At 39.2% G+C, this 144,179-nt stretch overlaps 7 protein-coding genes across 7 annotated transcripts; 4 read left to right on the top strand and 3 right to left on the bottom strand.

The window, feature by feature from the left end:
* Positions 1-22,087: 22,087 nt before the first annotated feature.
* Positions 22,088-67,875, top strand: LOC579662 (dihydropyrimidinase). The gene is made up of 17 exons (XM_030993452.1): positions 22,088-23,113; positions 44,662-44,756; positions 45,497-45,681; positions 46,504-46,668; positions 47,051-47,112; positions 48,231-48,311; positions 49,976-50,044; positions 51,262-51,382; positions 52,773-52,929; positions 53,828-53,969; positions 54,671-54,754; positions 55,253-55,339; positions 55,856-55,948; positions 56,917-57,003; positions 57,602-57,782; positions 63,967-65,102; positions 65,193-67,875. The coding sequence occupies exons 1-16, from the start codon at positions 23,078-23,080 to the stop codon at positions 64,053-64,055; spliced, it is 1,734 nt and encodes a 577-aa protein (XP_030849312.1). The 5' UTR covers positions 22,088-23,077; the 3' UTR covers positions 64,056-65,102; positions 65,193-67,875.
* A 2,380-nt stretch (positions 67,876-70,255) lies between these two features.
* Positions 70,256-79,430, bottom strand: LOC115927480 (28S ribosomal protein S21, mitochondrial-like). The gene is made up of 3 exons (XM_030993451.1): positions 79,323-79,430; positions 72,061-72,162; positions 70,256-71,687 (listed from the first exon to the last, which is right to left on the bottom strand). The coding sequence occupies exons 2-3, from the start codon at positions 72,141-72,143 to the stop codon at positions 71,510-71,512; spliced, it is 261 nt and encodes an 86-aa protein (XP_030849311.1). The 5' UTR covers positions 72,144-72,162; positions 79,323-79,430; the 3' UTR covers positions 70,256-71,509.
* LOC115927479 (uncharacterized protein K02A2.6-like) lies at positions 72,506-77,224 on the bottom strand. Its single transcript, XM_030993450.1, has 2 exons — positions 73,470-77,224; positions 72,506-73,418 (listed from the first exon to the last, which is right to left on the bottom strand). Exon 1 carries the CDS (start codon positions 76,950-76,952, stop codon positions 73,758-73,760), a length of 3,195 nt encoding a protein of 1,064 aa, XP_030849310.1. The 5' UTR covers positions 76,953-77,224; the 3' UTR covers positions 72,506-73,418; positions 73,470-73,757.
* An 88-nt stretch (positions 79,431-79,518) lies between the features above and the next one.
* On the top strand, positions 79,519-83,994 carry LOC115927744. Its single transcript, XM_030993990.1, has 6 exons — positions 79,519-79,624; positions 80,632-81,433; positions 81,979-82,185; positions 82,371-82,564; positions 83,300-83,434; positions 83,990-83,994. Exons 2-6 carry the CDS (start codon positions 80,658-80,660, stop codon positions 83,992-83,994), a joined length of 1,317 nt encoding a protein of 438 aa, XP_030849850.1. The 5' UTR covers positions 79,519-79,624; positions 80,632-80,657.
* Positions 83,756-87,129, top strand: LOC115927478 (peroxisomal leader peptide-processing protease-like). Its single transcript, XM_030993448.1, has 5 exons — positions 83,756-84,141; positions 84,319-84,440; positions 85,320-85,411; positions 86,260-86,354; positions 86,968-87,129. Exons 1-5 carry the CDS (start codon positions 84,015-84,017, stop codon positions 87,072-87,074), a joined length of 543 nt encoding a protein of 180 aa, XP_030849308.1. The 5' UTR covers positions 83,756-84,014; the 3' UTR covers positions 87,075-87,129.
* Positions 87,130-88,234: 1,105 nt separating this feature from the next.
* Positions 88,235-136,290, bottom strand: LOC590663 (calcineurin-binding protein cabin-1). The gene is made up of 45 exons (XM_030993449.1): positions 136,184-136,290; positions 135,662-135,743; positions 134,934-135,000; positions 133,826-134,025; positions 132,759-132,875; positions 132,197-132,280; positions 130,176-130,289; positions 128,487-128,624; positions 127,874-128,054; positions 126,740-126,793; positions 126,127-126,202; positions 125,736-125,784; positions 124,277-124,377; positions 121,692-121,758; positions 120,471-120,519; positions 119,121-119,348; positions 118,222-118,526; positions 117,201-117,393; positions 116,323-116,435; positions 115,626-115,800; positions 114,482-114,707; positions 113,780-113,905; positions 113,314-113,444; positions 112,475-112,545; positions 111,891-112,065; positions 111,029-111,243; positions 109,950-110,074; positions 108,457-108,633; positions 106,438-106,575; positions 105,569-105,776; positions 104,970-105,211; positions 103,729-103,791; positions 102,917-103,031; positions 101,983-102,144; positions 101,245-101,448; positions 100,666-100,755; positions 99,627-99,793; positions 98,535-98,707; positions 97,620-97,865; positions 95,267-97,227; positions 94,325-94,485; positions 93,468-93,596; positions 91,596-91,830; positions 90,814-90,891; positions 88,235-90,390 (listed from the first exon to the last, which is right to left on the bottom strand). Exons 2-45 carry the CDS (start codon positions 135,701-135,703, stop codon positions 88,861-88,863), a joined length of 9,501 nt encoding a protein of 3,166 aa, XP_030849309.1. The 5' UTR covers positions 135,704-135,743; positions 136,184-136,290; the 3' UTR covers positions 88,235-88,860.
* Positions 136,291-138,119: 1,829 nt separating this feature from the next.
* LOC115927743 lies at positions 138,120-142,208 on the top strand. Its single transcript, XM_030993989.1, has one exon. The coding sequence runs from the start codon at positions 138,120-138,122 to the stop codon at positions 142,206-142,208; it is 4,089 nt and encodes a 1,362-aa protein (XP_030849849.1).
* Positions 142,209-144,179: the final 1,971 nt, after the last annotated feature.

Genomic DNA, 144,179 nt, shown 5'->3' with positions numbered 1-144,179 from the left:
AATGTACATTGTAGAAAAGGGGCTCATAAAATCTTCATGGTGGTTTCTGAGTGAATTGCACAACTAAATATTTCAGCAACCTTAGGAGAAAATTCAATTTCCAATAACAATAGGTATGATTGAAGGCAAAACTAATTCCTTAGGATATCCTTTGAAATTGATTTTTGATTTGCTGAGAACATAGCAGGAAAACAGGTACTTTTGATAACAAAAGGGTTGTACATGTGCTCTTGGCTATATTTTGTATTATCTGGGTTTATTCATTCTGAAATGCTATATTCATAAGCCAATATTTTTACATACAGAATCATTGGAGGCAAGAATCCACACTAATATTTTTAGAAGGGGCTCCAGGGGGGGGGGGGGTGTTTCATAAAGCTGTTCGTAAAGTTACGCATGACTTTACGAACGACTTGTATATGAAGTGCCAGATAGGATGCCCAAAGTTTTTCCTGATATTTCCAATAACCTCAATTAAATTATGGCAAAAAATATACTTTGCATTACAAACGTTGGTTATAATAAGGATGCTAATCTACATCTGCACAGTACAACTTTAGTTGAAGCAGTTAATAATGATTGAGCATCCCATTTGGCTTTTCATATACAAGTTGTTTGTAAAGTCATGCGTAACTTTACGAACAGCTTTATGAAACACCCCCCAGGTTTAACTTTATAAAGTATGGATACATGTGCCCTGGCTATGTAAAAGAATTGAAATGTTGTGGGTCCTAACGTAGACCCTGGCCCAAATACTTAACCATTGTGAGCATCTGTAAAATGACGCCCGACTGGAATGCTACCCAGGGAGTGGGGAATGTGCATACATTGTGTGCAAGCAAGCCTGAATCTCATGGGTAATGATATATCTGTAAAGCCCTTGGACATTGTTGATGGAACATAATTATATATTATTATTTGCCTAATAATAATCATAACTCTTACCCTATATTAAGGTCCTATGGCAACCCTAGCCCTAACCCTTTAATTATGATGAAATAAAGTAAGTCTGGTGCATCTTTCAGCGGAGCAAATGTGGGATCACCTCTGTATGGCTGTGCTGTGCTTAGGAATACAGACTGTAGAGATATGGCATGTTCGCTTCACGGTCACCAAGCACAGTCAGACTTATAGCGCTTCATTGAATATGTGATTGGCAGAGAGATAGAGGGATCTTAGTCATTGGTGCTAATCTTGTAAGAAACGACTCTCTCCAAGACTTTCTCCAACCCTTGCACAAAATAATACAGTTTAGTGACAACCTGCATAGAAAAGATAATAATAATAATAATAATAGGCATTTGTATAGCGCCATCTATCTAGATAATTCTATTCCGAGGCACATTTATTATTACCCCGGCTTTAGCCTAGCAGCCGTTTATACAGCGCTCCAGCATTTCAAGGAATTAATTCCTGCCAGGTACCCATTTACATCACCTGGGTTGAGTGTGGCAAATGTAGATCAATGTCTTGCCAAAGGACATTAGTGCCGCGGCGGGACTCGAACCGCGAACCTTGCGATCGACAGTCCGGCGACGTATCTACAGAGACCACATTTTTGTTTCCCTTCAAAATGGTTTATCATTGAAACATGTACTAAAGAAACCTGTACATAAAGACCACCTGCCTGTAAAGACCACTTTTCTTGTCTCCCTTGGGTGGTGGGCTTTAAAGACAGGTTTTACTGTACTAGGTATTGAGATTACATTTACATGTAATAGTTAATAACTATCTTAAGTTTTTACATTGTGAGGTTATAGGAGCTTTACCTCAAATTCATGGAGTTAAAGTTTTATAACATTTTTCTGAATCCTATATGTTATAATGCTGTGAATATTTATTTACATTTTCACTTTTGTGAAGTAAAACATATGATTAATCGTAATGACTGCTGTGCAGTATGATGACCATCCCACACTCTCTGAGAAAGACGGAAAAGTACTATCAAGTATTCTCTTAATAGAAGCCAATTTTTCAAGAAAAATTGATGTGATGACCTGAAAATCAATATTTAGCAACTTTGTGTGAGTAAGATCACCACGAATTTCAGACAGTCATGCGCGCATGCATCCGCGCAGTGATGGCGTGCCATTTTTTAAAGATTCATAGCGCGGCATAGGAAATTACTGATTTATTCCCCAAATTACAAATCACAAGGATAAATCCTTGTGATTTCTGATTTTCTGTTCTGGAGGTTGGCAGCTCTGTGTATGGAGTGCCAAGAGTCATTCTTATGAATCTCATCACATAAAAATACCATACTTCTGTAAATTTCAAGCAAAAATCAAGTCAACGTGAATTCAATTACTTTATTTTGTGACTGCATTCATTTAATTTATATCAATTTTAATGCAAACTTACAGTAATTTGTCAAGAATAAAGAGTAAGACACGTGGCATTTCACAAATTGGCAGACTAATTAAAATTTTGTTTGACTTGGTTCACATAAAATACAAACCCCTGTCTTCATGAGCCTCCATTATCCGAACACGCCTGATTGAATATGAGTTTGAAAAGGTGAGATGTGCCCTTAAGGCGTTAACGCACCAAGGTCCATAGCTGCGCATATGTAGCCTAGGGCTTAGTGACATAAGATCATAAGAATATATTTGCATATATCTTGAATTCCAGGCTGGTCTGTTCATTGTATCGCTGGATGCTGAGAGAGGTTTAAAGCGAAAAGTCAGGAATTTAAAAAAAGTGATATCGTGGCTACGGGTAGGGTCAGGCTTGCTTTGAGATCTAGTTGCTTTTGTGTCATGCTATGTCGCCTTTTTCCAATATAAGTGCACACTTCCATGCCATTACCTTGTGTCTTCCATACATTTGTTATGTTTAACATGTGTTAGAAATGTTGAGCTGCTAAACTTGCAATCTGAATAAGTAAATGGATTAATGTACATTACATACAGGTGTATTTGTACAGTATGTGTATATTTGGGTGTTCGTATATTTAGTAGTAAAAAAAAATGAAATGGATCAACCATTCATGCTGTAACTTAATTTACATTACCTGTAACTAAATGTGTCCTTCTACTTCTCAACTTGCAATTTGAATAGGTAAATGAGTTAATGTACTTACGTGTGTGTATATTTGTGTGTTGAAGTATATTAAGTTGGTTACAAAAATTGAAATGGATAGAGCATTCATTATATAACATTACAGTCACTAAATATGACCTACTTCTCAACTTGCAGCAGCAATGCATGAATTGCAATGAACCTGAATATTTCATCATCGTGGGGATGACTGACTCCATCTCGTTTTTCTAAAGAAAAATTGGGATAACCTTTTCAAGGCTTGGCGCCTCCCCGCCTGATGTAAATTACCATCCTCTTTAATCACCATGGTAGCGAAATGAGGAGTGTCGGCTTGGGAGAAGAGCCTCTTTCACATATGGTGATCTCTTTTATTCAAGACAGTAAGGGAGAGAGAGGGATTGAGAAAGAGATAGAGAGAGAGAGGGACAGAGAGTGAGGAAGAGATGGAGGGAGGGAGGTTGAGATGTTGAGAGAGAGAGAGGTTATGTGGTATACTTGTAGAGGTTCCTTTTCTTGACTCTCGATCCAAGGGTTTAGGGTTCGGATCCCAGCCTGGTACGTCCTTTGGTAAGACATTAATCCGCATTTGCCACCCTCCACCCAGGTGTAAATGGTCTGGTGATTGCTGGGGTAATAATAATTGCAGGGCCAGCAGCGAGAGTACTCTTGTCTTTTCCTCTGTGTGAATCTGCCAGAAATGTGGAGACTGAAGTGAGAGACTAACAATCACTTAGCACCATCTCAGAAGTAGTGGTGCTGGTGAGAGATGTTGGATACATTGGTGTATGCCATGCATGTAAGATGGATGACTGGACTCTCATGTTTAGTTCAGATGGCAGGTGTGTTTACCTTTAGAGTTTTAGAGAGGTGGAGAGGGAGAGCTTGGGAGGGAGGGAGAGGGAGAGAGACAGAGGGAGAGAGGGAGGGATGGACAGCGAGGGGGGGGGGGGGGGGGGAGAAAGGATGTATTGTAAGATGGAGAGAGGAAGAGAGAGAGAGAGAGAGAGATGGAGAGAGCGATGAAGAGAGAAAGAGAGAGCAATGAAGAGAGAAAGAGAGAGCAATGAAGAGAGAGAGATGGTGAGACAGACAGAGAGAGATAGAGAGAGAGAGAGAGAGAGAAAAGGGATTTTTTTTTTTTGGGGGGGGGGGGGAACAGGGCAAGATATAGATAGAGGGGGATTGCAAGGATGTAAAAAGGAGAGGAAGGGTAAGATAGATTGTGAGATAGAGAGTTAGAGAGAGAGAGTGAATGAGCAAGATTGGGGAGGGGTGGAAGAGGGAGAGAGAGAGAGAGGGGGGGGGGTTCCTTATTAGAACAATGTTGCATTAACAGAAAAATACCAGTGCTGCCAATTTGCCGAGGAAAAAGTGATAAATGTAGCCTGTTTGTCTATATAATCCCTATCTCGAATGACTAACGAAGAGAGCTGTCTATAATAATAATCAAGTCTTACGGATACCACGGCAATATACTGTCTGTGAATTATTTATGTGTGGTATTAGGCAGGCATTGCCTAGGCCCGTTAAACTGCAAAGTTTACAACGGCTGTAAACAGGAGATAATTGGCTGGACGGCTGGATCTGCAGCTTTCCTCAGGGTGTGTTCACATCTTCTGCAGATCGCATGCATAATTGAATCATTGTTCACACTTGCTCATTTTTTGTTTTTCAGTCTTTGCTTCAGAAAGGTAGAGAGGATATTATTAATGTTTCGAAATTGGCAATTTGATTGTGCTTTGGTTCAAATTCCATATTTATCCTCAACATACAATAGCATTTACATGTATGCAAACAGTGACAACAAAATACAAATTAAAAAAATAAACAAACACCAGTGTTGCTGATTTAGAATGATAAGCTGATTCAGATTGGAAAAGAATACAAATTGGGAAAGCCTTTTCTTTAAACCAAATTTATTTTATAAACTAGCATGCACATTAGTCCTGTTTGAAGCCTTGTTGAATAAATATTTATCAAAGATTATTTTTTTTTTTTTTTTTCCCCAATGCAATTATATTTTTGTTGTTGTAAACCAAACAATGATTCACCTTTGACCTTCTGGCGCTGACTTGATGATATCTAGGGTCACATGAGCCTAAAACTGCAGACGTTAATACATTTTATCATTTTACTAATGTCACACCCAAAAGAAGTCTTGTTACTGAGACTAATACCAGGGGGGGGGGGGGTTATGGGGCCCCTCATTAGTATAGATGAGTTATGTTCTGAAGCCTGAAATTAACCCACTATGTAGAATTTTCATAGTGTTAGAATTTTCATAGTGTAACGCTGCACACTTTAAGTGCATATTTGCTAGCTTCTTAGAACTACGATAGGGTCTTGATTTTGAGATTGATACCAGTGGATTATGGGGCCCCTCATTAGTGTAGATGAGTTATGTTCTGAAGCCTGAAATTAAGCCTCTGTGTAGAATTGTTATAGTGCAAAGCTGCACACGTTATAGAACTATGATAGGGTCTTGATTTTGAGACAACCACGATCATGAGGCACCTCATTAGTATAGATGAGTTATGTACTGAATGCTGAAATTAAAGGTAATACAAAGTTTTGGTATGGGGTCATGAATTTGGTTCAATTGAACATATTGGAAGCATATACGATCCTACAATATTCAGTGATCGTTGTCGCGGTCAAAATCGACTCTAAAGTCATGAAATTGTAAATAATAAACACTTTATGTTGAATAGCTCCCTCTCAAGGTCAAGATATTAATTAAGCTATAAAACAATGTTTATTGACTAAAATCAACCGATTAGCTATTCTCGTTCGGAAATTATATACCACAACTACATACTCTGAGTTTTTCATGGTGGCAGCTACCATTGTACGGCCGTAGGAGCTATTTGAAATTTATCAAAATTTACCGGGAGCACCGGTAAATCTTTATTTTCAATTTTTCTCGAAAGCAGAAGTGTTTTAGGGGCTAAAGTTTCTGGTGTTTTTAATACACCCACAGGGGCTTCCAAACATATCAAAATTGTAAAGTATCACTATCCACCCATTTTTCGAAATTTCCCAAAACTTTGTAATACCTTAAGCCTCCAAATCTTCACAGCACAAGATTGCAAACTTTCAATGCGTACAATTTTCTTATTCTAAAAAGGAGTCTTGTTACCGAGACTAATGCCAGGGGATCATGAGGCCCCTCAGTATAATACATGTAGATGAGTTATGTTCTGAATTCTGAAATTAAGCCTCCGAATCTTTACAGCGCAAAATTGCAAACTTTCAATGCATACAATTTTCTTATTCTATAAAGGAGTCTTGTTACCGAGACTTATGCCAGGGGATCATGAGGCCCCTCAGTATTATACATGTAGATAAGTTATGTTCGGAATTCTGAATTCTGAATTCTGAAATAAAGCCTCCAAATCTATACAGTAAAAGACTGCGAACTTTTGATGCATATGAATTTCTTACCAGTATTACTATTAAAGAGTTTTGTGACTGAGACTATTAAATGCAAGGGGATCAAAGAGGCCCCCCTCATTAGTCGTAGATGAGATATGTACTGAATTCTGAAATTAAGCCTCTGTCTAGAAAAGGATCACTTCACATCTTGCTTAGATTATCGCAATGTTTTGTGCTCTTTTTCACCACTGAATAAAATATGAAGTAATGCCTTGTGTGAATAATGCCTGAGGGATGAGGGGCCAGTTTGGTGTTCATGAACATTATCTTTCCATGCAATATGTTTTCTCAATGCTCTTCTTTTTTTAAAAGTGCATCTTGGCACACTATATCATAACTTAGTGCCCTATACAAGAATCAAATATAATAATTTCATTGTTTTTACCGGAGCATGTGTCTTAGAACCAAAAGCATTATTAGTTTCTGTCCAGTCATAAATTGCACAGAGCAAGGTCAAGACGGCTATGGACCATGCATTCATATTAAACCCAGCTGAGCCAACTATCTTTGATTGGAAACCACCAAACTTTAACCGTAATTAATTTCTCTTCGGCAGAGAGGCCGTGGGACAGATGGATGATTATTGCACAGTCAATTGTGTCTGTCCTTGTATACTGTAATAAAATGTCCCACTGCGTATTTTATGAAAGCGAATTTTTTGATATTGACAGAAGGTTGTCATTGAGTTTTATGTCTGATCAAAATCTGTCTTACTGGTAATCAAGAGGAAGCGTCATGGAAGATGTCAAACACTAGTACCATCAGTTTCAGATTATGAAAAGAGGGGATAATTTAAAAAAAAAGAGTTTTCATTTTCAGTTGCTTTTTTCACTCTTATGCTGGTCTAAAATGCATAATGTCTTTATTATTAAAGAGGAGACTTCATGAAAGATCTTGTTCACTGTACCATCAGTTTCAGATTATGAAAAGAGTGGAAATATCAGCTTTAATTAATTTCAAATGCGTTTTTCACTCTTATGCTGGTCTAAATGCATTTTATCAAGTTGTATGTTAAGAAATTGCAGTGTGGGATGTGTAACGGTACACAACTTTTAACTGCTGTACTTCTTTTATTTTACATCTGAAATGATGGCTGAGTGTTCTTCCTGTGTTTTCTTCTTCATGCCAAAGAGGTTCCTCATTACAAAATCACAAACAAGAAGCTAGTATATCATTGTACTCACAAGGCTTTTTGAAAAGACAAATTTTGTCCTCCAAATTAAAATATGTTCAACACATTCCATACTTTGTTATCATTTATGGGGAGCGGATAATTAATCTGAGGGGATGATTTTTCTCATTAAAAAATCACAAGTAAGAAGCTAGTAGATCAACTTGTTTTAACACAGCTTGGTTATTTCCCTCTCAGCGCAACTACCTATCTATTATAAAGCACACTTCATACTCGTTCATTAACATTGACATTTAGGAAGAGGTGGGGTTATTCATCCAGCTTGAAATATGCAATTGTAAACTACGTCTTTATTGAGTACATTTATTTCCGTCTTTTGCGTTCCTATGCTTTCTCTCGATGCTGGAAATACATTCAATTCTAAAGATCGTAGAAAGTTGATTTGCCTCCAGCAATTTCCTTGCTTCCCGTCCAGCATAATAAAGAATATTGATATTTGATGTACAGGAGTAGGGAGAATCTGTTGTCTCCATGGAAACAAGTACATACGACACAGGCCACATTTATGAGGATGTAGTTTAAATGACCGATTTCTATTTGGAGGTTAAATGTCAAATTCTTTTTACACAAGTGTTGGTTACAAACACCTGCACAATGCACATACATTTAGAAATTTGAATTAGATTGCCCATAATCTTGTGTTTCTCAAACACTCTAATGGTTTCATCATATTTTGGTAGAAATTAGCTAGGTCATTATTCTACCACACCTCTGGTTCTTTTTGGTAGAATATTTGAATATGATCGCAAATACTATAAAATCAACTCGAGAGCAATTTCAATATGTTATATATTCCATATTCACAATCATGGTTGTATGACGTGTACGTAATATGTCATTGTTCTATCGGCACATTTCAAAAGATGATGGTGTTGGGCCTACGGTACTTAACTTGATTTCCTTATCTTTCTATGCTCAGTAGTCAGCCCCTACACATTTTCGACCATAATCATTTGACACAATGTCGTTTATTTGTAATCTTGAACATTCAGTGTGAGTTTTGTTAGATTCTGTGAGAATTAATTTTCTATCATTACAGAAAACTCAAGCTTATCTTTAACATCCTTCTGGCTCCAACAAGAAGATGTCTTCTCCCAAAATGGGACACTCTGAACTCTGTCTCTTGTCCCTTAAAGGCATCGTTTAACAATGTTAAATCTGAGATGCATGGCCCTACATGTTATCAGTGTCTGTGATATGGTGTAATATTGAAGCCCTAAAAAAATTGTGCTTCAAAACGATCATGAAGTGCCTCAAAAAAGTAACAATCTTTGAGTGACCTGTTTTACCATACTCATTTTCCCCAATAGACTGTAGAGTTATAAAAACCGTTAGAAAAACGAAAAACACATTTTTGATTTCCAATCATAAATATCTTGATAATCAGACAGGCGATCAGTTAATAAAAGTCATAAGATTCCTGACTGACCTAAAGGTTTATAAATATGATTGCAGAATCTGAGACAATGTTACCGAGTCACAAAGTAGATGTCTTCTCCAAAAGTGGGACACTATGAACTCTGTCTCCTGCCCCTTAATAGCTGCCTTTCGACTCGCTTACTCTTGATACTCCCTGATTCACGCCTCCTTCTCATATGACGGAACACTCTACACCCGATAACGGACTTGCATTAAATGTCTACATAACACTAATCCAAAGGGATGCAGTGTACAGGCATATGATGGGGTTGCCATGACAATGCCTCATCAGTGACGGGGCGGAGGGATGAAGGGGGGTACTTGGGATGATTTTGGAGGCAGACGTCAGGTAGGGAAGGCGATGAGTCGCCATGAGTCATTTGTGTCATTTTTCGCTGGAAACCAGTGATGTGTTCAGGCGAGTCATAATATTTTAGCCTGTTTTCAAGGCAGAACCATATTTTGGTGGTAGATGCACATACATGTACACCTGTATGTGAGTCACAGTTTATCCTCGAATTGGTTATTTTTTGTAGAAACCAAATGATGTGCACACAAGATTCAGAATATTGTAGTCTGTCCTTTAGGTATGTTTAGTTATTTTTGTTGGTAGAAAGTGGTGATGTGTTCCAGCGAGTCAGAATATTATAGCCTTTATACAAGGCAATACTAATAGGTGATTAACAATGTATAGTGTACATTGTGATCGGTGCAGTTTAGCTTTAAGGCAGGACAACCAGTATAAACCGGTAATGTTTGCAAGCGAGTCAGAATATATATAGCATGACTACAACACAGAAGAAGCTTTTTCTTCTAGAAACCGATGATGAACTTGTGTGATTCGGAATATTGTAGTCTGTCTATACATGTAAGCCACATTTAGTTATTTTTGTTGGTAGAAAGCAGTAATGTCTTTAATGCTATGGTCACATTACCCAAAAGTAGACTGCTCGGCGGCCGAGCGGCGAGTTTTTAACCAATTCTGCCCGGCGGCTGCCCGGCCACCGAGCGGCGGCCGCCCAGGCACCGCTCGTTTTTAGGGCATCGCTCGGTCGCCGCTGAAGTTTTAGCGCGGAGTTAAAATTTGGGCGGCGCCTGCTCACTTTTCACTCGCCGCCCAAAATACGCTCGGTGCCTGGGCGGTCGCCGCCCGGGCACCGACCTAATCGCTGGGCGATGCCTAATTCCAGCAGCGACCGAGCAGGCTACTGATCGGTCAGTCGCTGCTCTGATTTGTGACCATAGCTTAAGGCAGATCAAGATATTTTCATTACCCACTGGTGGTGGAATTAATGTAGTTTTACTTCAAGGCAGGACAAGCTATTACCAATAGAAATGTGTAATGTTTGCGAGCAAGTGTAGGCTAGGCTAGTCAAATTATATTTTGTGGAAACCGGTGATGTGCACAGGTGGGTGGAATATTTTTCAAGGTAGAACAGGTTATTGCCAAAAAATCAGCAAAAATAAAAATAAAGATGTAATGATGTGATGGTATTTATCCACACTGTCAATAGAGAAAAAATTATGTTTGAGTTCATATGAGTGAATGTTGTAAATATCTAAATGAAGTGGTAGTACTAAAGCAATCTAGTCTTTGGTCTTTGTTTCTCAGACAGCAAGGCTTCATTTTTGGTCTTGATAGGGTGTCTATAGATTTCAGTAGTCTCCAGAATAGACATGAACCTAAGATGTAGCCTTGGGGAAATTACTAAATTTATGTCATGATCAGTTAAATTACATCTTGAAGCATACATGTACATGTATGTAGTATGATCTCTTTGACTCTGACATATATTCACTTGGTCATAAGTGAGTCTATATTTGTGAATAACCATTTATCATTTTGAGTTGCACCTGTATTTATAATCTATACTTTAGGTTTTCCAGTCATTCGTCATGAGGTGATATCATGTTCCTTTGTTGATCTTCAAACAGGATTTTAGTCTTAATAACATCATTTATACTGACCTTGCATTTTTCCATTTTTTTCTTTCGTCCTCTTTTCATTTGTCTTTCATGCATTACTAGCACTTGGATACAGAATATCATTATCACTGGGAACTTTGTGCCTATCATCATATCATTTGTGCTTCTCTAGCGCCCTCTAGTCTTTCGTTTAAGACAGGCGCTTCTTACACACTATCACTTTGATTTGTTCGCTTCCAGTTAATTTAAATCTTCTTCCGATAAGCAGCTTATACTGTATATTAATAACAATAGAAGGGGGACAAACTCTTGATGGAAAATAGACAATCAGACTCTGTGTTTATGAAAATTGACAATTCACCACGCACGTCACGTCCAAAGGCAAGCATGTTCGAGACCGTTTCAGGTGGAAGCAACTCCCTCAAGTTCACGGAGGATACGCCCGAGGAAAGGGAGCGTAGGCGCAGGGTGCAGCAGGAGATGGCCGATGCCGCGAACTCGCCGCGCCGCGTCCCGAAAGGCAAGCTGGGGATGACGACCGTCGAGATGTTCGAGGGCACGCACGACTCGGTGCAGTTCCCTTCAGAGCGTGGCGAAGGGCTTATCAAACCGACGCTAGAGCAGTTGGAGGACTCGCCGCACCGCGTCAAACGCCCCGGTGGCTCTATGTTCAAGAGCGTCGACGGAGGCGGGAACTCCCTGCAGTTCGATTCGGTCCGACGAGGCATCAGCGTCGACTCCTCCGCGAGCTCGTCCCCACGACGCACCCCCTGCGACTCCGTCTTCACCGTCGTAGATAACCCCGATTATAGCGCAGACGCGGAAACGGGTGATCCTTCCGCGCTGTTTAAGAAGTCGCCCTCTAAGTCGTCTGGACGTGGTATAGCCTGCGGTGGAGGACCAACGTCATGGACGGGAGGTCCCATTGTTCTAGGGGCTGACGATGAAACTGACGATGATGGGGTAAAATCCTTTTGATCGCTACTTGCCTTACGTCTTGTGAAGATCAATATTCTTCTAGTATCTGTGTCAAAGTGCAGCATGCTCTTTCTTAAATTGGTCTGCATTTTCAGTATCTTTATCATTTTGTCTATTCAATATCTTCAAATAGTGGCCATCATTTGTCTTCATCCTTCTTGCATTCAGTCATGTAAACATCGGTATTCGTCTACTCCATTCTGTGTAGTCTCTCTCTGTCGAAGTGCGGCATGCTTTTAAAAAAGAAAAAAGGAAAAAAAAATGGTCTACCTTTTCAGTGTCGTTATTATTGTCAAGGTTATATATTTACCATCTTCAGCTAGGGGACATATTTTGATATGTGAACGTCAATATTTCTTGTATTCTATTTTAGTCTCTTTGTCAAAGTGCGGCATGTTCTTTCAAAATACGGTCAGCATCTTCAGTGCAATTATAATTTCAAAGTTGTGCTTCTTGCAATAATTTCCTGTGCATCTACATCTATATTCTATGTTCTATGTTCTACATGTATGTTCTACTACCTCTTCTGAATTATCGCATAAGATTACTGCAAAGACTGCAAGCTCTTGTCATACATGTATATTGTCTCTATTCTTTCGTGTCTCTTTTGTTTGATGTTTATCTATTTCTGTCCTGATAATGATGGTCAAAGTTGGTGTTTTAGTGAATTTATTTTTTCTACAGGTCGAAGGTGAAATTCCCTTTCATCTGTTTCCTGAACTAGTTGCATGTTTATCTTTGTCAGTGTACTCCACCATAGTCTTGTATGTTTAGAGAATCTTGACTCTTTTAGAAAACTCTTTCTTAGCAGCTGAAACGGTGGTCCTTTCATTTTTTTCTTGAATAAAATCATGCCAAATGTGCCTATATTGCAAGTGTAATTGAGTGTTCAAGTTAAGTTTTGTATTAGTGTTCGATTGTATGTACATGTTTGTGTGTGTAAATTCTTATTTGTATTTCTTAAATAGAATGGTGTCCTTTTTGCCTACAGTCTATCCCTAAAGTACATTTCTCTTCTTCCCTTTTCTCTATCTCCTTTCTCTCATTTCCTTTCTGTTGCTCTCAATTTCTGTCTCTCTCCTTCTCTCTTTCTATTTGATTGTTACATCTAGGAAGCTCTTTCTCATTTTCTCATTTTCTCATTTTCTCCTGTCTTTTATCTCCTCTCTTCCTCTTCACTTTCTGTCCCCTCTCCTTTCTGTTTCCTTCTCTCTCTCTCTCTTTCCTCTCTTTCTCTTCTCTCTTTCTCTCCTCTTTCTTTCCTTTCCTTCTTTCCTTTCCTTTTCTCATTCTGTCCCATCTTCTTTCTCTTTCCTTCTGTCACTCTTTCCTCTCTTTCTCTCTTCCTCTTCTCTCTTTCTCCCCTCTTTCTTTCCTCCCCTCTTTCTTTCCTTTCCTTCTCTCACTATTTCCTCTTTTTCTCTCCTCTTTCTCTCCTCTTTCTCTCCTCTTTCTCTCCACTCTCTCTCTCCTCTCTCTCTCTCCTCTCTTTCTGTCTCCTTTCTCTCCTTTCTCTCCTCTCATTTATCTCCTTTCACTTTCCTTATCTCTTACCCTTTCTCTCCCATCTCTCTCTCTCTCTCTCTTTCTCTCTCCTCTTTTTCTCTCTGTCTGTCTTTCTCTCTCATCTCTCCCATCTCTCTCTCTCTCTTTCTCTTCTCTCTGTCTCATTTCCTCCCCCCTCTCTCTCTCTTTCACCCTGTCCTACTTTCTCTCCTCATCCTTGGGCTGTTCTCCATCACTCTAGTAAAAACCTTGTTCACATATGACTACAACAACGCAGTTAACCATCCAGAAAAAAATACCCTGCTGCTGCAAAATAAAAGGATAAAAATACCCAGGTACATGTAGCGAGTGCCCTTCACGTTAATATTAATTTGAAGAATACCATATTTTCTGTTTGGAGCCAGAAGAGCATTGACTCATTATTTTACAGTCTAATGCCCTTTTTTTTTACTCTCAACACCTGATATCATCGGTTTAAAGCCAGAACCACATTTATTCTGTATAAATTTGCATGTGACTCAATGCCGTTCTGGTCCCAAACATATGATATACATTTAAGGACCTTCTTGCACACAGCTACCTTTTTAAACCCCATTTGCTCAAAATACATTTTTCCTTTTTCTGTCACCACATTTTGAGGCAGTTTAACGGAGTCATATGTGAGCAAGCTTTCATAATGTTACTCCTATTCCCTCTCGGGACCCCATCCATTAGCTCTGATAAATTGTCATATGGCTGCATAATGCCCATGCATTAGTCTTTCGAAAGCCATTAAGGCTCGAAGTCAATGTAAACGTGTAGGATTTGAGCGAGGTTCCACATATATTCGTTTGACATGGTTAGTTGGCCCTAAAAAAGGCCCACTCATGCTCTATCTCGATGTTTCAATAGGTTTTACCTATCATCTTTAGGATGTCGAACTGTCCCTGTTGATAGAATATTTGTAACCGCAAATCTCGCTCAAATCTATCATGTTTGGAGCCCGAAAGGCGTTAACTCAAATATCTTAACGTAGCGTTAATGCTCTTCTTGCTCCCAACAGACAATTTCTCAAAAGTTTTTTGGTTAATTAAATGGAGATCAATTAAGGCCCCACGTAAGGCCAAATAAAAAACAAAAATGTTTAGCGTTCTGTTTTTTGGAAAAATAGGAAGGAGGAGGCCCTTTTTTTCTTTCTTTTTTTTTTCTTCCAAAATGGCCGCTCGGTACATTTTCCCTTGTCAGTCGGGTTATTTTTCAAGATGGCCGCCGACATTTTTTTTAAATTTTTTTTTTAAAATCAGAAATAGATCCATTGTAGCAGTGTTTTCATTTTTTTTTTTCTTAAAAAAAAAAAAAATAGGAGGCGGCCCCCAAAAAGGAAGCGGGCGGGTACGCTTAACATGTATATTTTTTTACATGACCTAAGAAAGAATTGATGCGATTGATCCAAAGCAATCAAGACTTCTTATTAATTGCAAGTTTGCAGTCTGCTATCTCTTACATGTATGTACATAATACGATTAAAATCAACTCTTTATAAGACGGGCCCGGCACTCCGCAATCAAAAAGGTCTTAAACATACATGTGGCAAAACCATCATATCTCAAGCACAGTCCTCTTTAAGTGCATGATGAACCCCCCTTTGGCTTTTCATAAATTTGAATAATAGATACTGATAGATTACAAATTTAGTTCTGTGATTAAAATACTCTTAGAATACAGCACATTGTCTTACAGTGCAATCAAGTCTTCATGTTTGAGTACAATCATGATTGGGTGAACGTGAATTAATTCCTAAATCTTCATCTCTGATATTTCACAGCGCTATTATCTTAACGTATTCATAAATTTGATTTAATGATAGAATTGAATTTGAGCCTTGCAATAAAAATGGTCTTAAAAAGTAGCAAACAGAATTTAAACAGTCACTTTTGAGTGCATTATCAAATTGATTAGCCTCTATGCTTTTCTCTTCAATAAATATTACTTCCCTGCTATGCTGATAATGGCTTCATAAATTTGAATAATAGATGAATTTAAATACATGTACATGCATATCTAGCTCTGCAATCAAGTCAACGCTCACGTTTGAGTGCTTGATGGAGTGAATTAGTGACTAATATATCCTCTCCAATAATTCACAGCGCCATATTATGCTAATTTCCCTTTTACAGCCTCGCCTCCCTATTCTCCCCCTCCCAACCGCATCAATAATATATGCTACGCTCAGACTGCTTCTAACAAAAGGGTTGATCATTAAGAAAAACCTCAACGCCAGCTAAACTCGCAGCTGTAATTCAATTAGGTCGATTACAGATTGTAGAGTTACTCACGATTATTAATTCGTGCATTAAGATGGAAACAATCAATGGTTTAATTGGTACTTGTGGGTTTTTATTTGTTTGAAAAAAATATGGATGAGGGATGAACTGTGTATGTCCTGTCATATTTTCTGTGTCATGTATTTTTGTCCCCTGGATTTCTTTGTATACCATCTTTGTCAAATGGAGTTGAATATCATTTGTCTTGCTTTGTATCTGTCTTGTCTCTGTCTTTGTCTCTCTCTCTCTCTCTGGAAATTTGTATGGAGTGATTTAATGTGGATGAATACTGAACTGTATTGAGAGCTAGTTCATATTTCTGTGTCATATGGTACTTTATATATTTGTTTGCTATATTTGTCAGATGGAGTTCAATATTATTTGTTTTGCTTTTTATCTGTCTCTGTCTCTGTTTTTGTCTCTGTCTTTGTCTCTCTTGTAATGTTTTTTTATGGAGTGATATAATGAGGATGAGTACTGAACTGTATTGAGATCCAGTTCATATTTCTGTGTCATTAAATATTTTTAATAGATATATTTGTTTTCTGTCGTTGTTGAATAGAGTTCAATATTATTTGTTTTGCTTTTTATCTGTCTCTGTCTCTGTTTTTGTCTCTGTCTCTGTTTTTGTCTCTGTCTTTGTCTCTCTTGAAATGTTTTTATGGAGTGATATAATGAGGATGAAAACTCAACTGTATTGAGATCCAGTTTATATTTCTGTGTCGTGTAATATTTTTCATGGATACCGGTATATTTGTTTTCTGTCGTTGTCAAATGGAGTTCAATATATTTTGTCTTGCCGTCTGTCTCTGTCTCAATCTGTCTGCCAATCTTCATTGTTTGTTTGGAGTTGGAAAGGCGTTATCTCATATACTTTGAACATAAAATTAACGCCCTTCTGGATACGAAAAGACAATATGCTCTTTGTTTCTCTCTATTCTTGTCCTTCCCTCAGTTGCATGCTTGATTTTTTTTCTGGACAACCCCCCCCCCCCCCCTCCTTCTGAGAATTCAAATTATTTTATCTACACAATATAAAGCACATTGATGCAAATATCCATTGCCTTTTTGTTTCTTTTGTGACACCTCTCCCCACATTATTGTTTGTTTTTGTTCTGCAAATGTCTTTGCCATAATGTACATGAAGAAGATGAGAATACATGTATGAAGTTGACATTTTCTTTCTTTCCTTGGCCTTTCTTTGTATTCATGTCTAAACCTCCCAGACGTGCACTTAAGCGGCTTTATCAGATATCGTACCTAATGGGAATGATCTTTTACAATATCAAGGCACTCTGTGTATGACCCTATTCACACAAACAGATGTCTTCTCGATGAATTTCTTCCTGAAGTAAACCTTCTGGAAGATAGCATGTGAAGACACATTTACATTCAAACTGCCAAGTTACTTGATGAATATTGTTGGTCTTCTCAATTAAGAGATGATTTTTTTTATCCAATATCACCACATGGGGCCTATCCTTAAATCTTCAAATTTGGATTATGAGATATGAAAATGCAATATATGTTTCTGTTATAAGACCACTCTTTAGTTTCCAATAATATCATTTTCCAAGTATCCCAAGGAAACTTCCAATAATCCTCTCTTGTCATATCTCTCAAAAATTAGTTTTGTCCATGGTGAAAATCTTGTTCTACACTTGATTTGTCAAAGAGTTGTCTCGAAACAGATTTTTCACGAAGAAAATCTTCCAGAAGATTAGCCTTCTTACAGATCTGTGGTGTGAAATCTGTGAATAAGCCAGACAGGGGAGATCATAAAATTCTTTTGTTATGCGCCCCTTCTCCCTTACCCCCTCTACAAGCAGGGTCCTATGTAATGCGATACCGGTATCTCAAGCCCTTTAATCTCCAGATCCTTTGTCCTGCTGAAATTGGGGAAATTTATGGAAGATTGGGCATAAATTATCATATCGTCCTTTCGGAACCAGAAGAGCGTTAGCCTCTGTGTTAAAGTTTAGAGTTATTGCCCTTCTGGCCCCAAACAGACATTATCACTGTGTGCCTGACTAAAGGATGCAGACAGATGCATGGAGATCAAATGTTAATTTCCAGAAAAGCACACATTCAAAATGGAGCACACTCTAGTGTCGCTAGATGAGTGGGGGTAGCTTGAAATTAAGTCTGGAATTGGGGAGAAGTTGAAATATTTAACTTGGTTATTACTTTATTTTCATGTAAATCTTCTGCATGTATAATGTCTTTGTTGAAATAAGACCATAAAATGTAACCATTTTATTTCCAAAATATCTCGGAATACAAGGAATGGAAAGAAATATAAGCAAAGGAAGACATTCAGTACCTGTCAAACCATATATTCTTACAACTTAAAAATCACATTTTGTTATTTTGAGACATTAATTACATTTTGCTACATTTATCTGTTTCATGATTTTAAATTAAATTTCAATTAAAAATAGGTAGCATACATTCAGATGTAGGCCTATTTTCTGTTATTTTTTTTATTTTTTAAATTTAAACAAGATTGACACCATTTCTCTTTCATAAATAATGTACTGTTTGCCCTATTTTATGGAGGGGGTTCAGAAAAACAATTGAACTATAGTTGGGGATACTTAACATGAATAATGACTTTTGAAAAATGTACCCTACATATCATTCTTACAGCTGGGATTAATATCTATGACACATACAGTATGTGAGTGCAGTTCTCAATTCTTGTCTGTATTCCTGTGCAGCATGCACACCCCAGTTGTTATGCTGGTTCCAGGGCCCCATTTCTCATTGCTTTCGCCTTGCTGTATCGTTTTGTGTTGAAAGCCAAATTTTGTGTCATTTATATTTTTGAAGTGTGCTATAATGTTATTCTGTGTACTTATTTTTATTGTGATGTGTGTAAATCATAATTGCATACTTCTTTTGTGGTTACAATTTTCTTTTCCCCACTTACTTTTAATAGCTTTCAGAAGAAAAAAAGGGATTGATATGTCTAGCATTCTATTGCAATGGAATATTTTTACAATGTTTTCAAAGTTCTTGCTTTCATCTCTTCTCTCCTCTGAAAATGTATTTTTTTGCAATTTTTCATGCCATTGTGTGAAGTATTTCCAAGCAAGTTTAAAGAAATGTACTCTCTAAAAAAAAATTGAGTGATCAGGGACGTCACTCCTCTGGAGAGTGAAAATGTAGTGAAAATAGAGTGAACATTCACTCTTTTCTTCTTAGAGAGCACTCTAAAATCAATCGATTTTCACAGAAAGTGAATATAGAGTGAAAATTCACTCTTTTTTTAAGACAGTATGATAAACCAAATTGTTTATATCTTAGCATTACAATAACAAGGACGAGATTCCAGTCGGCATACAAAGCTGGTGCTATGCCTGGCAAGCCTTGTACATGACGTATTGCTACCAGTATTTATGAAGAAGCTCTTCTCCTCCACAATCATAGTTAATTGGCCAACTTGGGGGGGGGGGGGCACATCAGCATAATAATGTGCCCCTAATCAAAAGGCAATGAATGGGGGGGGGGGGGGGACGAGAATAAAAGGAAAATGTGAAAGAGAGAGAGAGAGAGATAAAAAAGAAAATAACTTGAAAAGAAAACAAATAATATCTCCTTTGACCCACTCCTACTTTCTTTATGTTCCCTTTTCCTCTTTGTTACTCCTCTTTTTATTAAAATCATTGTCACATTTTGTCCTTTGTGGCGGATATACACCCACCCACTCGATTCCACGTATCTCCTCCAGGCCCCAGCACAGCACAGACCTCATACTCAACGACCAAACACACTTTAGTATCATGCCTATCATAACACTGCCCCATTTCATTTATTACCCTTTCAGTGCCAGAAGGACTCTAAGTTTAACTCATATACATATTACTATAGCACAGAGTTAACGCCCGTCTGGCTCCGAACAGACAAAGTAATGATCAATTTTCCATCCCGCCTAGTAATGCACCAAGAAAGGTTAATTACCAAATATAACCTCACCCGAGGTATATTATGCTAATTATTTTGGCTGCACCCTATATATTATAAGTATCCCTGTATTCCGGAGGTAGCGTATGTCATTAGGTGCTGTAATTATGAGAGTATTAGTGTTCTTGTCTGTTGTCGGTGCTGGAAAGGGATGGAGAGAGAAAGTGGGGTATAGAAGCAAGAGTCACATAAATTGATTGGATTATAGGAAACATGGGTGTCATAATTTGAGCCTGCTCTTGTCTGTGGATAAGAGAGGGAGAGGGAGAGAGAGAGAGAAGACAAAGGGGATGGGTAATTATGGGTGGGATACAGGCTAAATGAGAGAGAGAGAGAGAGAGAGAGAGAGAGAGAGATGGAGAGGGGGGGAGGGAGGGGGGGGGGGAATAAAGTAGTGAAGGGGGAGGGGGTGCTGGAATTGGATGAGGGGGGGGGGGGGGAGAAGAAGTGGGGGAGAAGCAAGAGTCACATAAATTGATTGCATTATAGGAAACATGGGTGTCATAATTTGAGCCTGCTCTTGTCTGTGGATAAGAGAGATGGAGAGAGAGAGAGAGAAGACAAAGGGGATGGGTAATTATGGCTGGGATACAGACCAAACGAGTGAGAGGTGGGGAAGGGAAGAGAGGGAGGGAGAAAGGAAGGAGGGGGAGGAGGGGGGTAGAAGTTTTAGAACAAAGCACCATGAAATATATCTAGAGAAAGAAGAAAAGAGATGGAGGGGGTGGGGGAGAGAGGGAGGGAGGAGGGAAGGAGGGGGGAATAGACTAAAGCACCATGATATATATCTAGAGAAAGAAGAAAAGAGATGGAGGGGGAGAGGGAGGGAGGAAGGAGGGGGGGGGGGTAGAACAAAGCACCATGACATATATCTAGAGAAAGAAGAAAAGAGATGGAGGGGGAGGGAGAGAGAGAGGGGGAGGAAGGAAGGAGGGGGGGGGGATAGAACAAAGTACCTTGAAATATATAGAGAGAGGGAAAGAGATGGAGGTGGGGGGGGGGGGGGTAGAACAAAGCACCATGAAATATATCTAGAGAAAGAAGGTAAGAGGGGGTAAATCCACTTTTGAGGAGGGACACATAAAGAGGGGAGAGCCGTGGCAGTAACAGAGATGTGGGTATGAGAGTGAAAATAGAAAAAAGTATAGTTAAGTGTGGTTAATATGGTTTGATTTATATTTTTTGGATAGAAGAATGGAAGAACATTAATCATACTATTTCCAAATGAGAAAGAGACAGATGAAAATGTATGGAAGCAATAATGGTATTAGGAGCTAAGTTTCTTTAGTTTCTTTTAAACCCAAAGATGCAAATTATTATGGCAGTGTATGTTTTCATCGTAAGATAGTATTTTGCTCATACAAATATGAAAAGGCAAAATGGTACAGATTTTTTTTGAGGGGTATCATGTATTCCAATGATTTTAACTATTAGGTTTCTAATCTTTCTATTCAATGCTTTTGTAAAATTTTAATTTTATAATATATGGAGATGGAAAACACAAACTGCATACAAATCCTAAAGAACAATATGTTTCTAGCATACATATATAAATCCCAAAACATATAATAGTAATTTCCATGAATACGACAAAAGTATGGAACTTTGGAAGGAATTTCTAGCCAGGAAAAATCTCTGGAATGTAAAAGCATTCATTAGCATTTAAAAATAGATTAGTGTAATAGAAAAGTAGAAATGGTTAGTTGTTTGATTTGTGCATGTACATGTAGAGTCTAGGTTGTATTATGAATTTCTTGATAATCTGAGAAGGGTGGAAGAAACACATCAATTTTCATTAGAAAAAATGTAATTTCATGTGAAATTGTATTGCTTATTTGTATGATGAATAATATCATAGCATTCAGAAGATGTTGTTACAGGCACTTGTTGATAATCTTTGTGGGATCTTTATGGGATGATTATCGGATTGTAGAGAGACAAGATTCTTGTAATAGTTGAGCGAATATAATTTTTGTTAACATGATACATAGCATTGCAAAAGTGAATATACATAAATGCATTATGCATGAACCTAATGCATTATTCATAAAGCTAGAATATTGATTAGAGTCAGAGAGGGAGTTCATCTCATTTACATATCAATGGATAATGCCAGTCCCTCGGACCTTTGCTCCTAACCCCCCTCATCACTGAGAGGGAAAAAATGGGTGTGTGGCAGAGAGCAGAGCGCGCCATCCAGCATAATGAGTATACTCTGCTCAGTGCAGTGGAAACATATATGCACACTTACTGAGGTATATATTCACAGTAGCGTGCTATAGTGCCCTCTGTGTGTGTACCTGTGTGTGTGTATGCAGTAGTGTCTATGCACGCTACCCCACCCCCACACACATGCTCTAATGCCGCCAATCTGCCTTGCATTGGTTAACACACAGTAGCATTGGTAGTATAGTCAGCGGTGGAGAGGTATATGACTTCTGTATATGTTTCCTATATTCCTGTGGTCGCGGGAGATATATATCCACGGTGGAAGTATATATATGGTTTGGTTGAGCTGGTGATGCTGGGGATTAATTGAGCTTTGGATAATCTATGAAGGATATTATCAAAGCTTTGAGCTTCAAATTGGAGGATTCCTCGACTTGTGTTACAAGTATTCAGCAGGTTGGCCTGAGGAGCATGTTCTTTTGAATAGACTTCAGAATCCACATGTGTTTGGCTTCATACTCTTGTGTTATTGAACACCTCCACGTCTTGCCGAAATCAACAGTCGCCCAAACAAGTGGTTGATCTCAAATCCAGCTCTCCTAGAGGATATTCTTCATCTATCCTGTAACGCCTTGTCGATACCTCGCAACATCTCGCCCTGAAAACTTGCTGTCAACTTCTCCTCTCAGTCGCATCGACGCCATGCGATTAGCCCACTTTTGTATCTACATGTAAATTTCGGCTGAGCGCTAATTCCTGTGCAATTATCCTACCTCAACCCCCACCACGGACCTGCAATAGCTGATTAATGTTTGGAATCGGCATCTGTCGTTTGACGAGTGAAGCCTCCTAGAGTCATAGAAAGCAGCCATCTTGGATGTTGATTTCATCAATTAACATACCCACCGTTGTCTCACCGTCTATTGCGTACTTCCCTCCCCCTCACTGATGTGCAATCTACAACTAAAGTTGTGAATTTCCTCTTTCTCAAACTACCACCTCATAACTTTGTGAATTGTCCTCGGCCGTGTACATCTGTACGTCGTTTGGAGATATACAAGGAATTTTCGCCATAAAGCATTTGAGATTCTTGTGGATTATTATTACTACCTAACTTGCCGGGAGCGGAAAGAACGGCAAAATGACGACCCCGTCCAAATTCAGAAATGTACCAAAGGTAATTATGGATGAGACATGAGAGTGTGACTGTGTGTCTGGTGTTGATGTGTGCTGATAGGCGATGGCGTAGCCTGTGTCCATCCATGGGGGGGGGGGGGGGGCAACATTGGGATAATAGCCCTCATGGGGTGATGATTTATGAGGAAACAAGGCTATAGAGTTTTAGGGAGGGTTTACGAACGAGTTGTATCTTCTTTTGAACATTGCCTCCCACTTGCACATTATTTCCTTTACTCTCCTCTTTCCCCAATTTTTTAAATATTTGATGGGATGGGGGAAGGTGGGGTGCCCCCTGTAGCTCGATGTAACCCATATATGTACCTATAATGATAGAGCTAAGGTCAAAGGTTACAAAGATCATCGCATCAAGGTTTCTGAAGCTGTCACAGACTGTCAATTTCAAGGGCATTGGGCTTTGCAGTTTACAACAGCATTTCTGATGCCCCTGTTGTTCTACACTTCTGTCAGGCAATGTGGTGTTGTTGATGTTGTTGCTTTGTCTTTCATGACTTTTTACACACTGCCCAAAAGTAAAGACAGTAGTAACAATAGCGCATACGCATTCGCATCAGATATCGCGTCTTGTGAGAACACCTTTTTTCAAGGGCGCTGGAACAGGAACCGAGTCTTGAACCTGTGAGTCATTGCTCAATGAAAAGACCATTGCCCCTACCACATAGTAATAATAATAACGGTGGCTTCTTATATAGCGCCCATGTCCGTCACCTCCTTACCCTGGCTTTAGCAAGGCTGCCATTAAGGCGCTCTAGCATTTCAGGGAGTTAATTCCTGCCAGGTGTGGCAAATGTAGATCAATGTCTTGCCAAAGGACATTAGTGCCGTGGCGGGACTCGAACCGCGGACCTTGTGATCGACATATCCACTCAACCACAAAACCTCTACATGGCGACATGTATCCTACATGTAGCTACATTGTCTATTCAAAGAGACCTGCAGGTAACACTCAAGGAAATAAATAGCAAAGGCGTCCTACAACTTGCATCATTCAAAATCTCAAGTGTCTTCTGCACAGGCGAATGCCCAGCATGAAACCATCTCAACTCATTAAAGGCCCCATTGACTGCCCATTGAGTTAGCCCCCTATTGTGAGGGAAGGATTACATGGAAGTCAGTGTATGGGACTGCTAATCTGATTAGCTCCCTGAATTCTGTTACAAGTCAGGCTTTTGATGCCGCAGCCTCTGTGGTCCAATTTCCTCGGATTACAAGTCATTTGTCTCTGTGTGGGAGGGTAGTAGTGATGTTTTCATTTTGGTTTTGATTTAACCTGTTGAGTGCTGGATTCTCTGAACCCTATAGGCTTAATACATGACACCATGCCCCAAGGATGTTCTTTGGGAACATATTTATTCAGGATGACAAGATCAGTTGCAGGACTGTTTTGCATCTTGCTCCTGTGTTTAAAGATGTTCACTTGTCGATCACTACATAACACTGAGCCAATGGGTATAACGCTCCTGTGTGTACGTCCGCGCGCTGCCCTCTATATACCATTCTTGAGCAACTTTAAGACATTTAGGAGTATACAATCTTAGGGGAAATTTGTAACAGAGAGTGTTTCTGATTGCAAACTTTGAGATGCGAAAAATTTAGGTAGTGCCAGTGGTCAGTGTTTCAGCTCTGGATAAAACCCTAAATAGTTCCAAAAATAGGAGGTCTGGTAAAAAGAAAAAGTTGGCTTGATTTTAAAAAGAATGTCAGCAAGGAAGTTTCACTCTTCAAAAAGCACATACCGGTACTGCAAATTTAAAAAAAATGCCCTGTAAACAAAAAATATTTTGGACTCATTTGCTGTGACAGAAATGCCCCGCTTGAAAATATTATCAGACTCTTTGGTAAACAGGAATAGGGAATGAATGAAGGGGAGATGAGATTAATAATGCAAAATTATTTAATCAAAACGAAAAGGAGAATAACAGGATGAGAGCGAAATCTGAAAATTAAGTATGGAAGAGAACCATAAGCAAAGGCTCTTTCTTGTCCTTTTAGTAAATTTGGTTGCCAGCCGGGCAACTGGGGCGATTGCTTAGCTTGCCAATGTAATGTTTGTTTGTCATTTTCAGTGTATTAGAGAAAATCCACATACATGTTGAATAATAATGGCGGTCACATTTATTTTTAGTTGCCACCAGGGCAACAAAGGCAGAACTTTTAGGTTGCCAAGTGGTATTTTCAGTGGTCAGTGGTCAGTGGCACCCAGGCAACTGCTGATTTCAAGCCTAAACCAAATCTACTCTGTAGTATGAAGCCATTAGAATATTTATGTGCCTTGTGAGAATGTTCATTGAAAGTGTGAATGTTCACTACCGTATTTAAATAACTACACATGTAATCTCCTAGCAAATAGGAGGTAATATCCATACAACAAAACTGCTGGTACATTTACTTGTTCCGTATTATTTGCAGGATATAGCTCATAGAATGATAAACATGCATCTTACATGGACCATGCAGGTGCCATTGCCCTCGGAGGGCAGCCAAAGCCGTTGTCTGATTGCTTAGACCAGAACAGACGAGCGATGCTGGGATTACATCATAAGAAATCAATAGTTAGGACCGAAAGGATCGAGCTCTCTAAACAAAACCATCTGAGTCACCTTAAAATCAATCTAAAATAATGTTAATCCTACATTAGTATTCAGCAAAGGAATTATCTAATGTAGCACATTTTCTCCTTCAAATTAGCAGATCTTTTGTCGACCTTTATTGGGGGTACTAAATGGGCAATATTATTCTTAGAAAAAGTCACATATCTGAGAAAAACGGAAAGGAACTGTCCAAATGTTGTTGGAAAACCAGTTATCCTGGAAACCAGAAATCTTAAATTTTAGACATGTTGCCAATTGAAGGATTTTGGAGCTTATTCTCAGAGTTAAAATCCCTCGGGCATCAGATGCAATATTTTGAAACAAATTGAAATAATATGTGCAAAACATTTCTTTCTGTTTTTTTAAAGGCTCTGAAATCTGAATCATTGCCATGAACAAACCAAAGCAACAAGGGCTTGTGTAAAAAAAAGGTCAGCTAACAAATATCATCAGTAGCGTGCTTTAGCCTTTAGCCATCATTTCTTCTAGATTCATTGTCTCGCGACTCTCGCCCATGAATTAGAATTTGTGATTAGATCAATGCCTGTTTCGTATGCACGTTGCATTCCATTTTTTTTTTACTTGAGAGAGGGAGAAATTTGGCCCAGTTTCCCAAGAGAAATATCATGTTTCATAGTGACCTAGCTAGTGGAATTGGCTGCACATAGCTCGCTTGGATCAAATCTTGAATATTCAATGACATTCGTTCAGCTCTAGTGGGGGTCGTACGAGGTCAAAAAGAAAGAGGTACATTGCAATTCAGATTGTCACTGTATAGACCTACTGTTTCTCTCTTGTGTATTATTCATTTGATTTAATTTGATTTGATGTGATTTGAACTGGTTTATTGATTAAAAAACATACACATATTTTCGAAATAGCAGCCAAGGTCTGACATGAATTGGATTCATTAAAGATTGAAAAAAGTTCCATTAAACTGAAATGCATTGAAAATTGGTTCAATGTAATGCAGTAATATTAAAAAAATGGAATAATATTGCACACAAAAACCTACATATATTATGTACAAAATCAACAAAGAATTGGAAAAACAGGAAAATGGAAAGAACAAATGAGATAAAGCTTGAAATAAAAGAAGAGGGAGGAATTTAGGTGAGGTAATAACAAAAAATGTAACACAGAACAATTCAAATAATACAGGATTCAGAAGGGCTAATGCAGGCTTAAAGTTCTTCTAGATCTCATCAGTCGAAATGCTTGTTCTAAACTTTCACTATGGTATGGACCAAAAACAATCATGAAATTTATTTAAAGGTAAAGACCAGTATTTGCAACGCCCCAATTTCAAAAAATGAAATGGAAGCTCTCATTACCAATCATGTGAAAGAATATGTTTTGACTAATACATGATGATAAAAAATTTGCCGGGAAACCGCCTACTAATTCATATATTTGGTAAATTTATTTCTCTCATGGTCTGGTGAGAGAGATAGGGTAGTCCCATATACATCTTTCTGTGTATAGTGCTTGTAACTTTACGAAGAATGGGCCAAATTTCTTATCATTTTGATGATTCCAGAACCTTGCAGATGCTAGATGCTAGATGATCAACCTTTTCTGATCGATTCCACAACGTTTCTTTCACAATGCAATCGCATGACCATTACTGGTCTTTACCTTTAAAACAAATCTGTTTTTCTTGTTTTATGTACTTATAACTCAAATAGTGCACAATTAAATGATAGTTTTATACCAGTTGAAAATGACAAACAATCCAGCCCTTGAAGGCTAAAAAAAGACCTCTGATAACATTTTTAAAAGAGCTTGATTAAAGCAATGAAGTGCATTAAAATCAATGTGGTGAAGTCTTGCTTGTAATGTAATTTATAGATACCCGGTAATAAGACATTTCGCAATGAGCTCCCGGAACCAAACTTATTACCGTATTTCACAATGGCCTAATTCCACTGGGGATTCCTAAGCATTTACATGCAAGGTATGTGCTTATAAAAGTCTCAAATCTGCACATATCTGGTGGCCTACCAATTTAGTTAATACAGCACTTTCATTTTGACAGCCAAGAAAAACAAAAGACGATCGAAAGCGGAAAACCTAGCACTTACAGGTCATCTCTCTTTCCCTTAACACTTCAAAACAAGGAAACTGTTCTCCATTTTTATGGCTTTCACATTTGTGTTTTTGAGGTTTGGGTGGGTGTCTAAAATCAATCACTTCCCATATGCGCTGATATAGCTGTCATCCCATTCAAAACCTTGACATTATTTTAAGTAGATGGGACTGTTCCGGACTGAGGGAGGATTAAGCCAGATGTTTTGAATGGGTCATCAAAATAATTCATCAGATTTTGATGATTATGGCAGCTTTTAAAGGTTATGTTATTGGTTTACAATCTGGTCTGTAAATGGCGTTAAGAGGCTTTGATAGCCCTCATATTAACTGTGTGAATTGTGAGTAAAAGCATTTAAATATCAGTGATTAGAATCGTGTAGGCCTAGGTAATGATCTAATGTGGGGGCAGGCATTGCGGGGGCACCAATGTCATTGGGGAGGGGGCACAGATCATACTCGGTATCATCATACTTTTGTAGCCAAAGTAAAGATGGAGCTATTATTATTTGCTGTACAATGTTGCCTACATGTAGTTAAATGTGTGGGCAAACAACATAAACATTGTATGTACTGTAAAGGTCTATACAATGTGCATAAAAATACGGAGCCATTCAAGTAAATGTAAAGCTACATGTATTAACCATCACCAATCATCATCATCATCATCGTCATCATCATCGTCATCATTATAATCCATCATCATGACAATTAGGGCTGTGCACAACAGTGTAATGAGGTACCCGAGTACACTCCCAGGCTCACAGGCGAATACTCGAATATTCGGACGCCATGTTTTTTTATAATTTTTTTTAATTTTTTTTAATTTTTTTTAATTTTTTTGATTTTTTTTGATTTTTTTTTTAATTTTTTGATTTTTTGATTTTTTGATTTTTTTTTCTTTTTTTGCCACTACCATACCACTCGGCAGTTTCTCATGTCCCTCGCTGAAAATGCATGCAACTTTACTTTGAGTTGCAGTTGAAGGCGCCGATTTAATAAGAATAATAACAGTAAACAATGCTGTTTTAAAAACCAAAGATGGCAGAATAATCCATTTTCCTCCAAGTCCAAACAGAAATCTGGACATTTGGTCCCAGTTTCTGAAAGGTGAGTTTGACAGTGCGTGAGTTGGGAAACATTTTTACCGACGGTACCGTGCCAGCGGACGCCGCTCTCCCTGGCACGGATAAGCGTGGGCCTGGACATTTTTTATTTTTTATTTTTTATTTTTTTATTTTTTTTTTCTTTAGCGGCCGAATATTCGAGTACAAGAAATCATACCCGAGTAGTTGTCAACCGTGCGGGTACTCGAGCATTCGACTACCCGTTGCAGCCTTAATGACAATCACGTTCATCTCATCATCATCATCATAATGCAAATATTAGGCTTACATATACGTATACCCTGTTTCTTGAATACCCAGTGTAGACCAATTTGTTTTCTCTTCTGGCCTATTCCAAAACTATACTTTGACCTCCAAACAACCTGAACTTGACCAAACTTGACCCTTTCCTGACCTCATGAAGCCACACCTCCCAAACCAAAATACCCAGGAGACTGCTTGACATCCATCAACCTTCTAACTACCCCAGCACTACAGCAGTGAAGTCTGAATGTCCAAATAAACCACATACAATCTGTGCAATGAATCACTACTAAGATCTATCCTGTTCGGACTATATAGAAAATATAAACAAAACTATATGTACATGTATGAAGAAACTTGTGAAGGATCATCATATACTACAGAGCACAGCCTTAGTACAGACTACAGAATAACATGGTATAAAGAAACGTCATATAGAACAAGTTCTGTTTTCATATTCACCATAAATTTTCCTGGTCTGAAGGGGGACTGGAATGCAACGTTGGGTGGTATTACATGTACAGTGTATATACGAACATGAAATTAAATCAGTATGCTCATAATTCTAATCAAGTTTCAGAGAGAGTGAGAGAGAGAGAAGAGAAATGAAATTGATTTCTTTTTCTTTCTACCAGTGGTAATGATATTGCTATACAAAAGTTTTTGCTTGTCTGAAGGAGGGTGGAATGCAACATCAGTTGGTACAGTAGTTAGGAATATGAAAATAAACCACATTCAGCCCGCTCAATAAATCACTGTATTGTAATCTGGCCCAGGGGGGTATATGGGTATGCCATCCCTTAGGGCATTCATGGGGAATTTTGTTAAAATATCTTCCCCCACCCACCCACCCTCATATTTTTGTTGGTGGTAGATATGGGTAGCGTAGGTAAAAGAGGGTTGGATAAGGCTCGGGTATTATAATAAAAGACCTCATTTTCTACGGTTTCTCATAGAATTGCTCACAGATTTACATTTACGTGTTTTAGAACGTAGCCTATTTGTAAAAATAATGTATGAAGTTTGACTGATGAGGGCCTGAAGGCAATGCCTTACAGTACATGTATGTACATGATGTACATACCATGACCCAGTGAGTTAACGCTCGTCTAGCATGTCCCTGCTCTATGTAACTAAGGCTGCGTTCATGCTTAAATTTTGAAGGCAGAATGAGCGATCTGAAACGCTCATCGTAAACGCTCATCGTGATCGCAGTTCCACGATGCACTGTTCATGCTTACTTCTCTGGCTCCCCCAGGCAATTCTCAGTGTGTGGCCTTAATTGGTCTTCCAGCTGGATTCGCAAACCTTCACTGTGCATGCTACGTAGACCCACTAGAGGTCAGTGAGTTGACCCCATTTAAACGCGTTTACAAATTGTAAACGCATCTTTTTGTGAGTTTACGATCGGCGATCGTGATCGCCGTTTTTCGGTGATTCTACAAAAGTGAGCTAAGACGCAACCGTGTTTTAAACTAAACGCGTAACAGATGCCTGATTCTGGCCGTCAAAATCAAGCATGAACGCGCCCTTAGAAGGAATAACCATTTGTCATGGGCTGGATTAATATCATCACAGGTATGCCAGAATCATTGCTATGTCAGGCATTCAGTGCATGGTATTGTTCGAAATGTAGCTACTGTATGCAGCCATTGTGAGATTCCTTTTAGAAGTCATGTACTACAGCATAATGCAAAGCTTCCCCCTTCGAGCTCATTAAAGTGCAATGACCCTAGCCTGGCCCACTCACCATTGATATATAACGACCCTAGCACGGCCCCCTCACCATAATATATAAATATGAGGGGTAGGGGCTCTGACATGTTCCACCCTGATTCCACTCCATCATGTATTTCATCTGCATCATCTCTCGAGACCACGAAAGAATAACCAGGCATGCATGGTAAAGTCATTTAATCGCTAAGGCCCTGAGCGTATATATGACCTTCATATGCAAGTATGTGATCTACATGTATACTGGCAAAGTTTAGTTGGGAGTTGTTTTTGATTTGTTACTCTGTTCATGACTATAGTTCTAAACTTTCAGTTTATCCGTACCATAGTAGTTCATGTTGCTGATTAAAACTTTTGCTTTTCTGCTGGAATCCAGTCCACATACATGTAGAAAGAGAGAGATAGAGAAAGAAAGAAAGGAAAAGAGAGAATGAAACAAAGTGAGAAAAGCAAAAAGAGAAAGAAAGAAAAGGAAAGAAAAGAATGGATGGAAGGAAGAAAGAAAGCATAAAAATGTGAAAGAAAGAACGAACAACAAGCAAAGAAAACGGAAATCGAAAGAACATAAAGCCCTCTTCAATATAATCCAGGTGTATGTACTTTCAGAGCACTACTCCTGCTGTCATGGCTGATTGTTGAAAATAGGACTCGTTTCTGCCTCTGATAATAGAGCCCTAACGCAATTAGATTCATATTATGACACAGACCTATGATATTCACCTTGGAACCTGTGAAAGCATGCGTGAAGGAAGTAGATGGACTCCCCATTTCTCACGTCGGGCCTTTGTATAGCTCCGGAGTACGATGTATACAAATCTATTCCAGTCCGCGATGCATGTGCAAAAAGTCCCCTGAAATGAAGACATGCCTGGTAAAACATTAATAATATGCATTGAATTTCTGACAGAGAGGCGGGATGGTGTGAAATGTACATATCGTGTAGGATGTATGTTTCTTTTTATGCTGACTCCAAATGTGACTTGGGAGTTGTGAATTGAATTAACTCCATACATGTACTAGAATCATTTGCATAATGTTTTAGTGATCAAAAGAGACTTGATGAATACGTTTACAATGCAAGCCTTTACTTATGAAAGTAAAAATGTACCCCCAAAAAGAAGCTTTATGTAGCTTTTTTCAAGATTATTCTTTGCAAATGAAAATTACTTAAGTAAATGTTCTTTTTTCCCCCTTCTTTTTTTGAGGGGGGTAATAACTTGTATTGTAAAATCCAGGAAAATGAAAATGAAAGAGTGAGGATTTTAATTGTGGAAATAGGTTTTGAAAGGGGAACAGGCTGTTTTTTGCTCTGAGAAGATCGCAAATTTAGAAAATCAGACCACCTAAAAAAAAAAAAAAGCCTCTGAGCTTGAAGACACCCTACCATCTCCCCCTCTAATCTCTTCCGGCTACCTTCACAACTTTCATGTTTTGACTGAACATGTCACCTTATTCTTGACACATGTTTTGACAAGGAAGGTAGCTTGTAACGCAAGTAACACCGCTTGACATTTTCGCTCGAAAGGGCAATTTTCTGAGCTTCATTCCAATCAAAACATGCATTGCAGATGTGGTTAGAAGTGATTTGCGCATTCAAAACATTCCCAGTGCATCGCTACTTTAGCCTCAATGCATACATGTACAATATATGTAGGCTCTACAAGTACACTGTACAGTTAACTAAATTAATCATGCTCTTACCAAGCTTTGTAACTGATTAAGTTTGTGAGAAACTGATTTGTTTGGATTTATATTTCTTGAGAATGTGATATATTATAAAATCTTACATCTAAATGTATTCAACAATGGCCCTTATTTAACCAGTCCACCTTTCATTCATGGGTTACCCCCCAAAACACATCAAATTTACAAGGGGTATGAATATTTTAGTCGTTAACTCTAGATCTATAATGATGTACATGCAGTGGTAGAGCTCTTTAACCCAGATAGTGTATGATGTCATGGAGGAAATATTGGCCAGATGTCGCACGAGGCATGGCCATCCCTGACGACTCATATGTTTATAGTACTGTCTCTTGCTGTCCTTCAATCTTCATCCCCTCTCTCTCTCTCTCTCTCTCTCTCATCCTCTTTCTCTCTCTCTCTCATCTTCTTTATGTTTCTCTCACCCTCTCTATGTTTCTCTCATCCTCTCTCTCTCTCATCCACTCTGTTTCTCTCTCCTCTGTCTTTCTCTCTCTATCTTTCTCTCACTTTCTTCTTTCCTTTTTCTTCCCCATCCCCCTCTCTCTCTTTCCTTTTTCTCCCAAACCTCTCTCTCTCTCTCTCTCTCTCTCTCTTTCCTCCCCATCTCTCTTCTCTCCTCCCCATCTCTCTTCTCTCCTCCCCATCTCTCTTCTCTCCTCTTTTCTCCCCATATCCCTCTCTCTCTTTCTACAAGTACGCTTTACAAACATGTATCTTTCTCTTTTAAGTTTTAGTCTCTCTCTAGCTCTCAAGTTGATGCATGTACATCTGAGTCTGATTTTCCTCTCTATGGACAAGGACAGAGTCCTTTTTTTCCCCTCTCTTTTTTCCCCTTCTTTTCTTCTCTCCTCTCTCTTTGCCTTACCCCCCCCCCCCCACAATGTCTTTCAAATTTGTGGTACATCCCCCCCCCCCCCCCCCCCCATCTTGATGTCTGTACATCTCTAAACGCATCTTGCTATCATTGAAACTCCACTCGCTCATCATACAAACATGGCGTCAAGTTGATGCATTGAGTAGGTCTGATTTTTCCCATCTGTGGACAAGGACAAGGCCCCTTTCTCTCCCTATCTTTGGTTTCACCCCTCCCCCAAATGTTTATCAAATTTATGGTACAACCCCCCCCCCCCCCCCTCTCTTCCAAACTTATATGTCTGTACATGTACATTACATGGAGGCATCTTGCTATATCATGGAAACTCCTCTCTCTCATAATACAAACATGGCCCCTAGCTGATGCATGTATGCAGTGTGTGTTTCTCTAGCATCATAAATTGTGATGACTAATACATGGCGAGCTGTCGAGGGAGCTCTCCGAGCGGTGTTTCCAGAATGTTTAATTTTCTTGCCGTGATCCGGAAGGGAAAGAAGCACTTATCCTCCTTAAGTTGGCAACTCCAAGATAATCATGCCTTGTTGTATTCTGTCAATGAAATTAACAGTTAATTCTTAATTTACCAAAATCTTATATGAGACATTTCAAAATAAAGTGAATATTGCTTTACTCTGCACTCGGAGCAGTTCATCTAGAATTTTTTTATTTCCAATAATGAGGTCCTTCCAGAGAAGGAGCACTGTACATGTACCCAATGTGAGTTGTAATTCCATTATAATTCTGTCTTTGTTGTACATACAAACACATTGACCTTATTTTACGGTTTGTGGGTACTTTGATCTGCCACGTTGCTCTTGTAATTACCCATAGAAGATCACTAGAAAATAGACAGTTTAGGGATGAGTAGCATTATTAGTCTATTTTTAGTCTGTACTATTGTTCTGCTTTATTATGATGCGTGTCCTGAATGCGAGAGTTGACTTTCCCTGATGTTATGGACAATCTGTGAAAAGTGACCCTCCAATATTCCACTATTTTTCTCTCAACTAAGCCACAAAGAACAATTTATTAAAGGTTTGTAACCAGGTCAAAGACATTAATGGTAATAGGGTCTGAATTTGCAGACTGTATCTTGTACCTGGGGAATGACCCAAATAGCCCATCCTTGGCAGGACATCAATGACCTTATAATGAGGTCAAGGTCCCTGTGTGGTTGGTGTGCCTGTGTGACCTGAGCTAAATACACAGGTGGTTTTATCAGTCAGTCGGCCTACAAATCTGCTATCTGTGCATCCATGGTCCTACCATGGACCTACTGTTGCCCTGCAGTAGACTGGTTCCTCGGAGAGGACCTAAAGCCGTCGGTCCTCTGGTTGCTTACTAACAAGCATTTATGCTTTCTTAGGCTTAGCAGTCGGGTAAAATAACTGCTACTACAACTACATGTACATGTACTAACATTAAACATATTCCAATTTATGGATGATTCTTTTCTGGGGACCTACATGTAGTGACAAGTCATTCCATTAACATAATATTAATGAATGAACTACAAATACTATCCTTGGAATCCAGTCTTCAAACATTGATTGCTGCTATGTTGTACAGTATGTCCTTGGGCAAGCTTTCAGGTTATATTATTTGCATCAAGTGTAATGCAACAAATTGTACTTTAGTTTTTGTTAGTGTAGGATTAAAGAGATAGAAAAAAAAAATATTGGGAAAGCCCCCCCCCCCCCATATCACTTTCATCAAATTTAAGGCACGGCCACGTACATACCCTTGGAATGTTGTAGTCACCTTTTTGTTGGAAATTGAACATCTGTTTTATGACCTTTGACCTACATGAACTCTCATGTTATCCGAAAATACAACATATTCCATTTCAGTTTCCGTTTGTGTAGGAGTAAAGTGTTAAAATCTTAGAAACAAGATCATAAAGTATCACATGTACATGTACAGTATACTTCCTAGTTAGAGTCTAAGGGAAATTATTTGAGAGTTACACTTTCAATTCAGGGCTCTGCATGCTCTAATCCTATGGAGATATATAGGCTTTACCATTTTTGTACCTTTTTGTAATTTTACAAGGCTACATGTCATCTTTTAGGAAGGTTGATGATTCCAAAATTTCATAATTTTTTAACATGACCAAGAACTTTGTATTATTTGTTCAAAATTGATAACCTTTAGAAAAACATACTTTTTCATTCACTGATGGAAATTTTACGAAATTTCAGAATTATAAACCTTCAAAAAACAGAGTGCCTCTATAGTTTGACACATCTCCCTGATAGTTTATATGGACATCCCATATTAAGCACTGGCATGCACATGTACACTGTACCTGTACATACTAATGGCTGAAAGTATGTGATCAATTTCTAAAGGTTAACATTTATGTCCTAATCTTGCTCAGTCACATTACTAAGTATCTTGTTCAGTTGAAAGCCTAGAAAAGCTGGCTGTGTTTACTTTTTATCCAATAGCTTTACACAACTGTTTCCCCAAAAGCACGTCAAATAAACCAACCATTCACAGCCCCCACTGAGAATTGTATGTATAGACACATTTACATGATGTACTTGCAGGTTGCTACAATGTGAGTACTGAATACATCCATGTTATATATCAATTTATAAAGCTCACATTATCTTGTTCAGTTGAAACTTTGCCTAGAAAAGCTGGCTGTGTTTACTGTCTATCAAATAACTTTACACAACTATTTCGCCCAAAGCATGTCTAATAAACGGTCCATTCACAACTCCCACTAAAAATGTATGTGTACATGTACAGACACATTTATATAAAGGTTGCTAAAAAAAGTGTGTACTGAATAGTCTATCCTATATCATTATCAATTTCTAAAGGTAAACAACTCTGATCACATAATCTTGTGTCCATTGAAAGGTGCAAAGAAAAAAAACGGGCTGTGTATACTGTTTATCTATTATCTTTACACAACTGCTACCAAAGAAGCACCCCAAATAAACCGACCATTAGCTCCCACTCAGATACTAAGATATGAGTAAGTGCCCTAATCTGTAAAGCTTTGAATTATTTATTTGCTGTGTGGCTGATAGCTACAGTACATGGAAAGGCGGGTGGGGTGGGGAGGGGGGGGGGTGGTAGAGGGCCTCGGAATCGGTTCATCTCCGTTTGGTCATGTGACCTGAATGCAAGAGACACTCCTTGAAAGACGAAACACTATCCCACCCCCGAGGGCGCTATGGGAATCGGACGATCTAACTGAAATGCTTTTTAGGGCAGGTCGATACGCATCCTGTAATGTTAATGTAAAAGCGTCTTTGTTGTGCCAATGCAAAGATAATGTAATGGTGTCATTCCAAAATTCTGTAACCAAGAGAGACTAGAATAGATCTAGAGGTAGATCTTGTGCATCCTCAAAAGGAAATGCTATAGCAAGTTAGTTGCTGCAAGACAGAATAGTTGCTTTGTTTGCCGTCAATATATATAAAGGCAAGTCAATTTGCATCTAATTTAAAACGTAGTGGATGGATGGATGTCAGACTGATAGTTAGTGAGAAAATCTGACGGTTCTAATCATTCTGTGTACATTGTTAAAACACATCGACAGAAAGAATTGGGATTTAGTTGTTACGGCGCGGAAGTGTTCAGTTATAAGCAATACTTGAAAAGGCAAGTTGATTTGCAGATCGACTTTGAATGTAATATATATTTTGAAGTTGGAAGAGAGTGTGGTTTCATTTGTCATGTAAGCAATACGTAGGAAGGCAAGTCAATTTGCATTTAATTTCGAATGACTTATACAGTGAATGGAAACATCTAAAACTTGCCTGTGTCAAGGTGATATAATTAGTGATAGAAAGAATATCGCAGGCAACAGTATACATGTAACTTTGTAAGTGTTAGGTGCAGTTTATTTAAATTTTTGAAATTTGATATTCTGTAGGTATTTTGCCTTATAAAAACTCCCTCCTGCATCGATCCCCCCACTTCCTCACCACTCTTTCTTTCCCTAGTTCAGATTTGAATATTAAGGGCCTGGTATGAACAGGGTGCCTCCGTTCACACCTGGAATCAGCTCATGTCAATATATGACGCCTCTTTCGTCTCTTAGTCGATCCGTTAGCAGTCCAGAGAAGGTGTTCCAAGCTTTATGATAGGTCTTTTTAATTCCATTACATGATACGAAGCATATCTCGGTATGAACTGGGTACTCGCCCTATTCACAATGAAAATCAGCTCCTGCCAATTTGGCTGCAATATATCACGCCTCTTCCGTCCATTAGTAGGTCCCTTGTTGGCAGTCCAGGGCAAGGTGTTCCCAGCAGAGCGAAAGGTGTTCCTTGACAGGACCTTTAATGGATTCACAGACATGACTGAATCAACATAGCGACACCTACTTTACCTTCCTCTTTATCCTAATATTTCCTCTTCTTGTGTGCCTCAAATGATATTTAATTCATAAATGACTTCTTGCTTCTGTCTTCCTACAGTTTTGATCTATGTTTGAATAGATTTTATTGTAGCTTTTCATTAAAAACAACAATTATCAGGCTGTTGTATGTCAGACAGGTACTGTACATGTATGTAAAATCCATGGTAAGAAGGGAATTCCCCCTCTTTTTCAAGACATGTACATGTATGTATGCATTCATGCATAATTCAACTGATATTGAACTACCGGTACTCACGAGGTGAGTACTTTTGAATGGGACAAAAGTTCCTTTTTAAGTTTTCATAAATCCACACAACCTATAAAGGCGTATGAATATTGGATTTTATTTCAAGTTATGACAAATAATCTTTAAAAATTTGCACAATAAGTGTTCTACACTTCATAGACATGCCTGGTTAGTAATAATGTACATTTATTACATGTGCAGTTTGTGCACATACACAGTGTAGAGCGATGTCCACAGGCTTTGGATGGCACCAAAACAAAAATCCATGTCACAAAATTCCAAATTAGAAGCAAACAAGACACGCAGACATTCTGTAATTGAATGCACGCTGTTAAACAAGGCCTAATGTGTTGTATTGATTAAACTTAATATCTGTTGGCTATTTCGTCCGTAATTGTCGTAGCGATGGTTTTTAAGGTGACATACCGCAAGGGGCTGTTCGAGAAGAAATTAGATTTATCGATGCCAGCTTTTGACGCCAGTCTCTCGATCTAGGCTCTTTGGCTTATAGTGGAAGCTTGGGGATTTTAATTATCTGTGATGGAATTTGGTAAACAGGTTTATGATTTATTGTCTTATGAGGCCTCATTAACTCCGCATGCAGGGCCTATGAATTTGTCTGCTTAGATTTGGGGGCCATTTTATCATAAGTATTTTCCGGAAACTGGGCAGAGAACATTAACAGATCTCATTTGACATAGAGTTACTGCCAGTCTAGCTTTAAGAATGATAATTTGATGCGCGAGCCTGAGCAGTTTGTCATCATTTCAATCATGTTGGACCTTGCACAGATGTCTTATTTTCTTTTCTAATTAAATTTGCTTGTGTATTTAATCCATAAATTACATGGTCAGAAAAATTCAACACTCGATATATATATTCATGGTTTTCTTGAAATGTACATGTACATACATGTAGTTGCACTGTCCGTGCATCTGTCCGCTAAATTTGCTTGTGTATGATACAGTCCATGTACATGTACATGAATGACGTGGTCAAAAAAAAAATCCCAACGAGATACATATATTCATAGTTTTCTTGAAATGTACATGTACATAGTTGTGCTGCCCAACCATCTGTCAGCGCCCTTAATTCTGTCGGGCACACAATAGTATGTGGACAAATATGGACAGATATGGACGGAAATGGACATACATAATTGCACTGTCCAAGCATCTGTCCGCGCCCTTCTGTCTGTATGGTCTGTCCTAATAGTATGTGTACAGAAAGTTGGGGGGGGGGGGGGGCTGAATGTCCTTGCATCCAATTGCCCTTTCATCCTGGTCTGTCCCGTGACTCATGGATTATACTGCAAGACACAGAGGCACGATGATGAGTTCTGAAGTCTTCTCTCCCAAAAGAAAAAGAAGAAAAAAAGATTGTTTCTCAGGAGGAAAGTGCTCATTTATGATTCTGCAACAAATCGTAATTTTCTTTGGGTGGGGCAGGAGAGGGGAGGATGGAGGGAGAAGGGGGGGGGGGCCTCTTGTAATGATGGAGTCATATGCATGCAGAACAAGATTGAGTGAGAATTGAGGGGTTCATAAACCATTTACTGCAATGTACACACCCCTTTCCATTCATATATAAGTATAGAGGCAACTTTATCAAGATACAAAATCATGAGGATAAATGTAGCTATCATTAAAAAATATGAGAAGCATTATTTTCTTCAACAAATAATGTTAATTTGTGGGTGTGTTTCTCCACAATGATGGATCTTTCATTTTTTTCCATGATCGATCTGCTAAAGCCAGGGTAATAATAGTACTTTGTTGGCACATTGAAGCACCCCAGGATAAATACATGTATGTGTGCAATATAAATGTAGCGATCATTATAATATGAAAAGCAATTCTTCAACAAATAATGATAGTTTAGGGGTGCGTTCCTCCACAATGATGGATCTATACCTGTATGCATGATCAGTTTGCCGTCAGGCTTCCTGCTTTCCAGTTTTTCTTCTCTTTATCCAAACAATTTATCCAAGAGTCGGAATAAAGGAGCTCTCAAAATCAACCTAGCGACAAAAAAAAAGAGGGAGAAATATGTTATAATCACCTACTGGGAAAATTTCTTTGGTAGAGATGAAATCTAATAAGAGCTGTGAATACAAAAGTATATTGTAATTTTTGCACAAATGTGTTAGTCATTTATCACTGAAATAGAGAGATGTAAAAGCAAAAGGGAGGACAAGAGAGAGTGTGTCTAGATTGCAAAAGGAGAGATGGGTTACATGAGAAATAGAAAGAGAAAAGCCTCCATGAAGAGAGTGACAGAGAGAGAGAGAGAGAGAGAGAATGAGAGAGATGAGGTGGGGGGGGGGGAGAGATAGATACATACAATTTTTAGAGAGAATAAAAGATTAAAAGGTAAAGAAAAGAAAAATTAAAGTAATTAATCATAAGTATATTTTCAGCTATAATGTGAAGTTCATGCTGTAACTCCTTTAAAATTTCCACCCGAAATAGTCTATGGAAGCCCATGTCAACTGCCAATAAACCTTGAATATATTAAAGAGAAGGTTGAGTTCTGGGAAGAGGTGAAAAATAATTTTTGAGCATTACTCATTCTTATTATGCAAGTGTGGAAGAACATCAGTTAAGACATGTTCCCTGAAAAGCATGGCTCTTCAAATGCCTTCATATTCTAAATATGCATGTAACATCGTAAAAATCGGGGGGGGGGGGGGGCGGCTTTTTACGCCACGTGTTCGTGTAGTCCCATATACATCTTTCTTTGCAAGTGTTTGTAACTTTACCAAGACTTGGCCAAATTTCTTATCATTTTGATGATTCCAGAACCTTGCAATACGCACAAATTCTTATATGCTAGATGATCATTTTCTGGTCGGTTCCACACCGTTTCTTTCACAATGCAATCGCATGACCAGAACTCAACTTCATCTTTAAATGAAGTGTCAATATCATGTCTTCCATAGCCTTGGATAACAATGACCAAACACTGCTTAATCTGGTAACAGCTACCCTGGAAAGCCATCAGTAGCGTGTTTGCCCTTTAGTGCCAATTACATCACGTCACATTTTTGATGAATTTCAGATTACGTGTCAAGATTTATTGATAGGCTGAATGGTATTTACCCCGCTTCTCGTTTCAGCAAAGCTTCCTCGATCTCCGTCAATACATCAAATCATGTTATCAATGACATGAGGAGATTCCTTTGAAAACTAGATCAATATTGGTCCTCAGTCCCACCTGATCGTAAATGTGTAGTGCTTGCGTCGCATCGTGTAAATAGCAAAGGTCGCCTGTGTACATAAATGGAAACATGCGTGACGGAAGCGCTACACTGAGATTACGGCTAATATCTCTCTGAAGTTGTGGCATAGTCTGTGTAGCTGTATGTTAAACAAGGAAGATTTGAATTTGCATTTAGATTGGAATTTCCAGAATAAAAGTCTGATAAATTCATGATGAAACCTTTCTGCCGAGATAAGTACTACAGTAGCTGTTCTTGTGAGAACCCTGTAGAAAATCTCTCCATTGATGATATGAAAATCAATTTGAAGACTTATCAATATCATTGGCTATCAATATCACCTGTCAGAAATTGGCTAGCCTACGAGACACGGATGGGAAACAATTCATCCGTCACCCAAGACCAGGGTTGTTCCGAGACCCTGGACTGGCGGTAAACCCCCTACAGCGTTCTGTCAGTCTTGATTATGAATGCCGGAAAATAACACCAGTTGAAAGCCTTGGCATTTTGTCCAAAGTATAGTGATTATTCTCGCTACACAAGCATGTCCTTAATATATACACAGATCGGTGAGCATACACAATGTTAATGCAAGAAGCAGAGCTGCCAACCATTCCGTTTTTGCCGGAATTACTCTGTTTTTTCCTCCAAATTACAGTATTACGTTTTCTCTTCATAAAATATGTTTTTTAATAATTTTTTTAATTTTTAATTTTTAATTTTTAATTTTTTTATTTTTTTATTTTACATACCACACGTCAAACAACGGCCCTAAAATGGTGATTTGATCACAAATTCAATAGAAAACTAATTTTAAAACATACTTGAAGAGAAAAATATTCTAAAAAAAAATGAAATGCCGATAATACCAAAATAACCACCAAAAAAATTACCTGCTTGTATGGAAAAAACAGCATGATGAATGAACATTTCTGCATTGGAAGTGTGTCGCACGTGGTTGTAAGTTTCGTTTTCATGAATTCCTTTTTTTTGCCATCATGATTCCTTTTTTTGGTCGCACAAGTTTGTTCTTCCAATTCTTGCTTGTTTAGGCGAGGTGGAAGGAAAAAAAAAGGAAAGAATTTGTTCCCCAGGCTCTATAAGCTCTTTCAAGCTAAATATCTTTGTATTTCATTTTTTTTTCCCTAGCAGTACTGGTATATGAATGCTTATGGTATGGCACTTATTCCAAACAGCAATAGTTTAATGATGAATGAGGTAAAGGCATTTACTTGTATGTAACACAGAAAGTTCATGTCAACAAAAACCCTACATATTTGACTACTAGAAACAAATAAAAAAGGGATATTCTCGTAGCATTTGTGAGGAGAATTCGAGATGTTTTTGTACATGTATGTTTTCATTTCATTTTCCAAATCTTTAAGTTCAACTTTTCAAAATCAACCTTCTACTAGTATCCTTTCTCTCATTCCATTTTAAAGACAAACTCGATGCCATTCCCTACATACCATAATACAACCTTACTACATGTACATGCATATGTCTCTGGCTCTCTGCATATCCCATACATGCACCTGATCGTGCAATATACGGACCAGTATCATCTAATAGATGCACGCATAGATTTTTCAATCAAATTCAGTCAGCAAATTTGATCAATTTGCCCAGGTATAGTGCAACGTAGCCAGCAGGCCACATACCTGTAGGAAAAAAAAAATTGATGAAATGGATATTACTGCGGTGATGGTATGGTTGCTAACTTGCCATACATGTATATTAGGGTTCTATTATTTGATATTTAAGCTATGAGAGATATATATTTACATTGGAAAACATGATGGTATTAAATGTTGATACATGTCTATTGAACATGCACCCTATATTTGAATTCACTTTGCATCCTATAAAATGAATTCTCTGTCTCTGTCTGTTCTTTACATTGTCCCTTCCCGATTAGGTACACACCTCTAAATAGGCAAAGTTTCTTAAAAACCTCTTTTTTTTTTCTTTTGCATTTGATGTTTTATATACTTTTTCCCTCCCTCCCTTCTCTCTTTCTGTCTGTCTGTTTCTCTTTCTGTCTGTCTGTCTCTTTCTGTCTCTCTCAGTCTGTCTCTCTATTTATGTTTGTCTGTTTCTCTCTCTCTCTCTCTCTCTCTCTCTCTCTCTTTCTTACTGTCTTTCTGTCTGTCTGTCTCTCTCTGTCTTTCTGTCTCTCTCTCTCTCTCTCCCCTGCTTCCGCCCCTCTCTATTTTCCTCTCCTTCTAATGCTCATACTTCTCGATCACCCCCCCCCTCCCCTTATGAGCAGCATTATTTACATGTGTATGTAATGTCTGTAATTAATCTTCCAGTATTTATAATTCTAACATTGCATTGATACGGGATATGACATTTATAGTTCTATCTGTCACTAGAACGACGTGTGTTTGCCTTGCATGTTATCAATACCATCCATGCTACACAGAGCATGGCTACATGTATTTGAGTTATGTCAGGGATGTGTTGTGGGAGAGAAGTGGAGATGGGTAGGGGATGTGAGAAGATGAGTGATTGCATCGATTGATCTCAGAGGGAAGTGGGAATGCGTTCTGCACTGTGCTGCTTGTATTGTTCTGTTCCATGGACAGAAGCGTTAATTAGACGTGGTTGGGATGGAGAGAGAGAAAGGGAGAGGAAAGACAGAGGAAGGGAAGGATGGAGGAAGAGAAAGATAGACAAAAGAGATGATAAAGAGGAACGGCGAATGATGGAGTGTAAAGCAAGAAAACAGAGAGATAGATCAATTGAGATAGATAGATCGATAGAAAGAGAGAGAGAGAGAGAGAGAGAGAGAGAGATACAAAGAATGAGAGAAAGAGAGAGAAAGAAAGAGAGAAACAGGGAGATGGATATCATAATCATAGAATAAATGTCACAATTACTGTCTTTTCTTTCAAGAATAATTATGAGATTTGTTCGTCACTATTTATTGCATTCTAATGGTAATGGCATGATTGTTCGTTGTTCATATTTATCAGTATTGATTTGATATTAAACAATGTTCCCAATCAAAAGTCTCTTCATATTTTCTGATACTTGTACAGTGTACATGTAATGTACCTACATGTAGCTGCTTTGAAAGTAAAAGCTGGATCTTGGACTTGAGTTCTTGAAATGGCAATAACTTTGGAATTCACAAAATCTTTGTTCATGAAGATTGAATTTTATTATTAGATACATTGTATACAGTATCTAAGGTTAATGTTTTCTTGTTGCTAAAGATACAATTTATTTTTGTTTTTGAGATAAGCTCTAGAGGTGACCACATTTTAAAGATTAACTTTATTCTTGTTCTTGTTTTTGTGTTCAGACTGCTCAGAATCGTCTTTTGATCAAGGGAGGCAAGGTGGTGAATAGTGACACATCCTTCTATGCAGATGTGTATATGGAAGATGGCATCATTCGGTAAGATATTATTCCTCTTTTAATTTCATTATTTTGTATATATTCAAACTAGATGTTTGAAGGGATCTTTATCATTTCCATGTTTTCAAAAGAAATTGAAATATCATTTTGAAGTTGAACAAACAATCTATGCGCAACAGGATAAGCTTATTTTATTTCTTGATAGAAGGAGTCCAACTCATTGTACCTTTCTTTGTCAAATGTATGTATCCATCGTTTTGTATATTTGCCCATGTTGCTTGAGAAAATTCGAAAAAAAGACTATTTGAAATAGAAAAGAAAAAGATATTATTAATTTCAGTTATTACTTGACGTATAACCTTGCAAACTACAACTATAGGATGATTTTCATAATGCTTTTTCCAAAAAAGATATTCTCCCAGCATTTTTTCCCTTTACCAAGTCAGGTGTGAATAACATGCTATGTCTTGGTCAAAGGAATTCCTGAACGACTACATTTAATTCTCCATCTGCCTTTCCACTCCCACTATCACAATGCAAAATTTTATTTAGCGCTGCTTCAAAATAAGATTACATTGTATATGTGAACACACCCCTCTTATTCTATGCATCTACAGGCAAGTATGTAAGGACCTCATCACACAATTTCATTTAATTCTCCTTGTGAATTGTACCAATGTTCATGTACCAATCCTAATGCTAAATGACATCTAGTATAACTTCAAAACAAGATTAAATTTTCAGTGTGAATGGTCCCCTCTAATCCTATGCGTCTACAGGCAAGTCGGTAAGGACCTCATCACACCAGGAGGTGCCAAGGTCCTGGACGCTAAGGGCAAGCTTATCATCCCCGGTGGTATCGACACCCATACTCACATGCAGCTACCCTTCATGGGAACCTGTGCTATCGATGACTTCTACCAGGGCACCAAGGCTGCTCTCGCTGGCGGAACTACCATGATCAGTAAGTATTGAGAGCGTGAAATTGGCAACACATGATGAAATGTATCTCTACCTGGTAGACATGTCATAATGTTGCCTTTGCTGGTCGAAGCACCACGATCATGAAGTAGTATAATATGTGCTATACATAATGAAGTTTACTACTAATATGGGGCTAAGGCAGCTCTCGCTGGCGAGACTACCATGATCAGTAAGTAGCGAGAGCGTGAAATTGGCAACACATAATGAAATGTTTCTGTACTAGGTAGACATGTCGTAACGCTGCCTGATCATGAAGTAGTATAATATGTGCAGTACGTAATGAAGGTTACTACTACCACCCTGGGACTAAGGCAGCTCTCGCTGGTGGAACTACCATGATCAGTAAGTAGTGAGAGCGTTGGATTGGCAACCCATTTCCTACTTTCCTTTCCTGGGAGCAGTTACTCCCATAATTGTACACATGAAGAGGGAGGGAGGGAGAGATGGGGGGAGAAGGAAGGATCAAGGCAGGAAAGGAGGGGAAGGGAGGAAGGAGGAGAAGATGATTATTAGGAGGGACAGGAGCAGATAGATGAGGAGGACGAAGATTTGTTAGGAAGAGGTGGAGAATGATGATGGAAGAAGAATGGGGAATAAGGAGGAGGGATGAGGGAGGAAATAGAAGGAGCAGGAGGAAGAGAGAGAGATAGAGAGGAGGAGATATATGGAGAGAATGGAAGTAGTGAAAGGGAAGAGGGAGGAGGGAAGATGGAGAACGAAGAGAGGAAGATAGGCAGGAACAGAAGAGGAGGGAGGAGCAAGTCTGTTATATTCATACACTTGTTTTTCTCCCCATCTCTAGTTGACCACTGCCTGCCAACCAGAGGTCAATCTCTCGTTGAAGCCTACGACCAATGGCGTGCCTGGGCTGACCCTAAGGTCTGCTGTGACTACTCCCTTCACGTCGGTATCACCTGGTGGAGCGAGAGTGTCCAGAAGGAACTCAGCGTCATTGCTGAAGAGAAAGGTAAGGGTTAAAGGTCAAGATACTTGGGTCAAATGTCATCTGTAAAACTTTCTAATTATGTACATTATTTGTTAATAATGTGGTTTCTTTCGATTTTCCAAATAAAACACAAATTTAAAAAATATATATATATATATATATATATATTTATTTTTTTTTCTTCTTCATTTTTTTTATCATTTAACCGAAATCTGTCCGGTTTTGACTGCCGGTTAAACGGAATTGGAGATATCCGTGATGTTACAACACTAACTTAAACCCACTCACAGTTGTAACCCTTGACCCCGTATTTGTTACAAAACAAAGCCTAAAGCAAATTACAGATCACATTTTTTCTCCATAGTTTTAATACATCGTTTTCTTCCTCGTTTCTTTTAATCAGGAATCAACTCTTTCAAGATGTTCATGGCCTACAAAGACGTCTTCATGCTGCAAGACTTTGAGGTAAGCTACGCCAGACAAACCTCAGACAAGCCTTAAAAAACTGAAGAGATTGGCAAAATTTACTTAGTTTAGTTTGTAGTTTCAAAACCTCAGTTTTATAGTGATTGAAATACCTGAGCTACCCAAGTAAACCCAATTACTATAGCTGTTGGCATGATGAAGGACTGATAACAGTGGGTTAGCGTCATTTTAAAAGAATTTGTCTGTCAAAGATGAAACCTTTGTCAGCATATGTAGGGTTTGCTTGGTTACAAATTATAGGTATTGGAAATCAGTATTGATGATATTTTTGTTGCTGGGGATACTGCTTAGGTCATGTTTAGGGGTGCATTTGCTGTCACTTATCAGGCGTCTACAGCATGGTTTAATCATTATTTCTTTCCAAGATATGAAACAGCTGTGTTTGCAGCTGGGGTTTGTGAATGGCAGCTGATTAAAAAAATAAAATGAGCTTAGCAGATGGTAGACTCTTAGAACAGAAGTTTTCCTCTTTCACTTTCTAATTTTAGATCAGGTCTGTCTGTAAAAACACTGCAAAAAAGAACCCAAGGTGTATTTTTAAAGGAGTTTGAATAAATGAACAAACACTGCTTTAATCCCACCCCCTCGACAGGCATCGTTATACGTTCAAGGATGATTTGTTTAAGCTGTGTGCTTTCATGAATTTATTACCTAGAATATTATGCATCTTTTGATACCAAATTTATACAATTTTAACCAATGGGTTACGCGCAGCATAAAAATAATGTGTTGCACTTGTCCAAAATGAATACTTCCCAGGTTGCAGAATTTTCACTTCGCGGATATGTGAATAGTGACTTTTGGGGGTTAACCCATGGCAACTAAAGATGCATATATTGATCCATGGCTATACCATCATGTACAGTGGCCTGAACCCGCGACCTGTGCATCCCCAGTCAAGTGACGTACCACTCACCCACAACACCTTTCAATTAACATTTAAAGAAAGAAAGATTACTGACGGTCCTTTTCAGTACCCCCTATCCTCCTCCCTCTCTCTCTCTCTCTCTCTCTCTCACATGGTGCAACCGTAAGCCTACTGTATAACATTCATTTATTTCAATATATTTTAAACAAATTGCCATTTTGTTTTGTAGCTGTACAGAGCGTTTGCTGCCCTCAAGGAACTTGGTGCTCTCCCATTGGTGCATGCAGAGAATGGTGACATCATCGCTGAGGTGAGTTCTGATTGGCTAAAGCAGTGTGGCATGCAAGGCCATCTAATACAGTGAAACCTGTCTATAAATACCACCCAAGGGCGACAAGAAAAGTGGCCTTTATTGGCAGGTGGCCTATATGTACAGGTTCCTGTAGTACATGTTTCAATGAGAAACCATTTTCAAGGGAAACAAGACATGTGGTCTTTGTAGGCAGGTAGTCTTTCTATACATTTGGTCACTAAAGCAGGTTTGACTGTATCTTATGCCCTTTGCAAATGATATAGGTTTATGGATAAATTACAACCAAATGCAAACTAATGACCCAAATTAGTGTAGTTATTAGCAGCAGTTCAAATCTATTGAAATAATTTTAGATGGCTCGGCTGAAACTCTAACTAATATTTTTGGTGATGAATGACATTGTAGCTCTTAAAGCGGGACTGCACTACTTGTAGCTAACTTGGTCCCTCTATATGTCAGTAACAGGGAGGTCTAATCCCTTCTGGCCAAACTAGTCCAGATAGGCTTTTAAGGTAACAGAGTGCCGGTAAAAGTGGAAGGAGCCAAATACAGATGTTATATTCAATTTAACTCAATTTATTTTATTTTCACATTTGAATAACAAGAACAATCACAATGCCAGTAACATAAACATTAACAGAGAAAATAATAACTTCTACTTCTATGGTAATACTATCAACACCTGTTCAACATCTAGATGAGGGTAAGGAAGTATAGAACACAAACCAATTTAAATATAGTGGGATTTGCAAAAGCCATGGCCTATCGATGGCAAACCCCATTACCAAAAATATCAAAAATATGATATGTGATACATGCAAATGTAGTAAATATATATCATCATATATGTAATTGTAATCTGTTACATGATTCTCAGAGATGCCAACCCTCCCGATTTTATCGGGAGGCTCCCGATAATTCACCCCAACTCCCGACCTTACGATCACCATCCTTATCCTCCCGATTTATTAAAAAAAAAAAAAAAAAAAAAAATGATTTTTTTTTTTTTTTTTTTATTATGATTTTTTTTGGAGGGCGCTTATCAGTATATATATCTGTGAATTGAAAGAGAAATATCATCTGCTAACTTAAGCATGTAATAATTCCACTATGTTAAAAGACAAATTAAGAGTAGCGAAAGATTGTTTCAGCATATGGATCGCCGTAACCAATGCGTGGATATTGCCACAGAATCCAAATGGCGGAAAATCAGCAAAATAAGACCAGGAAATGGTCTCGGAAGTATAAGACCGAATACAGTATCAAGTACCTGTGTAATCGGAAGTCTGAAAGTAATTCATCATGCATTTTGTACAATTTTTATGTTATTTAAAAAAAAAGGGGGAATTATTTAACTAAATACACATGTAAAATGCTCCAAAATAAGGCTCAGATTGCACCAGAGAGCATCTAGAACCCCAGAGCTTCCAGGGCCCTAAGGCGGGCCCTGGACCCCGGCCGCATGTGTCGGGCGCTACGCGCTCGAGATGTGCGCTACGCGCACATTAATTGGTGTCGATTACAAATCCTCCCTATTTCTGATTTCCAAAAGTTGGCATCTCTGGATTCTTCTTATCCCATTGGGCCCATATCATATTCATGTTTTGTCTTTTACCATCTATTAATATTGAATTTGATCTTTATTTCTCTTTTCGTTACAGAACACAAAGAAGCTGTTGGAATTGGGCATCAGCGGACCTGAAGGTCATCTTCAGAGCAGACCAGAGGATGTAAGAAAACTTTATATTTTTCATGACTTAATCTTTCCTTTAAAGATAAAGTTGAGTTCTGTTCATGCAGTTGCATTGTGAAAGAAACGTTGTGAAATTGATCATAAAACATTGATCATCTAGCATATAAGTATTGGTGTGTACTGCAAGGTTCTGGAAGCATCAAAATTATAAGAAAGTTGGCCCAGTCTTGGTAAAGTTACAAGCACTGTACACAGAAAGATGTATATGGGACTACACAAACATGTGGCATAAAAATCTGTCCCGATTTTTATGATGTTACATGCCATATTTAGATATTTTAGGGAATATTTTCATCTGATGTTCTTCCACACTTGCATAATAAGAATGGAACCGCTCACAAAGTATTTTTCCCCTCTTCCCAGAGCTCGACCTTCTCTTTAAGTATGTGGTGTTCGGCCATGTTTTGATACTGACAATGTAAAATGGGGTGAAATTGGGATATGGTTTTAAATAGCTAGGGACCCCCCAAATAATAGAAAAGTGTTTTTAAATAATTCTTTTCAATTGAATATTTCATATAACATAATTTTGAAATTAAAGAACAATAGTTATAATGATCTGCAAGAATCTTCAGCAGTCACGTGAAGGAGGCAGATTATCCTGAAGAAGAAGATGATGATTTACGATTATTGTGAACTTATTATCATGAAATAGTATCAATTTAAAAAAAAAAAGGATTTATGTCTTATACAGATGCAGGCCGAGGCAGTTAACAGAGCTTTTTATATTGCTAACCAATTCAACTCTCCTCTGTATGTGGTACATGTTATGAGCAAAGACACTGAGCATTTCTTGTATACTACAAATAATTACAAATTACATTTCAGACAGTAAAAGGGAAATTGTCATCTTCATAATTATGTGACATTTTACTTTTATAATTCTCGTTCGAGAATATATTGGAACCCGCCTGCGCATGCACAGATCATTATCATTTCGCAATTTTTCTTAGTGCGAAACACTAGGATTTCGTCGCACAGAATCCATCTAAATCTTCGCAATCGAACATTATTCGATTATATTTTGAACCCGTCCGCGCATGCACAGATCATTATCATTCCGCAATTTTTCTTAGTGCGAAACACTAGGATTTCGTCGCACAGAATCAATCGAAATCTCCGCAATCGAACGTTATTGGATTATATTTTGAAATCGTCACCTTCATAATATCTCATACTTTGTGTATTCCATAGGTTGAAGCAGAAGCAGTGAACAGAGCCATCTGTATCGCTAACCAAGTCAACTCTCCTCTCTACGTCGTGCATGTCATGAGCAAAAGTGCTGCAGATGAGATCTCTAAAGCAAGGAGACAGGGTAAGCTCATGAATAATTCATTTTGTGAGATGCTCCCACTTGTATAGATCATTTCCCATGTATTATGATGAGTTATAGGTATCAGCATTGAGGCTTGGTATTTATGAATAATTCACTTTGTTAGATGCTCCCTCTTGATTAGATGTTTCCCACACATTAAGATGAATATTAGGTATCAGCATCAAGGCTTTGTAGTTATGAATAATTCATTTTGTGAGATGCTCCCACTTGTATAGATATTTCCCACACATGGAGATGAATTATGGGTATCAGCATCGAGGCTTTGTAGTTATGAATAATTCATTTTGTGAGATGCTCCCTCTTGAATAGATCATTTCCCATGTATTATGATGAGTTATGGGTATCAGCATCAAGGCTTGGTAGTTATGAATAATTCATTTTGTGAGATGCTCCCTTTTGTATAGATTTTTCACACACATAAAGATGAATTTTAGGTATCAGCATTGGTTGTTATGAATAATTCATTTTGTGAGCTGCTCCCTAGTGTGTGGACTTAACTCATCGTGTATGAATAGAATGTGGGACCAGCATCAAGGATAGGCAGTATGAATAATTCATTTTGTTAGATGCTCCCACAGTGTAAATATTTCTCATGTACAGTATGAACAATTCTGGGTATCAGCATCAAGGATTGGCATTAGTGAATGCTCATGAATAATTCATTTTGTTAGATGCTCCCACAGTGTTAATATTCCTCATACAGTATGAAAGAACTTCGACTGGAAACGCAAAGGTCTTGGGTTCCCTGACACAGCACTAATGTCCTTTGCCTAGACATTAATCTATATTAGCCATTCCAGAGCCAGGAGAGATACGGGGTCCTGGTAGGATGACAAAAGCCTTTGTGTTAGTAATTGCCATATGCTCTAATGGTGACCATATGGTAGGTTTACTCCCCAGGGAGTGGAAATGGTGCACACTGTGTGCGTGAATGAATCCGATGACCAGGGTAATAATTTAATTTCTGTAAAGTGCTTAGAGACAGTAGTAAGCACCTTATAAATCCAGGGGGGTGTTTCACAAAGACTAAGATCGACTTTAAGTTGGACTTCACTATGGCAGGCAATTCATACCACTAGTTCCTCTAACCATTCCTGGCATTGGTTTCTCAAGGGACATATAAATTGTGGTCGCAATCTACAGAATTTACATTTTTTTGATAGTTTATTTATTAGCGAAGGATAAAATATTATCTAGAGATCGTAATTGAGAGACCAATAGTGAGAGCAACCTGTGGCATGAATGGCCTGCCATAGTTAAGCCTAACTTAAAGTCAATCTTAGTCTTTGTGAAACACTTCCTGATTTGTAATTATTATCAATTCTAGTTATCTATTGAACAAACGTTCTCTTTTCATTCTCACCCATAGGTAAGGTGATCTTTGGTGAGCCTATTGCAGCTGGCCTAGGTACAGACGGGACAAACTACTTCCATCATGAATGGCTCCACGCTGCGGCTCACGTTATGGGACCCCCTCTACGACCAGACCCCACCACTCCCGGCTATCTCATGGATCTACTTGCCAAGTGAGAACAAGTTTTAAAACACTTCAAATTCATAAAATTGCCCGAAATTTACAGTGTACCGGCAAATAATTGTCAACAAGTTCAACATAGTTATGCAATAAGAGGGGAAATAGTCAGCTCTGTTTTGTACAAGAAAAGTTGTCTTTCTTTACAGGTGGTCTTTATGTACAGGTTCCTTTAGTACATGTTGCGATGAGAAACCATATTAAAAGGAAAAAACAGATATTGTTGTCCTTATAGACAGGTGGTCACTCAAGCAGGTTTGACTGTAATAATTTCTTGTAGAGTTGTGCCATTCTAACTCTTAATACAGTCAAACCTGCTTTAGTGACCACCTGTCTTCAAAGACCACATTTTTTGTTTCCCTTGAAAATGGTTTTTGATGGATACATGTACTAAACGGACCTTTGCATTAAAGGGATCGTTTAACAATGTTAAATCTGAGATACACGGCCCTAAGTGTTATCACTGTCTGTGATATAGTGTAATATTGAAGCCCTAAAAAAATTGTGCTTTAAAATATCAAGAAGTGCCTCAAAAAAGTAAAAATCTTTGAGTGACCGGTTTTACCATACTCGTTTTCCCCAATAGACTGTAGTGTTATGAAAACCGTTTGGCAAATGGTTTTCAAAATTTGTAATTTCAATCATAAATATCTTGATAATCAGACAGGTGATGGGCTTGTAAAAGTCAATCGGCTTCCTGACTGATCTAAAGGTTTATAATTATCATTGCAGCATGAGCTAAATCCAGAATCTGAAACAAAGTTACCGGATCCCTTTAAGACTACTTATCTTGTCTCCATCGAGAGGTCTTTATAGAAAGGTTTCACTGTAGATGATTCACTTATGTACGATTCCAAGTTCAATACCAAGATTACACTCCTTTATTTCCATAGCAACGACCTGCAGCTGACGGGAACCGATCACTGTACCTTCAAGTCTGAGCAGAAGGCCATGGGGAAGGACGACTTCACCAAGATTCCAAATGGAGTCAATGGTGTAGAGGACAGGATGTCTGTCATCTGGGAGAAGGGCGTGGTAAGTGGTAGTATATGACCTTTGACATGTGCACTTTGAAAATTTTGATTTCTTTTGAATCGACCACTGGAAGATTGATTTTCGCTGGTGGTAGCATTTCTCTGAATTATTTGAAAATCACATTGTGTTTTGAGATTCTTAACAAAAGATAACAGCGAGGGATATACATGTATGATGGTTGTTATAAGGGAGAAAGGTGTGGTCAGTTGAAATACATTCAACACTTTCTTTTTTTTGGAGGGGGAGGGGCCTTCCTTTCAGAGGATTCTCAGCTTCCGTCACCATTTGTATCATGAGACCCTTTTTGTCAAGCTTGATTTTAAAATACGAAGAATTTCCAGTTCTTCCCTGTCCACAGACATGTCATCAAATTTTGTCCACCCCCCATCCCCTCCCCTTCAAATGTTTAGTGCCACCCCTCCACAACTCGCTATTTGTTTTGTTGTGAATAGCTCAAAAGCATCTTTGTTGAGATGGAAACCAACTAATACAATACATTGGATATAAACATGTATCATCATTATCATCAATACATTCATTCAAATATGACTGCATTCATTGAAATTCGACTGCATTCATTGAAATTTGACTGCATTCATTGAAATTTGAATGCATTCTTTGAAATTTGACTACGTCAACTAGAATACATTCTTTGCAATTTGACTGCATATATAAACTTTGAAATCATGATTTCATTTCAGGAAACCGGCAAGCTTGATGAGTGCCGCTTTGTGGCTGTTACAAGTACCAATGCTGCCAAAATTTTCAACATGTACCCAAGAAAGGTGAGGAAACACAACAATTTTTTTTATAAGGAGAGATTTTACTTTTTACATATAGCTATGATGTGATATGCACTATAAGCTAAGCTGTCACTATGTCCCTAAAGACGTTGGCGCCACAAACATATTCAAACCATTTTTCCTATCTTAAACGATCTATATACCTTCTGGAAGGTGCTGCCTATACTAGGATGTCACTTTCCCATCTCTTTCTTGGTCTTCCTTGCTTATTTGTTCCAACAACAGTCTCCATGAACTGAATATTATTTTATTACAGTCAAACCTGCTTTAGTGACCACCTGTCTACAAAGACCACATTTTTTGTTTCCCTCGAAAATGGATTCTCCTTGAAACATGTACTAAGAGAATCTGTCTTCAACGACCACCTGTCTACAAAGATCACTTTTTGTGTTTCCCTTGGGCGGTCGCTATAGACAGGTTTGACTGTATTATTGTAAATTATTTAGTTGTTGACTGTATTTGTTCATGCTCATTTTCCAGGGTGTGATCCAAGTAGGGTCAGATGCTGATGTGGTCATCTGGGATCCCATGGCAACAAGGGTCATCTCCAAGGAGACGCATCACCAGGTCAGTCCAACGTCCATCACTTTCTTCACACCAAGTTAGAGTTTTGCTTTCATAGTTAACAAAAAAAATGAATAAATGTGGTTCAGTGAACACATAATTCCATTAATAACAATATTTGTTTACATTAGTTTGGAGATATTATAACTGATTAGTGAGAGACAGAAGAAATGGCCTTGACACATAATGCGGCATGATGAGGGCTTGATGATCAGAGTCATAGAAGGTCGTATTCATGGAAAGAAGAAGAGGGGAAGACCTCGTAAAGGCTTTCTAGATGATGTTCACAGAATGTGGAGCAACAGGGTATGAAATGTGAAACGGTTCGTTCAAGACCGAGGAACTTCGAGAGACACTTCATATAGAATTTTGATTGGGTCACTGAACCTGTCATAAACTGACAGATTATAACTGAAAAGAACATTTGGCAGAAAATATACTTAAAATCAACATTTGAAGATAATGTTAGTCCATGGTGCCAGGGTATCAATGTGCTTTGTTCTCTTTGTTTTCTTGTAGGCTGTAGACTTCAATATCTTTGAGGGTATGGAGTGCCACGGTGTTCCTCTCACCGTCATCAGCAACGGCAGAGTGGTGTTAGAAGATGGAGAGGTAAGATCATGATGGTGATGGTGATGATGGTGGTGGTGGTGGTGGTGGTGGTGGTGGTGGTGGTGGTGGTGGTGGTGGTGGTGGTGGAGGTGGTGGTGGTGGTGGTGGTGGTGGTGGTGGTGGTGGTGGAGGTGGTGGTGGTGGTGGTGGAGGTGGTGATGGTGGTGGTGGTGGTGGTGGTGGTGGTGGTGGAGGTGGTGGTGGTGGTGGTGGTGGTGGTGGTGGTGGTGGTGGAGGTAGTGGTGGTGGTGATGATGGTGGTGATGATGGTGGTGGTGGTGGTGGTAGTGGTGATGATGATGATGGTGGTGGTGATGATGATGATGATGATGTTGATGATGGTGGTAGTGGTGATGATGATGATGGTGGTGGTGGTGGTGGTGGTGGTGATGGTGATGATGGTGGTGGTGGTGGTGGTGGTGGTGATGATGATGGCGGTGATGATGATGATGATGATGATGGTGGTGGTAGTGGTGATGATGATGATGGTGGTGGTGGTGGTGGTGGTGGTGATGGTGATGATGATGTTAGTGGTGGTGGTGACGATGATAGAGGTGGTAGTGGTGATTGTGGTGGTTTAATGATGATGGTGATGGTGATGGTGATGATGATGATGATGATGATGATGATGATGATGATGAGGAAGAGGATGATAAATATGATGTTGATGATGATGGCAGTTTTGGTGATTGCAGTTTTAGTAATGGTGATGGTAGTGGATGATTATGATGGTTGTTTTTATGCTGATAGCAATGATGGCAGCAGTAATTGCAATTTTTATGATAATAATGGTGATGATGATGAAGAAGAAGGTGATGAAAATGAAATATAGTGGTACTAGTGTTGAAATTATTGGTTGATGAACAGCATAATATCACTAAACTGCCTTTCAATTATTCAGACCCTCTTTAGGTTATCTAAAGATAAATTCAGTGCCATTACTAATCCTACCCCTCGTCTCCCCTCAGCTGCACGTATCCCAAGGAGCCGGTCGATTCATCTCTCGTCCACTTCATGCTCCGGAGGCTTACTCAAGGATCAGTCAAAGAGAAAAGGTAAGGTTCGTCTGGGACTTGATTTAGAGAAAGAGAATAAGAGAGAAGAAGATACAAAGAAGGATAGAGAGAGATATATAGAAAAGGGAGGGGGGGGGGGGAGAGAAAAAAGAGAGAAAGTAGGATAAGGAAGTGTGAGGGTCATAGAGAGAGGGAGGGGGAGGGAGTAGGGAGAGAGATAGAGTAAGGTTCATCTGGGACTTGATTTAGAGAAAGAGAATAAGAGAAAAGATAGATAGAAGGATAAAGAGAGAGAGGTATAGAAAAGGGGGAGAGAGAAAGCAGGATAGGGAAGTGTGAGGGTAATAAAGAGAGAGAAAGAAAAAGAAAGAGAGGGGGAGGGAGGGAGAGAGAGAGAGGGAGGGAGAGAGAGATAGAGAGAGAGAGAGAGAGAGAGAGAGAGAGAGATGTGGACAAGGCACATCTTTCTCTAACAAAATATTTTAGCGAACTATGTTTTTAAGAATCATTCATTAGCATACACATGTATGGACCAATTTTTGTATAGAAGCAGGCAATTTTTGTCTTATAATATTGAAGTAAGCCTCCATCATCACTATTCTGTTTTCAAGACGTGTCTGTATGCTCTTTACTTCAGGTCAATGCTTACAAGCGCGTCGACCGGGACGGCTACGAGGGTCCGATCCACAAGAATACAGGCCAGCCGGTCCAGAACAACTACCGCAGGACTGGCCCATCCCCTCAGCAGTCCGATGAACCCGCTCAACTGAACAAGCACGGAGGACGTGACCTCCATAGATCAGGCTTCTCTCTGTCAGGTCAGTGACCTTGTGTGACCTCATGTGACCTTCTATCACCCTGTCCATGACCTTCTCTTAACCTCCAGTCTCGAAATGACTGTAAAACCAACTGTTTCCATAGCAGAATTTGTTTGTTCTTAATGTAGTGTACATATTTGTGTCGTGATTTGATCTGGTTTTTAACACTATAAGGTCAGTGACACCTTCTCAGATTAGGCTTTTCTCTTTCAGGTCAATGACCTTGTGTGACCTCACTAACCCCTCTGCCCCGATCCCGTAAGCTTTGTTCACATGTGGCACTGTAAATTGCCTTCAAATAAATGCTGCGGCAAAATGGAATGCAACGCTTTGCTTCTCGTTGCTGTATTAAATGACACACAGACGCATGCACTTGTGAGTGAGAACGCACAGCCGCCTGTGTAACATGCAGATACCTATTTCCATCCCCGCATGCGACTCAGTTACTCCTAATATCTGTTTTATTTTGCTGTAAGAGCCTTTTCTTTCAGGCAGTATACCTGGCCATATCTGAACCAGACTTTATTGGCGAAAAATGACTATTATATTTATTGTGTGTTCATTTTCCAGAGAACATTAAGATTTTTTTTGTGGACTTATTTAATGTTTATTTTGTTTCCTAGAGTTTTTTTTTGGTTATCCAGTGCTTTTTATATTTTATAAAATCTAAAGCTAAATCACTCTCAATCCTTTGTATTAAAGCTAATCTTGAGCTCTGGTAAATATAGCAAAAAAATTCTCACAAAATCCAACAAAACTGACACTGAATGTTCAAGGTTGCAAATAAATGACATGTGCCAAACAATTTTGTTAGCATAGAAAGATAAGGAAATCAAGGTAAGTAGGCCCGAGGCCATGCGCGTTACACAGGTCACTTGGTGCAGATGAGAGTTGTGGTTTTTATTAAGATGATTTCCAGCAAGTTTTTGTGAGTTTGTTTTTATTTTACTGGATCGAACAGTCAATCTACTGTAGGATAAACAATCCAGAATGAATTATAGCCATGTTCTCTCGACATACGATTCTCATACCAGAGCCCAAGATTAGCTTTAAGTTAGACTGTCACTAATTCCCAAGCCTTAGTCTAACTGTAGCCCTATTATCCCTGCCTTTGAAGTAGCACTGGGTCGAAACGGCTATCCTTCCTATCACAGTTCTCAAAATCAAAATGCAAACACCTCCCAGAGATTATATTCAATGTGAATTTCCTTAATGAAACAAAAAAGACTCAACAAAATATTTACGATTCCTGTTCCTCTAAAAAATGCATTCTCTTATAGTGGTCAGTGCAATTGTCCAAAAAGAGGATGATTTTGACATTTTATATGAATTTTTATCCCTTTAACCAGATATGGCATGTACGCCCCAGCACTACAAAAAAGGTATTAAATGTGTATCGCTAGATCGCTTTAAAAAATGAAATATCCTTGTTTCGTACGACTGTCTATAAATCCTCCTCCTCGTCCTCCAAAGTACTCAAAAAGCATGGGAAAAGATCAGGGCCATGTTTCATAAAACTTGTTATCAAGCACAAGTTACAGTAACTGTTATAAGCTACTGAAATCATGGCATCTGATTGGCTGAGAGCTAATTTGTCAGAGAAATTTAGCATTGGTTAATGATAACAAGTTTTGTGAAAGAGGGCCCAGTTCACAAATGTGTACAGGATTCAGGAATGCTTCTTTTCCGATTGCTTAGTAGTTAATTGTTGTATTTGCTGGATATTTAGAGCTTACCGGTACATGTACATTTAACAACTAAATTATTCATACCCCTTATAAATTTGATGTTTTTCGCGTTTTACGTAACTCGAGAATAAAAGCTGGACTGGTTAGAATTAGGGCCTTTGTTGAATACTTTAAGATGGGAGCTTTAATATGTCACATTCTCAAAGAAACATAAATTGGGACAAATCATCTCTATATACTTAAACAATTACAAAACTTGGTAAGGGTATGAATAATTTAATTGTTGGCTGTATATTAGCAGTTAGAATGCAAGGTGTCGGTGCTCTGTACAGGTATCTTCTTGAGGTATTGAGTACCGGTATATTTGTCAACAGGTCTATGTCAATTTGTGCATGTTCAAACAGGAAAAGAAGGTATTTTAAAATTTCTGATTATACTGTTGTGATAAGATGGGCTAAAAAAAGAAACAAAAAGAATGTTACAAAGATTTCCAAACCATTATTTCATATCTCTAATTACGTATCTAAAATATGTAATTGTTCAATTTGTATAAATAATCATTCAATTTGTAGAAATCGTGCGTTCAATTTGTAGGAATGATGCGTTCAATTCGTATGAATCTTGCATTCAAGTCGTATGAATCATGCATTCAATTAATATGAGTCGTGCGTTCAATTTTTAAGAATGGTGCGTTCAATTTGTAGGAATCATGCATTCAATGTCTTTACGCAAGGCACAATGACAGATGCATTCATTTCTGTATTCTGCTCCACATCTTATGGTGTACATCACACAAAAAACAGTACTGAATCCATTTATCTCTCTTTTGAATATTCAAATATACTACCCCCCCCCCCCCACCCCCTCTCCCCATAAACTCCTTATTTATGATTTCACTTCAGTATGCTTGCTTTGTTTGTGGTTCCCCGTTGGTTACGTGTTTGTTTGTTGTTGATTTATTTATGTTATTTTTTTAAAGGCAGTATTTGCTATATGCAGTAACTGTTCATACATGTATATGCAGCTTTTCCTAGCACTGTGTAATGTGTATAGAGGGAGGTTTTGTGTGGCGGTGTTGGTTAGAAGTCTGCAGCAAAATTAAAAGGCAGTCGTAGACTACTGATAACGCTGTTATTTTCGCATGATTAATTTTTTGCGGTGAGCAACCCCAAAACGTTTTCACAGGTTCTTAATTCGCGTTGCACACTTCACTCCATTGTTTTCATTTCTATTGGTGCAGGCATAAGAAATCATGCTTATATTTTTGAGAGTTCAAAAATACGGTTGCCGATCTTTGCGCGAAATCCATGAATATTTCTACTTTTACTTTTATGTAATTCAAAGACATCCATTCCCGAGTAGTTTTGAAAATGGATATAAATCGCTCTTGTCTGAGCAGTATACGTACAATGTATGCTGCATTGTCCAAGAATCGCAATAATCATGTAAGTGTCTCGTAACGTTTCGCTTAAGGCACTAATTTTCCTGAAATATTTGTTACTCATTTTCCAATTTCATGCAAAAGAAACGTGTTTTGCATGATATTCTATGAAGTAATCGTCTACCATTGATAGTAGAATATTTAATCAGTATTTTATCCATTTCAAATGACATTTTGATGTGGTACTCTTCATGAAATCTTTTTTTTTTTTAAATAATTTTGCTTTAATGAAGACCTGTAATTTTGTAAATAATGTTCAGAAAATATTTGAAATTATTGGCATCCAGGTCCATGTGAATTATGATAAGATCTTGGGGTGTAAATTTCATTTAGATTTCAGATAATATTTCCAACATCTTTATTCACTAATTACTATCTGGCCCAATATTTACAGAAGAATAGTACTCTTGTATGTACTTGTAGGCAGTAGTATCAGCCTTGTACAGTAGATTAGACCCCTAAATGTACAGTATTTGCATACCCATTGAGTTGCATACATTAAATGGCTAGCTCTCAAGTTGCACATCCATGTGTAGCATGTGCACCAATAGACCGCCATCTTGCTACTCTCTTTTGTACTAACTTTCAATGCATTCTTGGTTACCCAACCAAATTACCAGGCAACTAGTTTCCCCTGTGTGTCTGTAAGTATCCATCTAGTGTTGTAGCTGTTATAGGTGTGCGGTTGTAGATGCATGCTCCTGCGACGATCTCTCCGTGGTCGATTCCCCACTCTTAAGTCTAACGGACATACACGCTTGTAGAAGAGTAATTTTGAGGTTCTCGCATTCATTTTTTATATGTGCCTCCTTTAATTCATTTACGGTCAAGATTTTTTTTAAAATTGGAAATGAGCTTCTGAAGCCTCTCCCTCTACAACCCCTACTGCTAACCAAATTCTCAACTTCATCCCGGACCAAACCCAAACACTACTGGTATATCCTCGCCCTGAACTTAGCCTAAAACCCAATTGCTACCCTTACCCCACACTGTATCATTTATAATACAAATTCAGCCTGGAGCGATTGTTATCGGAGCAAATGTCAAATCGCTGTGTGTGTGTGTGCGCTCAAGCATGTCTCCCCTCTCAATGTCATCCTCAAAGTGTCAAGGTCAATGTGAAGGACACAATTTAATTGTTAACAAAAGCAGGGAATTGAGAGTCATTTACCGGTAGATTTAGAAATGAATAATGATTTTGGAAAATTGAAAAAAAGAGCTCTTACAAAACAATAAATAAAATCACCACGAAAGAAATCTCACTTGAACAACTGCAGGACCTCCTGTGAACAAAATTGTATAATATTACACTGTCCCAAATCCCGATGCTGCATGACTGTATTTATCTCGCTGGTGCCTCGCAAGAGAAAGCTTCCAAAGCTCTCAGTTTGGGATCCATTTTGGAGGTGTTTAAATTGATTTTAAATGATTTGTTAATGTTGTCTGATGAGAATGGGAGAGCCGTTTATGCATTTGGTTGAAAACGCCACGTAGAAGGGGTGTTATTTACAGTGATTCGTGGAGAGTGATCTCTTTAATTTTTTTGGTAATTATTTTAATCGTTCTTCGTTGGTAAACTACACATTACTCCAGATATTAGTTTTATTCATAATGGTTGCAAATATTCTAAGAAGGTGGCGACTGATATATTTCCGACGTTGAATTTTCTTTGTTACTGTCAAATTTTGTGTGTTGAAAGGATCAACTTTGCCGATTCAAACATATTATTTAATTATAAAAACATGAATGTTTTACCAAGCGTTAATTTCAATATTTTATTTTTTGGTTTGTATATCATTCTGCAAGGAATTGAAACAAAAAGTCTTGTTGAAATTGCTCCATTTGTAAATTTTTCCCTTCCTCCTATCCTCCCCAAACCATCTTAAAAACCAAATACAGTCAAACCTGCTTTAGTGACCACCTGTCTACAAAGACCACATTTTTTGTTTCCCTTCAAAATGGGTTCTCATTGAAACATATATTAAGGGAACCTGTCTACAAGGACCATTTTTTGTGTTTCCCTTGGGCGGTCGCTATAGGTGGCCACCTCTGCTTAAAGGCCACCTGTCTAGTGGTCATCCGTATTGCCTGCCTCCCTCTAAAAGAAAATGTGTGTTTTCCTTGTATGGTCTTAATAGCCAGGTTTGACTGTACATACAGTATGTTCTTCTGTGATTGATGCCCTCAACTTAATTTTCAATTTCCCTTTGAGTTTCGAGATATATTTCATTTGCAAAGGTTTGTTGTTTAAATACCCTTTTTTATTTCCAGTGCAATGCTCTTTATGCAACCTTTACCTTATATCGCTATATTACCTTTACACCAAATGGCTTTCGGAACAATTGCAATCATATTAAATTAATACTGCATGTATAGAGTCAAACCTTATCACACGTGTAAAGGCCGTTTAAGGAAAACGATCAAATTATCTTTACAGGCAGGTGTTCTTGATGTACAGGTAGTGATAGGAAGGCTTTTAAGGAGATATACTTTGAAGGAAAACAGGAAAAAGCATCGGTCTTTATAGATGGTTGGCCTTTGTAAACCAATCGTCTCTTAGAAGGTGTCACTGATCTCGTTAATATTACCAAGTGTTCACCAAATAATGTTGTTTGTTTGGAGCCAGAAGGGCATTGTCTTGTATACATTAATACAGAGTTAATGCCGTTTTGGCTCTGAACAGACAGTTTATGGATGTTTGTAATAATATCAAGATTTAAAGCCCCACTGTACTACTTGTAGCTACTTGCTCCCTCTATATAGAAAACAATGCCTAATCAGTGACCATTGATCCCCCATAATCCTCTTTTTCTTATGTTAATTGAGAGCTGAGTTGATGAGATAGCCACCTGTTAGTGACCACCCTGGGTGGTCTAATCCCTCCTAGCCAAACTAGTACAGACGGCCTTTAATGCTTTTGAACACAAAGTGAATGAATCTATTTGTACATGTCTACCAATTTTATTTTTTTTAGTATTTCCTCTTTGGAAATAAATCGGTTTAGAGTTACTTAAACAACTTTCCGTCTCTTCTCTTTGACCTTTGACCCCTGTAGGTAGCCAAGTTGATGACAGGAAGGACAAGAGGAGCGGCCAGAGGATTATGGCGCCCCCAGGTGGTGCGTCAAGCCTCTCCTTCAACTAGACTCCTACCGGTATCATAGTGCTACGCCCTGGTATCATAGTGCCACGCCCTGGTTTCTTACAACTACGCCCTTTATGCATAGAGAAATTGTAGCAAAAGAAATGTATTAATGGATTTTTATGATTATGCCTAGCTGTTTCGTGTGACCTATTTTTTTCCTTTTCTGTATCTGTGGTCGTCGCAAAGGTACATGGCCAGCTTTCACGACTGGTGTTACGATAAAAGTTAGTTGGGGCGAAAGGATGCACCGTGTGGTTATATTGGAATGCTCTTGTAAATAGGAATTGGGACAGAAGGGACACGTACCAAAGGTTTATAAAATTGCTTGTTTGCACTGCCTAAGTAAGGAAACTGTGAGGAAAAACGTAATTCATATAAGGATATTCAAAAACTGTAAATAGGTAATTGGCATGGGTTGAGTGACTGCCAAGTGTGGGTTTAAATTAAAAGAAACAAAATATTTTGTCTGAAGAATTGGATTTGAGGCAATTTGGAGACAACAGAATGGTCATTTACTGCCCTTTTGAATTAAAAATTGGTATTCTGAAATTTGAAGAAATTACAGTTGTAAAAACTAAATAAAAGATGGCAATTTGATGGATTTGATGCATGTATTGATGAAAGGAATAGCTGGCAAACAGCCCAACGACAGATTATGAATATACCTGGTACAATGTATGTTCAGGATTGTCCAAAGACGCGCAAGTTTTGTCCAAGGTACAATTCTGAAGGAAATCATCTTTCTACCGTTACTAATGGAGATGGATTTTAGAGGGAAAAAAATGTGCACAAATCGCTTCATGTATAGGTGCACTGTTGATATAGGTACATTTGAACAAAGCCAATGTGCTTGTGAGCTACACAATGCAAAGTAAAATTTAAATCCTTTTTTCATCTTTTGTTTTGAGGAAAATGATAGAGTGCTTTTGTTCTACAGAGCTTTCAATATACTCTTCAAAATTCATTCCATTCTTTATTTCATTTATAGTTACTTCAAATTTGAAACTTTGATGAAGGGCTTGTTCAACAGGAAGGATAACAGTAAGGGTTACTTGTAAGATCAAGATTACTTGTGAGATTAAGATTACTTGTGAGATTAAGGTTACTTGTGAGATCAAGGTTAGTTGTGAGATCAAGGTTACTTGTGAGATCAAGATTACTTGTGAGATCAAGATTACTTGTGAGATCAAGATTACTTGTGAGATCAAGGTTACTTGTGAGATCAAGATTACTTGTGAGATCAAGGTTACTTGTGAGATCAAGGTTACTTGTGAGATCAAGGTTAATTGTGAGATCAAGATTACTTGTGAGATCAAGATTACTTGTGAGATCAAGATTACTTGTGAGATCAAGATTACTTGTGAGATCAAGATTACTTGTGAGATCAAGATTACTTGCTCTTACGTCAACTTACTTGCCCAGGTTCCAGGTATCTAATGATAAGCTTGCTTAATGGGGCAAGCTATTTTTAACGGGCTTACCCTTTGGTATGCATAGGTTGCCCTGGAAAAGTGGCAAGTTGATTTTTGTAGCGGTTTTAAAGTCATGCAGCTGTTTTGCTCTGGGGGTCTGGTTTTTTCACATATGAACAATCGGATCGATGTTAATCACTTGTTTCTTTCTAAAGAAAGATATACATCGTAAAATAAAGGTTAAGCATGATTCACAACAATAAAGGTGCGATGTAAAAGGGAAATCAGCGTGTGGGTATTGTATCAATGGTACCGTACTTAAAACTTAACTTTTGGTTTTAAATCAATTATTTACATTTCTTTTTCTCTTTCAAAATGTGAAGATTTTTATTACCTATGTAATGTTGATTGAAATAGGTCTATATTGGTTTGTAGATAATTTGACATCAAATGCTATTATATAACAAAGGATCGTTTTATGTTCGTTTCGATTATCATTTCTATTCAATGGTTACACTAATTAGATAGTACTAGTATCGCTTTTTCAGTAGTTAGATCATTTTTATACTGAAAACTGAAAGTATTTGGCGAATTTCAGATGTTGTTCCATCGATGTTAATTCTTCCCAGTTGTATTGTTCGAGCGATAGCATTATTTTTTCGTGTGCATGTACGGCCGCCAAAAATATTATGGATCGTAGATGCTCTCAGGCTATGAAGTGCGCCCCCTACAGCCCATCCATGTAAGATGTGGCCTTTGTAGACGAGGTGCTGTTGGCATAGAAACGTTCACGGCATGAAGCTTTCATGGATTGTTTATGACGGCCGTTTCCATGGCAAGAAACTCGCGAATTGCATAAAATTCCTTGCAATTCAACCATTTTTCTTGCATGAAAGTTCCTGATTCTCAACTACTTGTGATAGTTTTATGCATGTGAAGTTTCTGTGCTTACAGGTCATACTGTGTATTGTTGTCATGAAATGCAAGAGTTAAAATGCAAAGCTTTTCTATGCAGATGAGCTCATTTGCCACAGGTATACACAATGTACACATTTTAAAGGTTTTCAGAGTGCATTTACTACAGAGAGTTGCATCAATGGGGTACAGAGGTCAAATGATTACATACGCTACATGTAATGTAAACCCTGGACCATTCAGAGATCACTTCCTGTGGTGCAACTCTCCTACATACAAAAATGTCTTCAATTCGGCGGTTCGTGTGCATAAAAGAACATGTTTAATGTAAAAAAGAAGCATTGTAAAAATGATGGATGAAAGTGAGGCATTTCAAATTGCAGATGAAAATCTCACCACTGTTGTAAAGCTACCATGTACAAGTATGATGAAAATGATAACTTTGCACCGCTTTGAATGTTAGCAAAATCACTTGAAAGAAAACCAAAACTATGATAGATAATTGATGTTGTATATAGATCATTATGCCTTGTGGAAACTACTTAAATTCTCTTTCTTCATATATTTCTCTCTCTATATCTCTCTTTCTGTCTTTTTCCTGCACCGTCTCTATAAACTGTATATATTCATTAGATGTGTCCGTAGCGCAAAGTTTTAGTAGTATGGAGTTTGTGACTGCCGAAAAAGAAGAAACTGAGCAAAAATATACTTCGTAGGGAGAAATAAAAGAGTATTGCATGTCAATTAAATGGATCTGTTTGACTTCATTACTGACTAAAAAATAAAAAGTATTAAATCTGGCACATCCCTCCGTTATAACTGAATAAAGGCTTGATGAATATGTAATGGACTTGGGCAAAATTTGTATGTACTGTTACTTCCAATTCAGCATTTTCTCTATGGAATTTAAATTAAATTAATCACGTCTCTCAAAATTGTTCTTGGTGAATTTCTGTCTGTGTGAACGAAAAATCATACATAATCATTTTTTTTTTGGTGGCTGAAAGCATATATAGTAATTATTTATCAATGAATCATGCTTATAAAATTACATGACGATAATTCCATGTATCGTGATATTTGAAGTATATTTATAGGCAAATGTAACGTTTCACGTTGCGTAAATGCATGCCCGCTGCTATACTGTATGTCATTTGAGTGTATATTAATAGGAGTATGTTATTTATACATGAAAATGTTTTTTGCATTCCCCTGCCCAATATGTAGAGCAAAAAAAGTTCTATATGTGCATTAGTGTGACGTGTCTGTAGTAATACATTGTAGCATTGAATATACCAAATTCGGTCTGGGATGTAACACAGAGACGTATATGTTTCCATTGATTTGCTAACAGTCATCTTTTAAGTCTGTAAAAAAAAAAGATATTCTTCAAATTTGTTGTGGTTTGTCCTGCATTGTGGTGTGTTTTGCCTATAAAAGTAATTTTGTTTTTAGAGAAAAAAATTAAATAAATGAATGTTGAAAAGCTGGAATAATATTGGTTCTTGCTTTTGTTCAGAGTTTGTAGATTTTGTCAGAAAGAAGATTAGGTCCTTGAGTAAGGACTTAGTGCTTTGCGAAAGAGAAACAGAGATAGATGGGTAGAGAGAGAGAGAGAAGGGTGAGAAAGATGGATAAAGGTAGGGAAAGAGAGATGGATAGAGAGAGATAGATAGAAGGAGAGAAAGAGATAGATGGATAGAGAGAGGTGGATAGGAGAGAGAGAGATATATAGATAAATAGATAGATATATATATATATAGAGAGAGAGAGAGAGATAGATATGGATGGATGGAGAGAGAGAGCGATAGATGGATAGCGAGAGACAGAGAGAGAGATAGAAAGATGGAGAGAGAGATAGATGGAGGGAGAGATGGATGGATAGTGAGAGAGGAGAGATAGATGGATAGAGAGAGATAGATATATGGATAGTGAGAGAGAGAGAGAGAGAGAGAGATAGATAGATGGATAGAAAAAGAGAGAGAGAGATAGAAAGATGGAGAGAGATAGATGGATAGAGAGAGATAGAGAGAGAAAGAAAGAGAGAGATATACAGAGATGGATGGAGAGAGAGAGAGAGAAGGGTGAGAAAGATGGATAAAGGTAGGGAAAGAGAGATGGATAGAGAGAGATAGATAGAAGGAGAGAAAGAGATAGATGGATAGAGAGAGATAGATAGAAGGAGAGAAAGAGATAGATGGATAGAGAGAGGTGGATAGGAGAGAGAGAGAGATATAGATAAATAGATAGATATATATATATATATATATAGAGAGAGAGAGAGAGAGAGATAGATATGGATGGATGGAGAGAGAGAGCGATAGATGGATAGCGAGAGACAGAGAGAGAGATAGAAAGATGGAGAGAGAGATAGATGGAGGGAGAGATGGATGGATAGTGAGAGAGGAGAGATAGATGGATAGAGAGAGATAGATATATGGATAGTGAGAGAGAGAGAGAGAGAGAGATAGATAGATGGATAGAAAAAGAGAGAGAGAGATAGAAAGATGGAGAGAGATAGATGGATAGAGAGAGATAGAGAGAGAAAGAAAGAGAGAGATATACAGAGATGGATGGAGAGAGAGAGAGAGCGAGAGGAGGAGGTGACTATGGAGGGGCCGACAGAATGAAAGAAACAAGGAAAGTGAGAAAGAGACCGAGAGAGAGAGGCTGTGTGTGTGAGACTAGAGAGAGAGAGAGAGAGAGAGAGAGAAAGAGTTACGGAGGGGGAGATAAAGGGCATAAGATACACAAAGAAGGGAAACAGCTAGAGGAGAGAGAGAGTGCAAGGGATAAGAAAAGAGGCAAAAGTGACATACACCTAGGTGTTTGTGGCGTAGGATGACTGATGAAGGAAAAATATTCAATATTAGAGAGAAAGATGGAGAACAAAAACAGAAAAATTAGCGCAAAAAAAGAATGAAAAACGCGTAGAAGGGTACTCTAATAAAAATTGGGAGTCACCTTTTTGCAAAAGTTCACCATCATGTAAGACATTAAAGTTATCCCTTCCTCTCTTTCCATTAAGAAAATAATGAATTTCCCCTTTCTTTCTTATTATTTCCATATTTTCAATTACATTTCCTTCTTTCTCTCTCTCTTTCCCTCTTTCTTGTCTCTTTATTTCTCTCTAATCTCTTTCAAAACTGAATGTACATTACTACATGCATGTACTTCTCTTTCGTTCCTCTTTCTGTATTCCATTTTCAGGGGAAAAAATACAGGGGGCTCGGGGCCAATAAGCCCCCGAAATGCCCAAAAGAGCCCCCAAAAGTCATAAAAGAGCCCCCCAAAATTGCATATAGTTCAATGCAAAACAAAATAAAGAGTGTTAATTTCATCCAAGCAAGCTTGAAAAGTAGCCGCAGAAATGTTTAAAGTATTATTTTCCCTGATATCTCTACTTCCCATTTCCTACTCTCTCTCTCCTCATTCTCTTTACGTCTCCCCTCTTTCTCTCACCCTCCCTCCCCCTCTCTCTCTCCTACACTTTATCTTTCCACTCTCTGTCTCTCCCTCTCTATCTTTCATAACTGAATGTACATGACTACTTCTGTTTTCTTGCTCTTTCTTGTTCCATTTCTGTAATATCTTTACCTCCCATTTCCTTCTCTCTCTCTCTCTCTCAATTTATATTTTCACTCCCTTTCCATCCCTCTGTTTCTATATCTCTCTCTCCTTCCCCCTTCCTCTCTCCCTTCATTCTCTCTCTCTCTCTCTCTCTCTCTCTCTCTCTCTCTCTCTCCCTACCTCTCAGTCTCTCTCTCAAACTATCTTTCCACTCCCATTCACTGGCCCTGCATATATACACAAATCATGATCTCATATTTTATAAGCTACACCAGCAATATAAATAGAAAAACACACTGTTCCTAAAATTTCTGCTTGTCAATTTACTTCATCATAAGAATCACATCATAAATATTACAGGTTTACACAACTATTTGTATTGGTGATTCAAAGAGTGGGATTTCATTCACTGGAACCAGAGACTTTTGTAATGTTTAATAACAGTCAATTTCTTGGCAAATGCAAAATTGTGCAATAAGGAGTTCTATATAGATTGAATTATTAAGACAAGTTGGAAAATTTTCAAAAGTTCTCTTTTTAGAGTAATTCTTTTCTTCATGAGAATCCTAAATGACACATACATTGTGATTACTTCAAACGTTATTTTAGTATAAAATACATTGTAAGCTAAAATTCCTCACTGAATAAAGGCTCTCCCATTCCCCCCTCCCCTAACCCTACACGCCAAATCTCTTTCAGTTTGACAGCAGAATTCTGGAGAAGAGTAACATTTCAATGCATAGATTCATTACATATATCGGGTATGCTCATGCTGAACACAACAATACAGGATTCACTGTATTTAAGAAATTCTGTCCTTGTACACGACTTTCCATATGGAGCTGATTTCACCCAAAAAAAATTGTGGGCTGTGCAGCCTACTACTTCGAATGCGATAAACTCGCTGATCTCCGAAAAGCGGAGGGACAACAACAGAGAGAGAGAGATTGGTTGAAAGACACAAAACTGTCTCCTTTCATAACGTTCTTTCACAAGTGAAAACAGGTCCCTCACTCTGTCAATTGGGTCCTTTGCACAGACATCAGTTCTAATCAGAACAGCATCGCACAATGTTTTGTGAAAACATGCATATTCGATGAGCATGGGGTAGTTTACACAGAATACTGTTCCATCCTGTTCCCGAGGTTGAGAACGGTGCATAAAGATGTACAAGAGGTAGTTTCCACGCTGCCATCTTTGTCCATCCTACTGCATGTACATGTACATTGGTGAAAAAGGGTACAAATCGAGGAGCAACTGGTAGATGACACTCTGCCATCTACGTTCATCTCATTCTTTTGGTGAAAACAGGTACCTAGGGATGAGCAAGGGGGTAGGTTACACTCTGCCATTTTGGTTCACCTACTATATTATCAGTGAAAACAGGTCCATAAGGATAAACAAGGGGTGGTTTGCACTCTGCCATCTCTGTTCAGCACTCTATTGTGGTGAAAACTGGCCCATAAGGATAAACAAAGGGGTGGTTTTCACTTAGCAATCTATATACACCACTCTATTGTGGTGAAAACTGGTCCATAAGGATTAGCAGGGGGTAGATTACACGGGCCATGGTTCCGTTCTGTTCTTCCTCATGATGAACTGTATTCTCCTCCCCATCTCTTGGTTGTAGATCTTCTTCATGTTCTCGTATTCTTTCCTCCGGCGTTCCTGGAAAGGTTTCTCAAAGTAGCGCTTTCTCCTCACGCTCTCAATCAAGCCATCTCTGTTCAGAGAACTGAAAACAAGACAAAATGATATAAAGAATGGAACAGATTCACAATTTAATCCTATCAGTGTTAACATAGTGTAGTCAGCTTTGCGAAAAGGTTGTTTGTCAAAAGAAACTGCTTATCTTAGAGGTTAATAGAGAAATTATAGAAAATTACAGAAAAGGTAATCGAAAAGATGACATTGAATTTTGGTTCAATTTTGTTATGGTTGCCCAGATGGCTAAACTTCACAGTTTGAGGTTTAATCTAAAAGGACAAAAACATACAATGCTTGCTGAATTGCTAGGTGCCTACAAGTCTCGGCTATCCCCTCGGACGTGTTACACTGTCCGAAAAGATACTAATGCCCTCAATGCTGTGTATTATTTGTATACTCACTTGTTCAGGGTTCTGTACGCTCCGTCCACATCGCCTCCTTTCACAAAGACGGTCCTCGCCACAAATCTCAAGTGACGGCTCATCCTCTTCAGCTCTGGAGTGCTGCAAAGAGATTAGGAATGATAAAAATCCTGATAAAATCTTGCTGTGGTGTTGCCTCTGTAGTAACCGAGTGTAGATACCTTAAGAGCTACTTAATGGATATTTTTTTTTTGTCCATTTCAGTCGCCTTTATGTGGTGATTGCCATCTTTTAGTCACACAACTTTCTAGTTCATCATGTAGAATCTGCCGCCGGTGTGATTAAAAGATGGCAGCCACCATGCAACACCTTAGCGGAGACTGAAATTTAACACTGTTAAGTTTCTTTATTCAAGTAACTCTCAAGGTATCTCCACTGTCATATCCTAACCAGGATATAGAATAAATGGAATTCAACACAAGTATTACGAGTCTCATAGTCTTTATTGTATCCTTTCCGCTCCCGCTTGACGAACATGTAACATGCCGTATTTGACCTCTTGACCTTGCAACATGCAATGCATTACATTATCTCTCGATCACATTGTTGTTTACATCGATATCAATATCATGTCTAATCGAACATCATGACATCCCTCCCTTATCAGATTAAAAGATATCTTTTCCATTTTACTTCAATGAATAATCATGAACCCTGATTTCAAAACTTGTTTTAGCATGCAATAAGTTTTGAACTGTTTGTATCAATATAATACATGTATGTGACTTTTCCATTGACCACATCGATATCCAAATATCGTTTGTTTGTTTTCATACTAATAACGACTCGTGTATTACTTGACTTCGAACTATTGAACTTGAACTTCAACCAAACACACATTGTTTTTTGTTTTTAAAACAATGAACTCCCAATTCAGAACTTATACATTTCTCATCATACACATCATGAAATGAATATTCAAACAACTTGACATTACAATATATGCAGTGTATGATCAACTCACTTCATTTAACTACTTGACTGACATATCAAACTGCTTTAACTATAAAGTCTCTGTTTGTTTATAATATGAGTCTTTCATAAGACGCATGCATTAGAGTTCTCAATATTCATCTCTGGGTTGGATGTTGATCAGATCTGTCATGAGACATTTTAGAGTTCTCATTATAATTAATCTTATAATGTCCTTTCTTCAGCTGCTAGTCTTTCACTTGAGCTTCAAAGTCAGCTAACAACTTGAGAGTTTGCTTTGAGATGAATCCCCACGTTTCTCTTGGCACTAGCTTGCACCCTTTTCTTCTCTCATTTTTTTTTTGGTTTAAATTTCACTAATTAATCACTTTAACTCAGGGCAGCGTACAAGCATTCACCCAAAACTACTTTTTTTTTTTCTTCAAATAGGGCAGCGTACAAGCATTCACCCAAACTTTTTTCTTCTTCTTCAAATAGGGCAGCGTACAAGCATACACCCGGTTACTGAACTTTTCATTGAATATAGGGCAGCGTACAGGCATACACCCTTATATAGTGAACATTCCGTTAAATATAGGGCAGCGTACAGGCATACACCCTATGTACTTGCTAAAATAGCACTTGAACTCTTTGTGAAACATTTTAACACTCAAACATTCAAATGACTGAAAAACTTTGTTGTGTCACTTTTACTGGTTGAACACTTCGCGTCACAATACTAGATGGCTGTTTCCACCGAACCTTCATTCCAACAAATAATCAGAAAATCGCTTGGGCCTCAAACGATGGCGTTTTGGTCTGCTCCAAATTGATGTCTGGGTCGGTGATGGTACGGTCTTCGGAACTCCCATCTGACGCTCAGTCCCCTCATGTTGGCTCTGATCACTAGTAGTCTCGACATCAGACTGCGGTGTTATCAATTCAGCACCAACACCATGGTAGAGTGGAACCTGGGCCTCTGTAGTCTCAGCTTCCGGCTGCAGTATTCCTATGTCACTAGTAGTCTCGACATCAGACTGCGGTGTTATCAATTCAGCACCAACACCATGGTAGAGTGGAACCTGGGCCTCTGTAGTCTCAGCTTCCGGCTGCAGTATACCCTGTCGATGATACTTCTTCACATGTGATGTGTTCCTAGCATACATCACACCTTCTGGTGAGCAAATGTTCAGCTTGTTGCCCTCTCTGGATACAACTGTGTATGGTTGTGGTAGAAATGGTGTGTCCATTTTGCTAGACACTTCCCTCCTCACCAGAACTTCATCTCCTGGCACCACATCAGATGGTTTGGCACCCCTCTTAGAGTCTGCATACAGTTTCGATGCACCTTTGCTCTCAGCGTCCTGGTCTCTGATCTCTTGGTCATTTAGAGATTCACTGATAACAGGTAACTTTGTCCTGATCTTCCGTCCGAAGAGTAGCTCAGCTGGGCTTTTACCTGTTGTGCTATGTGGTGTAGCCCTGTATGCTGCAACATATGACAGAAGCGCCTCCTTCCAGTCTTTGCCTTCTGAATGAGCAATTCTCATTCTCTTCTCGAGGGATTGGTTCTGTCGCTCAACCTCACCATTTGCCTGAGGCCACTTGGGTGTAACCCTATGGTGGTGTACACCTGTCAGCCTCATATAGTCTGCAAAGACTTGCGAGATAAATTGAGGCCCATTGTCAGAATACAGGGTTAGTGGCAAACCATGTCTTGCGAAGATCCCTGCTAGAGCTGCCACTGTCTTCTCTGCTGTTGTAGATCGCATCACAATATATTCATAATATCTACTGTAATAGTCAATGATCACTAGAATTGATTCACCAGATGGTAGTGGTCCCAAAAAATCTACTGCGACATCCTCCCATGGACCAGCTGGTAAGAGCGTACTTCGTATTGGCTCACATGCGTTTGCTACAGCCTCAATCTTGGCCTTGGTGGGATTGATGCCGTCCTTGGTCAACTTGTGTCCCCTGAATACTAACTCGGACACACCAAACAGGCACTTTTCTGCATTGGCCGTTAATCCTGCGTCTTTCAATCGTGTCAAGGTCTGTCGAAGCCTCTCATCATGCTCTTCCTGCGTGGCACCATGAATGATGATGTCATCAGAAATGTTTGCAACACCAGGTAGTCCTTGAAGCACTTTGTGGATCTCGTGCTGATAGATCTCAGGTGCTGCATTCACACCGAATAACAATCTCTTGTAACGGTATAGTCCGCAATGTGTTACAAACGTGGTCAACTTTCGGGATTCAGGATCTAACTCCAACTGATGATATCCCCATTTTAGATCAATTTTTGAGAACACCTTGCTTGTTGACAACTCTTGGAGTATTTCATCCACTGTCGGTATCGGATGTCTCTCCCTCACAATGGCTTCATTGACCCGCCTCATGTCAATGCATATCCGGATATCTCCATTAGGCTTGGGTACTATGACTACAGGACTAACCCACGGTGTAGGTTCTTCCACAGGCTCTATAATGTCTTGCTCGACTAGTTCCTGGATCTTCTCCTTCACTCTGTCTCTCAAACCGAATGGTGTTCTTCGAACTGGCTGGGCTACAGGTCTAATCTCGGGATCAACTTTCAGCTTGATTTGTCGATCACGCAGTTTTCCAACGCCTTGGAATACTGGCTTGAATTCTTCTCTCATATCTACATATGATTTCACAGAGTTCACATCTATCCCGATCCGTAGCACACCAAGGGCTAATGCCGTTTTTCTACTCATCAGTGGTTCGCCTTTCTCTGCAATGACAACAAATTCAGCTTCTACACTTCTCTCACCTGCCGTGACCACAGCTTTAAAACATCCAATGGTCTGGAGTGGCTCTACAGAAGTATACGGATAGATCTTTTTGTTACACCTTCGGGATGAGCATGTAATTTTCTCTGTCTTCAGGAACTCCCATAATGCTCTGTCAATGATATTCGCGGTGGTTCCAGAATCTACTATGATATCAACTGGTACTCCTCCAATCACAACAGGCACCTTTTCACACTTGTCAGTATCAATAGCGAATGCATATCCTCTCTCACTATCATCACTATGATTCTGTTCATCACCTTGCTTATTCTGACAGTGACATGTGCATTCATCCACTTGTCGCACTTTGTGACCTTGCCTTTTCTGTCCCCATTTTCCTCTAGGTTTAACGTTTGGTCCACTTGTCTGCTCCTTCTTCCCTGAACCATCTCTGCACTTTGTGGCGAAGTGTCCCTTTTTCCCACATGTGTGGCATATCCGTCCCTTGGCTGGACATGTCGAGTCCTTATAACTGTGCCCAGTTCTCCCACAATTAAAGCATTCACGGGTTTCATTACTGACCTGACGGATCTGGGAACTAGGGTTAGGAAACTCGTCCACCGATGACAGTATTCTGAATTGAGAATCCATGGCCTCCACGGCCTCAAGTGACGCTGCTATCGCCAAGGTTGCAGTTAGGGTGAGTGCAGTACCCTTTTCCAAAAGTTTCCTTCGCAGTCTAGACGACCGCAACCCTTGAACGACCTGATCACGAATCTGGTTCTCCAAATCATCTCTGAAAGCACAGCCTTCTGCTGCCTTCTTAAGCCGTGTCACCATCTGCGACACAGTCTCATCCGCCTGCTGAGTAATCTGTCTGAAAACATGACGTTGAAAGGTAGAATTTGACTGCACAACAAAATGCTTCTCCAAAGCGTTCACAGCCTTGTCATAATCTGCCTTGGTGCCAGTATCCTCAAGGGTCTTGAAAACTTCCCGCACAGCCGCTCCAGCCGAGTACATCATCAAGGCTCTACGTCGAGTCAACTGCGCCGGCTCTGCCCCGTCGACAAACACACCGAGGCTATCTGCGTACGCATCAAACTCCTCATACCAGCGCTGCCATCTTTCACTCACAACACTGGCGTCTCCGGTCGGATCAAACTGACTAAGTCCCTTGATATCTGCACCTCCAAACGCCATTTTCCTTCTCAAACAGATCTACAATTGTCCTATATGACTTTCATCCTCGTCGCCAATGTCATATCCTAACCAGGATATAGAATAAATGGAATTCAACACAAGTATTACGAGTCTCATAGTCTTTATTGTATCCTTTCCGCTCCCGCTTGACGAACATGTAACATGCCGTATTTGACCTCTTGACCTTGCAACATGCAATGCATTACATTATCTCTCGATCACATTGTTGTTTACATCGATATCAATATCATGTCTAATCGAACATCATGACATCCACTTGGTTACTACAGCCTTATTATACGGTACTGATCTCACATAGTTGATAGAGACCGCGTGTGTTTGAAGTTAGGGACTGTAATCTTACTCTTAGACCCTCATTAAATTCATGTAAGTAGATCTAATTCACATTGTGATGATGATCATCATCATTACGGTCTCTATTACGTCATGCTAGTGCGCGCGCACCCACGTCTGTATGGTATGCAATTATATCGTGCAGCGGTTTACTGTGAAACCTGTGAGAAAGTGTATATACAATGTACTATTATGTAGATCTAGGCCTAATCGTTTTTAGGAAAAATGCTCCATAAAAATTAAAAGATAAGAAAATTGACACGAAACAGCTGAGAAACACAACAACTTTTAAATCATGGCCATGCATTATTTGAACAATTGATGAAGATTTAGTTGATTTTTGGTATATTTTATTAGGGTATCTCCACGCCGGAGTTACAGGTCAAAGTCTGGATACGATTCCAAACTAGCGACAAATTAGTTTCATCACACATCACCCATCGATCTCTCCAAATTATCATCAGCATCAGCATCAGTATACGGAAGTGTGAGGTGATCCTGTTGAAACTTCCGGTCGTTTCATTGGGTGGTGCTTCGTTCGAAAAAGAACCTTAACTATTTTTGCTCGCATGGCGGGTGGACGCACAAATAAATTTTATGGAAGCATTTGGTGCTGAGAGGACCAGTGCTTGTCCAATCTAATCTTGAAAGAAGTGATTGAGGATGAGGAGATGACAGATGTAGGAAGACTATTCCAGGATTCTACTACTCTCTGACTGAAGCTGTTTCTTCTTAGGACTGTGTTGCTCCTTTGCTTATACAGCTTCTGGTGGTGTCCCCTTGTAGCTTCATGAGGTGCAGATGTGAAGAAGGCTGCGGGATCGGAGTTTACGAGTCCGTTCATCAGCTTGTAGACCTCAATCATGTCGCCTCTTATCCTTCTGTATTGCAGTGAATACATTTTGAGGTTCTTAAGTCTGTCTTGATAGGATAGGTGTCTGATCTCGGGAATTAACTTTGTTGCTCTTCTTTGCACCTTCTCAACTTTCACTGCTTCAGCCTTAAACATTGGATGCCAGATGACATTCCCATATTCAAGAAGAGGGCGAACAATGGTCGTGAACAGGATTGGCATTGTGTCTCTTGATATTCTTGTGAAAGTTCTCTTTATAAGTCCTAACGTCTGATTGGCTCTTTTAACTGCAGTGTCAATATGTGTATGAAAAGTCAGCTCATCATCTACCATGACACCCAAATCCTTTTCTGCAACAGTTTCTTGAATTATTTGGTTGTTTATGCGGTACAATGACTTGGTGTTACCCTTTCCAATGTGCATAACTTTGGTTTTTGCTGAGTTGAAGGTGAGTTGCCACGATTTGGCCCAGGAAGCTGCTTTGTTCAAATCCTCCTGTATTGAGTCTCGTTGGGTTGATGTACTAACTTCTCCATATATCTTGGTATCATCAGCATAGATTTGAATGCCGTTACTAATCTTGCAGGGCAAGTCATTTACATAGAGGACAAAGAGTTGGGGCCCGAGGACGCTACCTTGAGGCACGCCACTGATCACTGTAGTCCACTCTGAGAAGTCCCCTCCAATTGCAACCCTTTGAACTCGTCCTATCAAAAAGGCTTCGATCCACTTGAGAACCTGGTGCTCGATGCCGTAGGCTTGGACTTTCTTCAGGAGCCGTTGGTGAGGCACAGTATCAAAGGCCTTACTCACATCTCTTTTTCTCATTCACATACATGTTTTCTGCACGTTCCTTCAATAAATCGTTATTAAAAATACATAGGTCTAGACCTCATAACTTTCTTTCTTCCTCTGTATTATTCTTTTTCCACATCAAATTTCCTGGCATATTAACTTTGGTAGTTTAAAAACAAGCAACACCATTCTGGCATTCACAACATCAACAGCCACCAAAACAGTAACACGAAATCACACGGGTAGGACTGATCATTCATTCCCACACATCGACACACGTTAGATAATGCTTTTTACTGGCCGTATAAAGGCCCCAAATTTCCGTTTTGCAAACTACAGGGCTAATATTATTTCCCAAATCAACTTACCTCTTCTCGTTCCTGACGTACGGTTGCTTTTCTCAATTTTAAAAGACAGAATATGAAATTTCTGTCTCTCTGTCTCGTGCTAAATAAAGTGTACAGACTCAAGTTCGTCACTTCACGTTGCATAACAATCCTCCGAGCTACATCCCAGCGCCTGTACTACTACGGTATACTACGTACGGTCGGCGCGGCCATAGACTCAGCTCGGCCAGCCCCACGAGCTGAAGTTACTGAACTGACTGCAGCTTTGCAGCAGAACGCAATATATCCAAGAAATGGCAAGATCTGAGTCCTTGCATTTTAAGGTAAATGAACAGCTTATTTTTTTTACTAATCTAGACCTAGACCTACTCGAAATCAGAAACCTGACCTAAATAAAGCGTTTAATAAAGGCTGAAACTAAGTGAAAGTGACAAGAAGAGTGAACTTGTGAAGTAGCTAGACTACTTGGTTGGTAAAGAGTGAACAGGTGCAGTTTGATTCTGAACTTGTTGGAAGTCTGAAGTCTGAACAGTGAACTACAGAAATGTCCCCTAGATATGTCTAAATATTGATCGTATCCAACCCAATAAACCAAGCCCTAGATGATCATATACTATAGACTCTATCTAGTCTAGTCTAGACAAACTGTGAAAACAATTGCTGATGAAATATCAGTTTATCATTATTGACAAGTAGTCTAGACAAAAAATGTTAAGGATTTTAACATTTTAAAAAAGTTGGAATAAACTTGAATACTGGTAAGTCTATGTTTTCCAAATGAATAAAGCTAGATTCATATTGATATTGTCTATTGTCTTGATGGTTCTGCAAATTCTATTCAATGAAAATTATATGAAACTAAATATTTCAGACGGAGACAAAAAAATCAGTCTAGACTATTTGTTGTGGATATGTTAATTCTGCTGGGAGTCTGGAACTGGACTACGTCTGGCTTCACCGAATCCCTTGGAGAAGCTAGAGTGTCGAGCAATGAAATGTATTTAAAAACTCCTGCAACATATCCAAGCAGACAGATTTTTTTCTGTCACCCCTCTAGATGTCCACATTGATATGCAGTTGTAACTTGTAGAGTTAATTGAGACCTGATTTGAGATTTCGCGCCTTCTACTAATTCCTTGTAATACAAATTCTTAAATTATATTTATGTTCCTACGTATAGACTAAATTGAATATTGTTTGAACAGATGTCAAATATTGTCAAATTGAATGGAAGAAATAAATGTTGATTTGAATTTGAATTGAATTTAAGATGAATTGACTGTGATCAAGTACTTGATTTTCATTTCATCTTTATTTGCTTTTCCCAAAGGTCATCTAGATCTATAGTTCATCATCATGGAACCTATTGAGAAAGAAGGTTATCCCATCTGCCTAGTAGCTTGCAGGAGTCGTAACCAGCCACTTACCCCTGAAAAAGGGTACCAATCTGCAGTGACATCAACTTCTCATTCTGGCTCTCTGCAAGATATCTCTTCCCAGGTAGGATCGAGCGGGGTCATCGTCGACTACCAGAAGGGACTTGTGATCACAACTGCCCTACCCTTCACAGAGTTCATCCCCAGTGAACAAGGTGGAAGAAATGATAACCAGTCTAATAGTGAGGGTGAATTGGATAACTGTGTAAATCATTACAGTGGGAATGAGCTCAAAGAGTTATCGGTTTCAGTGATTCTACAAAGTTCGAGAATAAACGAGAAGGGAAAAGCAAAGGAGAACTTCCATTCAACCGCTAATTATAACCGGCATCGACCAAGGGCGAATAGAGTTCTCTCGGCCTTGCCCCATCCTGGCAACCTCACAACATCATGCATTGAGGATAATGCGACCGAATCGTTTGAGGTACATGATGCAAGAGTTGTGTTGCTATGGAGATGTGCATCGCTTGACGATGAGATGAAGTCACTCATGCCCAGTGCAGACGGGTGGGAGCTGGATTATGGGGAAAAGAAGGGAGAGATTGGTAGCAGTTCCCATCTCGCGGGTGGAAAGGACATGGTAGAGGATGGAGATGAAGAGGAGAGAAAGGATAAAAGTCAGAGGAATCTTCTGAGCTGGTTTGCTCTGCTACAAGTTGATGGAGGTCTTCATGTTCCCACAGGACAACAGCTCAAGTAATTTGATAAAGATTTGAGGCAATCTTCTTTTCACTTAACTTTATTCAACTAATTAACCATTCAACTCTTCATTGATAGGATGTTGGTTCACTCATCTGTTACCTTGGTAATCAATGAAGAATAAATGAGGTTTCTGTTTGATGCACAACCTGTAGTGGAATTGGGAACTTAAATTAAATCTGGTAATTTTTCAGATTTGGATTGTGACTTTCATTTCAACTTAATAAGCAATATCTGATTTAGCTCTCTCAAAAAGAATTTCTGGTAAAATACCGTAGTAAAATACATAAAATATCTTGAAGGAAATTTAGATTTTACAGCAAAGTCCATTGTTAATCCAGAAAGCTTTCATGAGGAAAATTAATTTTACTTGATTTTAAACTTTTGAAAGAAAGAAGCGGCCGGTACGTACAGTGTGATAGTGAATAACTCGCAGAAAAACACAAAACTTGGCATTTGTGTCTTTGCTAAGTATTATATATACATGTATATTGCCTCTCTTATAGTCTAATTGTTGCTTTTCTATCCATTCTGAAATACAGAATAGTCCCCAGTACTAGCCTGCGTCTGGCCCAGCCTGTTACCGGGTGTGGTACACCGTTTGCAACGCTCAGTCCATCTATCTTCTACAACAGTCTAAGTACAGGGATCATCACTAAACGGAACGGGAGGGACCTTGTTATGACGGACGCAAGGTGCATGCCAGGCACGGAGGGAGGAGGGCTGTTTGTCATGGATAAGAAACAAAGGTATTTATTATCAGAGAAAGTGACGTAGTATGTGACAACCCATTAGAGGCACTGACATCATTTGGAGGGGGGGGGGGGGGGGGGGGGGGTGTGAATGAAAAAATTGTCATACATGTACATCAAAATTGCCTTATTCATATCAATTGTCAACTTGTTCACGATTGTGTCATTGATTTCATTTGCAGATACCTGGCTGCGATGATCATATCTCCTCTTTGCTGGAAAGCCAATGAATGGATTGGTCTGACTCTGGCTTGCTCTATGACCGCCGTCTTGGATTCACTTCAAGGGTTGACCTCCATTGACCTCTCAATGATAAGGTCAACAAACTGTGAAGACATTTCTTACACCAGTCATCAAATGCATCTTCAAAATCAAGGTAAAAAGCCATCTTTAGGCCTTAACCCATTAGCAACTAAACCGCCTGAACCCCCCCCCCCCCCCTCCTTTTACTCATTGCACTGAACCGCCCGAAACCGCCCGTTCGTTTTTGTCCATTTTCAACGCGCTATAGTATCCATTCTTGGGTCTACCGTGATAATGTTATACGTGCGTAATCTTTACGATGTCTACAGAAGTATTCTGCATAGAAAAATAGCGCATGTTTCGTATTGTTCAGAACAATGTCAACATGAGAGCAATTTTGCAACATCTTCCAGTGAGTAATAAGCCGATTTTACAAAATCTCTAGTTGCTAATGGGTTAAAGAAAAGTGTTTATATCGTATTGTATGTGAATAAAGGAATCCTGGCCTGGTGGTTTTTGCTTTAAGAACTATCTATGATTGTTATTTTATTGTAGTTAGGCTCAACTTTTAATGATTTTTGTCAGAAAAATGTAAACAAGATTTTGAAAACTTACTCAAAATCCTAATCACATATGCTGTCAGGTTGGGAGGTCTCCTAGATCTTCTCACTTATTTCGCTCATAACTCAACTGTGTATTACCGGTTAAAACATTTTCGTCTATTTTTCTTCTTCTTAGTGGTAATTTGATTATTGATCATTTAGTGTAGAATTAGTTTAATCTGTACAATATTGTTCTCTATAATTAAAAAAACTCAAGATTATTTTTCTCATGAACTGCTTTCTTTTCCCTTTCTTGTTCTTAGAAGTGGACGTTAAGCGTTTTCAGAGCATAGTTCTATTGCGAGTTGGGACAGTGTGGGGGTCAGGGGTCATCGTCGATGAGAAGGAGGGGCTTATCCTAACATGCAGGCATGTTGTGAAGGGTGCATCGTACAACCAAGGTGAGAAAGTGTTTCTGTTTCAACCATTTTCTTTTTTCAAAGCTGCTGATTATTCCTACATTTGTTATTTCATTCTGGAGAAATGCATGTATGCATCCGATATTTGACCTTCAAACTTATGTATTCAATTGTAGATGCCTGTCTCTAATTTTGAAAACTTCTGTGCAAAATCGTACAAAACAATCGGAGTGTACTTGTAGTCTAGGGAAAAAATGCAACGGTCTTGGACAGAAAAATGACTACTGGGCTAACAACCAATACATGTACATGTATGTGCCATATTATAATAAGGAAGATATTAATGTGTAAAACGCCCATGAATGTAATTTTGTTATTTCCTTGTTGACATGAAGAAGCAATAAAGTTGTAATATAAAAGATAAACCGGTATGTACTAGCTTGATTGAGAATATCTTTCCTAAGCAGAGTGGGTATATTCTGTAATTGCTTTGAAAATAAAAAAGATTGTCTTAGTAATAGTGGAAGATGTCATTTATCAGTAAAATAAGGATTGTGTTACATTCTGTGTTTTATTTTTTATCTCTTTGCCAGTAAGTGTGAAGGTCTCCTCCGGACCATGGATGAAAGCAAATGTGTTACACAAAAATCCTGTGACCTCACCAATTGACCTAGCCATCTTGAAGGTCGAAGGTCATCAAGACAATGCTTCGTTGGTCAGCATTGGAATGGACACTGATTACAGGGAAGGTGAGTTACATACACAATGATTGGTAATTTCCAAAGGGGAATTTAGTGACTTTCAAAGTTCATTCCAAATGCGAAGCTGATAGTAATTCTCTCTTTCTCTCTGTGTCTCTCTTTCTGTCTCTTTTTGTATGTCTGTCACTCTCTATCTCTCTCTCTCTCTCTGTCTCTCTCTATCAGGTTCCAGGGTGTATGCTGTGGGGTTCCCTCTCTTTGATCCAAGCCAAAGTTCAACGCCTTCTGTGACCTCTGGGGTCGTGTCAAAGGTCATAAGAATCAACCAGAAGCCAATCATGACCCAGGTAAAAGAAAGTGTATTGTACTGCATACCGGGTAAACATGGTAATACAACAATTCTTATTTCATTTGAAATGGACTTGGAATTGTTCTCCCGAAATTAGATATGAACATTCAAGACATTATATCCAATGTAATGTTTTGATGGAAGCACACCCCCTCCCTCCCCCCCCCCCCCATCATAAAAAGAAAAGGAAGAAAAAAAGATGGAGAAGGGAAGGCAATTTGAAAAGAAAATAAAACCCTCATTTCATACCGTTTTCTACATTTTAAACATCTACTGATGCCTCTTAAATGGTTTCCATTATTGCATTTCAATGCTTTGAATCTTGTGACTTATTCAGATGACTCAAGAGCACTGTGTTTTCTCTATTGCCCATTGGGGGTGACATGCTTTCGAGTATTATAGCAATTTCAATTGCTTTTGTCACCCCTGACCAGCAGATTGTATCCATCTTTCTCTCTCCTCTCCACTTTCCTAAAACTGTTTGCATGTATTATGAAAATTCTATGTATTATCTGATTGTTATATTTTGTATGTTTTCCGACTGATATCATCAGTCCAAGATATTGGTGGACGACCTCTACCCCGTTCCTTCGACTGCCCCTTGCAGTATTTGCTTCTCAACACCTTCAGATCTCCTAACAATGTGCCCAAAATAGTTTAGTTTTCTTTCCATACTTCCCCTTCTGAGGGTCAAGTCTGTTCCAATCTTTTCCAGGACCCACACATTTGTCTTTTTATCTTTTCATGACACCTGCAACAGCCTCCTGTAGGTTGGTCAAATAATAATAATAATAATAATAATAATAATAATAATAATAATAATAATAATAATAATAATAATAATAATGATGATAATAATAATTTCTTTTGTTATCAGTCTACCTGTGCTATAAATGCCGGAGCAAGTGGGGGCGCTCTTTTATGCGCAGAGACCGGGAACCTAGTCGGTATCATAGCTAGCAACTCAAGGTACAACTTCATTTGTCATCATTTTTTAATCGGATGCTTATACGACTATAGTAGCATTGTGGTTTTTAAAGGGAAGGTTGAGTTCTGGGAAGTATATGAAAAATAATTTGTGAACGTTATCATTATACTCTGTTCACTTTGATGTGTATTGCATATGTATTGTAATTTGTAGGTTTATTTGCACTTTTTTGTTTTGTTTAATGTATAATTGTTTATACGTCTATTTTGTTTGTTATATAGCGCTTAGAGAATTTGATGGTAAGCGCTTCGAAAGTAACGTTTTATGTTATTATTATTATTATTATTATGCAAGTTTGGAAGAACATCAAATAACAAATGTTCCCTGAAAAGCATGGCTCTTAATTCAAACGCCTTAATATTCTGAATATTGCAGATACATCTTTCTGTGTACAGTGCTTGTAACTTTACCAAGAATGGGCCAAATTTCTTATCATTTTGACAATTCCAGAACCTTTCAGTACACACCAGTACTTATATGCTACAGGATCAACCTTTTCTGATCAATTCCACGTTTCTTTCACAATGCAATCGCATGACCAGAACTCAACTTCATCTTTTTAGTGTATTGCACTGGATTTGTAGTAATAGGATTAAAAAGGAACAGTTTTTGTAAAGGTGAAAATATAATGTGAGCTGTCTCATTCTTTTTATTCCCATGATGACAATGCCATAGTAAAGGAATGAACATCCCAAGGAAGATACCAGTTTCTGTTGTAGTCTATACCTATCGTTTCATGCTAATATTCTTTGGCAGGATTTGTCTTTCATTCGAGACATTGAAAGAGTTAAAGTGATATTCTTGTTTTCTTTTCTTTCTTTTTGAACAGAGACAGTGAGAGCGGAGCCTCATTCCCTCATGTTAATTTCAGTATACCTGTAGAATGTTTTAGGCATGCTATCCAGCAGTACATCATCACTAAAGGTATTTATATATCTAAATCAAAGAAATGCTAAAGGGTAGATTTAGCACTAGTTTTGCAACCCAGAGACAATGAAATGGAACCAGTCCAAACTATGACCATTAGACAAAATATTTTGTGAAGATATTAAATGTGCAGGAAGTAAATGCTTCTCCATCTTAGAGGCACTTTCGTAAAAAGATAAAGTTGAATACTGGTCATGCTATTGCATGGTGAAAGAAAACGTACGGCGCGTATACTGCAAAGAAATTCATATAACTGTATGTTGTGATTTTAAACAATTTTGTAGTTGTTGGTATTAATTAGTTACAAAGTGACTTAATGGTCCATATTCTTCTAATTCAGTTAAACCCAACCCTGGGTCTGAACTCTGAAATAATGTTTACAAAAGGATAACTTAGACTTCAGAGTTACTTCCTTGGTTAAATCGATTTTGAACAAAGACTTACACCAGCGTCAAAGGTTTATAATGAATTTGTGAAAAATGAACGTTTTTTTGTGTGCAATAATCTCCATCTTCTCAGCTTGATTGAAAATACTGCTCAGTACAGCGTTGTACTCTTTATGTTTGGTATTATTTACAGCTCTTGTTCATTTACATTGACTTTGTTGCAGATATATCATGGTTTAAGGATTTGGAGCTGATCGATGAGAAAGTCGCAGCAGTCTGGGCTCTAGAAGAGAATGGCACATACACCAGACGACTCCCTAGCAAGCTTTGATCTTCTTGGAAGACTCCAGAAATCGTCGACCGACTCGAAAACTAGAGCGACTCGAAAACTAGAGCGACTCGAAAACTACTTTTCAAATTATTCGCATTTAAAGATTTGTTTTATATTTAAACTACTTTCCGTCCCGAAAATTGGTTTAAAACTTAAAAGACTAATAGAAATGTTATAGTAGAACACGACCATAATTTCTCTTTGGAAATAAGTCGGTTTTTATAAAAGTTTAAGGCCATTTAGTGCTTCTGCTTAACGCTTCATTTTTTACCTGAAATCGAGGTAATGCCCTTCTGCCACCCAGGCGACGAAATGTTTTAATATTCAGTTATCATGGGCCCTGTAACATAGAAAAGGTTACAGTTAATTGCATCTCCCCAATATTAATCTTATCTCCTTGAAATGTATTACATCTCCTTCAATCAGTCTTAATTTTTACAATAAATAGTAACTTACAATTAATTTTATGTTACAGTTACGGTAGATACAATGCCTGATAAGATAGAAGTAATTGTAGCAAGTTTTGAGACACTATATTTTTAAAGATTGATTAGAAAAGTCTATTTTTATTTTTCATCTCTTTCCCCCGTGTTGTTTAAGACACACTTCTGCAATGATTTTCAAAACAAATGTGTTTGAAGTAGAATATTGATGAAAGAATACAGAATTTAGGTCTGCATACAACAGAAACCCAAATTGAGTATTCTTTTATCAATATTTGTCTTCAAACTTTTTTTTTTCTGAGGGAGGGGGGGGGGGGAAGTTTGCAGATTGTGTCTTAAATGACATCCTCTTTTTACATTATGATACAATTTAAGTATTGCCATCAAATATTTGGCAAATTATTGGCTTCAATATTTTGTCTTCAGAAGCCCTACAGTTAATGACCTTTTGTACAGTATTATGACAATCATGTTCCTTTAAATGTGGAGCTATGTACTAAGAAACTTACAGAATGATGAATTGTACTAATGTGAACAAGCAGCTGCAATAAAGATGATTTAATTTTAATTGAAAGGTTTTTCCTCTTTTCTGTTTACTTCATTGTGGGGGTGAGATGCTCAATTTCCTTTGTAGTCACATAAAAGTTTGCAGAAACTTTATTTGAATGGAAATCTATACACACAGAACACAATAAATTCACAATGACAACTTGGAAGTACAAACTACAAAGACAATTTTATTGCTCACTGATTTCATTTTACAAATGGGCTCCCACCCTCTCCCCCCCCCCCCATCCCCTTCACCAACTTTCCCTTTTTGGCACTTGATGCATTAAATGCAAAACGCATGTACTTATCGACCAACAGTCGCAATCAATACAAAATAATACACAGCAGTTAAACATTGCTGTTCAAAAAACTCAATCCGTATCACTTTGCAGTGGAAATTGGTTGCAATGAGGACATTGGGGACCATGAAAATAATATTCTTATATCCGGTGTCTTTTTTATATTTCTTTAACAACCCCAAAACCTCAAAAAAACATTGTAATACGCAAGAACTGGGACTAGCAAAATGTACCTTGTTATATTGGGTTACTTGTCATATCTCTTTTGCAACACAATTTTTAGGGCTGAATTGATTACATATTAACAGAGCTCTCTGTAACAATTAGTTTCCATTGTACATGGAAGTGTACGCAAGAAGCAACATGTACAACAATGAAATATTGCAAAAAATGTGGTAATACACAAATTTTGACTTGGTAAGAAAGTCTGCAAGGCTTCAAACAACGCCCAAAGAGTGGTGGTTTGCACTGGCAAAAAAATATACAGTACTGGCACTAGGTCCTTTTCTCTTCCGTACTGTCAATTATGGATAGAAGGTCCTCTCCCGTACCCTGCGGCCTCTCTGAAGCAGTGGAGCTACCAGCTTGGATCAACCTTTTAGAAGCTTCTTGAGAATTACTGCCACTACCACCGACATTTCCTGTTGACAGTATGGCGGGCTGAGCTTGAACCAGTGAGGAGTGCTCCCTCCTGGCAGCTAGTTGCTCTCTGTGACCTCCGGCCTTTGACCCCTGCCTGACTCCTGGCGCAGAGGGAGTGGAAGATGTGATCTTGGCGACTTGCGAGATTCCAGTAGGTGGCTTTAGAGGAAGCCGTTGACTGCTGCTGTGACTTGCAGGAGCACGGCTGGGAGCAACTGGAAGTTTGGGTCGAACTCCAGCAACGCTTGTACCAGGAGTTTGCCTCACCTTTGGAGTAACCGACCCGATACCAACCTGACCTAGCAACGACCCTGACCCCATGACCTTGCTGATAGCCGGAGCAGGATTGTGTCTCACAGACGATTCAGGACTGGGGACGTTGAATGTTTTGACAATGGAACTTAAGTGCTGCTGCTGGGTCTTCAGGAACTTCTGGAAACTGCCCGCAAAGGATCCTGTGCCAGCTGGTGATAGTGGGCCAGTTGGCGATAGTGGACTTTGGATAGAAGAAGGTTCGCTGACTGCTGCCTGAGACCATTTTGAAGGGTCTCTCGATACACCATGAGGAGATGGACCAACCATTTTCTTCACAACGCCCATTTTCGATGACATACTTCCAGAATAAGCTGATGACACAGCATGCTTGCTTGTCCCAGGTAAAGAAATGGGCCGCTGATGATGAGGCACTTGTCTAGGAGTCGTCGTCACCGAGCCCAAAGCTCCAATATGAACCCTTGAGGTGGGCTCACAGGTGACCTTGCTACTGGGAGGCTCAGGGCTGCCCCCAGCAAAGCGTTTCGCTTGCGGAACTCCAGGGGAACTGTTCTCCAGCCTCTCTCTCCGTTGTGCCTCTGTCTTTTCATACTGCCTCGCCGCTTCTTGGACTATACTTGCAATATTCTCGCTGGTGCTTTCCATCTGGGGAAGCTTTCGCTTCACACCGATCTCTGGCATCCCCGATCCGCTTCCTTCCGCCCTCCTGGAACCACCCTCCTCCTGCGTTCGTAATGGCGACACGACCTTCGACTCCTCACCCTGCGAGGACCCGCCTTCCTTGCCTCCCCTTTCTACACTACTCCTCACACTCTCTTGCGCAGGAGTGTCCACAGACGTCTTTCCCGACGACATAAGCACACTGCCCTCTGCAGGTGACTTCATCTCTCTCGACCCACTCTCGGTAGCTTCCATCGCTTCTCCTCTCCCTGCCGTCTTTCCGTCTTGCTCCGATGGCTCACCTAGCCCGCCCTGGTCGGAGCCAGACGAGGTGGACCACCCGACGGGTCTCCTACCCTCTGAAGATAGTCCAGGTCTAGCTGAGGAGGAGCTGGAAGGCGAGTCTCTGTGATAGCCCCTGGGTAGCATGCCTTCACTGTCGGTTGGAGTCTGAAAGTAAAGTAGAATAGCAGTGCATTCTTTACTTTTAGAAGAAAAATTCATTCAATATTCTTTTTTGCAATTCACAAAGCCAAAAAACACAAAAATTTAAAGTGTAAATAAATGGCAACGGCGTGCAACAGAAGACTTACGCGTCTAAACTGAGTGTTGTGTTATAAGATACAAAAATGTGAAGTATATTACACTTCACGTCATCATAAAAAAATGCAGCTCTTTTGCCATGTCATATCTGAACGGACATTTTATAATACCATGATTTTGTTTGTTCATTTAGTCACATATTTTTAAAGGTCATTTTATTGACATACTCTAAAAACGAAGTGGACCAACATTACCATTTCAAATAAGGGTAAAGCCTTGGAGTCAACTCTTTTATTTGGTTGAAAAGTTTACGACAGTGCAGTTACTCACTCTTGGTAGCTTGTTAAAGGAGATGTGATGATCACAGAACCGTGCGGCTTGGTCTAACAAGGCTGGCTCGGACTCGATCTAAAGAACAGAATAGAAACAACAAAGCATTCAAAGATTTTTCTATTTTTTTTTCCCTTTCACACAATTCAAGTAGTTACAAGCGTTGGATTGCCCTTTACACATACCTGCCAACCTTTCACAGTAAAAATTAGGAATCTCTCAAGGCCAATTTAGGAATACAGACTATTTTGTTTACTTTTAACACAAAATATTTTAACAGAAAAAGAGAAGATTCTAGGATTCAAAACAATAGCTTCAATACCAAAAAAAAATAGGAATCATTTTTCCAAAATAGGAATGGTGGCCAGTATGTTTATATACAACTAGCTTGCATCAGGACATGACACTAATTGCATATTATAGAAGAATCAATATTCAACATGATCCCTGTTTCATGTGGCAAGCCAAAAAATCAATTTGCCTGTTATCGAAATGATTTTATCATTCCTTTTTTAACATAGTATAATTTGTCTATTTTACTTCTTTTCTTTTGTTTATGTTGCAGATGCTTTTATGCGATCTCTTTTTTTAAAGTTTTTTTTTGTTTGTTTCACAAATGTGCCTTGAGCATTTGATTTTAATTGGAGTTGGTGCCTTACAAATATCATATATATTATTATTGCTATTATTATTATTATCATTATTATCAATATTATCATTATTATTAATATTATTATCATTAATTAATAATCATTATAAATCAGAGATTATCTGTTACTCACTGAACTGCCTTTCAGCACTTTAAACGCTGTGATCAGGAGCTCCGACGCTAGAGATGTGAGCTTGGGTTGCTTTGATTGGGTGTACTGGTAGCATCGAAAGGAAGACAGCACGAGTCCAAGACTTTCCTCCGCTGTTCCTGATGGCGAGACGACGAGCCGCGATCGGATGGTGCTCCTGTAAGAATCAAACGCTTCGCGAGCCAAGAAAAGACGGTCTGCATCTCTCAGGTATTTCCTTGATGAGAGAAAATATGGAATCGTGATCAAAATGTAAAACAGGGGAGTGTTTCACAAAGGCTTAGATCGACTTTAAGTTGGACTTAACTATAGCAGGCCATTCATGCCACTGGTTGCTCTCACCATTGGTCACTCAATTATGATCTTTTGATAAGTTTTCCTTTTATAATGAACTATCAAAAAATGTTAATTCTGTAGATTTGTGACCGTGTTCTATACGTTCCTTGAGAAACCAATGCCAGGAATGTCTAGAAGATATAGTGGCATGAACAGCCTGCCATATTTAAGTCCAACTTAAGGTCAATCTTAGTTTTTGTGAAACTCTCCCCAGATCAGACAAAGCACACTTTATACGGCATGGAAACGACGTGTCGGGTACTTGATGCTTATATTTGATTTGCATCCCCTTTTTTGGACGATAAATATATAAAACAGAGATTAAAATGAAAGCTACTTGCTAGAGAAAAGTGTGAACTTCTGAGGTAATTAGTTAAACCTTTGCTGCACGGTTCCAAACAGAGATGTTGAGGTCTAGTAGATACATCGCTTGAATGTGAATCACATGGTTCAAGGTTCAAGTCAAGCCGCAGCACTAAAGTCCCTTGATAATATATTAATTTACGTTTGCCATTCTCTACACAGGTTTAGTAAACGGGTACCTGGTAGGAAGACATTCCTTAAATGGTTGAGCACCTTTTCATGGTAGCTTGGCTAAAGCCGAGGTAATAATATGGTTGCAGGGGGAACAGTGTTCATACTGATGAGGTTACCCTGGGTAAACAAGACATGTACCACAAGAATAACTCCCCTGGAAATACGGGGAGGAACAAAATATGAAGAGTGAGAAGAGAAGAGAAGAGAAGAGAGGAAGAGAGAAGAGGAGATTATAGGAGAGGAGAGGAAAGGAGAGAAGAGACGAGAAGAGCAGAGAAGAGCAGAGAGGAAAGGAGAGAAGAGAGGAGAGGAGAAAAGAGAGAGAAGAAAGGACATGACAGAATAGAACAGAAGAGAAGATGAGAGAGGAGAGGAGAGGAGATGATAAGACAGGAGAGGAAAGGAGAGGAGAGAAGAGAAGAGAAGAGAAGAGCAGAGAGGAAAGGAGAGAGAGGAGAGGAGAGGAGATGATAGGAGAGGAAAGGAGAGAAGAGAAGAGTTGAGTGGAGTGGAGAGGAGAGAAGAGCAGAGAAAAGCAGAGAGGAAAGAAGAGAAGAGAATAGAGGAGAGGAGAAAAGAGAGAGAAGGACATGAGAGAATAGAAGAGGAGAGATAGAGAGGGAAGAAAGGACATGAGAGAATAGAAGAGGAGATATAGAGAGAAGGGAGGAGAGGAGAGAATAGAAGAGAAAACCAATCACACTCACTTGCCCTGCTCTGGAATACGGTAGAGTTTAGAGGTGACCCAGGTCTCGCGGAGAGGACCTAAAGCCGTCTGTCCTCTGGTTGCTTACTAACAAGCATTTATGCTTTCTTAGCAGCCAGGTAAAATAACCACCACTACTACTACTACAGTCAAACCTGTCCATAGCAACTGCCCAAGCGAAAAACAAAAAGTAGCCTTTGTAGACAGGTGGTCACTAAAGCAGGTTTGACTGTACTACTAAATAAGACAAATGTTAGAAAAGGAATCACACTCACTTTCCCTGCTCTGGAATGCGGTAGAGTTTAGAGGTGACCTGAAGCAGGAGAATGTGGTCTTTGAGCTCCCTCAGAATGTACACCAGAAGGGCCACAGAGCGATACATGTGCCATGGAAAACTACCAGATCTGTTATTGAAATAATCAAAGAGAACAGGTTTATTTCATGATGATATAAAGCAAAACCACAAACTCCAGCAGATGTGGAACAATAAGATTAGAAATTATCATTATCATCATCATCATCATCATCATCATCATCATCATCATCATCATCATCATCAGGTGCCAGGTCTGTTAAAGACATCTGCAGCCATAGCTCTTCATTTCTGTCTACTTTCTGCCACTCTTAAAAAGCTGGTAATGTTGACTTCATTATTGGATGCCGATTTCAAGAGACAAAGATGTGTGGCATTGCCTTCTCCTGATTCTCTTTCCAGCAATCTTCCCTGTTCATATAATTTTTTCTAGATTATCCTTTCATTTTTACTAATGTCCGAACTTGCTTACTAGGTAAACGCCTGAAAATCATCCTCCTGGACAGTTTTTCACGAAACTGTCGTAAGTACAAAGACTAAGATCGACTTTAATTTGGAATTGGACTTAAACTATGGCAGGCCATTCATGCCACCGGTTGCTCTCACCATCTGTCTCCCAAGGTACGTCACAAATCTACAGAATTCCCATTTTTTGATAGTTTATTTTTGAAGGAAACAACTTTATCTAAAGATCATCATTTCTAATTTTTTTTCCTCTAATTTGACATCTGGTTCAACACTTTTTGAGGGCATAAATAGTTCAAGTTCAACTTAGGATCTTTGTAAAACCCTCCCCCTGTTCTTCTCCTTTAGACTCACCGATCAATGTCTTGGATAGGGTTCCTCCAGATCCCTTGGAAGAGGTTCTTGCTCTTATGCTGTTCGGAGAAGAGACCCGGTGCAACGATGTGGTCTGTGGGAGTCTTGGGAGGGTAACCACTGCTACCACCTATCAGGATGTCCTTACTCCAGGCCAAGTTCTGATCAAGAGAGTCAACAAAGATGGTCTTTATATTAAAGGGATAGTGCAAGGGATAGGGAGAGACCCGGTGAAACGATGTGGTCTGCAGGAGTCTTGGGAGGGTAACCACTGCTACCACCTATCAGGATGTCCTTACTCCAGGCCAAGTTCTGCTCAAGAGAGTCAAGAAAGATGGTCTTTATATTAAAGGGATAGTGCAAGGGATAGGGAGAGACCCGGTGAAACGATGTGGTCTGCGGGAGTCTTGGAAGGGTACTCACTGCTACCACCTATCAGGATGTCCTTACTCCAAGCCAAGTTCTGCTCAAGAGAGTCAAGAAAGATGGTCTTTATATTAAAGGGATAGTGCAAGGGATAGGGAGAGACCTGGTGCAACGATGTGGTCTGCAGGAGTCTTGGGAGGGTACTCACTGCTACCACCTATCAGGATGTCCTTACTCCAGGCCAAGTTCTGCTCAAGAGAGGCAACAAACAGTGTACATGCTATCAGTGTCTGTAATATGGTGTAACAAAATTGCGCTTCAAAATGATCATGAAGTGCCTCAAAGTGCGGCTTGTTATGGGATTCCTGACTGACCTGAAGGTTTATAATTATGATTGCAGCATGAGCTAAATTTAGGATTCTGTTTCAGAATCTGAGACAATGTTACAGAGTCACTAACCCATTATCAAAAGAAGCATCGTTGAATATTGACTAGAATTTATGTATTCACCGTTCTGATTCAAGCTACAGTTTAGTAAATTTGGACTTATGTAATTTTATGTTGTAGGAAGCTCACCTTGTGGGTTGGGGCGTAGGCATAGAGGTAAGCCATTCTGTAAGCTGCCTTGTAATGCTGTGGGAACCTCTGAAGGCAGAGCTTCATGGCACCAAGACAAACATTGATCAGCTCCAGGTGTCTCTTCTTGGTCTCCTCATCCACCTCAACCACAGTCTCTCCATCAGTCTTTCCTTCTGTCATTTGTCCAGGCTCTTCGCCTGCCTCCTCCTCCTTCTTGGTGACTGCATCGTCTTTCTCTTTGCCCTCATCCTTCATCTCCAAGCTTGTTCCTACATTGCTTCCAGTTCCCAGTCCTTCTGTAATGACAGGGATCTTTGTGGTATCATCCTCTTTGTTTTGGACTGCAGCACCCTTCCCTTGGATGCTGGTGTCCATCTTGACTTCCGCCCTTTCTTGTGCAGCCGCTTCGCTCTCATCTTTAACTTTCATCTCCTCCTGTTCAGGAACTTCGCCTTTGTGGCCTTTGCCATCTCCTGCAGGACTATCCTGTTCCACTCTCTCAGAATCACCATCCTTTGGCTTGCCATCTGGACCTCCGTCAAGGTGTAAGACACCCTCAGCGCTTCCTCCATCCTCTGAAAGATCACCATCTACTGTGTGACTACTTTGTTTTTGGCTTTCTACTTTACTTTCATCCAATTTATGACCTTGGATCTGTTTCTCATCATTGGTTCCACTCTGGGTACTGTTGCTTGGTGGTGCATCATCCGCTCCTGATTTGTCTACCATTTCCTCATCCATGATGGAATCTGCTTCCTTTGACCTTGTATCTACCATAGGCAGTACCTCTTTCTCAAGACTTGGTAATACTAAAAGGTCTTCTTGGATCTCTCCAACTTGAGAGATAGACTCCAGAGTTGGGGCATCACTGTACAATGTTTCCTTGGAACCAAGCTCTGCAATCTCCCCTTCCTTCTTCTCATCGGAAATGAGGGACATTGGTTCTTTTGCAATGTCTTGTGGCTCTTCTTCTTTCCTTTGATTCTTTTCTATGTCTTTAGGTTGAGTTTTCTGCACGCCAGCCTTCATCTGACCCTGCGCAAGGACAGTACCTTGATCAACTTCCATCTCTCCTGGAAGGAATTTGTCTGCATCATCTACGACTTCAGCCTTCTTATTTTTATCTTCTTTGGATCCATCAACACTAGGCTTCTGCAGTAGTGTCAATTCTTCTGCATTATCTGCTTCTTTGACTTCTCCTTGTCCTCCATCTTCTCCTCCTCCTTTGATGATCTCCAGATTCTCTTGGTTTCCCCTTTTACCTCCTTCATCTCCTTCCTCTGGTTCTACGATATCTCCTGACAATCCAATTTCCATTTTCTCTTCCGAAATATTTCCCTCCAAGGTCCTCCTCAGAACTTCTTTCGTCTCCTCTATCCCTCCTCTATTCCGATCAACGGATTCCTCAGCTTCATTCTGGTCAGCAGTATCTGCTTCATCCATCTCCATAGCAACTGGGGATTGTACATCAGTCTTCGCCCTACCATCTTGATTTATCTCTTCTCCTTTCGAAGCAGGAATAGGTTGCTCTGCATCTTCGGTGTCCATAACGACAGCTTGTCCTGGATCACCACGTTCCCCATCATCAGGAGGCGCAGAGGCCACAGTCGGATCCACTTCAGCTCTGAGCTCATCAGGTTTCTCGGTCACTTCTTTCCTGTCCTCAGCTGAGGTCTTAGAGACATTGTCCTTATCTGCAGAGGATTCGCTGCTTTCAGTCGCAGCTTCCGCTGAGGTCATAGAGACATTGTCCTTCTCTGCAGGGGATTCGCTGCTTTCAGTTGCAGCTTCCGCTGAGGTCATAGAGACATTGTCCTTATCTGCAGGGGATTCGCTACCTTCAGTCGCAGCTTCCGCTTCAGGGCTTGGTTTGGAGACGACTATGGCAGGGATCTCCAGCTTGGGATCTTGACAAGGAGCGACGATGTCTTCAGTGGTTGTTCTACCTTCAGGTTGATCTGTGGAAGTGATAAGAAGAATTGCATGCAATTAGAATGTAGGAGGAATCACCTGACAATTCTTTTATAGGAACTCTCATCCATTTGCAAACCACAAAATGGACAATGAAATAAGATTAGACCTCATCCAAAATTGTCCAATATATAAAAATGAAATATTTAGCATAGTGTGCTTCAAATTTGGAATCCTATAAACCACAAATGATTTAGAATGCTTAGAGGCCTTTGTTGCAAGCAGCCAGTGTTTTTAGCTCACTTGCCCTTCATTTACTTTAATTTCTCACTCAAACATAGAATGTCTGTATTTCGTTGCAAGAGTTTTTTTTTTGCTAGCCTTTTACAATATCATGTCTGAAAGAACCCTATTTGGTGCAGCCCTTTCCAGTGAATACCTTTTTCAGGCTGTTTAGCATCGGAAACTCCTCCACTCATCCCATCTTCACCTCTTGTCTTCCCGTCCTCTCCCATCCCTACAATAGAGGGCGTTCCATCGGGCGTGGTTGGAACGGCTTGCGCCTCTGCCGCAGATAGGGCACGACGGGCTGGGACGGGGCGCAACGTAATCGTGCTCCGCTGGGCGGAGAGGAAGGACGACATGCTCTCGTCACCAGAGAAAATGTCACTCTCGGAAGCAGTGTCTGCAAAATTGGTTTCAATAGTTTTAAGGAGTTTCATGGAAGAGACGTCTTTCAAGGGGATTGGTCCAAGGAATTTTTTCTAACTTCTTTTCTTGCATAGAATATGCTGGGCCCTTTGCACAAAACTTACCATTGATGGTAACTTGGCCATCAATGGTAACTACCATGGAAAATTTGATTTTGATTGGCTGTTGAGTCCTGTTACCACGGTAGTTGCCATTGATGGCAAAGTTACCATCAATGGTAAGTTTTATGCAACGGACCCTGATCGTGTAGTCAAATTATGTATGGAGCTATAGCAAATTGAGGTTTGCAACAACAACAAAAAGTCCTTGTAGTAGTTCCCTTACATCTGAAATATAGCAAAACATGTAGGGACTCTTGCTCTTTGCTTCCTAATAAACAAATAAAATGAAAACCTCTAGAAAAAATAATGAAGATATTAACCCTTCCCCATACATGTACATGTAGGTTTCAACCTTACAAGCTAAAGGAATATCTCGATACAAAGTTAGGAATATATATCTTGTAAAAGAGGGAGTAAGATAGAGTTTGTGTGTGTGTGTGTGTGAGAGAGAGAGATAGAGAGAGATAGTGACAGTGAGAGATAGAAAGAGTGAGAGAGAGTGAGAGTGAGAGAGAAAAGTGCAGAACCCAATTTTACTGTACCTGTAGTAGGTTCCTCTTGACTTGACCTAGATCTGCGGTATTTCTCATGAAGGTAGTCGTGATCCTGAGGCGTGGCAACATAGATGGGGCTGCCACGTCTCTTTGGTACCAGGCTGGGAGGCGTGTCAGGCTTGGGAGGACGTATCCTTGCATCTTGCTCAGTATCAGTTGATCTGAAGAGATAATAATAATAATAATAATGATAATATTACTCAGTTTTTATATAGCGCTATTACAATCACTAAGCGCTTGCAAACTTATTATTACCCCGGCTTTAGCTGTGCTGCCATTACAGAGCTCAAGCATTTCAAAGAATTAATTCCCGCCAGGTACCCATTTACATCCCCTGGGTTGAGTATGGCAAGTGTAGATCAATGTCTTGCCAAAGGACATTAGTGCCGCGGCAGGTCTCGAACCGCGGACCTTGTGATTGACAGCCCGGTGACTTAACCACTCGACCATGGCACCTCTAATGAAAATGAGACAAAGTGAAATCAAGGTAGTCATGATCTTGGGGTGTGGCAGCCCTCTGTGTGTTGACATAGGGGGAGTGTCAGGCTTAGAGGGGCATTTCCTTGCCTCCTGTTCAGTGTCCGTCAAGCTGTAGATAAGTTAAGCTCAAATATAAGCATAAGATATGTAGATATACAATTAAGGATCTGTACTTCCTCTCAGCCTCCTGAAAATTATCCCTGAGACAAATACTCTTTAGACAACTACCCCTAAGGACAACTTTCCCCTAGAAAAACAACCCTAAAATAAGAAAACCCTCAACTTTAACCCTCTCGACCACATACCTAACACCAACACTACATTTTTGATGAAGTGAAGTCTAGAGCAAATGTTCCAGAGATAACATAGCATCGTCAACTAAGCATCAACGCTTTGTAATTATGAATAATTCATTTTGTGAGCTGCTCCCCAGTGTGTGGACTTTTCACACACTGATGAATAAAATGTGGGACCAGCATCAAGGATGGGCAGTAATGATTCCTTATGAATAATTCATTTTGTTAGATGCTCCCACAGTGTTAATATTTCTCATACAGTATGAACAATTCTGGGTATCAGCATCAAGGAAATACAACTTACGGTTCACTACTCGGTTCTCTCTTCTTCTCCTCGGCCCTGACGAAGGGAAGCTGTGCGGCTTCTTGGACGAGGCCCTCTAGTGTTCCGTAGGCATCCAACTTGACCTTTGTACCTGGTAGCGAGCACTGGACAAGCTTCAAGATTGCTGAGTGGATCCTGAAGTACATCTACAAAAAGAAATTTTAAAAATGCCAGTCAAGTCTGTTTTAACGATCGTCTGTATAGAAAGACCACCTTTCTGGAAAGAGACCACGTAATTTATTGTTTCCCTTGAAAAAAAATTCTCATTGTAACATGTACTAAAGGAATCTGTCTACAAAGACCACTTTTTGTGTCTCCTTTGGGCGGTCGCTATGGACAGGTTTTTACTGTATTACACTGTAATTACTAGCTTGGGTTTAGCCAAGTTGCCATAAAGTATTCTCAAGTGATCTGCTCTGATTCAGGTATCTGGGAAGATGAGTACGTTTGATTGTTATGCATCCATTATATATACAGTAAGGACCCGGTTTTGATCAAGAACTTCAAGGAATGTGCACCTAAAGTATGGTAGTCCTTGAGAAGGAAGTAATGTTCCACACATGGTACTTCTTCAATGCGTTGGTCCAGGGAGGAAACCAGTATCAACATGAATGCTACTTATAAGTATCGGCTTGCATGGTGATGTAGATATACAGTAGGCTTACGGTTGCAACCCCACTACCGCAATTCGGTGACTTAAGCCCACGCATGCCAGCTATTCCCCACTCCTGTTCGAAACGTCAAGCCCCTCTCTGACCGACGCTCTAGTTCCCTTTAGAACTACAAGCTCAAAGAAAGATTACCAACAGTCCTTTTGAGGACTACACACACACACACTCAAGAAAGAAAGATTACCGACAGTCCTTTCCAGGACTCCCTGATCCTGCCCCTCTCTCACATGGTGCAACCATAAGCCTACTGTATAGTATCGACATGGTTACAATTTTATTGTCTCCACATGAATTGACAAAAGGAGTTCACAAAATGCCTGTCAACGACAGCACTAGGGTTTACTTACCTCCAAAGCTTCTAGCGAGAAGTCTGTTGGGTTGTGGTAGGGGATCTTCTTTGGGTATCTTGCCTCGCTTTCATGTAGATGATAACTCGCCTGCAAAGTTGAATAAACACAGATCAAATTATCACATTAAAATCTATCAAAAACCTTTCTCATCACCCCCCTCACCTCTCCTCCTCTCTCTGTCATAGCTGTTTTCTCTCTTGCCTCCCAGTACACTTGTGTCCAACCTGATTTTTTGTTTGTTAAATCCATGACTCTCATTTTATTTTCTCTCTCCATCTTTCAACAATGTTTATATGTTTTAAACATGCATTTTCTCTCACCCATTTCTCTCTCTCTCTGTCTCTCTCTCTCTCTCTCTCTCTCTCTCTCAGTTTCCTCCAAACACTGCAAGCCCTATGCCATGAACATTTTTTTTTTTCTCTCTCCCTCTCGTTTTTTCTCTTTTCTATTATTGGTACATAAACTTTATGGGTTTCTCCCATTCTTTCTCTTACACTCTGCTCTAAATCAGCAAACCAATCTATTCCCTTTGTCTACTTCCATCACTGAACCAATTATTCTATCTTTCCCACCTACCTTCAGATAATGACGTAAGCTCTCCTCCATGAGAAGTCTCTTTTCAGCCACCTTGCCCAGCATATAATGAACGAGCCATTCTTCATCCCCTTCGCCCTCGCACGTCGAGGCTTGCCTGAAACAGTGCTCCGCCTGCTCTAGCATCTCGGCTTGTTTCACGCTCAGAGAGGTGATGTCTTCATCACTGATCTTCAATTGATCCTTCTGTAATTGACAAAGAAATCAGAGAGACAAGGGTGATAGTAAGAGTTAACAAAAAAGGTTTTGATGAGAAAAAAAAGAAAAAAGAGAAATCTGAGCAAAGTGAAGCGTTCACTCAAGCCATGAAAAAATTGCACCTCACCCACCTTCCCCCCCCCCCCACCCATTTTAAAACGGATTTAAATCGATCTCAGGGACTATCCATTTTGGGGGAAAAAAAATTCAAAAAAAAAAACAACTCAACAACAACAAACAAACAAAAATCAGGAGAAAAACAAATTTAACAACAGACAAACAAAAATCAGGAAAAATTGGGAGAAAAAAATAATCTATAAACAGCTTTAAATGGGAAAATATCAGGCCTGCAGAGAATATAATAATCAAATTTCTTATGTATTGAACAGTCTAACATCTCTCATTTTGGTTTTATGGCATCTCTTGAGCTCGCTGGAAACACATCACAATGCTGCCACCCTAAAATACAAATATATTTGATGGAAATATTGAAAGATATAGTCACTGATTTGTAAATCATACCTGCTTGATTTGTCTGGAGGCGTGTGAATGGAGGATGTAAGCGTAGGAACCATACTCAATCCATAGGGCATAGTTTGTAGCGTCGATCTCTAGAGCTCGCTTGAAGCATCGCAGAGCTGCTACTCCGTGCTTGAAGATCGGTCCATCGCTCTTGGTGTCAGTCTAGTATTAAAAAATAAAAATAAAATCATTAAAGTGGGACTGCACTACTTGTAGCTACTTGCGCCCTCTATATAGCAAACAATGCCTAAGCGGTACCTATTGGTCCCCCATGATCCTCTTTTTTAATGTTATTACACATTATAACATCCGGGTTGAGAGAGACAAGTGAAGATAAAATACCATATCCGAGGTAAAACAATGCTACAATGTTGCACTTTTTCCAGAGAAAAAAAAAATCCTTGAACTTTAACCCTTCATACATAAAAATAACAAGGCACCTCAGGGTGGACTTCTCCTAGACAGAGATGCCAACTTTCGTCAACAAAAAAAAGTATTCTTAAGAGCAAATAACAGTATTTTGGGACAAAAAAGTACTTTTGAAAAAAATCTCTCACCTTAACATATCGCCCAATTGAGCAGCTTAAAAAAACGGCAGTACCACGTGTACGTACCTGGATCTGAGCGCGACGTGCATACGGTACACGTGGGTTGTTCGCAATGTGGGCAGTTTGGGGCCCGTATCACCAAACCTGCGTGCATCGTTTGAATACATAGGTGCATAATACACTTACGACACAAAGCTCATGATCGGAAATTAAGAAAAACATCAATAAAAAAAATATTAAAAAAATAAAAAACTTAACAAAACATATAAAAATCGTACTGCCGTATTCATACATGTAGCAAAAAAAGAGAACAAATACGACAAAAACGGAACAGTTGGCATCTCTGCCTAGAGCAACATATCTTTAGAACACTAAGGCATACTTACAGAGTTGTTCAGTTTGAGATCCAGTCGTCCGACACGAGCTAGGGCCATGCCTGCCCAGCTGTCCAGGCGATCTGGAGATACACATAGGTCGTGGAGATAGAACTTGATCGCTTTCCTAAATTGAAGAGAAAACGGTGAATTCAACATGTGATAGATAATGCGCAATATTGCAGTGATTTGCTACAAACTATGATAATTGAGGATGGTGATGACGATAATAATGTTGAGGATGATGATGATGAAGACAATAACGATGATGATTATGATGATGGGGGTGGTGTTGATGATAATAATTATTGTGAAAATGATGATGATGATGATAATGATGATTGTGATGATGATGGTGATGACGATTGTGATTATGAAAATAATGATAATGATGATGGTGAGGATGATGGTGATGATGGTGAAGATAAGAATGATAACGTTCGTTCGTTCGTGTCTCCTTAGATCAAGATTAATGTAATCTTGATCTTCGGAGTAGTTGCTACAATCGGCCGTGTCAGACACGTTGCCCCGGGTGCGAGATAGGGCTCTTGTAGTGGGCCCCCATTTAAAACAATTATACAATAACAGTTAACATTACATTTAATTAATAGAATGATAACGAAAACAATACTAACCATAAAAGTCATATATGGAAGTAAAATGTGCTAGTATTTACATGAAATGTTCATTACGAGTAAAACCATTTAACCCATGGCCTACTGGAACCGAGTGGTCCCTGTATTAAGCCTATGGGAATAAGAGAATTCAGTAGTCAACAGGTTAAGACATTAATATAGACCTGTTATCACAGTAACATCACTTACCCGAAATCTTTATTCTTGAAGTGGAAGTCAGCCAGCAGATAGTAGAGCTCCTTGACCACAGAGCTAAAATGCAACAGAAAAAAAGAAGACAAAACAAAAGGTTCCATGAGAGAAGTCTTGGTCTAGATCTAAATCATAAACAGGTCCTATAGTTACGATTCCAATTATCCCTGGATGGGTACTAGACTATTCTCAAGACATGTATCTTGATTTCTGGTCTTTACTGATCTTCAGGTCCAGGTCCTCTCTCTCTTCATCTCTCTTTCTTTTCTCTAGCACACAACTTTTGTTTCTATCTCCCAAATGTCTTCTGTTTCTATTTCCCTCTTTTCTCATAAACAATACATCCTTCTTTTTTTCTATTCTTATTACAACTATAGATCACTGGTCCCATTTTCTAGACAATCCGCTTCTTCTCTTTATCGACACATCTCTCTTCCTCGTTCTGTCTCATAACTTTTCATCGTTCTGTCTCATAACTTTTCATCGCATGCTTGAAATAATCATACTTGGAAACATTGAAACCCTTCAGGTAGTGCTGGTGCCTTCTCCTTGCCCCCATCCACGTAGCCCTAGACCAGTTCCAGAGCGTTCTCCAGCTTGGCATCTTGCAAGATGACCTCACTGACCTCTCTCTCCGTATACCTTCATTTCCTTTATGTCTCTATCCCATTTTCACCTAGCAGCTAGAGAGCTTTAAAGCAGGCCTCAAAATGATATTTTTTTCTTCAAGCAAATGTGTAGTCCAGGACCAGTGGAGAAGCGTGCGCCTTTGAATTTTTGAAACAGATAAACGGCGCCATACAAGTGCTGTAGATCATCATCATCATCATCATCTTTCTCTCTTTTCACTCATGTTTCTTGTCCTTCATGCTATGCCCGTTTTGTCTTCTCTTCTTCTTATATATATATATATATATATATATAAATAAAATATATAAAATGCTCTTCCTCATTCTATATCTCATCCCCATCAGTTTTCATCACATTCTTCAAAACCCATACCTTGGACCGAAGAACCCTTCTACAGTCAAACCTGCTTTAGTGACCACCTCTCAACAAAGACCACCTCTCTACAAAGGCCACATTTTTTGTTTCCCTTGAAAACGGTTTCTCATTGAATCATGTACTAAAAGAACCTGTCTACAAAGGCCATTTTTTGTGTTTCGCTTGGGCGGTCGTTATAGACAGGTTTGACTGTTTATCCTATCACTTTTTATCTCATTCTTCAAAACCCATACCTTGGACCTATGAACCCTTCAGGTATCGCTGGTGCATTCTCGTTGCTCCCGTCAACGTAGCCCTGGACCAGTTCCAGAGCGTTCTCAGGCCTTGCGTCTTGCGGGATGACCTTAGAGATCTTGAGCAAGAGGCCTTCCAGCTCAGCGGACATGGAGCTGGTCTTGTAGCTGTCAAACTCTGGGAAGATCTTGGGCTTGAAGTAGTCGAAGATGTAGCAGCAGTTGGACCAGTCGAGTTGGACCTGGAATCAGAACAAAATAAGATCCAAGACAATTACAGTCAATGTCACCTCGCCCACAAACTTTACAATGGCAACCATCAACACAGGGATACTTGTAAGGGCTCTGAATCTTAGATAGTGTGCAAAATCATGGAATATAGGTTTTATTCAAATATGAAAAACAAAATGGCGGAGATTAGAAAGTGCTTTATCCAAACTCATCTCTATAGCTAAATAGTCTTGTAGATGTCGTGTCTTGGTTTTTGCTTGGTAGGTTGTCCATAAAGACAGAATAAACATTGCTCGAAGATGTGTGAAATTAATTCAAATGCCAAAATCAAAATGGCGGAGTTTAGAAAGTGCTTTATCTAGGCTCACCTCTATAGCTCCGTGGTCCTGAAGATGTCTGGTCTTGGTCTTCTTGGTAGGGTGTCCGTAAAGACAGAAGAAACACTGTTCCAAAGTGTGCTTGAGGTCACTGAAGAATGGATGTCTCTCGTCTTCAGAGTACTTGCCCAGTTCGGTGCTCAGGACGCGGATGTAGAGCTTCAGAAGGGCACCATCGCAGTTACAACACCAGGTTTGTCTGGCAGGAAGAAGAAGAAGCAATGAAATATCATGAAATGCACAGATCTAATACTCTTATGTACTTACACATGTCAAACTCTCTACATAATACAAAAAGCCTACATGATGAAAAAATTTGTTGTTTAAAATTGAAACCCCCATTTGACTTTTATCACTTCTAGAGCTAAGCACACAGTACATGTAAATACTAGCGCTATACATTGTAATCCCCCCCTACTAATTGATATATTTGGTAAATTATCATATCGATCCGGCCTGGATAGATATCGCGTAGTCCCATATACATCTTTCTGTGTACAGTGCTTGTAACTTTACCAAGAGTGGGCCAAATTTCTTATCATTTTGATGATTCCAGAACCTTGCAGTACACACCAATACTAATATGCTGGATGATCAACCTTTTCTGATTGATTCCACAACGTTTCTTTCACAATGCAATCGCATGACCAGAACTGGTCTATACCTTTAATGAGAGCTTTTCATAATGTAGTTCAAACTTTCCAACTATAGCAATAATTATATTCCATTTTCCCTGGCCGCTGGATTTGAAGTACACATATAAATATGCATCATCTCCACTCCCCTGCAAAATGGGATTGAAGATTCAGTTACATTTACACAAATTACCTTCCTAGATACATTTACACAGTTCAATTTACCTTCCTAGATAGTCATGTGCGTTCTCCAGCAGCATGAGGGACGACGGTAACATCGGGACTGTGCTCGGTGAATGAATACCCTCTTCACCCTCATGGTCAGACGAGGGCAGGCTTTTAGCTGCGAGGTGATCTTCCTCACTATAAAGCGTAAAAAGAGTCAAATTCAATCGTTTATTGATAATACTCATATTCCGCTTTTATATAATTTAATAATTCCGTTCATTCATACTCTACTCGCATATCTGGAAACTTCCATCTTACAAACCCCAAATTATCAATAACACACGAATCTGTTAGACATTCTGGCCCGGACATTTGGAATGATTTACCCGACAACATAAAGTCTTGTTCAACCATCTACTCCTTAAAAGCTACACCTAAAACGACAAATAATACAATCATATGCTCCCCTCTCTTTAAATTAGTATAACAAAACCGTGACTTAATTATTCTTTATCATGCAACTGCTCACTGCACCTGCACTTGCACCGCACCCTCTTGGTCACTCAGTTTTTTCGAAGAGAGTTATGTCGCCAATTCTTTTACGAGGCCGCCATCCATTTCCAGCCTAACCGCTCACGATGGTGGTCTCCTGCGTTCCAAATTACCTCTCTAATTTATTGAAAATATTTCATATTTCTTATGTTATTGTATGCTTCGTACATGTTTATCGAATGATATAATTGTACATGATTTTTCATTTAATTATTTTTGTAAACATTGTATTCATTGTATTTGTTATTGTTCGAAATTTTGTACTTTGACTTTGAATTTGTATATTTTTGAACGCAGAAATAAAATCAATCAATCAATCAATCAATATAGCGCTCAATTCATCGATGTCTCTTCATGCTTCACAGATATGTTATTACCTGTCATTGGATTTAGGCTTGCCCACACACAATGTTGAGCATTCCAGCCAGGCGTCATTTAGGCGCACACTTGCTCATCTAGCCACATTAATTTTTGTATCTTTACGGGGTACTCATTTAACACCTGGGTGGAGAGTGGCAAATGTAGATTAACATTAGTGCTGCGGCCGGGTTTGTGTGTATGTGTAATTGGGTTTTTACAGTCGTGTATCAATCAGATATGAATATTTCTTTCTAGGGATCGACCTTTAATGTCACCATCCAAAAGACGTGACTCATTTTGGAACCTGGGTCCATCTGTGCAGGTTTGTAGGCGAAGACAGAGAGAGATGTCCTTGAAGTAAATGAGGTTCATTATAAATTTCTTAATAATAATAATAATAGTGGGTTCTTGAATAGCGCTCAGGTCAGTCAGACTTGACCCTCCTGGCGCTCCCGATTATTACCCTGGCTTTAGCACGGCTGCCATACGGCGCTCTAGCATTTCAAGGAATAAATTCCTACCAGGTATTCTTCTTTGAAAGCTAATGCAAATGTTATTACTGGTCCCATTTATTTAGAATTTTCAAAATTTTTATAAAAAGGGTTGGATTGCCCTATGAATATTTGATATCTATTTTGCTCTTGCAGTTGAATATGAGAGCAGAAATCATTACGTGACAACAGCTCAGCAAGCGTAAACATGCACACACGCGCCCACATATACCGGTACACCACACCCATCGACAATAAATTATCAGTACATTATCATTATTAGTTCACGTTTGTACTTAAAGGATTAAAATACAGTCTAAGATCTTCGCGAGCAGTTTCATTGTAATAAATCATGAAATTCCCAGGGATTGCGTGTAAATAAAAAATATGCTACATGGCAGGTATATCACGGCTGATTTTCCATTGAATTAAGTTCCCAATTATAGGGCTAACCTCGATCACAACTTTTACCAAGACTGGCAGTACACACCAAAACTTCTTTGCTACATGATCGACTTTCCCTGATCGATTCTACACCGTTTCTTTCACAATGCAATCACATGACCAGAACTCAACTTTATCTTTAAGCTCCCAATTAATCACTTTGTGTCTCTCTCAGGTGGTCTACCTAAGTGGATTTCACTGTATTCTGATTATGAGAAATGCTGCTTACTACTTGATGGTATGGTAGAGTACAACCCATGGCATGACCGACGTTGCATTGGTCGTTTCATTGACGTCGGCCTGGTACATGGTCCATTCAATGATCTTGATTAGGACATTGACTGCCTTCCTCAGTAATCCTGTTCCTCCTACACCGAGGGAGCTGATCTCACACGACTCAAACGCTCTAGGAAATTGAAGAAGAAATTTCTTTAAAGCCCCACTGCACTACTTATGGCTACTTGCGCCCTCTATATAGCAAACATTGCCTAATCGGTGACCATTGGTCCCCCACATAGAACTTTGTTTGCCTTCCTCAGTAAACCGGTCCCTCCTACACCCAGAGAGCTGATCTCACACGACTCAAACGTTCTAGGAAATTGAAGAAGATCCAAACGTTATCAGAAATTTCTTTGAAGCCCTACTGCACTAATTATAGCTACTTGTGCCCTCTATATAGCAAACAATGCCTAATCAGTGCCTGTTGATCTCCCATATTCCTCTTTTTTTCTTATGTTAATTGAGAACTGATTTGATGAGATAACCACTTGTCAGTGACCTTGCAGGGAGGTCTAATCCCCCTCGGCCAAACTAGTACAGATGGGCTTTAAAATAGGAGGAATGGAAGAGATTTTGATACCAAGGGAAGATTTTTTTGAAGAAAACATAGAAGTTGGTTTGCCTTCCTCAATAATCATGTGCCAGAGAACTGATTTCACAAGATTCAAACGCTCTAGAAAGGTAAAGAGAAAAGTTCACAAATTATTTGTCCTGGGGGGTGTTTCACAAAGATCCTAAGTTGAACTTATCTCTAAGTTGGACTTAAAAAATATGGAAAGCCATTAGCATCTTTGAAAATATTTTGTAAAAGTTATTTTGAAAGGCATTCATTGTTTATTGAAATTATTCATATTTTCTATCATCAAGGAGATTTCATGTTTTGGATGTGGAATTAATAAAAAGTCTAAAATACTTGAATTTCTGCTTTTGAATATATTTCATTTAAAGACTCCAATGGCTGTCCATAATTTTTAAGTCCAACTTAGAGTTAAGTTCTACTTAGGATCTTTGTAAAACACCCCCCTGATGGTGCAACTAAACATGCATTGAAAATTCCATTTCACAAGAAAAATCTCTGACCAAAGCAAAAAATTGTGCAAGTTTAATATTGATACATACTATTCATGACCAAATCTGACTTCACAATTCCTGAAACCCTCTCCAATTTCAACATAAATTCTTGCCCACAAAATTATGCAGCATCAAAAGTATGAGAGTTAAAAAGATTTAAAAGCAGTGAAAAGATAAAAGAGTAAACCAATATCTGTACTACTCTGAACATGCTAATGCTTTTTAATTGGAAATTAAAATAAAGGTTACTATTGATGCTACATGTGCTTGTACAGCTAGCATATTCCTTAGGAAGACCTCTGAACAGATTCTTGACTTGAAAGAACCATGCATGGTCTTGACAGAAATTTTAGGGCAATTCATCAGACTTACTTTTGAAGATGGGTAAGTGTTTTGTTGAGTGTTTCGAGCCAGAGTTGATGAAAGACTTGCATCCCTTCTCTCTGGACACCTTGCCATGTCTCGACCATACCCAGGACACAGCAGAATATACTCTCCTGAAACATTGAAATGAAAATAATTTTTAAAAACCATGTTACATATAATAATAATAATATATTACATTTATATAGTGCTTAATACAAAGTTTCTAAGCGCTTAACAAAAATAAAATTAAAGTAATGTTAACTTACAAATTACAATAATATAATACATGATACATAATTATAATAACAAATTCTAATAACAATCATACAATAATAATAGTTAATATTTACATAACGCTTCATAGTTGAATATTCTTAGCATACCATTTTAAATACTCTTAGAACACATTCAGAGTTTGACACAATTTCATCTTTAGCTTAAATTACAACTGAATTTGAGCTCTCTCTCCCCACTTTCTTTCTCTCTCTCTCTCTCTCTCTCTTTCTCTCTGCCATGTCCCTTCCATACCAAGAACACAGCACAACGTACTGTCCTGGATTATTAAAAGAAAAACAGGCAGAGGGGGTGGATGCAATATTTCAAAGATTCTTGGAACACATTTAGAATTTGACACAAATTTATTTTCAGCCTAAATTACAATTTAATTTTAAATTTCTCTCTATTCCCTTCTCCCCCTCTCTCTCTCTCTTTCTCCTCTTTCTCCCACCTCGTTTTCTCTTCATATCTATTTTTATAGGATAAAATGGCCTTACTAGAAACATATGGTAATACAAGAAAATTATCAGCATTGCCAATTTAAAAAACAAGGACGATCTTGTCAATTGGTTCTTTTTCTGATGAGATATGTAAATGCCACAATGAAATCTTTATCATCATTTTTCTTCTAATTTACACTCTCTGGCCCTTCAAACAACTTCCTGCCCTGAAATTATCTAGGGATAAAAAAACTATTTTTGTTGTTGTTGTTGATTGGTCCCTTTAAAGTCTATTTGACACCAAAGGGGACTTCCCCTCTAACACAAAATGGGACTTCCCCTCTAACACCAAAGGGTGCTTCCCCTCACCTTGGCATCCTTGAGTTCCATCTGTGACTGGATGAGTAGTAGTAGCTGAGAGCACCTCTCGGGTGTGTTCTCAGGGCGGACAGGCCTAGGGGTGTGTCTGATGGTCGGGCGGAGTAGCTCCACCACCTTGCCGTGGTCACCGGAGGCGTGGAGACGCTGGAGCTGCTCTAGGCTCTGGCAGCGCTGCAGGGACTCCACCTCGGATGTGATGCTTGCTGCAAAATGATGAATTTACCAACAATTAAAGTATAGTCAGACCTGCTTTAGTGACCACCTGTCTTCATAGACCACCTGTCACAAAGACCACCTGTTTACAAAGACTAAATATTTTGTTTCCCTTCAAAATGGTTTCTTTTTTAAACATGTCTTATAGACAACTCTCTACAAAGACCACCTGCCTATAAAGACCATTTTTAATATCTTGTACCCCTTGGGTGGTTTTATAGACAGGTTTCACTGTATTTGTATTCTTCAATCTTGAATGTTATATTCTGTGTGCAATTTTAAGAGAAAACATTCCTTGCATCTTCATTAAAAAAATAGTATTAGAAAATAAACTGAATATTACATTGCAAAAGGAAAAGAAAATAATAAATCTCAACTGCTTTTTAACACATGTATCATCTTGGTTTACAACGAACACACTGTAACACACTTGCTTCCATCTACATGTACATCGCTAGCTGAAAGCCCAAAGGACTTTTCACACATGTTTTAAATAATTTAATGCCCTTATGGTCCTAAACAGACAATAATTAGATCTTCCTTTTTTTTCTTGGAAAACATACTGGAACTTGTGGTGTCCCTCAGGGGACACTACTAGGACCATTATTGTTTTCTTTGTATGTAAATCAGACCATACCTATAGATATCAAAGCTCCATGCTTGATGTTAGCCACTGCCACCTTAGCTGGTCTCCGTTCATTGGCTCCATCCGTCTCATCCGTCTCCATCTCTTCCTCTTCCACTTTCCCTTTCTTTGCACGCTGTCTATCCTCCTTCCTTCTCTCCTCCTCTCTCATCAACACTTCCTTGCACTGGAGCAATGAAATACAATCATGGTTATTACTTTACGAAATGTCAATTGAGGATCCAATGGTGTAAAGATGGCTACTAAGACTTGAAGTGAAGTAGTACAATTTATAGAGGAGGCATTCACAAGCAGTGCTAGTGAACTAGTTTACGGTATACAGTGTGGCAGTGGTCGGCGTCTTGACCACCCACTGGACATAGCATGTATTTGCATGCTAGACAATAGACCATGATTATGCATGGCATTTGCATGCATGAGCCTAGACTCAACCCTATCCTCATTACAAACGGTAAGACATCTGAAAATGCCAGACGGAAGGGTACAAAAAACAATGTCTGCCAAGCAGATGACCACTTTCTTGTTACAGACAAAAAAAAATCAATTCAAAGTGATCAAGGAAAGTTTTGTCTTACCCTCTCAAAAGCATCTTCTCCATCAGCAGTTTTTCCAATTTGCCGATAATATCGAGCCTTCAGCCAGTAAACTGTGGAAACAAACAGGTGGAAATAATTACTAAAATTTGCACTTTCAGAGTAAATGTTATCCTTTCTGTGCAATCTACGAGTCAGAAGATGTGGAGCCTTGCAAGTAAATACTGAAATGTTTTATAATGCCATCAACTGACTGCCAATGACGAATGACTTGTAATGTGATGGTACTATTACACCTATTGATGGTACAATGAAAGGTTCCTCATTCACTACACAGGACAGGGATGAAACAATAACGGTACCGCTATACCTCTTGCTAGTATCAAAGGTCACATGTATTATGTATTGCATCAAGGTAAGTTACTTACTTAAACATGAACAAACAATGGTACCATCACACCTACCAATGGTGCGATGCAAGGCTGCCCATCCAATCCACATGACAAGATTTAATCAAAATTGGTACCACAATAACTATAGGTTGTTTTCAGTGGCTACAAGTCTGGAAGCATGTATTGCATCAGGTAACTTATTCATACATTCAACAGTACCATTACACCTACTGATGGTACAATGAAAGGTTCCCCATTCACTACACATGACAGGGTTAAAACTATAACAGTACCACTAAACCTCTTGCTAGTATCACTGGCCAAAGATCTGGAAGCATGTATTGCATCAAAATAATTTACTTGTTCATGCATGTACACACACACATACATTTATATGACAACCGTACCACCACACCTACTGATGGTACATTGAGAGGTTCCCCATTCATTTCACATGACGAGGTTAAAACATGAAATGTACCACTATACCTCTTGCCGGTATCACTGGCCACAGGTCTGGTAGCATGTATTGCATCAAGGTGAGCTCCTGGAGGTACATCATATCATCTTCATGGTGCTCTCCCCACTTGTAGGTGCAGGTTGTGGTGTTTGCACCGAGCCTGTGAAGAAGAAAGAGAAAGAGACATAAAGGCTTCGCACCAAAAGGGCTTCATTACAAACAGACATGCAATAAGTCTTCAAGGAAGAAAAATTCAAAGCTAATATTTTGAATGTAGAATCTGAGAAGGAATTCCAAAACATACAGAACAAAATATTTGTGGTGTTCCCCTGCAATACGGTTATCAATGAGAAACAACAGATGTGATACAATTCTAATTAAGCATTTATTTGGAAATTATAAAGAGGGACTACGAAGGGAGTGGTTTCTGCAACAAAACATTTTAAACTGGTGCAGAGAACACTTATGCATGTCAGGTATCTTAAGGTGACTTACATGGCTGGTGATGCGGCAGGCGTATTGCCGTTAGTCTTAGCAGACAGACACTGATCTAGGTTGAACTCCGCCGATAGAAGGCACATCATACTCATCTCACGTACAACTATTTCGTCTTCATCACAACTGCAGAAAAAGAGGAGAAAAACACAAAACAAACATACATTTTCAATGGCAACCCAATGTTTTCAACAACTTCAATTTTGTAAAAACAGAGAAACTAGAGAAACAGGAATGTGAAAGGTTGAATAAAAACACAGAAATAATAGGAGAGTTACAATCTTCACGAATTGAGAACAATGGAGACATGTAAGTCTAAATTGGAAAATTTATCTTTAGACAAAGATCAAACTGGGCACAACTCTCCCATATGCTGTGGACTAACATATCTCCTGCCTGGAGCCAGAAGGGCATTAACTCATAAACTTTTAATATTCTCTCCACAGCATCCTTTTTCTGCTCCAAATATCACAGGCCTTCTCTGACTTTAACATCAGTGAAAAGTCCCTGGCTCAAATGGAAAAAAATAGTCAATTGACTGTGATCCAAAGGGGCAAGAACTCTCCGCTTTGCATTACATTAGAATATTACTGATCTCCAAATCTCCCCTTTTCTCTCTTCTCTCTCTAGAGAGCTGTGCTAAAAACATATCAGGCTCTCTCCAACTTTAAAATCTCTGAAAAAGAGTCAGGTTTAACTTACCAGAGCAATTCAGGGAGACTGATGTGCTTTCTCAATCTCTTGTACACATCCAGATACACTGCGGCCAATCCATCAGGCCACTTCAGATCATGTTTGGCAACCAGTCTTTCCAGGTATCTGCTCATCACATCGATGATGCCATTGTTCACTTGACATTCTACCAGTAAACTGTGAACATCATCTGTTTCCATGGCTCCGAAGGAATCTCTCTCGTTTACTGGAGATTCTTTTTTTTTGGGGGGGGGATAAGAAAACAATGTTTTGAGGATAATAACAAAAATACAAATTGGGTGTATTTGGTTCAATTAATTTTCTAACCCGACTCACTTATCGTACGCTTATTGAAGATTCCATGCTAAGCTGTGATTGGTTTCCTTTTTATGTAACTGCCTCCTCTGTAATTCTTCTGAAATTCATTAGTCATCTCGCTTTGCTCCCTCTATCTCATTCCAATTCTTTATCTTCTCTTTCTTTCTCTCTCTTTCTCTCTCTCTCTCACACACACACACACACACATTTCCCAGGCTCTCTAGGATCACTGTCTTTCTCTCTAACAATTTTTCCTTCTCTTTCACTAGACCTCTTCCAGTTCTGTCTCTGTCTGTCTATTCTCTCTCTCCCTTCTTTCATCTCTTTCTCATTATCTCTACAAATCTCTTTCCTTCTTTCTTTGTGTCTCTTTCTCTGCATCTCCTTCACATCCATATATCAATATTTCTCGCTTTTCTCACTCTCTCTCTCTCTCTCCCTCGCTTTTCCTCTCTATCTCTCCCCCTTTTTCTCTATCTCACTCTCTCTACCTCTTCCTCTCTATCTCTCCCCCTTTCTCTCTATCTCACTCTCTCTCTGCCTCTTCCTATCCATCTCCCCCTTTATCTCTCTCTCTCTCTCCCTCCCTCCCCCCCCCCCCCCCCCCTCCCCTCTCTCTCTCTCTCTCTCTCTCTCTTCTCTCTCTCTCTCTCTCTCTCTCTCTCTCTCTCTTTCTCTCTCTCTCTTTCTCACCTGGCCATGTCTCTACCATACCAAGAACACAGCACAACATACTGTCCTTGATTTTTAAGAAAAACAGCAAGGGAGATAAACATAATTTTAAGAAGATTCTTGAAACACATTTGGGGTTTGACACCAGTTTTTCTTCACTCACCTCTCGCTCTCTTTACATCTATTTCCTTAGAATCCTTATCCCCTGACTTCTTGAGTTGCAGATCCTCCTCCTCGTCATCGCTGACCAGGAGAGTCGAGGGAAGGAACTGGCGGAGTACCTCAGTATAGTTTACTATCTCCTCTTCTTCTTTTTTCTTGACTGTTGTGTTGCGCACCTGCAATGAAAAAACGTTGTTGATTTGGAATAATCAAAGTAAAGTGAGACAGAACTGCCGGATTACCCCAATATTATTTACTGTCTCCTTCTTTTATCTTTTCCACTGTTGTATTGCGCACCTGTAATGAAAGAAGCATTGTTGATTTGAAACAATAAAGGTAAAGTGAGACAGAACTGATGGAGTACCACAGTATAGTTTACTGTCTCCTTCTTTTATCTTTTTCACTGTTGTATTGCGCACCTGTAATGAAAGAAGCATTGTTGATTTGAAACAATAAAGGTAAAGTGAGACAGAACTGATGGAGTACCACAGTATAGTTTACTCTCTCCTTTTTATTTTTTTTTTACTGTTGTATTGTGTATGACAGTTCTGGTGTACCGGTAATGATGGGAACCTTGTTGATACAAAATAATTAAGGGAAAGTGAGAAGGAATGTGGTCTTTGTAGACAGGTGGTCACTAAGGCAGGTTTGACCATATTTGCCATACCTAGCAACGAATAATGGGTCAGATTTCTTACCCTAGCTGAGCGGCGCTTCCCAGGGGCAGGCATGTCCCTCAGCAACCTCTTTCTCTTCTGCCCTCTCCGGCTCTTCTCTGCCTGGCTATCCTCCGCATCCATCGCAACCGCATCTTGGTTTGAAAAGGGACAGAAATACAATGTTTAATAACAATAATAGGCATATAGCGTTGTCTATCTAGAAATTATACTCCGAGATGCACATATTATCACCTCGGCTTTAGCCTAGCTGCCATTACAGTGCTCCAGCATTTCAAGGAATTAATTCCTGCCAGGTACCCATTTACCTCACCTGGGTCGAGTAAGGCAAATGAAGAGTAATGCCTTGCCAAAGGACATTAGTGCCATGTCAGGGATCGAACCAGGACCTTTGAATTTCAAGTCAAGTGCTTGAACCACTCGACTACGACACTTTTATATTGAGAGGTCACACATAGAACTAAATCCTTGTTATGTTAGAAATCTGAATTCTTGTTAATCAGATACATATTCATGATGATGTAAATGTATGTGCTTGGACATTCATGACCAGTTGGTGAATGGGAGATTCAAAAAACCGCTACAGTCATTGGTAAAAATTTGTCGTACTTCGAAATAACAGCTCTCTGAAAACTAGAAATCTAAAGCATGGGAAACAAAAGTTGTCAACCTAAATACTAGCTTCTGACTTGATGACATCCTCTCATCGCCTCAGCTTTAGATTTCAAGTTTTCAGAGAGCTGTTATTTCTCTGACAGATCAGGGGCCTGTTTCATAAAACTTGCTCTCAAGCCAATCAAATACCACAATTTCAGTAGCTTATAACAGTTATTGAAACATGTCATTGATAACAAGTTTTATTAAACAGGGCCCAGATCCACATGTTATTAACTGCTTACCTTCAGGCTGGATCTTCGTCTTGTCCTGGGATGATTCGCCCATGGTAGACTCCCTACCAGACTGCTGGATGCTATCCTGGCTGCTCCCTGCTGCACTGTCTGCCTGCAGCTCCATGTTGGGCAAGTCTGACATGGCTGGGGTGGAGTCTAGCACTGCAGTGGTGCTGTCAGGAGGTTCCTGCTCTTTTTCCATCTTTGGAAGAGAACAATTGTTGAAAATCTATTTTTATTTTATCTTATTGATTTATTTATTGTGACCAAAAAAGGCTGGATTTCAGTATGATTCAATCTGTAAATTTGTGCATGGTTACAGTGTACCTCATGTTAGCCCATATAGCTCATTCTATTCAGATATGTTTACACACACATCTACCAACTTGGTATAGCAGTTGTTCTTTTTTCTTCTTTTGTAATGGGTTTCTCTTTTTCACCTAAGCTCCTTAGTGCCATCAGCAGTTTAATGCACCCAATTTGATCTATAAAATGTCAATAATCTGTTACAGGGTAACAAGGAAAAACACTGCGCTGAGGCCAAGGCCCAACCCATCATTTTCCCATGTGCTTTTTTGTAAACATTGTGAAGAATATATGAATGTTTAATTAGACCCCTGGCTATGGGAACAGCAGAAAAGGCGTAGCCCTTTTTAAAGACGCAGATACAAGTTTTGGGTTCTCATGGGGAATATTATACCGTTCAGGTGTTAACCCAATTACAGGTGTTGTCAATCACCAGGATTAGCCTTCAGTTTTATGACCAACAGGCTTTATGTAATGCTCTGCATTTTCCACCAACCGTCCCGTATGGAAAAGTCCTCATCTTACATATCCTGAACACAAAGACTCTCTGAGAGGCTAGGGGGTATTTCTTGATTGGACTTTGGGTTTTGCTGTGTGCGAAACTGCATACCCCTTAATGGCATCTCCACCAAGTCTGGTGTCAGCGATTTATGACCTACTGCTCATGGAAACCGACTACCATCTCACCGTAAGGTTGGGATTGTCCAAGCCTATACAAACTTACATCTACAGCTGATGCAGACGCAGCATCCCCTGGCAGGTCAGTTCCTTCTTCTTGACCTCCTCGGCTCTTCAGAAAGGCTTCAGCAAGCTGTTTGAGGGTCAGTGCAGAGCTTCCAAGGGTCTGTTCTGACGTACCCGCACCTTCTGTCATCGTTTTGCCCTCTACAGGTTTCGTCTTCTCATCTACCACTGTGGTCCCGATCTGTTCTGATGTACCTGCAGCTTCGGTCATCGTTTTGCTCTCTACAGGTTTCATCTTCTCATCTAGCACCGTCTCAACATCCACATCCATAGATTCTTCAGTATCTATTTTTAAAACAATTCATGACAGATATAAATAAGTAATCTGATCAACGTTATTGTAGAGGTACATGTATTGTGGTCTAGTGGATAAGTCACCCGACTGCAGATCACAAGTCATGCACTATAAGGTCCCTAAAATTTAAGTCAGGATCCCCACAATTTGAAATCCATACACAGTACCTCCACATTGAATTGAATTGAATTGATATCTTTATATACACAGTTAAAAAAGCCCAAACAATTACAAGACTGATTTCCATTGGGGCCGTGTCAAACAATGTAAAAACATTAAATAAACATAAAAAATGACACTGGTATATCTAATGACATTTTTAAAAGAAACAAGAAATAACAGAATCAAGATAAATATTTTTTTTAAATATAAGAATAGAATAGAAACAAACCCTCAAAACTTTCATCTCGAGCCCCTTGAAAAGTAAGTGTAGGTTTTTGAGCTATGTTTGGGGACGGGCTTTTCATGTCATCATCCGAGAGATGTGACTCAGGATTGAACCCTGGGTCTTGTACAGTGAGACCACTGGACCACTTTACACAGACAATGCATTGCTATTCCTTCAAAATTAAATTCTACTGTACCTGCTTGCTGTGGTTCTTCAGCCTCTTTGGCCTCTTCATCCATCTGTCCTGGGGTCTGCTCCCCCATGTGCCCTAGGGTGTCTGTGGGTGTCTGACGGTCCTCTGTCTCCCCTTCCCTTCTACCAGGCACGGGGGATGCTGTAGCTTTGTTTTGATCGGAGGGATCTTCATCCATTGGAGCAGGAGAAGGCCCCATCTTTGCTCTCTCTGGTTGAACAACTTTGACTGCTTTGGATATTCAAAATGAAGTTGAGTTCAAGTCATGCAATTGCATTGTGAAAGAAACTTTACAGAATCGATCAGAAAAGGTTGATCATCTAGCATATAAGTATTGGTGTGTACTGCTAGGTTCTGGACTCATCAAAATGATAAGAAATTTGACCCATGCTGTCTTGGTAAAGTTACAAGCACTATGTACACAGAAAGATGTATACGGGACTACACGAACATGTGGCATAGTAATCTGTCCCTATTTTTATGATGTTACATGTCATATTTAGAATATCAAGGCATTTGAAGAGCCATGCTTTTCAGGGAACATTTTTTATCTGACATTCTTCTACACTTGCATTATACAATGATAACGCTCAAAAAGTAATTTTCACTTCTTCCCAGAACTCAACCTTCTTTTTAAGATAATTTCTAATGATGATTATGATAACCATCTTGGTAGAAATTGTAACTGAAACGGATCTGAGAAAATTGGTGCTGAAGGCTCGATAGCACAAATCAGCGAGCATTGTGCCTTTTTATCAGAGGTAGTTTTTATTGTTATCATTGACATATGATCAGCCCTCAAGAGATGAGGATGACAATGAAAACACCACTACAAGCCAGTTCATAGCCCCTCTCCATTCTTTAATTTTCTTTTCTCCTTTCATTTTGATGGATTATTTTGGATTCATCTACTGTTGAAAACCCACTAACTTTTGCAAATTGTTGAGAAATGTTGTTTTGGTGGAAAAAAAACCTAACATATCTACAAAATGTCATTGGAATAATTCATGAATATTTCAGTCATTTTGTAATTGAAGCTATAGCAAATCTGGACTACATACACAGCTCACAAAAGTTTCAGACACAGCCATATTTTCTGATTTAAAGCAGGACTGTAGCTACTTGCGCCCTCTACATAGCAAAGAATGCCTAAGCGGTACCCGTTGGTCCCCTATGATCCATTTTTTCTTATGAATTGAGAGCTGATTTGATGAGATAACCACCTGTCAGTGACCACACAGGGAGGTCTAATCCCTCCTGGCCAAACTAGGGCTGTCAGTGACCACACAGGGAGGTCTAATCCCTCCTGGCCAAACTAGGGCAGACAGGCTTTAAAAGTTAAGATGTACATACCTGTCTCTTTAGACTTGTAATCCTCCAGATCAATTATTGTGACGAGGCTCTGAGAAGACAATGGAGAAAAAAAAATGGATAAACAGGAAAGGTATTTTATAAATGTAATGCTTCAAAGCCACAAATATGTTTAAATAAAGGAAAGGTATTGTACAAATCATTTTAGCTCTCGCACATGAAATCGTCTCATTCCTACTTCTCCCTCTCCTATAACTTATTTTTTTTATTTTTTTTATTTTTTTTTTATTTGTATTTATTTAATCACGGTAAAACTCACATCAGCCTAAAAAGACTGCTTTTCAGCAAGTCTGTGTTACAAACATGAAACAGATCATATAGACATCAAATTGAATATAAATACATAAGAAACACATCTTAAAGATGACATACATGTATACAAAGTGAAGAGAGAAAGCTAATATACAATTTTTTTTTTTACAAACATAAACGAGTATGATATAAAATTTAATTTTGTTAATTCTATTTGAGAAACGTCTTGCTTCATCGCCCCTCTTCTCTCTTTCCTATCTCCTTTTTTATTCTTACTTCATTTTTTTCTTTCTCTTATTTTATTGCTATTTCTCTTTCTTCTTTTCTCTTGCTTTCTGTCGCTCATTGTCCTTTTCTCTTTCTTTCTCTGTCCACCGCTCTCCCCCCCCCCCTCTCTCTCTCTCTCTCTCTCTCAGAATGTTTTATCTTGACAAATTTCCTGTCAGAAAATACATACACATGTATCCTTTCTACATGTTCTTCAGAATATTATTCCAATGCCTTTCACCTCAGTCACAACAGTACACCAAAGCGACTTCACACTGACTCCAAACTGACTGATTATTGGCCAATGACGTGTTGTATTGTTTTAAATCAGTCTGTTATTTGGGTATTGTTGGTGTGCCTAAGTATCATCAGCAGAGAGATGTCCAAAGTCATATGTACTAACCCAATCATCTTTTCCAACAGATATCAGTCCAAGTGATTAGGTAATCGACAACAAGTGACCAAATTCAAAGGAGCCAAGTCGCATCCATCATGCGACTTGCGCATCCATCCATCAACCATCAAATTAGGTGTGCCACAAGGTTCAATTCTTGGCCCCCTTTTATTTTCAATATATGTTAATAGTCTACCTGAATGTACTCTTGAAGGTATCATAGATATGTATGCTGACGATACAACTCTTACAGCCAGTGCATGATTTCTTGTTTTTGAAAGCTGACTCACCATTGGTGGATCCTTCGATGTCATGTAATCATATAAAGCAACTAGTCTTTCTCCAAGAGGTTTCCACCTAGAGGGTAAATTTTAAAATTTCAATAATTCAATAAGAAACAAGGAAGATTATTAAACTATGGCAGTACCAAGCCTGAATGAATGTTTATTCATCTTTATCCATGAAAATACATTGTTCATATAACATAATAATAGAGATGTTACATAAAACCCAGGACCGAGATTTGAATTACATTGGATGCATCTCATGCAGGGTTAAACAATTACAATATGCAATAACAAAACGGACAAGAGAACATTATAACTTTAGTTTTTTTTAATGTAAACATTAATAATTCCTAACAAATAACAATATCATACTCATTTCAAACTCCAGAATAAACCATTTTGAAATTACAAAATGAAATTACATATTATAATTAGATGATGTTTGAAGGTTTGCATGGTGGTATAAATAATCACGGTAGAGGTTTACGGTACACCATGTGTAGAGTCCTAGAAGGACTAAGGAAGTGGATAGAAAATAGAAGTGAAAATAGAAAGGCGAGAAAGTGGAGATTGGAAGGAAGAGTATCTTTCAGAAGTGAGTATAGTCCTGAAAAGGACTGTAAACCAGAAAGTTGTAGATAGGATGAGAGGTTTGAGTAGAAGACTGGATTGAGTTGAAGAGTTGAGTAGAGTTGCAGAGCAGGAGCAGGAGAGTAGACTCGACGTTTCGGACAGGTTGACTGTCCGTCTTCAGGAGTGAGTGTTCGCTATGCGTGCGGCGGTCCTTATAATGGCGTGAGTGCGGACTTGGGGGAAAGCACTGGGCCGGCGGGCTCGGCGGGTTGGCAGGTGGCTGTCGGTGGTGGCGCTCGGTTGCGTGAATTGGCGGGAAACGAGTGGGCGGCGGTTATGCGGACGTCGTGTGGTTGGTGGCGGCGCAGTAGCGGGCGGTGTGTCGGCTGATGAGTGGGTGTATCGATCGGCGGTGAGGATAGCTATTAGTGGTGTCGCTCTGTGTGTGTTGGTCGGCGGTTTCGTCGGCGTAGGTTGTAGCGAGGTGTGGGCGTGGTCGGTGCTTGTGTGGGTGAAGTGGCTAGTTGAGAACGTGTAGTGCTTGTTTGAGTAGGAGTGGTTGGGTGGTTGCAGGTGGTGTTTGGGCTGACGGATGGATGGATAGGTGACGTGTTGGTGGTTGGCGTGCTGGTTGTGGAGTTGGTTGAAGATTGGTCGGAAGTAGAATGGTGAGGAAGGATTGGGTGCCAGATGCTGTTGATGTGAAGGCCTGGGTCTTGGGGTACGGTGTTGTGTTGGTGGATCTCGATGGCTTCTCGGACCCTTCGGGTGTGCCAATGTCGGATGTTGGTGATGAGGTGACTTTTATCCCAGTGAATGCGGTGGAGCTCTTGTTGTGCGTGCTTGACGATGGCTGACTTGTCCCAGTTGCTGCGTCGGTGGTGGGTCTTGTGTTCTTTGAGTCGGGTGTCGAAATCGCGGCCGGTTTCTCCAATGTAGACTTTGCCGCAGTCGCAGGGAATCTTGTAGACGCAGCAACTGGGACAAGTCAGCCATCGTCAAGCACGCACAACAAGAGCTCCACCGCATTCACTGGGATAAAAGTCACCTCATCACCAACATCCGACATTGGCACACCCGAAGGGTCCGAGAAGCCATCGAGATCCACCAACACAACACCGTACCCCAAGACCCAGGCCTTCACATCAACAGCATCTGGCACCCAATCCTTCCTCACCATTCTACTTCCGACCAATCTTCAACCAACTCCACAACCAGCACGCCAACCACCAACACGTCACCTATCCATCCATCCGTCAGCCCAAACACCACCTGCAACCACCCAACCACTCCTACTCAAACAAGCACTACACGTTCTCAACTAGCCACTTCACCCACACAAGCACCGACCACGCCCACACCTCGCTACAACCTACGCCGACGAAACCGCCGACCAACACACACAGAGCGACACCACTAATAGCTATCCTCACCGCCGATCGATACACCCACTCATCAGCCGACACACCGCCCGCTACTGCGCCGCCACCAACCACACGACGTCCGCATAACCGCCGCCCACTCGTTTCCCGCCAATTCACGCAACCGAGCGCCACCACCGACAGCCACCTGCCAACCCGCCGAGCCCGCCGGCCCAGTGCTTTCCCCCAAGTCCGCACTCACGCCATTATAAGGACCGCCGCACGCATAGCGAACACTCACTCCTGAAGACGGACAGTCAACCTGTCCGAAACGTCGAGTCTACTCTCCTGCTCCTGCTCTGCAACTCTACTCAACTCTTCAACTCAATCCAGTCTTCTACTCAAACCTCTCATCCTATCTACAACTTTCTGGTTTACAGTCCTTTTCAGGACTATACTCACTTCTGAAAGATACTCTTCCTTCCAATCTCCACTTTCTCGCCTTTCTATTTTCACTTCTATTTTCTATCCACTTTCCTTAGTCCTTCTAGGACTCTACACATGGTGTACCGTAAACCTCTACCGTGAATATTATAATTACTTTAAGAAAATCAAGCAATCAATGGAACTTTACAATGGAATAAAATATCTCACCTTAATTCCGTCAAAGGTTGAAGGAACTTGATCCTTGGCAAGGGTGGTGCTTTGGCAAGCTCCTGTCTCTTATACCTTAGTGATAAGGCTTCATCTACGATCTAAAAGATACCATGAAGAGATACAAAGAAGAAACAATCAAGAAAATCCACACACTTCTTTCTAATCTGTCCCTTTAAAGGGATCCAGTAACTTTGTCTCAGATTCTGTAACAAAATCCTGGATTTTATAGCTCATGCTGCCATGATCATAATAAACCTTTAAGTTAGTCAGGAACTCCATGACTTTTACAAACCAATCGCCTGTCTGATTATTAAGATATTTATGACTGGAAATTGAAACCAAATTTTGCGTTTGCCAAATGGTTTTCATAACACTTTGGGGGAAAACGAGTAAGGTAAAACCGGTCACTCAAAGATTTTTACTTTTTTGAGGCACTTCTTGATCATTTTGAAGTGTGCTTTTTTAGGGCTTCAACATTACACCATATCACAGACACTGGTAGCACGTAGGGCTGTGCATTTCAGATTTAACATTGTTAAACGATGCCTTTAAAGGCATTAACAATGTTTCCAGTTTTAAAAATCTGAGATGCATGGCCCTATGTGTTATCAGTGTCTGTGATATGGTGTGATATTGAAGCCCTAAAAAATTGCGCTTCAAAAGGATCATGAAGTGCCTCAAAAAAGTAAAAAAATTTGAGTGACCGGTTTTACCATACTCATTTTCCCAAATAGACTGTAGTGTTATAAAAACCATTGAGGAAAATCCCCAAGGGTTTATGAAATTTCAAATTCCAATCATAAATATCTTGATAATCAGACAGGCGATCGGTTTGTAAAATTCATTGGATTCCTGACTGACCTAAAGGTTTATAATTCTAAATGCAGCACGAGCTAAATCCAGGATTTTGTTTAGAATCTGAGACAAAGATACCCAATCCCTTTCTTTTCTTGTTTTCTAGCAGCAATGCTTCAATAACTGTTGGCCAAATATAGAGAAAACAGACAGATGAAAAAATAAATGTCATGCAAATATATACTTTTTTCATAATTTGTCGTATTCATTATTGTAACCTTCACTCAATCAGTCTCTCCCTCTCCTTCCCCCTTTCTCTCTCTATTTCAAAATAGAATGTCATATATTGTCTTGACGACGAATAGTCAACCTATTCAAAACGTTGAGCCCCTCCTACCTGTGCTATAACTCTCTTTCGAACTAAAAGCTTAAGAAAGATTACGAACTAACGGTCCTTCTCAGGGCAACACACACACAAGAAAGAAAGATTACCAACAGTCCTTTTCAGGACTCCCCAATCCTCCCCCTCTCACATGGTGCAACCTTAAGCCTACTGTATAGAATATCATGTTATAAAGAGCATTTGTTTACCAATATTTACATGTATTTATCCTTGCCCCTTTTCCCTTCACCCCAAAGAAACAACAACAAATTGTCATACCTTTTGTCGTTTATCTTTGGGTACTTCATAGTGAAAGACATCATTTTCACTGCAAAAAACAAAACAAAAAACAAAAAATTATGACAGTAAATATCAGTATGAAAGTGAAGACTGTTGTCCTTTGCATTGGTAATTATAATCATAAATCATAAGAAAGGAAACATCAGAATTACTCTTTGTTACAGGGCCCCGATTTCAAGCAGATTTCTGCTCCTTAGGGGACCTAACCATTATATTGTATATTGTCGTTGTAAATTGTTTTATATTGGTTGAATAAAGATTTGAGTTGAAAGATTTGAATTGAAATTGAATCATCATCATCCATCTGTGAAATCTTGTTTCTCCAATCTGAAAAGAAATAATGTTCCTTGTAAAGCAGTTTGTTACTTACCAGTGTTTGAACAGATCCAGGCAATCTCGTCTCAGGCAAGGTTGCTCAGAGTACATCTGATCTCTCAGGGCAAAACCTACATCATAAGAAAGAAAACAACAGAGTATTGACTTGGGGGGCGTTTCACAAAACTTGTTACCAGTGACAAATGACAGTTTTTGTTATAAGCTACTGAAATCCTTGCTTCTGATTGGTTATCAACAGATTTGTCACTGATTTGTCAATGTTTTCTAGAGTTAATGACAATGAAAATGACAAAGATATTAAACGTAGAAATGGCAATCACAAATAATGACACTGATGATGACACTGATAATGACAATGGAAATGTTGAAAAACACGAGTAATGATAGCAACAATGATAATGACAATGATGATTGTGAAAATGACATAAAGGCAAGAAACATTCACGAATGGCCAAACGCCCCCCCCCCCCCCAAAAAAAAAAAAAAAAAAAAAAAAAAAAAAATGTTGTGTCAGTTGTGGTCTAGTAGTTTCACAGATGAAACTGTTGTGAATCTGAACATTACATGAGCGCAAAGGTTTATGGTCAGAAAGTAATCCTTACCAAAACAAAAAAAAGTAGGCTGAGAAATTAAAAACAAGTACTTGCCTTTGGTGTATCGTTTGTCCTTCTCAAGTGCTTGGGCTATGTAGTACAGACAAGCTGGAAGAAAGTTCAAATGGAATATGAATATAAGAATAGTCAAAAGATGGGCAGGTGCATTGCAAAATGGTATTAGTGCATTCTGAATCAATTATTGATCCACACAGATTTTATATCCCTATATTCCTTTCAGTCAGAGTGCCAAAATAAAAATAAAAATTTAAGCAAGAAAAATACTACTTTCACAAGGAAAGACAACAGTTCCATGTCTACAGACTCAATCATTTTACATGCAGTTCATGACTTTTTACGTAAAAGATAACAATTTGAGTCTTGTGAATGGAAGTACTGAAATGAGATTTTCCTCACTATATGTGTCTCTGTTTTTGCATTAATACACATCGCTATAATAGGGATGAAAATATGTGTTCGTTGCGTGTTGTATTTGATCACAATCACAAAGTTACGTATATATTATGCACAGACAATGGCACTTGAGCCATACACACAAACTTTTTTTTAAATGTGTTGTATTGCCCTTTGCGACCTACCCAAAAATCTTAAAATCTATGGTCGGCTATTTAATAAAGTCTCCTTTTTTTAACGTTTTTAAAAAAAAATGTTCAATGAATTTAAAAAAAAACTATTTTGTTTGTTAAAATGGGATATAAATGTATAAAATCATCAAATTATTCCCAAATTCTCACTCGTCTTCTGCCCTAGTTTCGGAATCCTGCAAGCGTAAACAAGTAGACACTGGCCCTGATTATGTGTATATACTATGCACTGCACCAGCAAGAAAACAGCAAGATTTTGGGCGACATTCTCGGTTTTGAGTTTTGTTTGCGATGGTCGTTGTTTTGAGGAAGAACAAAAAGAGAAAAGATATCCGACCGACCGACCCAGGTTTTGGCACCTAAAGGCAATACAACATCGTTTTATTTTAAGTCTAAGGCAGGGAAAAAATATACGGGGGCTCGGGGCGAATTAGCCCCCGAAAGTCATGAAAGAGCCCCCAAAATTTGCATAGAGTTCAATGCAAAACAAATTAAAGAGCGTTATTTCAGAGTACCAAAGCAAGCTTGAAAATTAGCCCCCAAAATTGTTCAAGTAATTTTTTCCCTGGCCTAAGGTACTTACTGACATAGTCGTTGATGGCATACAGCACAGTGCAGAGATAGTCCAGGCAAGGCCAATGAAACTTGGAACATCTTAGGCCCTGCTCAAAGGCCACCCTGGCCAAGGCTAGCTGGCTAAGCTTGACCGCTACGGTGCCGATCCGGTACCAGAGGGTGACGTCCGTACTGTCTAAACTGACCGCCTATAAAACGACAAGATGTTCATGTATATGTGATATCGTTTAGTGCAGTACAATATCTCTCTCTGTCTTACTATCTCTCTTTGTCTGTATGTATGTCTGCCTATCTCTCTCTCTCTCTCTCTATCTGTCTTTGAAACTGGAGCATTTGTGATTCAATTCATTCACAACATGAAACATCTGCAAGTACCGGTATCCATCATTTACAAGGTGTTAAACATAGAATTTTCTATGTTACTAGTTCCCCTTTCTCTAATACTCTCTTTCTCTCTTTCTCTGTCTCTCTATTTGTCTCTCTATCTGTCTCTCTCTCTCTCTCTCTCTCTTTTCCCCTCTTATTCTTTCTTTCTCTCTTCAGTTCCCTCACTCTTTTTTTCTCCTCTCTCTCTCTCTCTCTCTCTCTCTCTATATATATATATATAAAATGATTCATACCTCCAGATAGTTTTCCATGGCAGTATCAGTATCATCCTTCCCCATCGCCAGGTTACCTAGATTCTTATAGCTGGAGTATTTCAGGGTTATTGCCGTGTTGGTAACTCCTCCCCTTCGCTCCTCCTGAGAAGCCTTGACCTACAAAACAGCAATATTATACAAATAATACACAGCAGTGAGGGCATTAGTAAGAATTACCCAATAGCCGAGGGTGTTTGGACTGTTTCAAAGGTACCGAGTGTGGGTAAATTTACTAATGCCTGAACAAAATGATGTGTATTATTTGCTTTATAAGATGACGTTTTATTTACTTTTAAATGATGTTTTATACCACGATTTTACTTTTCACAGCATGTGACAATAGGTAAAGTATTTCAGGGTTACCGCTGTGTTGGTCACTCCTTCTTTCTTGTCCTGCGAAGCCTTGTCAAGCAGTCAATCTTGGTTTATAATATAGCACCCTGCCTGTATATTCTAGGATCACTGTAACAATATTCATTGTATTGTATAGTATAGAGTTTACTCGTTCACAGTAAAATCTCATAATCAGTAAAAACAGCAAATCCGAGCACATTGTTAAAAAACAACAGTAAAATTTAAAGATGAAGTTGAGTTCTGGTCATGCGATTGCATTGTGAAAGAAACGGTGTGGAATCGACCAGAAAAGGTTGATCATCTAGCATATAAGAATTTGTGTGTATTGCAAGGTTCTGGAATCATCAAAATGATAAGAAATTTGGCCAAGTCTTGGTAAAGTTACAAACACTTGCACAGAAAGATGTATATGGGACTACACGAACACGTGGCGTAAAAAGCCGGCCCCCGATTTTTACGATGTTACATGCATATTTAGAATATGAAGGCATTTGAAGAGCCATGCTTTTCAGGGAACATGTCTTAACTGATGTTCTTCCACACTTGCATAATAAGAATGAGTAATGCTCACAAATTATTTTTCACCTCTTCCCAGAACTCAACCTTCTCTTTAAACATCAACATACAAATATTAGAAGAAAAAAATGAAAATCACAAAAAGAGGATTAAATTATACTCATCATATTGTTGACACTTACAATTTGTACTTATAATTTCGATCCTTTTCCAAGATTCAAGTTTGTGCATATCCAATGTCAATAAGAAGCATGTTCATTTGTCCATTATAAATTTAGAAGGGTAACAAGGTTGCCCATCACAATGACATTTGGCCACTATCTCAACATCTGACCCCCTTCTTCTTTTAGTTCATCAAATCATAAACAGAACAGCTCCTGAATACAACCAGTCTTTAGTTCACCTCTACCAACCCACATGTACCCTCCGATTTTCCAACTCCGGTCTTCTACACATACCGCTTTCAAAGAAATCTTGGGGGGAACGAGCTTTTGCTCATGCCGGACCAGCCCTGTGGAATTCACTTCCACAGGAGCTGAAGAACTCTGACTCTTCAACATCTTCCAAGAGCAACCTTAAATCCCATTTGTTTAATTTTGCGTTTTGAAGACAGACATTCATTCTTTCATTTTTGCATTTTCTTTCTTATGTAAATGTACACGATTCTTTGTCATGATGTAATGTGTTCCCTAATATTTTGAAGCGCCTTGACTTGAGCATTTAATTAAAATGGATAAGGCGCTATATAAATCTCATGTATTAGTATTATTATTATTATTATTATTCTGTATACTCTACCTTTGAAAGGAATCTGGTTTGTAGGAGGTCTTTGTAAGTTTCTTGAGCCTTCTGGACATCTCCGCTGCGTTGGAACTCGAGCGCTTTCTTGTACAGGGAGAAAGCTTCCTCTTCCTGTGAAAAATACAGAGGAGAAAACAGACATGAACATGTAAGCAAGAGTTCTCTGCAAGATCTTGTTTGACCTTGGTCTGATTTGAATAATATGGCAGTGGGAATGCTTTCTCGTACAGGAATAATAATAATCATCTGTTCTTGTATAGTATAGCACATAACACATTATGATATAACGTCCCTATGCGCTTCCAAAGAGCTTTGGAAATTATTTCCCTAGCTTAACCTCCTGCAGCCATTATCAGCGCACAGTTCATTTCAAGGAATAATCCTGCCAGGTAATAATAATAATACTCAGTTTTCATATATTGCTTATTATACTCACTAAGCGCTTCCAAACCTGGAGATTATTGCCCCGGCTTTAGCTGTGCTGCCATCAAAGCGCTCTAGCATTTCAAAGAATTAATTCCTACCAGGTACCCATTTACCTCACCTGGGTGGAGTGTGGCAAATGTAGATTAACGTCTTGCCAAAGGACGTTGGTGATGTGGCAGGGATTTGAACCCTGTACCTTGTGGTTCACAGTCCGGAGACTTTTTCACTGGACCACGACACCTCAATCTCTACAGTAAGAAGGCTTCCTCCAACAAAGACAACAATTTGTTACAAACGTTCTTGGCATACCAGGAATATAGCAAATTTTGGGCATTGATGAACCAAATATCATTATATGCACCTAGTACTATGCAAGTGAAGGGATTTATTTTGAATTTTTAAAACTTCCCTACAGTACATCTCCATGATTCATCCCTTTTTCATACTAATAGGTCATCCCTCACGCACATTCACCCTTTTCATCCACCATCTTTTCATCTATCTATCTCTCTCCCTGATTGGTGACAATATTCACCAGATGCTGCCAAGCTTTAAGTATAAGTTACATATACTGTGAATAGTCAATATATACCTTTTGTTTAAGTATAAATATTCAAGAATACTTTGTGATGTTGATTTATACAATGCATGTGACTATATGAATATTAATTTGTTTCTGTGGAATGCTACATAGAATGCATTACTGCAATTACACATTAAAACCTGTAGATTTACCCGGTGGGTATCAATCTGACAACACGTCTGCTGGGCTGCCTCTGTGTTAAGAGTGCTAGGAATTGTGTGGGAACCGCATCTCTACACAAGCAATATTAATTACTTGTGTAGGGGCTACAGCACGTCTTCATTAAACAGTTGGCATTGCGTCTACTGTCTTGTGATTCCTGACAGCCAATCACAGCCTGTTATTTTTTCATGCACTTTGCTTCTTTTTTTTTAATGTTTAACTGTTTTTCTGTTAATCCTTGTAAGTAATTCTGATGAGTGCAAGACATAGAGCTCCAGTATGTCTGTATTCGTTGCTATTCGTTGAAAGTGAATAGAGGATACCTTTATGGCAAGTTATTGCTATAAAATGTCTATCAAAGATGCTTACAAAGGTGTACATGACACACCTGCACAAACACCAATAAGTACACATTTCATGTAATTTCAATTTGACAATCCATACATAAAATATAAGTACAACATTAATCACACCTTAAATCTCTACGCCTCCTGAGCAGCATTGGTTACAGATCTTCCCACTCATAACTTCCTTTTCAAATTCATAACAATATCTTTCACTACCAAACCTTTTCAGAATAGGCCCCAGGTTTAATCATTAATTGATGATGATGACGATGATCCACATCACCTGTATGGCTCCATTTATCGTTTCAAACATTCAAAGGTGCCTGCTCCTCCAATAGTCATGGGCTACACAATTGTTTGAAGAGATGGGTTTCGAGGCCTGACCTAAAAGATTTCTAGCTTGTCGTTGTCGCGAAGAAGAAGGAGGGAGGGAGTTCCAGATGCGTGGAACTAATGAAGAATAGGAATAATATTTAATTTTCTATACATGTATGTTTTACCTGTGCTTCTTTAGTGAGCTCTACTTCTGATTCTTCATCGCTGTCTGAATCCTCGCCGTAATCGTTCAAGGCCGAGATCATAGACTGGTAAAAAGAGAAAACATGATTTAAAGGATAAACATCAGTTACATCAACGGCATTAAAAACATTCTCCTTCTTTTGCAAGTGTCTCATTCAAAGGTACTATACCAATAAAGCACTAGTTTAGCCTTGGTGAGGATGATAATTAGGAATGTTCAAAACATTGCACTTTGTATTTACAAAGTAACAAAGAAAGGTAAAACAAACAAACTTGTGTATCCAGAGAAATTGATTCATGGTGAAAATAGAAGGCTGTAAGATTTAACTAATATATACGGTACTCAGTAATATAAATTATAATATTTGGGGGAACTTTTTTTAAACAAGGCCATGGGCTTTTCCTTCGTTCTCCTATTTCATTTGAAGTTCTTGAATAAACTGAACATTCTTTGTATGTATATATACTTGTATGTTTACTTGCATTTGCTGTGTTTTTTATGAAAATGAATAAATGAATAAACGAATTAACAAATTTACGCACCATAGCAGACTTGGGTTTCTTGGTCTTTGGTTTGGCTGGTGTAATGGAGTGCATCTCAGTACGTTTGTACAAGGAAGGCCGGCTGATGGACACAATCGTGCGCTTCCTCTTCATTTCCTGCATGAGAATGACAAAGATCCATTGGATAGGATGAAAAGCAAAATATGTCTGGTTTTACTCAGTAAGCCTGAAAGAAAGCCTGGACATCTTTGAACTCCAGGGAGATGTGAGTTGGTGCAGCTCTCTGTCTTCACATACAATCAGTAGACCCGGGTTCGAGACCGAGTCACATCTTATGACTGGTCACGTTAATGGTCGGTCCCCAGATGTAAATAATCATATCTGATTGATACACATCACACACACACTCAATACATTATGGAGCCTAAAACAAAGCAGTCAAAACAAAAACATTAACATGGGGTGTCGGAGCCTGAAATCAGACAAGCAGTGTAGGTCTATTATAGATGAGTGCAGAACCAGACACTCTTTATACTCATTTTATTCTCTAAAATCTAAGTCAACTCTGATACATTACTACATCCAGCTATATGGATTTTCTATGCAGCAGCCAGACTAAGCAGAATAGAAAAACGTCAGGCATGTGAATTGATGCGAAACATGGCCAGTAAAGGTTTGTTCACATATTCCGAGGTAAACAGTGACGGTTTTTGTCTTACAACATGCAGATAAGTGAGAACACACAAATTACCTTTTGCATACATTGTTGTCTCAACTGGCCATTCATGTAGTACATAACAAAAAAACTGTAATCTTAAAGGGGATGTAGCATGGAAAATACTGGTTAACGCCCTCTACGACTTCTTTCGGACAACTGCACGTAAGTTCTCCTCACGCTTCGGTTTCGCGTATGTTGCATGCATGTGAATACTGCGGTCGCGTCGTTCGTAGTGGTATTATACCTGATTGGCCCCCCGAGTCAGGCCACGGGAAAGACACGTAGTTACGTCATGCTACACCCCCTTTAACAAGCCTTGAATGACGTATATTCCGTTGAGCTCCCCAAAACATCTGTCTCCCTGACTCACAACAAATGTTGAACCCACCTTCTCAAGATTCCTGAGCAGTTTCCTTTCCCTGCCTCGCTGTCTTTTCTGCGATATAATATCTTCTTCATCTTCATCATCATCATCTGCATCATCGTCGCCATCGTCATCATCCCGCTTGTCATCCGAGGAGGATGAAGAGGAGGATGAGGAATCGCTAATGATCCGATTTCTTTTTGCTTTCACTCGGACACCAGTTGCTGCAAGGGTGAGAAAGATAAAAGTACAAGATTGAAGCTAATCTTGAGCCTTGGGGTTGTTTCACAAAAATCCTAGGTCGAACTTAGCTATAAGTTAGACTTAAACATTATGGACAGCCATTTGTAGACTTCACATAAAATATATTAAAAAGCAAAAATTCAAGTATTTTAGACTTTTCATAAATTTTATAATAACTTTAACAAAACATTTTCAAAGATGCTAACAGCTTTCCATAATTGTCAAGTCCAACTTAGAGATATGTTCAACTAAGGATCTTTGTGAAACACGCCTGTGGTATGGGAATCGTATTTTGACAGAACATGGCTATGATTTATTCTAGATTTTTTATCCTGCAGTAGATTGGTTGTTTGCACTAGTGAAACAAATGCACAAAATCCCATTGGGGGCATCAGATTTGATAAAGACCACAACTGAATTTGCACATAGCAGCCTGTGTAAGCACATGGTGTCGAGCCTACTAATATCTTTATCTGATCTTTTGTCATTATCAGCCCCTATACTTTTACTACCAAAATTGTTTGGCACATGTCATTTATTTGTAATCTTGAACATTCAGTGTAAGTTTTATTGGATTCTGTGAGAATTTATTTTCTATATCTAATTTTTACCAGACCTCATTCATGCGAGTTTATCTATAAACAAACTCATAGAAAAGTCACGGATGAGGGTGATTCCAAGCAAATTGTTGCATTTATCCATACATTTCATCCAAAAGTGAAAATCAGTTAATATGGCAACACACAGATTTACTAACACATTTAAATTTTATTCATATTTTTTAAACCAAAGTTGTTCTTGACGACCTGAAATTGTTTCATAATTGTTAAGTCCAACTTAGGATCTTTGTGAAACACCCCCTCCCCAGATCTTGTTAAGTACTACGTACCTATTACTGTGCCCTCATCATCTTCAAGATGTGCTGTAGCCTCTAGCAATCTTTGCTTTGCAGCCTCCTGCAAGAAACACAAATATATCATGGTCTGTCACTGAGAAACTCAAAAGACATATTACATAAGAATGCGAAAATCCTGAAAGTAGTTTAAAATGAAGATTTAGTTAATGCAAAGGGTGTCTATAGTCTTGAAAACAGTCTGGACAAGTACTGGAGATCGTAGTGTACCTCCCAAATTCAAATTCCATGCCGACCCACCTGGTCATGATCTAGCCAACTTAAGTCTTAACACGATGGAGGAATTTTGAGCTGAATACGCTTTAATAATTAAGCCTGCATTAAGGAGAAGTATCTTTAAGTAAGATATGATTAATATAAATAAAGTACCAGCTAAAAAAAAAAAACAGAGAAAACACAACAAACATCATCTAGATCTACAGACAAAAATTCAAACATAAAATTGGAACAGGGAAGAAATATGCACTGACGTGTGCGTCGTGTGAAGTGCACACACAGCTAGTGAATGTATAGTTTAATCAAATACAAAGATTTCACCCTTCTCTGACTGCCCTTCTAGCGAGTGTTTGTAAACTGACAGTATAATGTTCAGACTCTAGTTTACTGAAAAATTAAATTTGAACTTTGATTAAGTTTGACAGAGCTGCATGCGCATGATCCATCCACTGGACAAACAAATGCGTTCTCCATCTCATTATACTTACATAGCTATTACCCGTTTCCTTCAATGTGCGTATGATAGGCATCTTACCGTCTTGTCACATTAGTCATCATCACCTCCAGAAGCTAGAAGGAAGGGAAAAAGTTGTGAAAGTGAGAATGTATTTTAATTTCCCATTTTGTGATGGCGTGTGATTTTTCGCATTGTTTTGATTTCTTTTCACCATGCATGTTCACTCAATAACTCGATAATGGCTAATTTATAATCATGCATGCATCATTTATTTGCTCAAAATTCCCTACTGATAATCTAGATTTATTACCCCACATAAATTCTCTAACTTTTCCTTAAAAAGATAAAGACTCGACTCTTGACCGGAAATGACAACTCTCACCCTCTCATTCAACCACACGTTACAAAATGTCAAAATATTTCCCGATCACGGCCCTCTGTTTCGAAGTAACTTTTTGTCGCAAATAAGTATGTTGTTAGTTACATCAAAGGATTCAGAATAATTGATTCGGTGAGATGGCCAAAACAACATAAAATTTGAAAATTATCTTACCATAACTTTTGAAAAATCAAATTGATGGGAATCAATGCAATGAAAACAAAGCAGACCTCGATCAAATATAACCTCATGAATATTCATGTCATAGGCCTATATAGGCGGAGTCGGGCTAACTCGGCCCACGGGACTACTCGGCCCAGCTGGAAAAACTGGGCCGAGATGTCCCGACCTGATTAATCGATCGAGAGATACCAATGTGTATATGTTTGTGCTCTTTGTGACTTAATAATGCCCTTTCCAACCAAAATCTTTAATGGAATTGTGTTAAATGATACTAATAAAAACAATCTATGACTTATCTTTAGGTAAAATGACAAAAAAATGACATTTCGGACAATTTACTCACAGCTCGCAATCCGCATTGCCGCACGTACATTAAATGTGCGTTGTATCTACTCGGACCACTGAAATTCGAGCAGTGTTTTTGTCGGTAAATCACTGCAAAAGTATCATTTTTATCTCGTATGAAGGTCTATTTTTTATTCCTGACACAGATTTCATTATTGAGAAGTCGAACATAGTACATTTTAGACTAGATGGTTGATGTTTGTTCACATTCTTTCGTCCTGGCCGTAAATTAGCAGACTACTGCCTAGTGCTACCGCAGCAGCTTAGCTCAGTGTGCAGCTAGCCGTACAGCGCCGCCGGCCGGGTCGGCGGGGGAATTCACCGACTCGTGCCGGGCTGCTGCACTGCATTGCATGATTGTACTGCCCAATTTGATCGAGTGATGTGTGAGTATAACTAATCAAACTAGATCTATATCTACTGTATTATCATTATTCATTCCGAGTAGAATATCCAATTTGATTTAGTGAGTAAACTAGACCTATATCTACTGTAGCTACATCATTATCATATACTAGATTACTAGATTAGTCATTCAGAGTAGAATATTCGATTAATGAAAGGAATGGAATTTTTCTTTTTCATAATCAGATAATCATATTTTACTCCTAAAAGTTAGAGACTTGATAAATAGCTAGATCTAACGTAAGGGCCTAGCCTAGTACTCTAAGCAGATTCTTCAGTGAGCTGAAGAATCGCCTTCTTATTTTTTTTTTTTTTGGGGGGGGGGCTGCTTCAAAAAAATTCTACGAAAAGAAGGTATTGGCTTCACGTGAAGTTTTTTGTATAAATAATGCAGCCCCCCACTGTTACGATATACGATATCCGATATATCCGGTATCCGTCGTAGTTCAATAAACATGGTCACCATCATCACAAACCTGACTGCCGACTCGTCTATTATCATGAGTATCTACCAAATCTAAGACCCTCGAACTCATCATGGTGGCAGCTGCTGGGATCTTCGAAATCAAGTTTGATTTTTGAAGACACAATTGATCCAGTTCACGACAGTTGGGAAGTATAATTAGCAAAATTATCGTCGATTAGCGATTTGTCACGTCGCACTTTTTCGTATGCATAGTACGTGCATCGTACATACCGCACAGTGTACCGAGACACTGATGCTACTGCATAATCCCGATGAACTCGTACGTGAATGGTGATGTGTGTATGAGCATATAAAGGTTCATAAAGCCTGCTCAGAATAGCCTAATCAAGTTATAACTGTGCTCAATCACTGACACAGGGGTCTGCATAATAACTTAACTAGTAAAGTTTAAATCTAAAATTAAACTAAATCAGAGGTGTGAACATTAAACCTGTTTTCAGATAATATTAACAATAATATCTGGTGTGTGAGGAATTGTCACTGTCAGACATTGAGTGAGAGTGACCAACATTTTCATTGCATGAGACACTTAATGACATCCACACAGGTGCGAGAGCGTACACAGGTTTACGTGTACGAACCTTATCAACACCAGCCGGTTAGGACCCGTTCACACTAAGATAAACAACACAAAGATTTACACTCATTCATATAATCTGTCGTAACCAATACGCACACGTGACATATACAATGAGTACTAAGTATCCAGAGATGAACTGGGAGGTACCAGACCTACCCGAAGAGTTCAAGCTATTTAAGCAGAGAATGGAGCTAGTGTTGGCAGATCAAGAAATAACTGAAAACAAAAAAAAGGCTATAAAAATCAAAATCGCTGTAGGCAACGAAGGTTTGCGCAGAATCAATGCGTCTGGGCTATCAGAGGCCGACCAAGAAAAACCACAAGAGCTGTGGAAACTATTTGAGAAACAAATAAAGGTAAACATTAATTTTCGGGTCCATCGTCTCGAGCTGATGCGATATCGGCAGAGACAAGATGAGAGCATTGACGCATTCGTTACTCGATGTAGAGACAAAGCCAACACATGCGATTTTGAGGAATCCGAGCTTGCCGAGCGGATAATGGAGGTAGTCATCACCTCAACACCAAGTCTAGAATTCCAGAAATTCCTATTGGACCAGCCTAAAGGATATCAAATCGATGCAATTCTAGTAGAGGGTCGAAAATACGAGGCAGTTGCGGCGAGCAGAAAATGCCTAGAAACGCTTGAGCCGGCTAAAGAAAGCATAGATTCATTCAAGCGGAACCAGGGACGAAAGACGTGTGGAAATTGTGGACGTATCCACAAACCTCGTCAGTGCCCTGCGTACCACGATGTGTGTCGTGCCTGTGACACAAAGGGCCATTGGGCCAAGTTCTGTAGAAAGGCTAAGAACGATCGAAGTCGAAAACCAGATCGTAGATCAGATGACCATAAATCTGATGACCGTCAACCGAAACACGGTAACCAATCACGATCAAAATCAAAGGGTCGAAAGTATAAACCGATAAGTGAAATGGACACTGAACATGATACTAGCACAGATCATGAACATCAACAATCAGCAGGTCCATCAAACTTCGAACATTTTGACACCATACACACGATCGGAACACACACAGTGATCAACTCAAAGGGTACAGTAGCTTTTGCAAACATTGACATCATATGCCCACAGAAATCAGGTCAGCATTACCTATATCTGAAGATAGACTCTGGGGCAAGCGCTAATACTATCACAGTACGCACAGCCAAACAAATATATGGTGACAAGTGGAGGCAAGTAGTGAAACGTACACCAGTAAAGCTAGTAGCATATGGCGAAATATCAATACCATGCGTTGGTACACTAGACATAAAGTGTAGATACAAGAGTCCAGAATGGTATACACATACATTCTACGTAGCAGACGTGAATGGACCAGCTATCTTAGGGTTGTTAGGTTGCACAGATCTCGGGATTATCACAATCCACACAATGCACAAGGACACACCTACACATCCACCTATCACAAGTGTTAGTGACCTCAAACAAACATACCCAGATCAGTTTGATGCCATAGGAAGCTTTAGCGGGAAAGCAATGCTGCATCTGAAAGATGATGCAGAGCCAACCATAGATGCACCTAGAAAGTGCAGTGTCCATCTGAAGGACAAGATCAAAGCCGAACTAGATAACATGGAGAAGCAAGGAGTCATCAGAAAGATAGAACACCACACAGATTGGTGTAGCTCGATGACCACCGTTGTGAAGAAAGATGGATCCATACGGATATGTCTTGACCCCAGAAGGTTGAACGATGCCTTGAAAAGGTGTCCACACAAAATTCCAACCTTGGAAGAAATCCAACCAATCTTCGCAGGAGCTCAATTCTTCTCCAAGCTAGACGCAAAGGCTGGATACTGGTCAGTACACCTAGCAGAGGAATGCCAAGACCTGACCACCTTCAGAACACCATTTGGAAGATATTGTTTCCAAAGATTACCCTTCGGCTTATGCACAAGCCAAGACATCTTCCAGCAACACATGGATAGGATCGTCCAGAATGTGCCTGGCTGCGTATGTATCGCAGACGACATTGCCATTGTCGGGAAAACAGAGGAGGAACACGACAAGAATCTCCACTTACTCATGGAGACAGCGAAACAGGAAGGACTCGTGTTCAACAGCTCCAAGTGTACTATCAAGAAGGAAGCTATCAGCTACTTTGGATCCATGTACACAAGATCTGGAATCTTCCCAGATCCAAGCAAGGTTGAAGCTATCAACACAATGCCTTCACCCAAGGACAAGGAAGATGTTCAGAGATGCCTAGGATTATTCACATACCTAGCACCATACATTCCTAATCTATCAGAGAAGTCAGCACCACTTCGTGAACTCCTTCACAAGGAAATTCCATTCGTCTGGGACGAGGATCACGAACATGCCTTAAACAGCCTGAAAAGCGCAGTCTCATCGGGTGCATGCCTGCAGTTCTTTGACCCAAAGAAAGAGACAACCGTTGAGGTAGATGCGTCAATGAAAGGGCTGGGAGCATGCCTGCTCCAAGATGGCAAACCCGTAGCTTTTGCATCCAAAAGTCTCTCCAATGCACAGTCCAACTACTCGAACATAGAGAGGGAAACCTTAGCCCTAGTGTTTGGTATCACCCGATTCCATACATACCTATTCGGGAAGGAATTCACTGTGATAACAGATCACAGGCCTTTGGAGACAATTTGGAAGAAACCTCTAAGAAGCGCACCACCTCGTCTACAGAGACTATTGATCAAGGTACAAGGATACAGATGCCAAGTCAAGTACCGACCTGGGAAAGAAATGATTCTTTCAGATACCTTGAGCCGTCTTCCTAACCCCAAGGAAGCACGCGATGTTCCACTAGACATCAGAGTGGAATCCATCTGCTCCGAAGTAGAAGACACTCATCAAATCGACTTGATCTTCTTCGGACAACACAAGAGAACAGAACTCCAGAGGGAAACATCCAATGACCCTGTTCTTAGGTCATTGTGGCAGACAGTCACTCAGGGTTGGCCCGAAACACTTCAGGAGCTGCCGACATCCCTAAGGGAATTCTGGTCTTACAGAGATGAGATTGGAGTATCTCAAGGAGTACTCTTCAAAGGAAGTCGAGTCATCATACCAAAGACACTTCAGGAAGATATCCTCAGACAACTTCATCTTGGACACATGGGAATCGAGAGCACGAGACGACTAGCTCGTGAGACAGTGTTCTGGCCACACATCAACAAGGACATTGAACAGCTCGTAAAGCAATGTGCTGCATGCCAGGAACACCAGGCAAGGCAACAGAAAGAGCCGTTGCTTCCCCATGATGTACCTTCAGCACCTTGGACTAGACTAGGAACAGATTTGTTCATGCTAAACAGACAAGACTATTTACTCGTCACTGACTATTACTCCAAGTATCCGATAGTCTACAAGCTGACTGACACATCAAGTGCTGCAGTAGCCAACGTGATGAGTGGAATCTTCAGTCTATTTGGTCCACCAGAGGAGATCGTATCCGACAACGGTCCACAATTTGTCGGGAAGCACTTCAAGGACATGTGCCGGAAGTGGTCGATCACCCATACAACCTCTTCACCTCACTATCCAAGATCCAACGGACTAGCTGAGAGAATGGTTCGTACCATCAAGAATCTGTTGAAAAAGTGTTCACAGACTGGCCAAGACAGTCAACTGGCTATGTCACACCTAAGAGCAACACCCGTTGACAGTCACATGAGATCACCTGCAGAGATGTTGTTTGGAAGACCCATCAGAACAACACTGCCAAGTCATTATCTTTCAAGAGAATCTACCACCACTGATCATCTCTTGAATCGACAGAGTAAGATGAAAGAAACGCACGATCGACATGCGGGTCCAGATCTTCCACCACTCCACGTAGGACAACCAGTCAGAGTCCTACATCCCAAAGATCATACTTGGATACCAGCCAAAGTATCCAAAGTCTGCGACGAGCCTAGGTCGTATGAAGTATCAACACCTAACGGAGGAATCCTGAGACGAAACCGATCTCACCTGAGGGAGATTCCATCGTCAACCAACCCTACTCCAAAGCGTGTTAGGTTCGACGAAGACGACACTTCATCTACTCAAGCAGAAACACCACAACAGAATGGCAACAACCATCAGCCAACACCAGAAACTCAGAACATTCAATCTAAAGGACCAACATCAAACTCGCAAACCACAACAAGATATGGACGCAACATCCGTACACCAGCGAGATACATGTGTGAAGATTGAAACTGAACTCTTAAATTTCTTCAAAGAAGAGAGAAGATAAAGAAGAACACAGAAGACTCTTAGTTTAATGTAGTCTAAGAAGTTTAATGTTCATATGTATGTATAATCATTGTACAGTATTTTTGGTATGACAAGCATAATGTTTATAAGTCTAAACAGATGCTAGCCCAAACATGTTCCGTTTGGAAATTCATTTTATAAAGGAATCAAGTTATATCAAAACTATGTTCAATCTTGCAGATCAACTGTGAAGTCGAAAGTGGAACGATATAATTATATAGACAGTTAAATACTCATTCGTTAATACAATACAAAAGAAACGTATTGAAAACAAATCAAGATTTTATGTTATATAACCTGATTGGAAAAAGTTTATTAGGAAGCAAATAACCAAAACTTGCATACTACCAAAAGTATTGTTATCAAAGCAATATGTCATTAATCATCGATCAGTGATGTTCACTGATTCCCAATCTTTCCAGAGGAAGGGGGATGTTACGATATACGATATCCGATATATCCGGTATCCGTCGTAGTTCAATAAACATGGTCACCATCATCACAAACCTGACTGCCGACTCGTCTATTATCATGAGTATCTACCAAATCTAAGACCCTCGAACTCATCACCCACTACCCCCCCCCCCAAACAAACCAAAAAATCTCCTTTTTGTTCCCTTTTTCTGGGAATCAAAGAGATATATATACAAAGCAAAGCAATTAAGACATGATATTGCAATGACGTGCCGGTGCATGGAGGGGCAGGGGCAGAGGCGGCCCTCCCGGGGGGGGGGGGGGGGGGGGTGCAGGGGGGGCACAGTGCCCCCCCACTTTTTCAGATACCCCAAAAGTGCCCCTTTAATTTTGTAAGAAGTGCCCCTTTTCCTTTGACAAGTGCCCCTTTTCCTTTAACAAGTGCCCCTATTACTTAGTAAAAGTGCCCCTTCCCCCTTTTCACCTCTGACGAGTGCCCTTTTTTATTTTTGACACGTGCCCCTTTTCCTTCGGCATGTTCCCATTTTCCTTTGCAATAAGTGTCCATTTTCCATTCTCATAAATCTTGAAATAATCTTGAATAAGTGCCCTTTTTAATCTTTTTTTCAAACATGTCCTCATTTTTATTTAATTGTTCTAACTTTGTTTATTTATTTAGGTTTTTTTTTTGCCTTGTAACTTGCATATATGAAATAATACGTACCAATACCACAACACAAGGAATGGTTTGGCGTGTCATCTGTACTGGTTTCTGCATGTTACAAATTTTTTTTTTTTTGGGGGGGGGGGCTGGGGGTTAACAGATTTATAACTGATATCTGTGTACCTGTATAAATATGTATACTATAAATAAATAATAAATAAAAAAACAAAATTGTATTACCACAACGTGGCATAAAATTAATACTCGATTACACCTGCTTATCATTTGTTATTATGAGTCTGCTTGACGTCATATTGTTGGAATTTGTATCTTGGAGTCGTAAACAAATAATGTTTATTGTTATTATGTGTGTTTTTCAAACATGTCCTCAATTTTATTTAATTGTTTTAACTTTGTTTATTTATTTAGGGTTTTTTTGCCTTGTAACTTGCATATATGAAATAATACGTACCAATACCACAACACAAGGAATGGTGTTGCGTGTCATCTGTCATCTGTACTGGTCTCTGCATGTTACAATTAAAAAAAAAAAAAAAAAAAATTGGGGGGGGGGGGGGGCTGGGGGTTAACAGGTTTATATCTGATCTTGTGTACCTGTAAATATGTACATACTATAAATAAATAATAAATAAAAAAAACAAAATTGCATTACCACAACGTGGCATAAAATTAATACACGATTACACCTGCTTATCAATTGTTATTTTGAGTCAGCTTGACGTCATATTGTTGGAATTTGTATCTTGGAGTCGTAAACAAATAATGTTTATTGCTATTATGTGTGTTTTTCAAACATGTCCTCATTTTTATTT

The sequence above is a fragment of the Strongylocentrotus purpuratus genome, unplaced genomic scaffold (genome assembly GCF_000002235.5).
Source record: "Strongylocentrotus purpuratus isolate Spur 01 unplaced genomic scaffold, Spur_5.0 spur5_scaffold_20, whole genome shotgun sequence".
NCBI classification, from domain to species: Eukaryota; Metazoa; Echinodermata; class Echinoidea; order Camarodonta; family Strongylocentrotidae; genus Strongylocentrotus; species Strongylocentrotus purpuratus.
This window is presented reverse-complemented; position numbering and strand designations above follow the sequence as displayed.

What these genes read in the sequence shown, in the direction of transcription:
- LOC115927478 (XM_030993448.1), top strand. Translation starts at nt 84,015, where the DNA reads ATGAAAGCAAATGTGTTACACAAAAATCCTGTGACCTCACCAATTGAC. An exon ending in AGAAGCCAATCATGACCCAG is followed by an intron (nt 84,441 to 85,319) that starts GTAAAAGAAAGT and finishes TTTTGTTATCAG; the next exon opens with TCTACCTGTGCTATAAATGC. An exon ending in ATCATAGCTAGCAACTCAAG is followed by an intron (nt 85,412 to 86,259) that starts GTACAACTTCAT and finishes CTTTTTGAACAG; the next exon opens with AGACAGTGAGAGCGGAGCCT.
- LOC579662 (XM_030993452.1), top strand. Translation starts at nt 23,078, where the DNA reads ATGACGACCCCGTCCAAATTCAGAAATGTACCAAAG. An exon ending in TGGCGGAACTACCATGATCA is followed by an intron (nt 45,682 to 46,503) that starts GTAAGTATTGAG and finishes CCCCATCTCTAG; the next exon opens with TTGACCACTGCCTGCCAACC. An exon ending in GGATCAGTCAAAGAGAAAAG is followed by an intron (nt 57,004 to 57,601) that starts GTAAGGTTCGTC and finishes TCTTTACTTCAG; the next exon opens with GTCAATGCTTACAAGCGCGT.
- LOC115927743 (XM_030993989.1), top strand. Translation starts at nt 138,120, where the DNA reads ATGAGTACTAAGTATCCAGAGATGAACTGGGAGGTACCAGACCTACCC.
- LOC115927479 (XM_030993450.1), bottom strand. Translation starts at nt 76,952, where the DNA reads ATGGCGTTTGGAGGTGCAGATATCAAGGGACTTAGTCAGTTTGATCCG.
- LOC115927744 (XM_030993990.1), top strand. Translation starts at nt 80,658, where the DNA reads ATGGAACCTATTGAGAAAGAAGGTTATCCCATCTGCCTAGTAGCTTGC. An exon ending in CCCACAGGACAACAGCTCAA is followed by an intron (nt 81,434 to 81,978) that starts GTAATTTGATAA and finishes TCTGAAATACAG; the next exon opens with AATAGTCCCCAGTACTAGCC. An exon ending in GTCATGGATAAGAAACAAAG is followed by an intron (nt 82,186 to 82,370) that starts GTATTTATTATC and finishes TTTCATTTGCAG; the next exon opens with ATACCTGGCTGCGATGATCA.
- LOC115927480 (XM_030993451.1), bottom strand. Translation starts at nt 72,143, where the DNA reads ATGAGCCGTCACTTGAGATTTGTGGCGAGGACCGTCTTTGTGAAAGGA. An exon ending in GCGTACAGAACCCTGAACAA is followed by an intron (nt 71,688 to 72,060) that starts GTGAGTATACAA and finishes TCTTGTTTTCAG; the next exon opens with TTCTCTGAACAGAGATGGCT.
- LOC590663 (XM_030993449.1), bottom strand. Translation starts at nt 135,703, where the DNA reads ATGCCTATCATACGCACATTGAAGGAAACGGGTAATAGCTAT. An exon ending in TGGAGCTTTGATATCTATAG is followed by an intron (nt 111,244 to 111,890) that starts GTATGGTCTGAT and finishes ATCATTTTGCAG; the next exon opens with CAAGCATCACATCCGAGGTG. An exon ending in GAAGGGTTCATAGGTCCAAG is followed by an intron (nt 103,792 to 104,969) that starts GTATGGGTTTTG and finishes GTTGCATTTTAG; the next exon opens with CTCTGTGGTCAAGGAGCTCT.